At 39.9% G+C, this 144,179-nt stretch overlaps 1 protein-coding gene across 4 annotated transcripts; it reads right to left on the reverse strand.

The window, feature by feature from the left end:
* Nucleotides 1–43,877: 43,877 nt before the first annotated feature.
* Nucleotides 43,878–114,077, reverse strand: Ibtk (inhibitor of Bruton tyrosine kinase). 4 transcript variants are annotated; one of them, XM_038321818.1, is made up of 29 exons: nucleotides 113,870–114,077; nucleotides 108,230–108,915; nucleotides 102,334–102,430; nucleotides 100,408–100,532; nucleotides 96,048–96,158; nucleotides 94,283–94,453; nucleotides 92,093–92,210; nucleotides 91,823–92,003; nucleotides 89,606–89,729; nucleotides 87,441–87,618; nucleotides 85,888–86,062; nucleotides 84,344–84,946; nucleotides 83,499–83,585; nucleotides 82,671–82,753; nucleotides 82,557–82,594; nucleotides 82,004–82,100; nucleotides 79,420–79,521; nucleotides 76,943–77,060; nucleotides 73,978–74,038; nucleotides 73,318–73,439; nucleotides 71,032–71,144; nucleotides 67,500–67,648; nucleotides 66,216–66,376; nucleotides 63,396–63,488; nucleotides 62,775–62,918; nucleotides 55,346–55,492; nucleotides 46,700–46,771; nucleotides 46,165–46,297; nucleotides 43,878–45,100 (listed from the first exon to the last, which is right to left on the reverse strand). In XM_038321818.1, exons 2-29 carry the CDS (start codon nucleotides 108,548–108,550, stop codon nucleotides 44,969–44,971), a joined length of 4,056 nt encoding a protein of 1,351 aa, XP_038177746.1. In that variant the 5' UTR covers nucleotides 108,551–108,915; nucleotides 113,870–114,077; the 3' UTR covers nucleotides 43,878–44,968. The 4 variants fall into 4 exon arrangements, with proteins under 4 accessions (XP_038177746.1, XP_038177745.1, XP_038177749.1 ...); XM_038321817.1 differs by having other exon boundaries at nucleotides 85,888–86,065; XM_038321821.1 differs by lacking the exon at nucleotides 63,396–63,488 and having other exon boundaries at nucleotides 85,888–86,065.
* Nucleotides 114,078–144,179: the final 30,102 nt, after the last annotated feature.

A 144,179-nucleotide genomic window follows, 5' to 3' on the forward strand; every position in this document is an offset into this window, starting at 1 on the left:
GTAATGTGTAAGAAGCCGGGTGGTGGTGGCACACACCTTTAATCCCAACACTCGGGAGGCAGAGGCAGGCAGATCTCTGAGTTTGAGGCCAGCCTGGTCTACAAGAGCTAGTTCCAGGACAGGCTCTAGAAACTACAGGGAAACCCTGTCTTGAAAAACCAAAAAAAAGAAAAAGAAAAAAAAGAAATGTAATGTATAGTTTAAATACAGATTAATAGGTAGTCATCTATAATAGTCAAATTTATAGTCATGTCAGGTTTTCTAGATATACAGAGATATATTTCAAATAGATAGGTTAACCTTCAAAGACTTCAGAGACCTACAGAATGTGGCATTTAAAATGTTTTAAGAACTTAGATTTTATCAACATGTCTACTTCTGGAGGTACCACTCTACTTCAAGAGGATGATTGGCATCAAAGAGACTTCTTATGGAGTTTGCTAGCCATTTGGGCAAGAAACTGCTCTTGACTGGACTGCGTGATGGTATGCTGTATGAACTGGACCTGCAGGACCCACAGAAAAATGACTGCTAATGTTGCCTAAAGAAGGTGAGACAGTCCTTTGGGGTCCCCACTTCATGAAAGAGTCTGCCAGACATTCTGCAGGGCACAAAAGAAAGCAACTGATGAACTTCGCCATCAGAAGGCAGAACAGATCTTCAAATTTTCTGCTTACTGAAAACTCTGCCAAATGCTCTGGGCCTTTAGGCTGAAGACAAATGTCCCAACGTTACAGAAGAATTTTGGGTGACTGTCCAGGCAGCAAGATGTCGCTGTCAATTCTAGAGTCTTGGAGGTTGCTTACAATGCACTTCCTGCTAACATAGGTAATATTATATCCTTCTGGGGTCCTTGATGGAGTTGAAGATTAGACAGCTATAATTATAGTTTTCCTTAGTTATGATAAAAGATAAATTAGACATAAAACTTTAGACTCACAAAGATAAGATAGATGATAGAGTATTTGCCTTAATTTGTCAAATACAAATGGACTAAATGTTGTAACTATCATTCTTGTTTGATAACTGTTTTGTTATATGCAACTTTACTATATTAAAATTAAAACTTTCTTTGTAGTTAGTCAGAAAAGGGAAGATGATGTGGGATGTCTTTCTGTATATGTGTTGCTTTTATTGGTGATGAATAAAGCTGTTTCAGCCAATGGCTTAGCAGAGGAAAGCCAGGCAGGAAATTCAAACAGAGATAGAGAGAGTAGGCAGAGTCAAGGAGATGCTGTGTAGCCACCAAAGGAGTAACATGCTTCACTGGTAAGTCATCGTCTCATGGCAATACACAGATGAATAGAAATGGGTTAATTTAATAGAGCTGGCCAATAAGCCTAAGATATTGGCCAAACAATTGTAACTAATATTAAGCCTCAAAGTGGTTATTTTATAAGTGGCTTCAGGAACAGGTGGGCAGAGAAAAACTGGTTCCGGGGGACCAGCCGGACAGAAAATGCTTCTAGCTACAATTACCAACAGCAGAAAGGTGAAGTGGTTGAGAAAGACATTGGAAAAAATGTAGCAGCATTATACCTAAATAGCAATAGGCTTAGGGTCTATCTTATAACACTGTGTCATATTACAGAGTTTTATGTTCTCACCATAAAACAAGTAGATGTAATGAAACACATGATAGTTAGCTTGATTTAGCCCTTGAACAACGTACAGACTTTACCAAATATCACCTTGTATACCAAAGCATATATAAAATTTGTCAATTATAAAGTTAGAATAATTCTTTTAACTCCCTTTAGCAAAAAAATGTTTGTTCAATATACCCTACTCGCCCTGCCAGCACTTATCTTACATGTCTTTTTCCCCACAAGTCACTGATCCCAAGGCCAAGGTCAGAACCCAGGTTTTAGAACCAACAGTTCAATACTAAGATGACACACTGGCTCTGTGTCCTTGTTTAGAAATCTTCCTGGAGGCTGTTTGGTAAACTCTATGGCGTGTACTTTCTAAGCTGAACCCATTTACCCAAACTGAGAGCTGGAGTCACTCGCCTTCAGTCTCTTTCAGAGACACAGTATGGAGTCAAAAGCTCCTGCACGAAGAATAGTCAGAGCTTTCAGAGTGACTTTTCTTAATAAGAGACAAGTCGAGGTCCTTGGTAACTTTGTCCTAAGGAAACCAAACTGAAACACCAGGGCTTACCTTCCCTTGGGAGGAACTGTGTCCGTTGAACCAAAATATTTGCTGAGTAGACTTGAAAAGGAACCTGAGACTGTTTCGGAGGAACAACTACCCTGGGATAAAGAACATTCTCTGTGAAGTCCTCCTTGTAGAAGAAACAAAGGCAGAAAGGTGTTCTAACCTGAGACAGCATTGTGTGGCCATATATAAGTGGATAATAGAAAACAGAGAAGGTAAATAATAATATTAATATGATAATAATGATGATGATGATGATGATAAAAGAAAACAGAGAACGTAGGTATAAAACTATCCTACCAAAGAGTTTGCTGGATTCTGCCCATTATTGTATAATGTTGGCAATTCTCTGGGAATTAGGCTTTTCCAACTAATTCTGCAAATGTGTATGTTCACCCTTGCAGTTAAATGAGGAGCACTAAGAGACTAAGAGACTGTACTTATACTACAGGATGCAGTTAACATTATCACTGGGCTGGGTCCAAGGAGGCGAGAGGGCAGAGAGGGGGCTGGCCACAAAACTAAAATGGACAGCTGCTGCTTCACGGGGCTTAGACAGACCCAGCCCTGCCAGTCTCCAGAGGTTCTGAATTTGATCAGTACTGAAAACAGGAACATTGACAACCTAATGACATACTTGACAAGGCGTAAAGCCAACAAACCTGGAGTGCATTAGAGTTGGTGACATCACTTTCAGGACCCCATTACAAAACTGAGAATAGTATTTAATTTTTATTATTTTTTTTTGGTTTTTCGAGACAGGGTTTCTCTGTAGCTTTAGAGCCTGTCCTGGAGCTAGCTCTTGTAGACCAGGCTGGTCTTGAACTCACAGATATCCGCCTGCCTCTGCCTCTCGAGTGCTGGGATTAAAGGCGTGTGCCACCAGCGCCCGGCTTGAGAATAGTATTTAAGGGAACAATTTTCCCTCTGAGCTTTTCCCTCTCAACCTGTCAAGTAGCTTGTTTCGTCGTACTTTGTTATATAATATCATAGTTCCTTGGACCCCAGAATACTAACTGAGCAAATGTGAAGGCTTTCATAGGTTTGGAACGTCCAAACCATATTCAGCCTCAATGCATCTTTCCTACTGTGCCCAGGCCACATAGGGTGGGGACTACAGTCCTCTAGCCATAGAGACCAGAGAGTAGGTAACTGAACTTATGAAGGGAGGCAGCCATATGGCAAGAGTGACAGCCCTTCAAGAAGCACCTTCCAAGCCCTGGTTGTATATGCCATGGGCTGAGGGACTTCATTGACAAAACCCAAATTCAATAATAAAATGATTGAGAGGAAGGGTTCACAGCAACAACATTGCTTAAACAAAGCCTAGTGCGCTTGAGGCACAGAACCCACTACAACAGCACTGGTCAGACCCATGCAGCAAGTACCTGGCTGGACCTGGAAGGTAAGTTTAAACAGCACCATAAAGAATCCTGGGTTTTCTAAAGCAGATTCCCATGTCATCTTTGGTGCATTAGAAATCTAAATGATACCAAACAACCAAACACCAAAGCTCTAAACCTAGGGCATCAGAGTAAGTGTTTCAAATAAGGTGCATACCTAATTGTCAAAACCCCTTCTTTGTCCTCATGGTGCAGGCAGAAAAGTACTTAGACCGGGTCCCTTGCTCCAAGTACCACAGATGCTCCACACTTCCTCTTATATAGCAGACCTGCTCCGTCACCACAGAGACAGAATGTGTTGACTCATGTGTCCTGAGTTTTGATTTGGAAATTGTAACCACTGAACTAAAAAGACCCAAGCAATGCAGCCAATGAGAAGCAGTAAAACATGCAAGGGATCTTTATGCCTTCTTCCCTTTTCTCGTTCCCTTCTGGTGGTACCCATTCCTCCTTTCCTTTCTAAGACACTGTGCAAGAATGAAGCTTTCCTCCTCCAGCTGCTGTGAAAATTAAAATGGGTTAGATAGATAATTAGCGGGAACTTCAATGAAAATTACTATTATCAATATCCTATTGGCCCTGAATTCTACTTTTGCACAGGAAAGAACGTTGAATGTATTCAGACAAGTGTTTTTAGTTTCTTAGTCCATGCATAAAAGACAAAGCCAAACATAAAGAAGAGTCAGGAAGAATTACGAATTAAAAGCTTGATGATAATTAAAAGACTGTGTTGTGCTGTAAATACCAAGAAACACATTCTATTTCTCCTACTTCATGTTTCCCAGGCCCCTCCTGTCTGATTGATTAGTCACATAGGAAGGAATCTAACCAAAGAACTAAATCTCAACACATGATCATCAATAGCTGCCAACTTCTTATTGCTAAATTTTATTTATAAAAATTTTCACATTAGCCGGGTGGTGGTGGCGCATGCCTTTAATCCCAGCACTCGGGAGGCAGAGGCAGGCAGATCTCTGTGAGTTCGAGGCCAGCCTGGTCTACAAGAGCTAGTTCCAGGACAGGCTCTAAAAAAGCTGCAGAGAAACCCTGTCTCGAAAAACCAAAAAAAGAAAAAAGAAAAAAAATTTCACATTAATTCACATCATTTACTTGAATTATTCCTTTTCTATTTTTGCTTCACTATATATGTTTAAAATTGGATTTGTAGATATATTTTCTTGTCATCTTATATAGAGTACAAGTCCCATATTTTCTAATTCCAAACAGTGATACAAAAAGCAGATGCATGGGGACTGGAGAGATGGCTCAGAGGTTAAGAGCATTGCCTCCTATTCCAAAAGTCCTGAGTTCAATTCCCAGCAACCACATGGTGGCTCACAACCATCTATAGTGGGGTCTGGTGCCCTCTTCTGGCCTGCAGGCATATACACAGACAGAATATTGTATACATAATAAACAAATAAATATTTAAAAAAGCAGATGCATGACAAAGGCTTAATTAATTTAAGGCTAAGACTTCCTAGAGTTCCATTAGATAAATTATTCTTTCATCACACACACACACATACACACACACACACACACACACACACACCCATTTCCAAAAACGTCATTCAAAATTTTGGATCCTAAAGGGGGACGGAGTCTACCCAGAGGACCTAGAAAGAATCTCTCCAAATGCCATGATGTACCTGCCTCTAACTATGGGTGAGTGAGTGTAGCCAGTTGACCTTCCTGGGCTTCCCTTAATCCCTCCATCGCCAATTTAGGACTCTGGTGAAAATTCTATTCATCTCTAGAAAGCAGAACTAAAAAACTCAGGAATGAGCATCCAGGTCTCTCACTAAGGAAGCCTAGGGATACCAACCAAGGAAGTCGGGGGAGGGGGAGGAATTTGGTGGTTTGGTAGAGCAGAGTGGAAACGAGTATCATTTGTCACCCAGGGACTACCTGTAGGAGTGTTTGATCTATTTAATACTGTCCCTGGGAAGTAGAAGAGGACCAGAAGCCCAAAGGACCTGGCTCCAGAAGCAAGAGGGACAGACCATCATTAACTCAGTGATGCAGACCTCTCTGGGCTCTGTGTGCAATGGTGACATGTAGGTCTTCTAACATGGTAGCTTTGTGCCTCCAAAACCATAAAATAAGAAGTATATGGGTGTTCTGTCAGTTAGGCTCAGAGCTCTGTAGCATTTTCTCCACCGCTTTCTTAATGAACGTCATACTGGCCCAACTAATTTCACTATCCACAAGGATCAATCTCCAAAGATTATAGAAATTAGAACATGAGAAAGATATAAAATTGGTTATATTTGAAAATGATGGTTTACACTTGGACTAGATTGAATTTTAAGCAACTCCCAATGACAGAAAATTATGAATTCTAGACAAAATACTATTCTGGAGTGGGGAAATATTGCACATAATTGTATAGAAAACATCTAACAGCACACACAATGATTTTCTTTATATAGGCTTTATTGGTATATTTTTTAATTATTCTGACAAGATATCTGAAACAGTCTATGTTATAAGGAAAAGAGGTTTATTCACCTTATAGTTTTGGGACTTCAAGGGCATGGTACCAGCTCTACTAAGGACCTCATTGAAGATGAATCATAAAAGGTGACTCATATAGGAGAAGGAGCTGTCCTGTGTGCAGGCAGGAACCAGTGAGCCATTCAGCAACTGGGCTCAGTGTTATGACAAACTGCTCTTGTGGGAAATACTTTAAAATCTCCCAAGTACTTCCTTACTCCCTTTGTAGAGAGCTCCATTGGTGTTCGGGGAGCTCCACTAAGCCTCTGAAATGTGGTCACACCTCCCAATGTGGTCACACTAAGGCCTAGAGCTCCAAATTCTGTATCCTTGGGAAAAAGAGTAAAAACATATCTAAGCCTCTGCTTTCTCTTCCTTGGAGAAACTATTGTGTAAACTATATAAAACTGTGTTCTATGAAGACTGGGAGTTATTAGAAAAATAATGGTTTTTAGTTACCATGCCAAAACCAAAGTTTTGCAATTATTTCATTCTTACAATAAATTTTAGTTAAAGCTTGGCATGTGACCCCTCCATTTTCCATAAAACTTTATAACTTTCCTAGATATGAAAATCATGGAAAAATAAAGTGTCCTGCGGTATGTACATCCTGTTCAATTTTGAACAGATTAAGGGATAGCAGTTTGGAATTCACAGTATCTGTTAATTATTTCCATAAAGATAAATGGTATATTGGAGTAGGCTTTTCAAAGTATTGAGAATAATGTATTATTTTTTTAAAAAAATCATCTACAGCAATAACCTACCTCCTTAATGGTCTTAGAATTACCTTTAGCTATACTATTTCATTCTATCTTCAAGCTACCTAAAGCAGATAGAATTATTCATATAAAAATAAGCATATGACTAGGTATTGATAGAGAAAGTTTGGAAATAAGATCACTGGTCCATTGATAGCAGCATTGACGGAAGTCTACAGAGCACCTATTGAGGGTTAGAGGCTCATATGTCTCAAAAACAAAAGAATTCAACCAGAGACTATGAATAAATTAAATAGAAATTAAAGCAGTTTATTAAGAAAGAGAACACTCTTGAGTGTAGAAGCAGAACAGAGAGCTGGGAAAGGTTCTGAATTCAAATGTTGTGAGCCAAGGATTTTATGACCCTTATGGGTTATTTATGTCACACCCACTTTCTCCCATATGTGCATGTTATGCACTATTCTGGCACGAGTCATCCCTTACATGTAAGTCTACTGGGGAGGGGTTTCCAGTTGTTATGTGTATTATAATGGTATTTTTTTATGTGCTGTTAAAGCTCTCTTGCGAAGCTGGCTCTGAAAGCATGGTTGTTCCCCTATTCCTATTTCAGACCAATGTTTGTTTCAAAGAGTCTTCCCAGGCCCTTTTGCCTGGAGATGGGCTGGCAACTCTAAGTCTTTGATAGGACAGATAAAACAGCCCAAAAGTCAAAACACCATGTCCCTGAAAACAGCTGGAAGGTGAACAATTTCCAGCAGATGTTACCATTATTTATCCCATGTTATAAAAGTGTCTGCAGTAGGGAAGAGGTGCGGGAGTTCAGCCATGGGAGGCTCAACCATGAAGAAAGCTCAATGAGGAACTTCCGGCTGCCTCAGCTTCCCCGTTCAGTTTCTGGGGGATGTAAGCTCCTGGAGCCACAGCATGATCTTTGCTTGCCGCTATCTACTCTCTTACCTGGAAGCTCTACTTGTGGGTACCCTGCTTTGCCTGCCACTCTCCGTGAGGAGCTACACCTGTCTGCCTTAATGGGGTTGCTTCAGATGATTTGTGCTGAATGTTTGTTGCTCTCAATTTGAAGATGTTATTTTTCTGCAGTTCGTTTGTTTGCTTGCTTTGGCTTGGAACCCTCACCTGGAAGGATGCTCTGTCTTGTCTTAGACTCTCTCCAGCTACTGCCGTGAAGAGGCTTCTCCAGTCAGTTTTTGCTAGATGTTTTGAGCACACAATTTGATGGTAGTTTTTTTATCTGTCTGGCTACCATTCATCCATCTGTTGCTTGTTATTTATTTTTTTTATTTTTACTCTGTATACTTAATAAACTCATTCATTCAAAACAAATAAATGCCTATTGTAGGTTATTGTAGCACACCAGTTTTTCTACCAACAGGCTTCTTTTACATACTAATCTTTTTTTTTGAAGTGTTTGAAGAGAGTGCTTCTATTTTTTAATTTTTTTATTAAAAATTTCCACCTCCTCCCTTCCTCCCACTTCCCTCCCCTCCCCTCACTCCCCCTTCTCCTCCCTCTCCAGGTCAAAGAGCAATCAGGGTTCCCTACCATATGGGAAGTCCAAGGTCCTCCCCGCTCCCCCCAGGTCCACGAAGGTGAGCATCCAAACAGGCAAGGCTCCCACAAAGCCCGTCCATGCAGTAGAATCAAAAACCAGTGCCATTGTCCTTGGCTTCTCAGTCAGCCTCCACCGTTGGCCACGTGATCCTAGAGAAGCTAAATAAGAAGGTGAACTCAAAGACAAACATATAGTTATCCTCCTTGATATTGGAAGTAGACAAGATTGCCGGGCAGTGGTTGGGAGCACGGAGGTGGGGGTGGGGTGGGAATAAGGGGAGATGGGAAGAGAGAAAGGAGAAGGGGAGGATGGGAGAGCTTGAGGAAATGGCATAGTTGCGATGGAGGAGGGGTGGATGTGGAAGCAGGGAAGTAGATATCTTAATTAAGGGAGCCATGTTAGGGTTAGCAGGAGACTTGACTCTAGAGGGGTTCCCAGGTGTCCAAGGAGATGTCCCCAGCTTGTTCCTTGGGCAGCAGAGGAGAGGGTGCCTGAACTGGCCTTGTCCTAATACCCACACTGATGAATATCTTGTATTTTACCATAGAACCTTCATCTGGCGATGGATGGAAATAGAGACAGAGACCCACAATGGAGCACTGGACTGAACTCCCAAGGTCCAAATGAGGAGCAGAAGGAGGAAGAACATGAGCAAAGAAGTCAGGACCGCGAGGAGTGTGTCCACCCACTGAAACTGTGGGACTGATCTAATGGGAGATAACCAAGGCCAGTTGTGGGACTGATGGAGCATGTGATCAAACCAGACATACTAATCTTTTATAACAATTACACACATTTAAAGTGTATTGTGTCCATATTCATGCCACATTGCCCTCTTGCATTGTTTCCCTACTCTTGCTGAATCCTTTCTTCTTCCAAACAAGGCCCAGTTCTACCTTACGTCTAGTGTCATGTGTCCGTGTGTGTGTGTGTGTGTGTGTGTGTGTGTGTGTGTGTAGGTCTTATGAAGACAGTCACTGTTTCTGTACCCTCTAGATTTTACATTCCTTTGGCCACCTCTTTGATGATATTCTTTGAATTTGGGAGTGGGTGGTCTAGATATATTGTTTAGAGCTGAGATCTCAATGGTCACTACTGACTCTCTGCACTCTGACTGGTTGGAGTCTCTGCATTTTCCATCACTCTCTTCAAAAGAAGCTTCTCTGGCCCAGTCTGAGATAAGCACTAGCCTATGGGTGTAGACATAAATGTATAGATGAACTTTGGCTATGTGTCCATTCTGCAACATGAGCAGTGCATAGAGTCTCCTAGGACTCGTGACTGCTCCAGTCAAAAGCTTTGGAGCAAGTTCACAGTACCAAACAAATATCTTTCCCAATGAGCAGGCTTCAAATGCAACTAGTTAACCCCAAAATGTTCTAGATAGTATTGTAACGTTTTGAACATCTTGCCTGCCATGTTAGTAATGTAGTCTTCGGGGTACATAGGTAGAAAAGACCATTGGTGACTTTTCTCTCCCCTCACCTAGCATAGCCTCTTCCAGTACTATGAGAATCAGCCATCAGGGAGGAAGCTTCCAGACCAGGCCCAGGTTAGTTTCTCTGTGCCCCATATCCGAAGTGAATGATACCCTTAGCAAGATTCTTACCATCTAGTTCTGGTGGATGACCAAGGGCAATGGCAATGGCCTGTTCATTAATTGATGCCGCCCCGTCCCTGCTCTATTCCCTTGTCATATCTCTGTTCCTATAGTGTAAGGTGAGTCATCCAGTTATCCAGCACAAATTTCTTGTGTCAGTACAATATTCACTGGTTGCTTTTGAAACACCAAGGCACCTTGAGTTTCTTTTCTCTTTGTCTTTGTAAACGTATGCCCACAAGCTCTGTCTACAAAGCAATAGAAATCAGTCAGGCTTAACACAAAAACAGTCTTGGTTAGAGGTGGGACTTGTGCCTACTTCCCCAGTCCTAACCAAAGAGCTATTTGCAATTGGTACCTACTGGGAAAGGGAAAATTAGTTTTCTCCAATGGAGTGGGACTGGGCACTATAAACATTCTCCAGTAGACTGTCAACAAAGAAACAGACTCGTTTGTGTGTGTGTGCTTTTTGTTTACTTTTTAAATCCTGTTTTGTTTGTTTGTGAAAGAGAGAAATAACATGAAGCTGGATGAGTCAAGAGGTGGGGAAAGCCAGGGCTACATAGATAGGCCCTCTGCTAACGGTGCTTGCTGAGACCAGTCTTCAATCTTGGCTTCTCCAAATATGATGTAGGTGTCTAAAGCTGGGTTCTTGTAGATATCTGGTTTGGTGATGATGAAGAGGACATTTTTAGATTTCCGGATAGTGATTCCAGTAACCCCTGTAACCTGTCGAAGACCCAGTTCTACCATAGCCTTCCTTGCCTTCTTTTCACCCTGACTGTTTTGCATTACTGACTGGTTCCTCCTCGATTTCAGCTGCTGCAGCCAGCTGGGCTCATTGCATGGCTGTCTGTGTGGAGTCTTCTTCCTCGAGCTCCGGGACTGATTCATCGCTGTCGGATTCTGTTCCCGACTCTGTCTCAGCCTGCAGCGGTGGCAACTCCTGCTCTGTAGCAGGGACAATTTCTGCGGCTTTTCATTCCGTGTGGAGAACACGGGAACCAAGAGGGTGGCAGAAAGAGAAAGCGAGAGCGTGACCATGCTGTGGCAGAAGGAAGCTGGGAGAGAGATACCCTTTCTTCAAAAACAAATGAACAAAGATAAAATCTTTTTCTTAGAATAGAGCACTTGAACAATAACTTTCTAAATGAGACCTAAAATTTCCCAGGAGAGGGGGGTCTGGGGCTGGAATATAATCCTTGCTTTCCTTTCTCCTCTTCTCTCATGAAAACGTGAGCAGGTGGAGGAGTTTGCTGGTAGTCCTGCTGTGGCACCTGATGAAGGCAGTGATGATTCGTGATGACCATAAACACTGTCAGAAACCCTCACCACCAAGATTGCCGCCAAAGAAGAGGTGAGCCAGTGCACTTTGAAAGGGGTGGACGGATGGTTGTGGTAGAGACAAGAGGTTTGTTTTTCATTGTTTATTATCCTTACCGTCTTTACTGTGGGTCACTAAAGAGTCAACACCACATTTTTGATGCCCTCTCCAACTTCTCCAAGGTTGCAAGGTTGTCAAAAAAAAAAAGCTGAAAAGCTATCAGTGGTGTAACCTGTAGGTCCAGAATACTGTCCTATTCCTTTGATCCCATTTCCTCAAACACACGTGTCTTTGGGGTGTTTGATTTGAGACTAAGGCTTCCATGAGCTAAGAGATGAGTATAGGGATGGGAAGAACATTCTTAGGAGGCCTGGGTGGGAATAAAGAGTTGAGTATCAGATGTGATTTTTCTCTTAAAGAGTGCATAAATTCCTTTTCACCATGGGTTATGGCCACCCACAATGATTCAGAACCTAGTGAAGGGAGACTCCAGGGTGACCTGTCAATGTGAAGTACTCCAGCCACTAAGCAGGTCTCCATCCAGCCTGAGCTGCCCAGGACTTAAATCTTAAAACTAAGCAGTGTCTAGAGAGCTTCATGAATCAACTGCTTCCTCAGTAGAGAACACAAATGTGTTTTAACTTAAAAGAAAAACAAACTTTTGTCAAATAATAAAATTATGTAAAAACCCTTGCTTCTTTCTATCCCATTTCACTATGGGATTTTTAAAAAATTAACTAAATAATTTATTGTGTGAAGGCACAAAGTTTGAAATAATATTACCTGGTTATTCTTTTTATGGCCAACATATGAAAGAAGAAACAATGACGAAGAGGCAGAAACTGAGATATAGAATGTAGTGATTTGAATAGGAATGACCCCCATAGGCTCATAAATTTGAATGCTTGGTCATTAGAGTACTACTTAAGAGGGATTAGTAGGTGTGGCCTTGCTGGAGTAAGAAGTGTGTCACTAGGGGTGAGATTTGAGGTTTCAAAAGCTCGAGCCAGATCTGTCTCTTTTTTTCCTGCTGCCTATAGACTGGATATAGAACTCTCAGCTACTTCTCCAGCACCATGTCTGATGGTGTGCTGCCATGATTCTTGCCATTATGTTAATTGACTACACCTCAAAGTGCAAGTCACCCCTAGTGACACACTTTATAAATGTGTGCTTTCCTTTATAAGAGTTGCATGGTCAATGTATCTCTTCACAGCAATAGAACACTGACTAACATAAAAATCAATTCAAAAAGTTGAGAAAATACTCTAACTCTAGATGTCCAGATGACATAGTTTTAATCAGTAAGTGACTGTGGACAGGCTGCTTGCTAGGAAACTGTATAAGGAAAATGAATTCAGTAGGCTTCTCCTGAAAATTTAGAAGGGTCTCTTCAGGTATTAAATATGGAATATTCCTTTACACTGTGTGAATATATACACGTCACTGTGATTGACTTAATTAAAAAAAACTGACTGGCCAATAGATGGACATGATTAGGTTAGATGGGAGAACCAGACTAAGAACACTGGAGACGGGGATGTAGTCAGAGGAGTCACCAGCCAGACATGTAGAGGAAGCAGGAGGTGCAAGATGAAAGAGTGGTAATGCCACAAGGCAAAATGCAGATTAATATAGAGGGGTTAATTTAAGTTGTAAGAGTTAGTTAGCAACAAGCCTAAGCCATTGGCTGAGAATTTACAATTAATAATAAATCTCTGTTTTTATTTTGGAGCCAGCAGTACTGAGAAAAACTTCATCTACACTTAGATGTCTGCTAGAAGAAATGACCTCTAAGAAGGTGTGACAGGGTGAATGTTTGAATGTGGGTACCGAGACAGAGATGATTTGGGGGATGACAACAGTGTGGTTCAAAGGAAGACATGACATTGGACTAAGGTCACAAAATAGAAGCAGTGGTGAGGAAAAGGGAAAAATAGATCTATTTGGGGACTAGGCAGAAGACAGGATCCCAGTGCTGAGGAGTTCTTCAGAATTTACAGAACTCCTCATAACTGTTCCAATTATGATAAATTTTTAAAATTAAACATAATAATTGGCTATTTGAGAAAATATAGCTGTACTACCGTATTTAAGCAGAAGTTATAGATAAGCTAAATGATAAATGTCAAGGAAATGGGTAAGTCGCTTATGCTGAAACTTAAGAGTAACATTTAGTCAAATTTCTAAACCCACCTGGTGTTAAAACTGTGTGACAAAGCCCAAGGGCCACTCCCTTCCTGCCCTGCCTGGCTGTCTGTGTCTCTCTGTTGTAGTGAAGCCATGCCTGCTAGCCTGGGCACCCAGGAAACTGGAAGCATATGACGTAAGGTCTGCCCAGGGTTAAAATTTCAGGAGTTGAGCTGAAAGACTCGTTCAGGGTACTCAACCCAAAGTGTGTCTCCAGGGAGGCCAGACATGGAGACAGACAAGGCCTAACCACCAGATCACCAGAGCTCAGAGATGGTGGGTGAAAAGAACATGGAAGAGACACCCTGGGAGGTTTTCAGACTATCTAAGGTTTTATCCATAGGTGTAGTGGAGGTGATTAAGGGTTAGTAACAGGCTGAGCAATCTTAGCTTCTTACATCAGCGTCACCACCATTGTCATTGTGTGTGTCTCTGTGAGTGTGTGTGTGTGTGTGTGTGTGTGTGTGTGTGCATATCTGTGTGTGTGTGTAGGAATACACATGGGTATCATAACCACACTGGAAACAAAAAGTCAACTTCCTGTAATTGGCTATTTCCCTTCTCTATGTGGGTTCTAGAGATTAAACTAGGTCTCCAGGCTCACCAGCAAGTGCCTTTACCCCCTGAGCCCCTCACCAGCCCAGTCACAGCTTCTTGACCTAAGAAAAGGAGTAGGGCAGTCTACCCATGCCTCACACAGCCCATTTCCAGGGCCTCCATTCATTGCTGAGGAGCAGCAGGAGGGACAGCGTTCTGTACTTGCCATGGCATTAAAAGAAAGACATTAGCCGGGACCCAGAGAACTGCAATCCTTTATGGAAGCATGCACTTTTTGCAGCATATTCCAGGTAATAAGCATGTATGAAGAGTGCACTTTGTAACAAAATGAGGACTTGCTCTTCCACACATGGCAACTTCCACACACGGCAAGCTCACTGCATTGTCGTCTTCATGCGGGTTCTGTTACCTTCAAGCTTGAAATCTCTTAAGGGATCCACTTTTGCCAGCTCCGGGAAGAAGGATGTGGTTAGTTATGCAATAGAATACTGTAATGTAAGAGGTCCCATTGTGACAGGAGCCCCAGAAGGCCAGAATAACTTTAGTAGCTAGTAACTTCAGAGAAGCTATTGAGCTGAAATCCTCTGCTATAAAATAGATTAGTGCTAGTTTTACCATTTTCTTGAACTGTAGCCATAATGAAATATTAAAAATAAAAATATGGACATGTAAAAATCTATATCTTTAAAACACCATATAAGATAATGTCAAAAATAATATACTGGGGGTTGGTGAGATTGTTCAGAGGATAAAGGCATCTGTTACCAACATGACAGTCTGAGTGTAATCCCCAGGATTCACATGATAAAAGAAAGAATCACCCACCCTCAACTTGTCTGTCTTCCACACACATGCCATGGCAGTTGTGTGCACACATATACACACGCACACACACACACAATTATATATATATATATATATATATATATATATATATATATGCCTGTTCCTGAACACTAGACTCCTAAACACCCAGGTAGTCCCCAGACTTAGTATTTCAATAATGTAACATCTTTTATTGAAACGGCTATGATTTTCAAGCCCATTGACTCAGCTAGCCTTATTTCTAAGTTCGAAGACTCATTTCAATAGTTCACATGTGTTCAGCTCAGCTGCTGAAGTTGTAACTCAAGTCAATTCATCCTTGTGTTCTTTGTGAACGAAATCATCATCCATCAGTGTCACAAATGAGTAACTTGGGAATGAGTTGGTTTGCCTCGCCTGTTTACTCCCGAATCCTGTTGCTATAAAGAGCTGTGTATCTGCCCCAGCCATTGCTGTCTTTGTTTCTCAATTCTTCTAACTAGTCTTCCAGTCTTTGTTTATCCCTCTCTAGTTTTTTATGGTTGCTACGGTAAATACTATTTTTTTCTGAAATTTTAATACAATTAGGATGCTCTTAAGTTCTTCACAGAGTTCAGTACAAAACCAATGTCCCATAAGCACAGCTCACAAGCCCTTCAAGATCTTTCCCACTCTCTTCCCCAAAGCCCTGGCCACTTATTTATCTCTTGCTCCAAAATCCAGATGCACTGATTTGCATTTTCCCAAATGTGCAACCACCTCCCTGATTCCATGTATTGCCAGTGCTGTTTTCCATAGTATTGCTATTTAGCTAACTACTACAGATCTTTTCATCTCCAGTCGTTTGGTTTGGTTTTGTGGTCCTGAGGCTGGAACCCAGGGCCTTGCAAATGCTTGGCAAGTGTTCTACCACTACATTACATACCTAGCCTTAGACCTCTTCCAGCAAACTGCCTCAAACCACTCCCGACACAATTCCATCTGCACGGCTGGGCTTTGCTAAGACTCAACCTGAAACCATTTTTTCCACAGTCTGTTTCCTTAACCAGATGTGATCCCTGAGGGCAAGTACTGGGACTTTCATTTTTTTTCTCTCTCCAACAGCTGCTTTTTCCCCTGGAACAGAAAGGGATTACTCCTGACCCTGATCAGGTAGTAAAAACTGGGGGACCCATCCATGGAAGGAATTTTCTTTTGAATCTCTGCCCAGACAGGAAAAGGATCTCTTTAATTAGGCACGACCTTGAGGTTGGCCAGCAGATGGATAAAAGCAGGTCAACGGTTTAATAATAGGTCTTCTCTAGACCGATGACATTTTAAAGGAATGTATACAACTAACTGGCTATCTTTCGGTTTAAAGGCTGAAGAGGAACCACAGCAAGCAGGAGAGTCCCTCTCCTTCAACTAAATGCCACAAGTCAATGAGGCATTTGTTCCCCAAGGTCTCAAGTATATCTGGCCCTTTAAGTATAAGTCAGAAGAGAGAGAGAGAGACTAAATCCTTTTGCAATTCTATTTTTGACTCTTCTACTGTATGGACAGTTCTCACGGGCCTGAAAACAACCAAAAAGCCTTTGCTCCCATGGTAACAGCATCTCCTTGCACTGACTCTGGACAAGAAAGAACCAGGAGAAAAGAAGTCTTGAGCATTTTAGTTGAAAACTCTTCCTTACTTGATGAATTTTAGAAAGCCACTTGACTATCATCTTCTTCCCAAAATAGTATTATAATTGTTAAAGTAGCATTGGTACCCTGATATCTTCAAGTATTACCTAGAAACCCCAGGCTGTGTTCCTTCCTTCCTGTCTGACTAGCCATCCCAGTCACAGTAACTCTCTCTCTCTCTCTCTCTCTCTCTCTCTCTCTCTCTCTCTCTCTCTCTCTCTCTCTGTCTCTGTCTCTCTCTGTCTATCTCTCTCTGTCCCTCTCTCTGTCTCTCTCTCTCTCTCTCTCTCTCTCTCTCTCTCTCTCTCTCTCTCTCTCTCTCTCTCTCTCTCTCTCTCTCTCTCTCTCCTTCTCTCCCATGACACAGCCAAAGGCCTCTGCCAACACAGAATTCTCCACTCATGCAAATATCCTGGTATGAAGAAGAACACAGGAAGTCCTTTGGAAAATTAATGGCAGTGCTCCCATTTGGTCTTTCTTAGCAGAGTTAACTCACTCAGATTATTAGAAGCATACACAGGCAAGAAAATCAGCTCCACATTTCGGCTGGAGAATGTGTCTCCCTCAACCCCTCTCTGTCAATGAATTGCCATCAGACAGAACAGACACACCCACCTACGCATGGCCTCACAGCAAATACAGCCAGCATCATGCCAGCTGCCAAGATGGAAGGTGATAAGCTGTCTGTAGCCTGGATCGCCTCATCAATATTTTAGCAAAGTTTGTGGCTCCGGTAGTGCTTCTGACTTACCCTTCTCTGGCTTATCCTGTCCTAGCCTTAGACCTGTTTATTCCTAACGAAGTGCTTCCAGAAAGGCAGAAAGACCCAAAGGAGGCAAAGATGCTACTACTTTTGAAATATTTTCATTCATTCATTCTTTTCAATTATTCATCCACAAGCTTAGCGAGTGAATCAAGACAGTAGGCACAAGCTCATATTTCTTTTTGTTTTGTTTTGTATTTTTACAAATATTGCTATGATAAGCATCTATTTAGACTTGCCCAGGTCTAACAAATGAAAATAGGAAACTCCAATTCAGTTTAATTTAGATTTCAGATAAACAATGAAAACTTTTCTGTTATAAACGTAACATAATCTTTGGGATGTATAAACACTTAAAGGGCATTTATTGTTTATCTGGAATTCACATTTATCTGGGCACCTTTATTTTTCATAATAATTTATGTATTTCTTATGGTCATAACTGGTTGAGGCAGAAAAAGGAGAGAAAAGCACACAGAATGTGCAATGTGGCTGCAGCAGTTTTCTTCAAGATGGGATTCCTTCTGACCTTTATGATCATTAAATTTGTATGAAATTTCCAATTTTTTATCTTAGCTTTTATATTCAGAAATCTAATGCGAGTCATGTTTTAAGTGATCTGTATAGCTGGCTTATAATTATGCAAATTTTATCCAAACAAAACTCCGTTATTTTGAAATGGAATCCACTCCTCCATAACAGGCTGAAGCCGTAACTGGCTGTGAGGATCACCTGTCATTGTCCTAAATTTCATGCACAGGAACTTCTACCTTGTAAGAAGAACATCAGCATTTTCATTGCGGAACACGCCGCCTGCAAGTGAAAATGTGAATGTGAGCTACAGAGAGAACCAAGGATGCAGGCTGCAGAAAGGGGAGAGGTGGGCTGCAGACAGGGGAGAGGTGGGCTGCAGACAGGGGAGAGGTGGGCTGCAGAAAGGGAGAGGTGGGCTGCAGAAAGGGGAGAGGTGGGCTGCAGACAGGGGAGAAGGTGGGCTGCAGACAGGGGAGAAGGTGGGCTGCAGACAGGGGAGAGGTGGGCTGCAGACAGGGAGAGAGTGAGCTGCAGAAAGGGAGAGGTGGGCTGCAGAAAGGGGAGAGGTGGGCTGCAGACAGGGAGAGGGTGGGCTGCAGACAGTGGGAGGGTGGGCTGCAGACAGTGGGAGGGTGGGCTGCAGACAGGGGGAGGGTGAGCTGCAGACAGGGGGAGGGTGGGCTGCAGACAGGGAGAGGGTGGGCTGCAGACAGGGAGAGAGTGAGCTGCAGAAAGGGAACAGAAGGTGCCTCTCAAAGTGAATGTTTCCCAAGCTCCAAACACGCAATTTAGAAAAAGTATGAATTAAAATTCTTTGACACATGATGCATTGATTCTTGTGGCAATTATCTTTACTATAAATTTGGTCACTGGTGAGTAAGTACCAAGACAAAACAGAACAAATTTCACAGCCCTGGACATTGCTCTTCTCCCTTGAGTCTTACAGACTATAAACAGTCCCTTTGTGACTTGGTAAGTCTTTCAGAATCATGAATATTTGAGTGAATTTTCTGTATTATTAATAATAAAAACATAAGCTATTTTTCCATGATGTAACAAGCAGCCTCTGAGAATTCATTATTAGCTGTTCACTAGGGTCCCAATCAGACAGGGCTTTTGTTTATACACACATTCATTTGAAGTTATTTTCTCTTCATGGAATAATTTGCTAAAGTTTTTGTAAAGGTCTCTGTGGTTTTATAAATCGCCCTAAGAAATGGTTCCTCATGGATATGTTGGCATTCTTGGTGAATTTACATGATAAATGATGATTAGAGGTTATTAAAAACTTAACTGATAAATATTAACTATCCATTGTGCTAATTGTTGGCTCTTATTCTGAGTCATCTTTGTAATGGCAGCTGCTGTGACGGGTCTGAAATAAAGCAACAGTGTTCACAAAAGGCCTGCCTCTTAAAGGACGCCTTCGGACCTCACCTCTATGTTCCCAGCCGTAGAAGAGAGGTTAACCGAAAGCCAGCAGTCAGCATTGGGGGACAGGGCACTATTTTGTCTCAGCTTTGTTGGTGTCGTTCATTTTCCTTTTTATTTTTCCTGTGCTTTAGGGTCAATATTCCAAAACTAAGCCTAAGCGGGAACGTTGGTATAAAATCAAAGGGAAGGAACCTGCTGCTGAGAATTTTCTCAGAGAATCTAAAGCTACCTCACTTTTCAAATGTCAAGTGGCAACACCATGCTACGGCATTAGAGTGACGTCTCTGTTCTTTCGGGGGGGGGGGATAAACAAGGTGCCTCCTAGAGTTCACAGTGCAACCAGGGGCTGGGGCTGATTTCTTTCAGCATGCTGAAGGCTTACTACTCCTGCCAGTTTGCAGTCAGCAAGCTAAGACAGGCCAGAGTCAGGAAAACCAGGATGGGAAAGCTAGCGGGCGGGCGGTGAGGTGGGGGAGAGAACACGGGACAAAGGAAGAGAGATGCAGGGGAGAAGGGGGAACAAAGGGTAGAAGATAGAAAGATGGAAGGGAAGGAAAAGAGGAGTGGAGCAGAGACAGAAGGGAAGGGAGCGCGTGGTAGTCCGAATGCAATTAGCCCCTAAAAGCTCATAGGGAGTGGCACTATTAGAAGGTGTGGCTGTGTTAGAGTGGGTGTGGCCTTGTTGGAGGAAGTACGTCCCTGTGGGGTGGACTTTGAGGGTTCCTATGCTCAGAATACCACCTAGTGTCTCAGTTCATTTCCTGTTGCCTGTAAAATGTAGGACTCTGGGCACCATATACACCTGTGCGCAGCCATGCTCCCTGCCATGATGATAATGGACTGAACCTCTGAAACTGTAAAGGAGCCACCTCAATTAAATGTTTTCCCTAAAAGAGTTGCCATGGTTACGGTGTCTCTTTACAGAAATGAAAATTCTAACTAAGACAGAAAGGCGAGAAAAGAGCAGCGAGCTGGCACACGGATAGGGATAACCTGATGCAGAAGGATGGGAGTCAGGTAGTGAAAGAGAGGTTTCCAAGGCAGTCGCTTCCTGGGGAATGGTTTCAATGGGCAGGAGCTGGAGCACTTTTGGAAACCAAAGGAGATGGGGACAGTCAAACTGTTCTGTTGGAGGCGGGGAAGATGGCTAGGTGAGAAAAGTGCTGTGCAAGCTGAGGACCTGTGCTCAGGGCCTGGGCATCTCAAAGGCTGACTGACAAACTCCAAACTCCACAAGAAACTTCATCCCCCAAAAAGTTAGGTGGAAGGGCCAAAAAGATGGCTCAGCAGTTAAGAGATCTAGTTACTCTTTCAGAGGGCCTGGGTTTAGATCCCAGCACTTACATGACAGCTGATAATCATCCACAACTCCAGTTCCAAGGGATCCAATGCCCTCTGCTAGCCTGAGTGGGCGCTATACACACCACGTGGTGCGCAGACATACATGAGGGGAAAAAAATTGAAGGGAAGCACAATAAAAAAAATGACACCGGAAGTCCACCTCTGGCATCCAGGGGTACACTACACACACACACACACACACACACACACACACACTGCTTCTACTAACTGAGACTTGTTGGAATATGGTTTACTCGTGTGCAGTTCAGACCTACCACTCACCCACACTTGCATTAACTTACTCCTCAGACCTGTTCTGATGACCACACCCTCAACCTTCATCTTGACTAAGACTACCTCAGACAAGGCATCAACATTTGGTAAGAACAAGAACAACATATCTGAGCTGCTTTTATTTTGGAAGTTGAATAAGTGCTGGCCCTTTGTAAGACTATTCTCTGTGCTTCCTTACAGCTTAGCAACCTTTTCATTGTCTGTAACTTAATTAAATTATAATTAGATCACTCACACCCAGCGTTGCCTGCATGCGTATGCTTCTGAACAACAGGGTTCATCCCTGGAGGAGACTAAATCTCCCTCTCTCCGCCATCATTAACTGCCATAGCTCTTCATCTAGGAGTGGGGCCAGTGAGAATCCCCTCCCCCCGCCCCATTTAGGTTGGGATGTTCTGCTGGTTAGTTTCGGGTCAACTTGACACAAGCTAGAGTTATCTGAAAGGAGGGAAGCTCTATTGAGAAAATGATTGCATGAAATCCACAAAGCATTTTGTGAATTAGTGATTGACGGGGCAAGGTAACTATGTCTATAACAATTCTGTGCGTGTGTTTCAAGCATCTTTAGTGTCGCTTACCCCTCCCGCCTTCTTTTCTTTTTCTGTATTTCCTCCGCCCACCCCGTTAACTCTCCCATAGATGTTATATGAAAGAGAAAACGCCAGTAACTTTTTTTTAAAAAGAAAACATCTGTTTTAACTGTAGAGCCAAGACCAGCCATACTGGTTATAATCTGGTCAATTTCTGGTGCCTCAGTTTTACCACTGGGTGAGGTCATGGTTTCCTGAAAACTCTTTGTGTGCAAAATTCTCTCAGAATTGAAAATTAGATGTTTATTCCCGTCGTCATGTTCAGGCTTTTGTGGTGCCGCTCTTTGCAGCAAGTCTACTCTATTTGCCTACTTTCCCTGAAAGTCAGAGCTCATATTTCAGGCCTAGATGACACCCTAAGTCCAGGTTCACAGCAAATGCATTAGTGATGAGTATAGTCACCCTTTCAGCACTTGATAACAACCCAAGGCCTAACCGGCAACATATTCAGCACAAACTAGAAGAATACCTCAACAGGGTAGTGCACCCTTGGGCTGAACAGTTTTTGTCAATCTAGGACAAACTAGAGTCACCTGGGAGAAGGAAACCTCGATTGAGATACTGCATCCATCAGATTGCCCTGTGGTCATGTCTGGAGAGTGTTTCCTTAAGTGAAGTTTTATATGTGAGGGCCCAGCCCGCTGTAGATAGTCTCACCACTGGGAAGGCTGTCCTGTGCTATAAGAAAGCAGGCTAAGTTAGTCATGGAGAGCAATCCAGTAAGCAGTGTTCTTCCATGGCCTCTGCTTCAGTTCCTGCTTCCAGATTCCTGCCTTAGTTCCCTTCAGTAATGGAATATTACCTGTAAGTGTAAAATAAAAAAAAATCCTGTCCTCCCTAAGTTGCTGTTGACCATGGCGTTTACCACAACAATATGAAGTAAATTAAAATGTCCCAAGGCTCTGCCTATGGATATGATACCCTGAAGCCTCATCCTCAGCCACTGACCTTCATGGTCTAGGCTCTAGAAGAAGTCACTCCGACAAGGCCAGGTTCTGTGCTATGACCATGGGCACCTGCACTCCACAACCCACCAAGAGCAGCACAGGATAAAGCCAGCTAGACAGAACCAACACTATGGGCTGCCTTCTGCAGAGATAGAATCACAGCTCAACACTGCTATGAGCAGCCACAAGTCATTTGGTCACAAATAAAATTCAGATGGAGGAGAACCACATGTCTCTACCAAGTCCCAGGGCTGTGCCAGTGGCTCTTTCCACAGCAGGCCTGAAGACAGGGTCCTAAGGTTATATCCCATGTGAGGCTTCACCCGTCCATCACTAAGTCTGAAAACAGTCCTTGGCTGTCCTGTCCTCTTCAACCCACAACAAAAAGTCATTCTCCTTACCGTGCTACTTCAAGGTGGGAGAATGCTTGCCAAGTAGTGTGTTGGCCACTGAGGTTGATCCTAAACTGGGCCACATCTGAGTCTCTTAGCCACCAGGACCTGCATACTCTCAAGGGAGCACCCAGTCCCTTGAACCAACTGATAGTAATGCAGGCCATTACTATCTGATAGTAATGAGTCAATCCCACTAGGTGGGGTTCTCCATCTTATGCTGGAAGCCCGCCTAGAGGCTCCACCCATTAGTAGTCACCTGTAGATTGCTGTTCTGCATAAGGATAGGGAATGCATGGTGGAGTATACATTTGGCTGCCAAGGCTGGTGCTAACCTTACTCACACCTGAGGCTGCTGATGGTCTAGGCTCACTTCAAGCATGGCAATGATTCAGGCTAAAACCCGAGTGTCTCCCACCAGTGTGCAAGTTACCACCCGATGCCAGGCAGGTCTGGAAGTCCCATGCGTGAACTTTGTCCTAGGCGTAGAGACTTTCCATTTCTCTCTGGCCCACCCTCTCACCATAAAGGACCTATCTGAGCCCCTCATCACAGTCCTAGGCTCTTTTCCATTTCCTGCTCCTCATCTGTTAGTTTTGTCCCTCTATCTGCTGTAGAATCAGAATGAACTGGAGTAGGAGTGGAGGAAACAGTCAGACACTGGTTGGTAAGTTCTGGTGACTTCTGTGGCTACTTACCTGGTGTTAGGAACTGTTGGGCTCTTTGCTGGCACAGAGACTCACTCTGGAGACCTAGTATATGGTTTCTAGAAAAGGCCTGAACTGAATTCCTTTTCTTTCCCCAACCAGTAGTGTCTTTATCATCTCTTCAGTGTTGAAGCAGGGCTGACAGGAAATCTTCCTTCCTATGCTCCTTAATGCATCTTTCCCTGTTATTGTGCTAAAATCTGACATGGGCTCTCCCTTGGTTTCTTCAGCTTTTGTGAAAGCAGTTTGAAGAGCTGTTCAAACTGGTGGCTTTGTGAGAAGAACGTTATTAAAGGATATTACTCATCAGCTATTTTTCTCTCCTTTGGTTGGATGACTCAGGAGAGGCGTGTATACCCTGGGAAGAAATGTTGGAGAGCATCATAGAATTCTGCCTACTACAGCCCTAAAGCAAGAAACCAAGCTTGGCTTCTTGGAAACATTATCAGGGTCACAGAGCAAATGTCCAGGTGATGTGCCCACAAATACGAAACTGCAGAAATCAGTACCATTTATCAATCCATTCCCGTTGCTATAGTGAACTGCCTCTGTTAGGACACTTTACAAAGAAATGGTTTACAGACCGTGCTGTTCTGGAGAGTGCAAGTCTGGTCTTGGGTGGTTTCATCTTGTTCAGCTTCTGATAAACACCACCCAAGCTGAGCCACGCATGACACGTGGAGAGCATCATGGTAAGAGATTGTGTGTGAGGGAGACATTAATGTGGTGAAGCAAGAAGCTGAGCTCTCGGGGGTCAGGATTACTGCGGAAAGTAGGGCCTAGTGCTTCCTATGCCATTCCACTGTCTTAAACAAGTCACATGGCCAAGCTGACATAAATGGTGTGCATGTCTACAACCCTTTCCCAGGACAGAGCCAGCCAAGCTGATTCTCAGACTACACTCTGAAAGAGTCTTTATTACGGGTCCAGACAATGAAAATCTCTCTGGGGTAGGCACACTTGTATTCCCTGTGGAAAGGCCTACTCAATAGGAGGGAGCTCATGTCTGCTACTGTAAACCTAGCTAGCCTGTGGCTACAGAGGTCAGAGACCCCTGAAGACAACCTACCATTGCCATGGTTCCTAAATCAATATGGTTTCTAACTATGTTTTAAGTACTTACCCTTATCCCCACCTATGAGTGTAGCTGTCAGTCTTCACCAAAGAAACTTCTTTGTACAGCAAAGACCATTACAAAGATCCACACTGGTTAAGAGGCTGCTAGGAAGTGACAATGTGGGGGCAGCCACAGTCGTTACAGTACAACCCAAATAGCTAAGGCTCATGGGACATTCGTGGGAGAGGGAGAAGAATGACTGAAGAGAAAAAACCAAGATGTCTGCTGACAAGACATTGTCTCCATACATGAAAAGGTGCTGTACCCATGAAGTCTCAGCAGCGTGGGTGCCTAAACAAGACCTGCATAATGATGATGTGTGGATGGTGGAAACTTCACAAGGGCCCCACCTCTAGATGAAGAGCTAGAGGTAAAGTGTTGACTGATGGGAAAGGGAGGGTCGGTTTCCTCACGCACACATGCTCAAGGGAGCAGTCCTAAACACATGTGCATACAAATAACACTAAATGGACTCAATTGATTCTGTGTGTGTATCTGTGCATTCACATTCGTGTGTGTGTATGGGTGTCAATAATAATTATAGAAGAGCTCATGAATTCACGTGGGGAAGAAACACAGTAGGAACTGAAAGGGAAGGAAAGGGAGGTAAAAAGTTTGTAAATCTAGTACTCATACATGAGATTTGCAAAAAATAAAAATTTAAGCAAAAAATATTAAATTTGTTTTAACCTTCTGCCTAAAACTCATTATTACCAGATAAGAACACACACACCATGCACTCTTTTCTCAGAAGGAAACAGGATCCGTCTGGTTGTCTTCTCCCTGCTACCCTGGCTGAGTTTCATACATTCTGAATCCCCAGAGGCCACAGATCTTGCTTGCTCAAGTGTCAGCTATCTGGCAGGGTGTGTGCTTCTCCTTGTGTCCCTGCCAATGTGTCACAGCAGATAGGGTGAGATGATTTGATGGGAATAGCAACTTGACTCTCCGCTATCTCTGATCTAACTACAAAGCAGTGAGAGGTTCTGGAAGCTCAGTAATGGAGTCTGGTCTCTTATTGAGATAAAAGAGGCTGGTGAGGAGGTTCAGTGGGTAAACTGTAAACCTGAGTCTACTCCCAAGACCTCACAGGGTGAAAATAAAGTCCAAACTTTCCAGCATGGTGTCTTCTGATGACTGCATGGGGGTCATGGAATGTTCACACACACACACACACACACACACACACACACTCTAAATAAACAAATGTCAAAGGGAGAATGAAAAGAAAAGGCACAAATGAAGGGCTGGGGATTTTTTTTTTCTCTCCATCGCTTGCATTTACTTCCTTATTTTTGTGTATTGGGACAGAGATCATTTGCTCTAACTAAAAAATTAAAATTAAAGTAATAGACTTAGTTTACTATAATTACCAACTAGCTAGTTACTCATAAACATCAGTCTCCTAGCTAAAACCCAGAAGCATGACAAATATTTTAAGAGTATTCCCTAGAACAACTTCACACTAAAAAAGCCATACCAAACATTTTGAGAGTAAAGCTCACTCAAGTGAGTTCCATGTCTTCAAGAAATACCTTTTACACCTATGATGTGAAGTTGTCATAAGAGAACTGCCTTCAAAGTCAGCAATCCAGACCACAGCTGCCTGGACTCTACCTACCACTGTCCCTGTCATTACATATATATATATATATATATATATATATATATATATATATATAACTTATTATAAATAATAAAATGTTAGATATATCCAAAAGGAAGTAAACATAAAGACACACTCACAGACACATGCAAGCATGCATGCACACATAAAAAGTATGCATAAGCACATAAACATTTATATTACAATATAATAAACATACTATTTCACAGTCACAATAAAATACACACAAATGTGTACATAACATAGTTATATAAGTTAAAGCTGTATTTGGATTTAAAATTATATACATAAAAATAATATGCAACATAAACTATTATTTAAATTATAAATATATATTTCATACTCAATTTATTGCAAATTATACATGGAAATCACATGCATTTCTGCAACTTCAAAAAACTCTGCATTAGTAAGCAGTTACCAAAACCTTCTGTTTGAACTAAGCATCCTCAAAGTAATTTGGTATCACAAATGTCTAGTTTCATTCCTTTATGAACCAACCTCTTGACAATATAACTTAGAAATTATATACTCTCAGTTCTATCAAAGCTTCCTTGACTCATGGACAATGCAAATGACCTAGGTTTAATAGTCACCCAAATAAAATGGATCTTTTGTTCTCATCAGAATTGGAAGGCAGTTCTGCAGGTAGGCCTGTGTACCAGCTGGTGCATCAATGAAGCCAGCTACACACCAAAAAAGCTGCGCTTTGAGTCCCCACGTGGCTTCATACAAAGCAAGTTATTTTTACATTACCTAAAATGAGCACAAACACAATAGTGTGTTCACAAAACAGCAGCCCACACTTTCCTCCTCCACATGGTTTCATAATACTTTAATTAACTTGAATTATTTTATGAGATAAAGTCTGTAATTGAACTAATAAGAGCCTCCCACTACATATAACTAGAAGTCACAACTAATCATCTTGAAATATAATCTAGTTTCTTAACTTGATGCTCATTATAAACCCATGCAAAGAATTAGAATAGGCATTTTGTTCATTTTCTATTCTTAGAGGATGTGTATTTTAGTTAGAGCACTGGATAAGTGTTATAATTATTTTTCCAACTTTTGACAAAGGTTTTCTAATCAAAGAACTGGAGGAAATATCAGAAAAGAAGAAAAGGTGAGGATGGTGTCAATGAAGAGTCCAGATGTGAATCTGGCCACAGTGAATAGGGGCTCTGAGTCAGAGGAAAACTAATGCATGCCTCCTTGGCTTTTCTGTATGTAGGAAGAAATTTTCAAATTTTCTTTTGGCTAAAACTATGTTTGAGGGAATCTGAATACAGCTTTGTAATCCTTAAACTTACAGCACAAAAATACAGCTACCATCCTTTGCTTCTCGAACCCCATTCACACATAGCAAAATGTTCAAACCACCTCACAGTAAACCTTTAAAATTTGGTAAAGAATTTTACTTTAAAGAGTTTTGCAAAAATCATGAAGGTAAAAAGGTAGGAAAGACAATTTCTGTAATATAGAAAGGTAGTGATTTGAAGGTTTATTTTAATGAGTGTATATTCATTGAGTAAACAATGGCTTGACTGTGACGTTTTCACACATGTAGGTAATGCACTTTGACAATATTCACCTCCCATTCTCTCCTGACTCCTCCTTTTTCTGGCCTCCCTCTTCTTCTCAAATAATCTCTCTCTACTTTCTTATCATCTAGATTGCACATCTGAGAAAACAGCAGGTGGCATTGGACTGAGTCTGGCTTGTTTCATTTAACGTGATGACCTCTAGCTTCATTATTGTTTCTGAAAATGACATAATTTTATTATCATGTTTGTACACACTTCACTGTGATCATTTAATACACTTTCTCTATCTAGTCCTCTATTGATGGATGACATCAAGGACAGTTTCATAACTTTTTCTACATTTTGGTAAAGATGGCTCTTAAGCTCATAACTCAGAAAATAAAACCACCATTTCCATCTCCATTTTAACTATGGGGAAAGTGTCTCTGTCCCAATGAAAATTATTCTTGGGGAACTCATTGCAAGGATGCCTCTTGTGCAATTAGTTCTTATTTCCTTTAGTTATTTTTCCTCTGGATTATTCCAACATATTCAAAGACATGCTCATGTTGCTCATGTTCCCCGTTCCTCTCCAATGAAGTTCCATGATGTCATCAGGAGGTTAATTCCCTTGCATCTCTGTATCATTCATGCTGTTAGCTTCATCCTCAAGGCACTATCCCTTACACTGACAAAGTCATTGTAACAGGTCTACCTCCATATTCATAAACCATGCCATGTGAAATTATTAGGAAGAGTGATTTGGGCAGCTTTCTTGGTGCTCCCAGAAAGACATGAAATGTTTCTTTCCTTAGAAGCTCACAGAAAATGAGACTATGGATATTTTATTTGCCAAATACATTACAGGCCTACTTTTACTCTAATTCTCTTGAACAAATTGTCATATGAAGAGTGATTTAAGTCTATGTCATATAAGTCAATGACTATGATATAGGAGAGGAAAGATTACCCGATTAAGACACAACCATAAAATTTATATTAGTCTCCAAGTATAAAGCCAGAGCCTTCCAAATACAACAGGTGCCACATATGGAAATGAGAAAACAAACGATGGTGGGAGAGGGGGCCACTACCCCACCCCACACATCATTTCCAGAATTAGATGTTTCACACTCCAATGTGAGATGCCCAGGCTAGAACTCTTTCACTGGTCCTCTGCCATCGCTGGATCCAGCATCTTCTCCTATATTCTCCTATAAATGCTAACACTTGTCATTTTATTGATGACCATAATCCAGAGATTATTTTAACTTGACTTGGTTTCCATCATCCCACCATCTAGTCCATCAGTGGGGTCTATGTGTCCCATATCCCACATCTATGCTAAAACTATTGAGTGCCTGATTCCAAGACCAATGTCTAGGTGTTCCTACCCTGTAAATTTTACTCTGTTTTCTTGGGTTCTAAGAAAATTTTAGAAAAGATATTCTAACTACAGTCAGAATCATTCATGCATACAAATATTAACAGTGCCAAAAGGATAATTGCTAATACAGAGATGGGTAAGCTTTTAATATATTTTCTCAAAATGTCAAGATAAAATCAATTTATTTACAAATCTCAGTCTTAATTGAACAAATAAAAAGCATGTTCAGGTTATTTTGGATTCAGGAAAGTGGAAGCATGCATACTGAATAAGGAACAAGTCCAGCTCTAGAAATGGCTGTGGACGCTAGGCTAATGCTATAAAATCCTGTCGGTCTATTTCTTTTACTTGTCACATTTTTAACATTTTAAGACATATTTTGGAATTATTTAAATACATTAAGTTCTTCAGGTATGGGACAATTTAACTGTCCTGCTACTTAAAATTTCTCGATGTTCTTTTACTTTATGAAAATTGGTTGACATTGGCTTACTTTGCCTGGGGTAAGGTCCTCTTAAGAAGAAGTCTTCATGCTGGGTTGGGTGGTCATTGTGAGGCAGAAACAGGTGAATACCTGTAACTCTGAGGGCAGTATGGCTTACACAGTGAGTGCCAGGCCAGCCAAGGCTCTATAATAAGACTCTGTGTCAAACAAACAAACAAAAAACAAAATACCCCAATTCTATTAGAGTTGAAATTAAGTAAATGAGATGTGCCCTGAATTCTTTATAGAGGGTTTTTAACTGTATGCAGTTTAAATAAATGAAATCCTTTTATTTATCATCTTCAAATTAGTTCATATTCACTGTACATATTTGTGAGTTCTATAGACATTTTCAGTCAAGTATACTATATACTTTAACCATATTTAATTCCATATGTTTTCCCACCTCTCTCCACACTAGTTTTTGTCCTTTTCACACACACACACACACACACACACACACACACACACACACACGAGAGAGAAAGATAAAGACAGAGACAGACAGTGACAGAGAAACAAAAAACCAGAGACTTAAAATATATTGATATATATATATCTAAAATCAACATATGAGAAAAGAAATTTGATATTTGTCTTTCTAAATTTTGCATAAAATTATAATCTCTAGTTCCATCTACTTTCCTTCTAATGACATGACCGAATTTTGATCATAGCTGATTAAAATACCATGTGTGTCTATGCTACATCTTCCTTAACAGCTGCATGAACATCTAGGCTGATTCATAACTTGAAGAGTGCCATGGAAACCACAGACAAGCTGGTACCTCTGTGGTATGTCTAGACTCCTCAGGGTATGTACTCAGGAGTAGTATAACAGAATCATATGGTACTTTTAGTTTAGTTTTAAATTTTTTGAGGGAGCCTTCATATTGATAGCCACAATGGCTAGACTAATTACATCTCCAACAACAGTGTAACACTTTTCCTTTTTCCCCAACACCTTGACCAGAATTTGACTTTTGTTTTCTTAATGATAGCCATTCTATCATTAAGTGGGGTAATAGCAAAAATAAATTTAAATAAATTTAAATAAAAAAATAAAATGTCAAAGACCTTAATGCAAATCCTGAAAGTGAAATGTTGCAGAAAATAATATTTCAAGATATGCACGTAAGCAGGGATTTTCTTAAAGGATGTTATTAGCTAAGGATATAATGGCAAAATTAATAAATAGAATTGCATAAAATTAAAAAGTTTCTACCCAGCAAAAGAAACAATGAACTGAGTGAAGAGATGCCTTACAGAATGAAAAAGAAATCTTTGTCAGCTCCATATCTGGAAAGTGACTAAAATTTATACTATATGAAGAATAAAAGAAAAAACCTCTCCCACCAGAGAATCCAATCAATAAGTGCACTAATAAAATTGTGCTGTGCTGGCTACTGTTACTGCATCTTGACACAACTATAGTCATCTAAAAAGAGGGAATATCAGCTAAAAAAATGTCTCCGTAAGATCAGCCCAAAGGCAAGTCTGTAGTTCATTTTCTGATTAATAATTGATATGGATGGTATCAGCTCATCCTGGGTTTGTGATCTGGAATCTATAAGAAAGCAGACTTAGCAATCTATGAAAAGCAAGCTAGTAAGTAACATTGCTTCATGTCTGCTGTTTCAGTTCCTGCCTCCAAGTTCCTGCCTTGAGTCCTTCTCTCGCTCTCCTCAGTGATGGAGTGAGACCTGAGAGTTGTAAGCTGAAATACACCCTTTTCTCCTCAAGTGACTCATGGTCATGATGTTACATTACAGCAGTAGAAACTCTAACTAAGACAGAGATGACAGATGATTCTCAAAGGATGAAATACAAGAGGAAAAAGATGAAAAATGTTTGTCATCCTCATTCATCAAGTAATTGAAAGTCAAAACTGCATATGGATGCACAAAAGACCCAAATAGCCAAAGTAATACTAAGCAAGAACAGCAATGCAGGTGATATCATAATACCCTGATTTTAAATTACCCTACAAAGTCATAGGGGGGAAAACCAGTATGGTGCTGGCTCAAGCTCAGACACGTAGACTGATGGAGCAGAATCAAAAACCCAGAAATCAACCCATGCAGCTATACCCATTTCACCCTAAACAATGGAGCCAAAAACTCACATGGAGAAAAAAAGCCTCTTCAATAGTAAATGAACTCTCAACAAAAATGTATTATAGTCCAATCTACAAAAAGGAGTAAGAAAAAAATAGCTCCGATCTTTCACCATCTATAAACGGATTTCCCCTGAGACTTAGAAGTGTTATCTTGGTATTCTTTCCTCCACAAGTGTTCTCAAGTGGAAGTCCCACTCTAGGAAATGACGGAACCATAGGAATTGTGTTCTGAGGTTCTCTGGATGAAGATGGTGTGGTGCAGAGGAGGGAATTAGGGCAGAGAAGAAATGGAAAAGGAGAAAGGAACACACCTCCAGAGACCCATAAACATACAATCTAACTCGTAAGCCCTGTCATCACCACAGAAGGGGAAAAGCCCACCATGCCCAAAGCCAGAAAGCATGTTATTTTTCTCTCTCTCTTCCTTGGCAAGAAGATCTCTCTCATATCTTGATGCCTTTCAAGGGTCTAGGGAGAGAAAACAAGAGGCAATAAGACACCATTAGGTGCACAGAGCCTTGAAGCCACACAGCCTTACATTATGATAGCCATTTCCTATTTTTGTTTTCAAACGAGAGGAGAGAATTAGGATTGTGTCATTAAAACAGTCATTGACTTAACCTTCCATTTGAGGTAGGAGAGTGGTAGCAATGAAGACAAAAAGAGACGTCTCTGGGATATATTTTGGAAGTAGATTGACATATATTGTGGTTGGAGGAATAGCAAATAAAAAAAGAACTAAGAATTACTCTGAGGTTTTTTCTTTGAGTAACTGAGTTTCTTTGAGTGGATGTCACTCCTGGGAAAGAGGAATATAGTCAAGAGATAGGTTTGTGGAGTAAAGAATAGAAGTTAGAAAGTTCTGATTTGTCCCTTTTAACTTTGCAGTGTTTGGTAGTCATGTAAGTGCAGAATGCATTCCTGTACTAATCAGGGCTGACATACACTCATCTTCAAACCCTGACACAATTGCTCACCCTGTTTCCAGAGGGGAAACTTCCATGTCACACTAAACCAGGCCTTTTGTTTCTGTTAGCCATTTTCTCCCAAATCTTTCAAGCTGTCTACATTTCATTACCCTGATGCTAAATCTGAATTTACACACCCAGCCTGGTGCAGGATAATTCTGTATTCTGTCAATTACATTTTAAATAAACACTGATTGGCCAGTAGCCAGGAAGGAAGTATAAGCGGGACAACAAGCCAGGAAGTAGAGGCGGGGAAATGAGAACAGGAGTATTTTGGGAAGAAGGAAGCTTTCTCTACAGTCCTGTCCAGACACAGAAGAAGGAAGATGTGACCTGCCCTGCTAAAAAGGTACCGAGCCATGTGGCTAACCAATACTAGTATAATGGGTTAATATAAGTTATAAGAGCTAATAAGAAGCCTGAGCTAATGGACCAATGAGTTTATCATTGATATAGACCTCTGTGTGATTTTTGGAAGGGGCAACTTACCGACTGTGAGAACTGGGCAGGACAGAAACCTCAACAAGCAGGACCACATGTTACACCAGCCAACTTTTCACCCCAGTTTTCACTACTTTGTGTTCTCTGTAATCATTGGAAATAAAAGAATACGATTCTACAACATCTGCTGGCTGTATCTATTAAAATGCAAGACACAGCTCAACAAAAAATAAAAATGCAGCCATCTGAATGTGATAGAATTTATGTTTATTTAAGCTGGTCCTGCTTGCATCCTTCCCACCTATTCTGGGACCAGCAGTGAGACAAAGATTACTGAGAAGTATCAGCCCTGTAACATTTGGTCTTCTTGATCGTGGAAATAAAGGGTGATAAACAGGTAACACTGCAAAGGCACTAATGGAATTCTGGCCACCAGATACTCGAGTGTTAACATTAAAACTACTCCCAAAGTAAAAACAACAACAAAACAAACAAACAAAAACAAAAAAAATCTCAGTGCATAAAGATCTTTCCAGCTCATTTGTTCAGCTCAAAAGTCCAGTTTTAGCTAGTATGCTCTTCATGATCTCTTACTTTGCCCTTGCTTTAAAATAGTAGAAGTCAAAGGGAGGGAGGGAGGGAGGGAGGGAGGGAGGGAGGGAGGGAGGGAGGGAGGGAGGGAGGGAGGGAGGGAGGGAGGGAGGGAGGGAGGGAGGGACGGAGGGACGGAGGGACGGAGGGAGGGAGGCTGTGCATGTGTCCTTTTATTTCCACCCTCTCAAACTTTATATCACTCTAAAGTGCAGTTTGGAGCAGTCTGGCATTCTAAGAGCATCCATCTGGATCTCCTGTGAACAACACGGGTGAACTACACATATAACCTGTGTGCTTACAAGATGAAAAGAGCAGGGGTGTGGATGAATAATTACATATGTCTTAAACCTCTTCAGAAAAGGTTCCTGGGAGCAGAGCATTTCCACTGGTATTATAAGGGGAATGGAGGCACCAAACATGAGAGCAGGAAGACAGGAATGATGCTAGTTTAAAAAAAAGAAACCTTGGATCGATACAAAACCAGTCAGATTGGCAGCTCACAAGGATGCTTGCCTAAGGAGTGGACACTCCCATGAGGTTCTTGTGTGTGCTCCACAGAAGTCGTTGGAATCAATGGGCAGGAATTTGAGTTTCACACCAGAGGAATCCCCAGAGCAAGTGCTTCGGTTACTTTTCTGCTGCTGTGATAAGCAGCACCACCAAAAGCTCCTTGGAGACAAAAGGCTTTCTTACATCTCACCACTTAAAGTCTGTTGTGAATGCAGTCAGGGCAGAAACCCAAGCAGAAGCCTTGGAGAGAAGCTGCTTACTGGCTTGCTCTCTGCAGATTGCTCAGTCTGCATTTTTATACAATTTTGGACCACTTTTCCAAGAGTGGCAAATGCCCACAGTGAGCTGGGCCCTCCCACACCCATCATTAAATAGATGTCCTAGACTTCCCTATAAGCCAATGTGATGGAAGCGCTTTCTCAGTTGAGGTTCCGTCGTCCCAGATGACTCTAGATTGTGTCAAGTTGACAAAAAACTAAGCTGCACACCACTAACCGCTGTTACGAGCAACCCGAATCTGGTTAGCCAGACTCGGAAACCCCTCCATGACGCTCCCCAGTGCTCACCTCCATAAGAAATTAATTTGTGTTGCACAACTCAGTCCTCTGCTGTAGACAGAAGTATTTCATTTTTTAGAAATTACTAAAAATATTTATAGCTTGACGAAGCTAATTTAAAACACACAGCAAAAGTATGCCATTTTCTTAGATTCTCTGGGCTGCAGCTGTAGAAATGGCAGCTTATCCCTCAGCAGTGATGGCTCGGGCAGGAGCTCTCTGTGAAAGTAATTCTCTCTTCAAGAGAACCCTTGAGCAGACAACAAGGCCTTTCTACTCACTGGGCAACTGTCAAGCAAAGAGACAAAATTGTCTCCTGTCCCACTTTTCCCTAAACTTTCCAGGCATTTGGGCCTCAACACCATTCTGACTTCATCCTAGGGAGAAGTGATATTTTTTTCTCTGACCCAGGAAAATATTTTATAATCTATTTCCTAATCTAGGAAAAGCTGAATCTTACCCCTGTTTTCAAACAAAACAAAATAATAAAAAAAAAACTAACTAAACTTTGTCCTGAAAAACAAGTGTGATTAAATAAGGCAACCGGAAAAATATTTTCTTTGTTCTGTTGAGAAAATTCAACAGAGCCTGAGGACCCCAGCCAGCCTGGCCATTAGGAATCCTGGCCAAGGCAGGAAAGCAGCCATGCTTACCCTGTCTAGCTGAAACAGCCATAAGACATTTCTGGCCTTTTTCTGTTCCTTGGATAGAAACAACTGCTATTAGCTTCTTTAATAGTTCTGGAGAAGATGAACTCCATCATCTCTGCACATACTAGAGGAATCAATTTTTCTCTGATGGAGCTAGCAATGCTTCTTGTGGAAAAACTATTTTGTCATAAATTTTAAAGAGCACACAAGGAGAAACAATTTGCTAGCTCCAGAATGTTCAAAAAAAAAAAAAAAAAGAGGGGAAAAATCAGAAGGGAGCATAAGGGAGGCCATCAGGAAATGGGAAAATCCACTAGCCACATTCATTCTGAGGACAGTGCTAAGTGGGTGCCGACTTCACGCTCGGCATTTGAAGCACACATGTCTCTTGATAAAAGCAAAAGGAATGAAATTATAAAGCCTGACAGTGTCATCACCATAAAGAGCTCTGAAAGTTATTGTCTTAAAATAAGCGCCTCAGAGGCCTGGATAGTCTCACCCACACAAAAGCGATTTTTTTTTGTCATCTTCTTATTTAACTACGCTAATCCCCAGCGAAGCAAGCATGGGGTTCCGATGAAGTGCAATGTTGTGAACCATGACATTTAACAGACGAGCAAGCTGTTCCCCCAAATGAGCCATGGCTCTAAGACTGGGCAAAAAATAGCCTGAAATGAATCACACAGCGTACAATGGCACAAGAGATGATTCACCAGGTCCCCAGGAAAGTACGGAGGAGTGAATGGCTAGTGTACGCAGGGTAACACAGTCCCAACGGGCAGAGATGATTGGTCTGTACCACACTGAGCTTGGAGCTGAGGGGATACCACAGGAAGTGCTGGGATGGACAGGGCCTGAGGGAACTGCTCCTCCTGGGATGATAAGCACTGTCATGGCGGCTTGTCTTCTGAGGCAGACAGGGCCCACTGCACCACACCCTCTGAAGTGTATGCAGAGGGCTGATATATGCAGAGGGATGCACAGCTGGCATCAAATCAAACATTTGGGATCATTTCACTTGTATGTTACCTAGAGGCAGCACTCCCTCCCCCAACGTTAAATCTAAACCATCCCTGTCATTTCAGGCTCTTGAATGAAATCTGTTTCTCACAGGATGTCTCTCTCCGTCCTGGAAATAGTATGTGATTCCCCTACCAAATAGATTCACCTATTTGCATAACTCCTTCTCTTTCTACACACATGCATGCATACACACACACACACACACACACACACACACACACCGAGAGAGAGAGAGACGGAGACTTCTTTAAAGAAAAAATATCTCAAGAAGTGATAAAGATGTGTTTCCCAGGATTGTAGGGGGCGGGCACACTAGCACCTGCAAACAGCTCACGCTAGAGGTGACTGTTCACTGACTCATGAAAAAGCCCCAGAGAGACTGGTTCCCACAGTTGTCCCTTAGGGAAAGAGGGACAGAAAATGTGGTATGAAACATTCCCAGGGAATTACAGCTTCAGTGGATTTAGGGGAAATTGGAACTGCCTTTCTAGACAGTCACCATGCAAGAGCATAAACAAGGTGATAGCCCCTGCCTAACTAACTCTAACAGAAAACATTTAAAATGCACCCCACACATACACAGAAGGCCGAACCCAATGAAAATGTGTTGATAGGCTGAGTCTAACTTCTTAGCTTGAACGTCAGTCAACTTTACTTCTTGATGCAACTTAAAAGCAAAATCAATATTGTGATTATTACTATCCACATCTCAACTATAGGCTCCAAAACTATTTTAAGAAATTTGAAGGCAAGTATAAGCAAGTCCCAGGAAGAGTTCCAATTTGAAGCCCAAACATTAGCACTCTTTGTAACTGGTAAATGAGCATCTTGCTCACATCCATTATAACCCACAGGCGCACCACATCTTTAACTCTTCCCATATGTCCTGGGCTTGCATGGTGACAATACTGCTGCTCAGCACACTCTTTCACTTCATCTCGAAATAGTCAGAGAATCAGATGCTATTTCTGGCGTTCCAGGAAGGACGCCTAGAGTCTGTGCAATTAGCTAACCGTGCTCGCAAACGTCTACAAGTGCAACGAGGGGTTAGCAAGCCTCGTTTGCTCTGAGTGATCTCCTCTTGCTTCACAATGAGGCTCAGGAAAAGAAGATGACCAAGCACAAGTTCCCACAACCCTCCTGTAAGGCAAGCAGTGGGCAGGCCACCAGGAGCCCTTATTAGTGCCCCCTCAGAGCTGGAAAGTTTTTGAGTCTTCTGGTCCAAAGCATTGAGACTCTAAACGACCAGGCCACTTGGCTCTTCAGTTTGAGTGGATTTTGAAGTCACGGCATGAGCAGGTGATACAGGTAAAAACTATAGACTTGATAGTCTATAGAAAGTAGCATAAAGTCACAGAGGAGAAAGCTGGTTCTTGGAAGTCCTGAAGTCCTACATCAGAGATTACTTTAGTTGTCAAGATGTAATCTTCTTAAAGCACAGAGTCAATGCTGTAGCATAATTAATACAGAAAAAAATAAAACTTTAGTCTTCCTGGGATTCTGCTGGGCTTTCATCCATGTTAAGTATTGCTGAAACACCTCAGCCCCTCACACCCTTTTTGATTTAGGCCTTTCCATCTAATGGATGCTTTCTAGGAAGGCAAGCATTTGCTGAAACTTTGTCAGCAAGTTCTGGTGTAGGTACATTACTATATTGGTTATATTATCCCTGCAATGAAAGGCATTTACGGCACAAGATCGATTGCACAAATTCATCTAGAGAATGCAACCACGCCCATGACAATAAAGATGTTGTGATATTATCAAACCAAACCATCCCACACTTGCTCCTTCCTAAGCACGGTAGGGCTGATTATAAACATCTGTTGGTGGGTTTAGTCAAGTAAAGGTTATCTCGGTGAAGACAGGTTAACGAAGCAGTTCATCACCTGCCTGATTGTTGGTCTGTTTTTTTTTTAAGATTTACTTTATTATTACTCATATGTATATGGTGTGCCTGTGTGTAGCCGCGTGTGCGTGGACGTCTTTGGAACAAGAAGGGGACATCCAATCTCCTGCGGCTGGAGTTAGCAGGCCAAAAAAAAAAAAAAAAAAAAAAAAGCAAGCAAAAAACAAACAAACAAACAAAAAACCAGCAAGCACTCTTAACTAATGAGATTTTTAACTAATTTCCACAGACCCTTAAAATCTTCATTCAATGTTTAGAACAGATTGGTTGGGATTCCTGGTGAATTGCTAGAGTGCAAAGAGAATCCATATTTTCTGTTTAGTTAAAACATACAGCGGTTAGCAAAGCCTGACAATGCATTCTCTGTTTACTGAGACAGTGTAGGCAGGTCATAGATTTGGTAGGCAGGTCATACAATGTGCCTATCTGTGCCAGGTAGAAAAGCAGGCACCACTCTTAAATATATTCTCTTCCTAATTAAAAAAAATTCTGATCTCTTCAATCAGTGTCGAAATTTCAGTTCTTCTGACAGAAACTTCTAATACCGGCTCACAAATTACAAAGTAAACTTGTTTCCTTGTGCAGTGACCACAAAGGACATTGACATTCAGTAACATATCACACACACATCAAAAAATGGTGACTGTACTCACCAGATGTGGTTTGATTCCACTTAAATATAACCTTACATTACTTAGTAAATCAGTAGCTTTGCTATATAAAGAAGTATGAGAACTCTGCAGTCACTTCTTAACTGAGAGCATGTGGAAGGGACGCCAACGTAGAGTTCCTGGAGAAGGGCGAAGTGTTGGTTTGCTTTGTGCTCAGACCTCTGCGTGACTTGCTTTATCTTCCTTCACTGTTCTCATCCATCAGCTTTGGTCCAAGCCAGAGACCATCTAAGGATCTACTCACTTCATCTTCTGAAAGCCACCTGTAGGATATGATAGTCTCACTGACCTGTACAGGCCCCACTGGCCCAGATTCTCCCTGGAGACATTGCTGGAGTCTGCTTGTGCACCCCCCTCTGTCATCTTGACACAAGCTAGAGGCGTCTGGGAAGAGGGAACCACAACTGAGACTAGCTAGTCTCTAGGAGACTAGCCTGTAGGCAGGTCTGGGGCATCTTCATGATTAACGGTATGAGAGAGCCCAGCCACCGTGGGTGGTGCCATCCCTGGACAAGCGGTCCTGGAGGCATGAGAAAGGCATCTGACAATAAGCATGGGGAACAAGCCGGCAAGCTGCACTCTGACATGGCTCCTCCTTAATTCCTACCTCTAGGTTTCTATCTTGAATTCCTGCCTTAACTTCCCTCAGTGAAACTGTAAGATGAAATAAACCCTTTCCTCCCCAAATTGCTTTTTATCACAGCAATAGAAACCTAAGACGCTGCCTAATCCGAAGTTCACTCACGTGTTCCTTCCAAGTGACCTTGTTTTCAATACTGGGTCTCTGCTAAGGTTGCCCTTTGATATTTTCTTTGATAGTTTCATGTGTATTAAATCTTCTGCTCTCAAAGACTGGCATTAATGGAATTAATGGAGATGGGATCCTGATGGTTCTTGCCAACCAATATCAAGAACTGAGCCCTGTCCCCAATGCTCTCAACAAAATATAGGTACATCATTTGGGACCAAGGCATGACAGATAAACCATCCCACATTTTTGGGGCAGTTACTTTGTATCTTGGTTCCTGCCATAACTGGCACCTGCTCCCTGGCAATCACTCAGGTTATCCCTATCATTTTATTTTGATGTTATTGTTTAAATACAATATGAAATCTGCCGACCTCTTCAGCAGCCATACAGTCCTTGAGGTCCATCCAGGTTGAGTCATGTACCAACAGCTCATTTCTTTCCATTGCTTATACATCAAAGTTTGCAGAGTGTAGGAACACAGGGACCATTTCCATCTCAGAAGCCGCAGTCTCCTGCCAGCAAGGGCTGAAAACAATCCACCCACAAAGTAAGGGACGTAGGTTGAGATCTGGTTGGCTTCCAGTATTTTCCTATCACAACTAATCTAAGAACATCCATGTACAAGGTTTGTGTTAGTATAAACTTTTATAGTTAAGTGCAACCATTGGTCACAAGCTCGCTTTTCCAGAAGAGCTGTACGGTTTTTTCATTCCCACCAGAAAATAAGAAACCCAGTCCTTCCAGGTCTGCATCAACACTTGGTGTTTTTCACTATTTCTCCTTTTAGCCATGGAGGTAGGTGTGCAATGATATGCCACTGTGGTTTTAACTGCTATCTTTCTGCTTGCTAATGAACATGTTTTCTTAAGCTTACCTGTCAACTCTACCCCCTCATACGGTGAAATAGCAGTTGTTTTCCCCGATTTTGCAATCAAATTGTTTTCATAGTGGAGTGTGTGTGTGTGTGTGTGTGTGTGTGTGTGGTGTGTATTTAGGCCTGGAGCTTGTTGTTCATATTTAGAATGGTGCCTTTCACTGTCAAACATTTTCTACTGATTGAGGTAAGTCTTTGGTGGTCAGTTTCTCCCTTAGAAGAAACTAAGGGTGCATTTCCATGTGCTTGCATAAGGGAATTGGGAGAACATTACCGAGGAACAGGTGGGCATGAGGGACATGCGAACTCAGCAGTTTTTAGGAACATTACATAAATGTATATAAAAACACCCAACTTAACAGTGAATTATAAATCATGAGTATTTTATATATCTTTTGCATTTTAATACAAAGAGATGGATTTATTTTCTCTTACAAAGCAGTTGCCCTCCAATCTACCAGAGTTCAAGCCTTTCTCCGCTGAGGAACTGGACTGGCTGCAGCTGCGATCTGTTTCACCAACTGCCATGTTCTTTATCTGAATCAGCAGTATTTCATACTCTGGTCAAGTAGGAATTGTGCATCCAAGTTTGCCAAGCGTAGGAATGCAAGGACTATTTCCCTGACTCAGAAGTCACACTCTCCTCCTCTGGCTGCAAAAATAAATAGAAGACTGAGAGTCCCCCCACACTAGGGATTGCGGTTGAGTGGCTGGCCGGTCGATGACGACGAAAGAATGCAGAGTGTGTGCCTTGCTCAAGTAGAGGCTTTGGGGAACCGTGTAGTGTGCAGAAGGATTTCTAGTTCAGGACATCAGAGAAAAACATCTTCAGACTTCAGATGACAGTCACCTCAGAACAAGGAAAACAGGATGGGGGTGGGTTTAGCTTTGATACCCAGCACTGACACAGCTACTCAGAACATAGCTACTCCAGTTCCAGGGCTCTGATGCCCTCTTCTGGCCTTTGTGGGCAATATACGCAATGGACAGACGTAGATGCAGGCAAAATGCTCACATATACAAATAAATGAATCCTTTTTAAAATGAGAGTAAAAGGATTTTGAGATCAAAAGTTTGAGTCTATTTTAAAGACTATAAAATACAATAAAGGCATTATAAGGACGGCATAGGACAAATTAGAGAGGAGATGAGGAAACAGGGTGATAGAAGCTGAGAGAAGCAAGTGTACAGAATGGAGAAACAGAGAAGCAAGGAATGTCCACAGGCTCCGCCTCAATGATTTGGGTGGGTGACTCAGGCACAAGGAAAGAATAGGAATAGTAGAAATCTCACTTCAACACAAATCAAAGGCTGGCGAGGAAACAACAAGAAACAGCTAGAAAAATGAAGCCCCTGTGCCTAGGATGGGTAATGCATACAGGACCAATGTGGCTTTGATATCTGTCACAGCTTGACATTATCTGAAGAAAGGACCTAGACTTCAGCACACCTCAGATCATTGTTTCCAATTTTCTCTTGGAATATAGCTCTACTTTTTCCTGAAAACATCTCTGCATTGACAAATCTGAAGTCTGTGGATTATATAATTGCTTTATTAAGTGGTGTTTTATAATTTTTTTTTTGGCTACAGATAAATGACAATTTCAAAGAGACAGCCTGCTACAGTTAGAGAATCATACTACAAAGATAGAAGACATCGTTCTCATTGACCATTTTCTGTGGTGTGGAATGGGATGTCCTTCTGTATATGTGTTGCCTTAATTGGCTAATGAATAAAGTTGTTTTGGTCAGTAGCTTTGCAGAATAGAGCTAGGCAGGAAAACTAAACAATGCTGGAAGAAAGAAGGTGGAGTCAATGAGAAGCCTTATAGCCACCACAGGAGACAGACGTTTCCACCAGAGACCACCGAAACTTTGCTGGTCGCCACCACCTCGTAGTGATGCACAGATTAATAGAAATAGGTTAGTTTAGGATATAAGAGCTAGCTAGAAATATGCTTAAGCTATTGGCCAAACAGCATTGGAAATAATAGTTTCTGTATGATTCTTTCTGGTCTGAGTGGCTGGGAAACAACTGAGCATGCCTCCATCAACATTTCTGGACTTCGCTTTCTTCGGTACATAAAACAAACCGCCTGAGGTATATAAGTAGAGCTTCTTTAGACCCAAAGAAACGGACATCAACCCATCTTTGAAAAAAAAAAAAAAAAAACACACCACATGCACCATGCCCTCCAGGAGAGCCACAGATAAACTGCCCACCAGGGCTGGGCTTCAGACTGCAGTTGTCTCCAGGTAAAGCAGGATAATATTTTTTTTTTCTAAAAGACATGTCTAGAATTTAAGAGATATAAATCCTAGCATTCTGTCAACAAACTGACTTGATTTGACTTGTAGCTTCTTGATTTCACTAACTTTAAGCACATCTACTGCTGGTACTCATTCCCTCACCCCAATACTTTGTACACCATCATCTTTCTAGACTCAAACACAGGGCTTGTGAGTCTTAAAAGGCCTCTCCATCCCAGTGATCACTTCAATCGATGCCTCAGACTTTCTTCAGTTCTACTGGATTTTCTTGATTCTATACAACTAGAGATGGATGGGTTACTACCAGAAGAAAGTACTGTTGGGAAAAACTACCATCATCCTCCTGGGTTTTCAAGGCAATATAATAACTGCCATCTTCATGGACTCATTCATGGAAAACTACAGCTCACAGCAGGGCTTATCTTTCACTTTTCTTACAGGACCATTTCTTCCCATATGAAATTTTATATAGTAGCTCGCTATATAAAACAGACTATAAACTACAAGCAATCTGGTCATGGTTTAGAAAGAAAGGACAAGAGTCCAAGCTCGGTCAGCCCCAGCTCCAACTTCACACTTTCCGTCTACAACAACTCCTGAGGATGCATCCCAGGCTGAGAGGAAGACATGAAGACCACCATTTACATTTGTTCACTGTATCAAAGCTTCCCATAAGCCAATGACGTCATAAAGCTTCTTTACTTACTGATATCAAAAAGACATCGTAAAATTCATTTTTCTCAAGTTACTCAAACATGCAGAATAGAAAACAAGATTTTTAGCAGAGTAAAAGTATGTGCTGCCTATCAGTGTGGCGCATAAAGGAAATAACTAGGAATAGCCAGAAATTCTTCCCTCGAGCTGTCAATCTAGGGCTACACAGGACAACAAACACACATTCATAGTGAAGTGGATCAGGATTACTTTTTATTGCATGTTACACATCTGCTGCTTTGTGGGTTGAACTGAACTGAACTGAACTAAAACACTGAGTTAGTTTCAGCCAATTTCCCATCAACTGAAATCAAGCAAGTGAACTGCCTACATATTCCCAGGAATTCTTTCCCAGAACTCAGGCACTAACATTCTCATTTTATCTATATACTAAAGCACACATTTTACCATTGTTTTCCTTTTAATTTTAAACACTCAATAACAAACCAAACAGCATACTATAAAGAAGATAATCAAAAATTTCATGTACACATATAATCCAGGCTCACAGAACTTTTGATTACACATTACTAAAAAGTAACTATAAACAAGCACTCTGGCAAACTATTCGGTAATCCTATGTCTGTTTTAGAAAATCATAACACTTTAAGAAGCTGATTCTTTCACAATTAGGCAGTTCATATGGCCTCTGTGCTACCTCCCCACCCTAACAAAACTTCATGAATCCAAGTCTCCCAGAGCAGCTTTGATTGTTAACTAAACTGTCCAGAATAATTAGGAAGAACAGCACTTCACCAGACCAATTTTAAAGAGGCCTAAATTAACAGCTCAATGAAAAAGCAACAATAGACACATCTACTGTGCAAACAGAACATTCTGGCCATCAGTTGATCAGAAGTAATGACTGTGGCTCCTGCCTTAATCCCATCAATGTCTTATTTAAAAAACATTAAGTGGTAAACTCTTCTAAATTACTCCATACTCTCAAACGAAAAAAAAATATTGTAATGAATCATACCTAAACTTTACACTTCACCCATATTTTCCTTTGTAAGATAATGTAGAAGAAACAGTCCAAGCAACCTTAGCTTAACGTTTTTCCTGACACATCTTCACATAAAAGTTACTAAAATCACAATTTCAAAAAGTTTCTCATTAGTCATACAAACATTATAAACTACGGGAAGAAATCATATCCACTTTTGCTCTGATGAAAACAATGTGCTACCAAATATGCAAGAATGCTTGTGCATGGGTTTTCTTCATGTCGGTGTAGCGACCACGACCCTGGGGGCGCGTCCTCTCTCCAGTAAGCTAGCACCCATGCTTGTTCCACATAGGCACGGCCAGAGGCCCCTGTGGTGTCCTTTCAACGACGACAAACTCTTCAGGGTTGCCAAACGCCTCATAGAAAACCAGCAAGTCTTGTATCGCATGCTCCTCAACCTGTGAGAAAGAGGAAAAGAAGATTGGCTTCTTTCTTTTGGAATAGAACAGACTGGTGGGATTAGTAGTAGTCCGACTTCCTTGGAGAGCTGAGGCTTCACAAAGATACCACATGGCAGAAAGGAATCAGAAACTTTCCTAGTCCCTCAGCCTTGCTAGAGTACTCAGATACCTGTTCTTACTTCAATTCAAACCTCTTTTTAAGAATGTTATGTGTGGGCTGGAGAGATGGCTCAGTGGGTAAGAGCATTGCCTGCTCTTCCAAAGGTTCTGAGTTCAATTCCCGGCAACCACATGGTGGCTCACAACCATCTGTAATGAGGTCTGGTGCCCTCTTCTGGCCTGCAGACATATACACAGTCAGAATATTGTATACATAATAAGTAAATAAATAAATATTTAAAAAAAAAGAATGTTATGTGTGAGTGTCCAAGTGCAGGTCTGTGCACCACCTGTGTGCACGTACACTGTCCTTACGGCCAGCAGAAGACATCTGCACTCCCAGAGCTGGAGTGAAGGTTGTGAGCGAACCGATGCCAGCCTTAAGAACCAAACCAAGATCCTGCAGGAAAGGAATACGTGCTGCCGAGCCATCTGCCAGTCCCTCAATTTGAATCTTAAAGTTAAGAGAAAAGAAACTGGATTTCTTTCTGGGATCCATTCATGTTGGCAGTTTCGCCCTGTCAGGTATTTTTCTGCCACTGCACAATCCTCTACAACTCGCTGTTGCGGTCTCCAGTGTCGTGAGGCTTATCTTTTCACAGTCTGCCTCTCTCATCTTTCACGTGTCTGTAAAATCTTCCATCTCTCAAATAAATTCTTTTCCATAAATTAAGCCAAAGATGATCTATTGTCTATAATCTACAAGCTGAAGTAGAAACTGAGAAGAGCAGCAAACACCATCCAATTCTTTTAAAACATAAAACTGCCCAAAGCATTGTCAATACTAAAAACAGAAACCTGATCACAAGGTGCTAGTTCAAATCAGCCTGCATAACTACAGACCTAGGACTGGAATGTGGAACAGTCCTCAGCAAGCTGAAGCTGAGACGGTGTGCACTCACCTGAATGAGAGCCAAGGGTTTCTCCCGACTTCTGATGAGTGCGGCTTCTTGTTGCCGCTCTTCTTCTACGATCGATGCGAACGTGACAGGAGCGATGGCGGCAGGAGCAGCCGGTGAGGAGGACAGCCAGGGGCTTGGAGAATGATAACAATGACTTTGATTCATGTCCTCAGAGTTTTACACACAAAATTTCCTATGAAATATTATTTAGCTGTCCCCCCCCCCCCAGGGATTTATTACACATAATGCAACCTGGAAGCTTCTGCAGAAATTACAGAATGGTGAGGTGAAAATACAGAAAAGGAAAATTATTATTTTCCTTAAATAAGAGCTACAGGTTAAATTTTAGAAAATTCTAAAAGGAAAATGTGTAACAGAAATGATAAAATTAACTCTTGTTTTAGAAAAGAGAATATTCAAACAATACCTTCTAGTAACTTCAACTACCCAATTATTAATTTCTTAAATATATATTTGTGTCAATGTGAAACACTGGCCTAGCTTTCGAGGCCCACAGGTTATCAGTTTAGCTTACTTGGGACTCTCTAGAACTGGAAAATCAGAAACATGATTGCTTTCTAGTCCTGGAGTTCCATGAGTTGCACATCTGTAAAATAAATTCCAAAAACTAGGATTAAGGATTTCAGTAATATCTAGCAAAACTCCTTACTAATAGATAGAGCGGAGCAGTAAGCTCCTGACACAGAGACAAATCACTATCTTAAGGACAAGTAAAAAAACAATCTACAAAGAACTGGACCATAGGGAAAGCTTCGTAAGAAGCAGTCTTTTCCTAATGATGTACATATATCATTAAGGATGGTAATCAGGCATACATGAGAAATACAAAGGCCTGGGTGAAAACTTACCACTGAGTACTAACACACTGTGGCATGCTCTGGGTGACAGACAGAGTGGGAAATGGTCTGTAAACAGTTTCTGTTTCTGGAGCCATGACCACAAATAAACCTTACCCTCTGTAAACCGCCTTGGTTGTAGGGCTTTATCACAATAGAAAAGTAGTAACTGATACTTGAAGGTATTGCCTGCATTTGCCCTTTTATTGTGTTTTAGCACCCTAGCAAGCCAGTTCTCTAGCCCTGGTCTGACTGTGAGACCTTCCCAGGGACTTAGCCATGGAAAGTTGCATTTGATCTCCATCCAAGTTACTTCCATCAGAATATAGACTATTTCCCATTATGTTACCCTCTTGTCTAGATTTGAAGGCTTAAGAGTCTGTGATGAGCCAAGTGGTGGTGATACACACCTTTAATCCCAGCACTCAGGAGGCAGAGGCAGGAGGATCTCTGTGAGTTCGGGGCCAGCCTGGTCTATAAGAGCTAGTTCCAGGTCAGGCTCCAAAGCTACATGATGGAGAGTTATCTGTCTATGTTACTTTCATTGGTTAATTAATAAAGAAAACTGCCTTGGCCCTTTAAGAGACAGAAAATTAGGTAGGCGGAGTAGACAGAACAGAATGCTGGATAGCAGGAGTGGGGAGATGCTTCAGGCAGTCGCCATAGTGAGTCGCCATGATTCTCCTCTCTGAGATGGACGCAGGTTAAGATCTCTCCTGGTAAGCCACACCTCGTGGTGCTACACAGATTACTAAATATGGGTTAAAGGAAGATGTGAGAATTAACCAATAAGAGGCTACAGATAATGGGCCAGGCAGTGTGTAAAAGAATACAGTTTCCGTGTAATTATTTCGGGTGTAAAGCTAGCCGGCGGCCGGGTGGCGGGACGCAGCCCCGCTGCTTCCTTCTACAGCTACAGAGAAACCCTGTCTCAAAAAACAAAAACAAACAAACAAACAAACGAAAGAGTCTGTGATGGCAGAGCAGAGATGGTGACTAGAGCAGCAAGCTAAGAGCTCACATCTTCAGTCACAAACAGGAAGCAGAGAGAGTGTAAGAATGTACTAGAAATGGCCAAGTTACTCTCAAAGCTTGTGTCCAATAACATCCTTCCACCAACAAGGCCATGCTTCAGAAGCCTGACTAAACAGCATCGCCAAGTGGGCACCAAGTATCCAAATGCTTGAGTCTATTGGAGACAATTCATTCAATAAGCACACTTAAGATGCTGAAAATTATCCTGGTGGTTCTGGGATATTTTTTTCAAAATTTTTTGACGCTTTCAAAGATGCACAAATAATGTAGAGGCAATAATTACTTAGCTGTTAGGTAACTACAGCAAATCAGTAGTTACCAAATATTAAAGAGAAATAAAGGATAGATATAATCAAAGTGCAACATGGTTATATATGGAAATGACATAAGGAAACTACTATTTTCTACAATTAATATTTGCAAATAAAAGATTAAAAAATCCTTTGTTAGCTTTGCTGGCTAAATAAATAAATAAATCTGAGGTTTCAAACCCAGTACCTACTAAATCAATGTAAACTAAAGCTTTAAGAGTAACAATTGCACATAACATTTCATACTTTACGACAAGCCTCAGTAGGTTTATACGACAGGGCTGTATGGCCCTTACTTCATACGTGATTATATTCAGAAAGGGCCATAATGCTATGCTGAAGCATCAACCTGGGAATTGTAGATATAGTACAATAGAGAGCACTTGGCTAGAAAGTCCCCAGAAAAATTTTAAAAGGCAAACATCTGTTTCATAAGATTATAATCCCATAACTCTTCCTACTAATAATCTTTAATGGCTAATTAAATTAAACATTTCTTTAGTCAAATAATTTGGGAGTCCATCAAAATTCATTATAAAATATAGAAAAACTATTAAATAAAACAGCTAGAATTTTTAAGAGTTCTAAGCTTTCAAATAATATAAAATTATTAAGCTTCAGATATTAAAAACAAACCAGGCACTCCAATATATAATCTATACATAATTAGCCTTCTTAAAAAGAAAAAAAAACACCAGAAGGTTATCTAAAATATTCTTTAAAGATTTTTGTTCAGGCAGCCTACAGAATGGGAAAAGAGCTTTACCAATCCCACATCAGACAGAGGGCTGATCTCCAAAATATACAAAGAACTCAAGAAATTGGTCATCAAAAGAACAAATAATCCAATAAAAAAAATGGGGTACAGACCTTATCAGAGCACTCTCAACAGGGGAATCTAAAATGGCTGAAAGGCACTTAAGGAAATGCTCAACATCCTTAACCATCAGAGAAATGCAAATCAAAACAACTCTGAGATTCCATCTTACACCTGTAAGAATGGCCAAGATCAAAAACACTGATGACAACTTATGCTGGAGAGGTTTGGGGGTAAAGGGAACACTTCTGCATTGCTGGTGGGAATGCAAACTGGTACAGCCCCTTTGGATATCAGTATGGCGATTTCTCAGAAAATTAGGAGACAACCTTCCTCAATACCTAGCAATACCACTTTTAGGTATATACCCAAAGGATGCTTAATCGTATCACAAGGATATGTGCTCAATTCTGTTATAGCAGCATTGTTTGTCATAGCTAGAACCTGGAAAACACCTACATGACCCTCGAACGAAGAATGGATAAGGAAAATGTGGTACATTTACATTATGGAGTACTGCACAGCAGAAAGAAATAATAACATCTTGAAATTTGTGGGCGTGGATCTAGAAAGCATCATATTGAGTGAGGTAACACAGACCCAGAAAGACAAATATCATATGTACTCACTCATAAATGGCTTTTAGACATAAAACAAAGAAAAACCAGCATAAATTCACAATCCCAGAGAACCTAGACAACCAAGAAGACCCTAAGAGAGACATACATGAATCTAATCTACATGGAAAGTAGAAAAAGACAAGATCTCCTGAGTAAATTGGGAGCATGGGCACCATGGGAGAGGATAGAAGGGGAGGAGATTGGAAGGGAGGAGAGCAGAGAAAAATATATAGCTCGATAAAAACACTAAAAAAAACACTAAAAAAGGTTTTTGTTTTGTTTTTGTTTTTAAAAAGTACTGTCGATTTTAGATGTTAAAATAACTAAGCTATTTTTGCTTACATAGTATCTTTATATATAAAATTTTATATTGATTCATTTTAAAAATTTACCTAATATTAGAACTAATATAATTACAATCGTAATTTTGTTCTAGAGACAGTTTTTATAATGATTAGAAACACAGTACACATTCCCAGTACAGAGATACAGGGCTAATTAGGTGAAAGGAAAATGAAAAACAAACAAACACAGCGAACAAAAAATAAAAGAAATAATACAAAATCCTTCCCTTCTGCATTTTAATACCCCAGATGACACTGACTTTCTTTGCTTGCCATTGCCTTGGGGGCAAATAATTTTTTCAGTCACATTTTGTACAGTTAAGACCTAATGTGTTGTGTGCAGACCTTCCTCAGCTGAGTCCCAATCCTTATATTCTAACCCCTGGGACCACCAGCATTCCTGTCTTCCTGCTTTTCTCCCACTATTTCCTGTTTGTGCTGTCTTTTCTCCTACTTTTCAATTTCTTCTTTAAAAATCTCAACCCACATTCCAAAGCCTGTCACAGTAAAAAGGATACATAATAACATGGCCTATTTCTCTGCTGCTCCTCTGGTCACACATGAGAAGAGGACGGTTAAGGCTGCAGCAGCCGGAGCGTTTGCTCTTCCTAGACTTCACGTGTGTATGAGCTCCCTTCTCTGTGTCCTCTTCCATTCTGCCGCACCACATCGCCATTCACTCTGCCTGGGCACTTAATTCAATGTGTATGCATTCCTATTTATTAACCAAACTTCAAATCCATTAAGGGCTGGGCCTGCATATTATATTTTTATATGTGCCCAACAGAAGCCAGTACAATGCTATGCTCCTACCAGGTATCTCATAATTTGGTGAGTATTTTGTTTGCCTGCAGTGTTTTATATGTCCTTTTTGGAAAAACTTACTTGTGAATTTCATATTTTCTATGGCTAAATAAAACATGAAACACAACCTATGTGTGTTTTTTTCCATATCCTTATCAATGAGTCATCTATATAAATATTAGTTCCCACATCAACCATCAGGCTATTGACATATGATCTTTCAAGACAAACTTCCAAAGTCATAGGACAGCACATACTTTTCACAGTTAAGTCCCAATGTGACAGCACACTCTAGTGACCAACTAGCAAATCACATATCCTTAAAATTTTCTGAGTTCCACGACCAATGGTAACTTATTCAATGAAAAATTACAATACTAATATACTGTTAGTATTCAAAATGTAAAATATTATAAAAAGTAAACTTAATTTTTTTACTTTCAAATTTGTGTATCAGAGATATCCAATAAAATTCACTATATTCAAAACAAATATTACTTGAAGTTAGTTTTTATTCATTTATTTAATCAATCCAAAATACCCATTAAAAATACCCACTCTAAACATGTGTGAGCAATGACTAGCAAAGACATCCTTGCTTTAATAATACTGATATGCAAACAAATACAGCACCCGTACATTAAAAATAAACTGGCTCACACCTTTAATCCTAGCCCCTGGGGAGGCAGAGGAAGGGCAGGTAGTTCTCTGTGAATCTGAGATTGGTCTGAGCTACATATCAAATTCCAGGCCAACTAGAACTCTATAGCAAGATCTTGTTTCCAAACAAACAAAAGAATCACTAGCAACAATCATAATTTGTGTAACAGAAGCATGGCAGAATTATGTAATAAATTGACTCACCAAAGCAAGGAAGACCCTCTACAATACCCAACTGAATAGACTATGAGGTGGTGTAGGAGGTTCTTCTATCATGTGTTGCTTTCATTGGTTGAATAAAGAAACTGTCTTGGCCTTTTGATAGGGCAGCACTTAGATAGGTGGAGTAGACAGAACAGAATTCTGGGAAGAAGGGCAGTGTGGCAGATGCCATGAAGCTCCTGCCTGAGACGGACACTGGTTAGACTCTTTCCTGGTAAGCCACGACCTCGTGGTGTTACACAGATTGGTAGAAATGGGTTAGATCAGAATGTGAGAGTTGGGCAATAAGAGGCCAGAGATAATGGGCCAGGTAGTAATTTAATTAATACAGTTTCTGTGTGATTATTTCAGGTGTAATAACACAAAGCCCGCCGCTCCTTCCACAGCAATAAGGAGTTGAAATCACAAGTTAAGGTGATATAAAGGATAGCTGTGAACAAGAAAAAGTCAAAGATACTATAATCCAGAGATTATTTCCTAAGACAAAGTGAAAGAAGTTGACAGAAGCCAGGCTCTGTAGATCCATATTAAGAATTTTAGCTTTTGCTGGGTGGTGGTGGCACACACCTATAATCCCTGCACTCAGGAGGGTGTGAGTTTGAGGTTGGCCTGGTCTACAGAATGAGTTAGTTCCAGGACAGCCAAGACAACACAGAGAAACCCTGTCTCAAAACAAAAAGAATTCTAGCTTTTATCCTAAATACAGTAAGTTTTGTCTGCTTAACAGAGAACACACTGGCTCAATGTGGTGACGGGAAGAAGATAGAAGACAAGGCACGGAGCCACGCCCACAACTAGGTCAAAGTTACCAAGTTTAGTGTGTGCATTAAACATTCAAGAGCTAAAATGAACAATATCCTGATGACAGGATTTTGATGCCATTACTGAGAAAAATTAACAAGAGACCAGCAAGCATAACTTACTAAGGAATAAAGATCAGGAAGAACGGGCTGTTTACCATATATCTACAGTTTGTCTGATTTTGGGTCTCTGAGAGCATTACTAAAAAAGCAAGAAGTTTGGCTTCAGGCATAAGGAAAGTCTATGTGCTTCTGAAGATCTAAACAGGATGTAAAGGCCAGGAGGACACGTAAGACTGATGCTCAAGATCATATATGAAGGTGGCCTGCAATACGTTATCTAATAACAGGACATATGCTCATGACATGCATAGTGTAGAAATTAAAGAAAGTATAAAAAGTAAAGAGAAACGACCTGCACTTACAGTTCTAGTGTGAGCAGTTCCATAGCAGGGCACTATTAAGGTTGACTGGACTGCTTTAGTTGAGTAATGGAACAGAATCCAAATGAATTAAAGTGGGAACTGACAGCTCTTGTAAGAAATCTGGCCGCACATGTGTGAGGTTCACAATGGTGAGGCAATCACTAGAATAAATTTATGGGTGGAGTGGAAGATTAGCTATTCCTCCCTGAGTGTATATTAAAAGGCTGCAGCAAACAAACACAGATGGCAAGAATATAGGGCAAAGGAGAAAACTGAATCTTTACAAGAACAGAAAGGGTTAATTAATAACTGAAGGATTCTGAAGCAGAAAAAGGCAATAAAAAGGGCAATGAACATTAAAACTTTAACTTGTCATTTATACGTGAAAAGGCTTGATTTTTTTATTTGCATAAATTCAATTTAAAAAAACATTCCCTTTCTAAAATTATTTGAAGAGCTAGGGAAATAGGAACCTGATTCTTTCTACTTAATTTTCCTTACTATAACAAAATTACTCAAAAACAGTGCTTCTATATGTATATTCCTGCAGTAAGAAAATCAATAATATCAACAAAAATATATTTAAAATTTTTGCATACACAAGAAGTTCTCAGAAACAAGTGTTATTCTAAGTCTCTGTTAAGACCCTTGGGTGCTATCTTCATGGCAGAGTAAGTAAGCTGAGGTCAAACACTTCTAAGACTCTACTTGTTTTAACCAGAGCTTATATAATCTGTTTGACATATTGAAATTGAACAGAAAATTGCTGCTGCTGCTGTCATATTTGTTTGAGACCTTATCTGTAGTCCAAGCCACCTTACTTAGAATTCATGATGAAGCCCAGGATAATAGGATGCCAGACCTACTGCAACTTCTTAAAAATGATTTATGGGAGGAAAAGAAGTGGTTTGGCAACCAAAACCACAAGTGTTTATCATTGTATAAAACATTAATCTGACCACAAATGACACTATTTTTTTTTCTATTAACAATCTAGACTTTACAATCTGGGGAGATGTACATGTGATTCCTACCAGCCTGATACTTTTTCTATTTCTACAAGAATTTCATTTCTAAGTACAATTAGAAGTATGCAGGGTGGTGTTGGCGCACACCTTTAATCTCATCACTTGGGAGGCAAAGGTAGGCAGATCTCAGTGAGTTCAGAGCTAGCATGGTCTACAAAGCGAGTCCCAGGACAGCCAGGACCATCCCACAGTGAGAGCGTGTCTCGAGAAACCAAACAAACAAAAAGAAGCCAGGTGTGATGCCTTAGGCCTGTAAGCCCTGTATATTTGGGAGGCAAAAGCAAGAACACAAGGAGTTCAAGGTCACCTTCAGCTACATAGTAAGTTCAAAACCAGCAAGCCTAGACTATAGAAGATTCTGTCTCAAAAAACAAATACACACACACACACACACACACACACACACACACACACACACACACATATATGTATATATATTCACACACCATATTAAGAGAAGGTATTTTAATTAAAGTACCGGTATTAAATTATGGATAGATTTTCATGTATCAGGTAGGCATTTAAAATACGAAGCATCTTCAAAACTCAGTATAAAAAAAAAATACCTAGACTAGCTGAATTAGGTAGTACATACCTGTAATCCAACACACAGGAAGCTAAGGCTAGTGTATCCCAAGTTTAAGACAACAAAAAAAGTTTCAAGCTAGCCTGGGCTATGAGATCTTAACTCAAAAAAGTAAGAATTAAATAAATAATAACTTGAGGTAAAACTAGAAACATCCAAAGTTTGATATGTGATACGTGGAGGTGAGCTGTGGTAGATACACAAAGAGACAAACTTCAGCCACAGTGGTGAGATCTAAAATAATTATAACAAGCAAAGGTTGGATTTTATGAAAGATGCATCCCCCATGGTCTCCACTGCCGTGACGGTCCAGAGAGTATACAAGCTCTGAGTTGTCAGTGGGTAACTGTAAGGGCAAAGGGGCATGCGGCAGATTGGAATCAGTGATTGTATTCACTCCTGTGTGTATATGTGACCATGTCATGTGTGTGGATGTATATCAAAGCTCCAAACTGTAACTTCAACATGACTTTTACTATAAGCAAATATTTCCAAAAGCACTACCAAAAGTAAAAATGAAAACAGAGAAAGGGGAAATGAACTTGTTAACTTTAATCCTGAATGTACAAGAAGCTATAGCATCTGCCTTATACACATTTAACATCATTTCAGAACATGAAGCCATCACAGACTATTTTAAGGCAAAAAATATATTAGTTTTAAATGTATTACCTCACAACATTTAGGGCCTGAGAGTTTTCAATTCCTTTAAAAACAACTTTTTTGACATGATCTCCTAAACCATGGCCAGTAACAGGTTTTTTTTCTCCTGGTAAGAAATCCCAGAATGACTTGGATGAAGGTGAGGGTAGAGAAGCCCTGTGGAGAAAGCAAAGATCATGTTAAAAACACTTTGCAGAGGGGCGTTACAACCAGACAATATATAGTACAAAAAATGGTCAAGGAATGTAAAAACTGATTTCATAGATTTTTTTTTCAGCAAAAACATGTAAAAACAGATCAGTTTCACAGATTTTTTTCTCCTACAGCTATTTATTCAAACAGAACTTCAGTGTACATGGTTGAAAAGGACATGATATACTTAATCTTTTTGTTCGTTTGTTTGTCAATTTGATATAAGTTAAGGTCATCTTGAAAGAGGGAACTTCAACTGACAAAATGTCTCCATCAGGCTAGCCTGTAGGAAAATCTATGAGGGTTTTCTTCACTAATAATTGATGCAGACCGGCCCATACTGTTGGACTACCCTAGGCAAGTAGTCCTAAACCAGGGGGCCAAGTCAATAAGCAGCTTTCCTCCATGACCTGTGCTCCAGTTCCTGCCTCTGAGTTCCTGTCCTGACTTCCTTCAGTGATGGACTGTGATCTGGGACATATAAGTCAAACAAATCCTTCCCTCCCCAAGTTGGCTCTGATCACTGCTACAACACAGCAAAGAAAAGCAAACTAAGATACAGAAAAACGCTTTCATTAAATGACTATCGAAGAGTATGCAATAAAATAAGAGGGGAGGATATATTCAAAATTTTTACAAGTTTATTTAATTACAAGTTTCAATGTGGCATTGGAATTTTGTTGATTTTGCACCAATGAAAATTATGCCATAAGAGAAAGGAATTACTAGGTACCAAAGCTGGAGATAAACTCTAAATGTTAAAAATTAGTCATAATACTAAAATAGCTACTATAGTTGTGCAACAAATTTATGTTTGGGATATGTACTGGCTAGCTTTTTGTCACAGTGACACAAGCTAGAGTCATTTGAAAGAGAGACTTTTAATTGTGAAAATGTTTCTATAAGACTGACCTATAGGCAAGTCAGACACTTCATTGATTCATGACTAATGGGGGGGGGGGGGCGCAGCCCACTGTGGGTGCTGCCAACCCTGGGCAAGTGGTCCTAGGTTGCATAAAAAAAAGCAGGGTGAGCAAGCCAGTGAACAGCATTCCTCCCTGGCTTCAGCCTCAGCTTCTGCCTTGTGGTCCTGCCCAGACGTCCCTCAATGACAGATCAATGTGGAACTGAAAGGAGAAATAAACCCTTTCTTTCCCAAAGAGTTTTCGGTCATGGTGTTTATCGTAACAACAGAAACCCTAACTGTGACAGATGAATTAAATGACATATAAATAACTCAGCAGAGAAAAAGAAATGAAAAAAATAACAGTGGCATTTCAAAAGTGAAACACAATGTTCAAAACCAGTTTATTTGAAATGGACACGCGCTAAAAGTCAATAAGGATAGAAATCACTGGAACTGATGGCTGTAAAGAACAGACAGATGACTGACATTAATTTAAGTCAGTTTTGGTGAGTTATGAGACTCTAAGTGGCTAACCTACATAATTAGAGAACCAGAACCAGCAAAGAGATACAGAAGGCAAAACTGTAAATCAGACAATAGCCAAACCTTTCCACAATTGGTAGGAAACATAAATTTAAAGATTAAAAAAATGTTAGCAAATCCCAACGCAAATGCAAAAAAAAATCTCCCTTAGGCAAACTAAAAAACTTCTTTAAATTAAAGATAAAAGGAAAGGTTGGGGCCCAGCACACTTAACCTAGCAAGCAAGAGATCCTGAGTTTGACACCTAAACTGGGAAAGGGTATGTGTATGTGTTTGGTGGTGGTGGTCATGGGAGTGCCCTGAATGCAGACACAGAAATACATCACAATATGAACATGGTTAGCTTGTTTCAAAAACAATGGGAGTCCAAAAAGCAGTAGAAAGAAATCATTAACACACCAAGAAAAACAGAAATGTCAACCTAGCCTACATCTCCAAACAAAACTTGGAAGCCATAAACAGGCCTTACCTGTGGTAGATAGAGGAGCAATAGATAACACGATGCACCACAGGAATTACAAAGGTAACAAGAAACCACTGCAAACAACCCGATGGAGAAAAGTATGATATTTTACAGGGTATGGACAAATATACTAAAAAAAAAAAATCTATTACCAAAGATTAAAGCCTCCTTTTTCCAACAGAGATAAATCTGAAGAACAGGCTAAGTGGAAGAAACCAGAAAATGCACCTGTTTCAATTCTACTGAAATTACATATTATATACCAAATACATATATTCTAATTACATTATGTTATAGATTAGATAAAACTAAACTATGAGCAACAAAGAAAATTACCAGTCATTGACTCTGAGAGGAGAATGGAACAACGATTATAGAGTCTAGTGAGAATATTCTAAGATAACAGTAATGTCCAGTAATTTATAAAAACAATAATATATAATTAAGAAGAGGGGTTTATTTCAGAAACAATAAACACTCACCAAAAGTCAATCAATGTATATAATTCATCATACTAAGATGACAGGATGAGGAAATCCCATGAAAAAAATCCTATGATCCAGTCAAGAGAGGCTTCACAAACTAAATCCTTAGGTGTGTGTATGTATGTATGTATGTATGTATGTATGTATGTATGTATGTGTATATATGAATCATATATATGTATATATATATGTGTGTGTATATTATAAAAACTGCTGGGAAAAAAAAACTAAGATTGCTATGCTCGCGATTTGGAGCATACTAAATTGTCAATCCTCAAATTGATATACAGATTTAAGACAATCAGAAAAAAAAAGTCCATAAGTCTTTTCTTTATCTGTTTGTATGTATTTTTGACAAAACTCATATAACATGTAAAAGACAAAGTAAATAATCTTTGAAAAAGTTTGAGAACTTAATGGCCCCCATTTCAATGCTGACAGACACTTCACATGTTGGTGGAGTAAAAGAGGAGAAAATAGACCTAAGAGAACTCAGTAACGAGTCTAGATTAGATATAGTGGTATTTCATTCGTATTTTAATAAAATCTGCCAAAACAGCAGAGAATAAAACAGCCCCACTGATCAGTTGTACAGACAGGCATTGGTGACACACATCTTTAATCCCAGTAGTCACACTAATTTGACCCAGAAACCAGGCAGTAGTGGTGCACGCCTTTAACTCCAGCCCTAGAGAGGAATATAAAACAGGGGAAGACAGCTCTCACACACAATCTCATTCTGAGATTCCTGGAGGCAGGATTGCCATTTCAGACTGAGACAGAGGTATAAGAGCTAGTGGCTGGCTGTTTTGCTTTTCTGGCCTTCAGGTTGAACCCCAACATCCGTTCTCTGGGTTCTTATTAATCGTGCTACAGTTAGACCCACACTCACTTCCAGCAACATACCCTTTCATTAGCAAATGCTGTGTCCACAGTTAAAGTCACTTATTTTAAGTAAAATCTCAAGCAGTAGGAGACAAAAAACTTCTTTAAAAATCTGTATTGGAACCATGAACTAATAAAGTATTTGTGTTAAAAAAAAACTTTTTCAAAAAAATTAATCTGAATTTGGCTTTATCATAAATAACTTGTCCACAACACACACACACACACACACACACACACACACACACACACTACAAAAATCCAAAGTCGATTTAGAAAAACCACCTTCATTTCCTTTGCAGCCTTGGCCCTAATCCACACACATCTGAAGGGAGGGATGGCACAAAGGACAGGGACATGAGGGACTGGAAGCATTGTTGAAGACCTGACAATCAGCTTGCTTGTGAATACAGGAGCTCGGTAACTCCTGCTAGCACAGCGCAAGCTGTCAGATTCACTCACAAGTCTAGGAATTCCCACATGTAGTAAACAGCACACACCCTACCAAGTTCTTTCCAGACAAAAACAGTTCCCTGCTTAGGATAATAAAACTACTAAATAAGAGCAGTTACAGAATATCTCAAACTCACACTCTCATTAGCCATGCACAGTAACCACCTATAAAGCAGCTAATGCGGCGGTCTAAGCAAGCCCGGCCCTTTCCACTGGTTATGCCCAGATTTAAAACAGTATCTTGTTTCCCACAATTTTGCTTTCCGAACTTGGGCATTGGTTATTATCCATTCTAAAAGCCACAGAAAATTTATGGAGAAATATTTGTAGAAATTTATTTCCATACAAAAATTAGTCAGGATTTTGTTCCTTAGCCCCAGCAACTTTAATGAATAATAATTTCCAGGTCAAAAAGGCTAAATAACTGCAATTATTTTATATAAACTAGCTCAAAAGAATTTACATTCAGACATCATGCCAGGCCACACAGACTATATATTTTCCACAAGATGATAGCGAAAAATGTATTTCTCCAAGTAAAACATTTGAAAACGAGAAGTGCCAGATCCCACACACACTCAAAGTTTTACAGTAGTTTTACAATTCAACTGGCTAGAACTTGGTTCAAATGCAAAACCCCATTCTAGCTAGCATTTTCCATGGCCATACCTAACTCTAGGTAGCAAAGGCACAACTATATCCTGGGAACATGGAGAATGGCTGCATGTATTGTGAACACTGCCCTAACCACAGTGTTAAGATTTAGCACGCTCATTTGTGCTTTAGTTAACTGCACATTTTACATTAATTAAGAGACAAATATAAAAACATCTACAAAAGTCAAATCTTATTAGGTGAATCTACAGATAATGAAATGCAAGTAGCTAAAAAATATACCACCATCATACATTCATTCTATAAAGCTGACCTACAAGGCAGATTAAAATGCTAACTTTAGATTAAAAATGTTAAGAAGAAATGTAGTTGAGTCTAAAGTTATAAAAGAATATTAAACATAAATCATTTATTTTCAATCATTACTAAATTTAGATACTACTTCTGCTTAGAAGTCAAAATAATCTGTATTTTGTCAGTTATATAAATTGTATTGATATCTTAAGATATATAAAGTTAATCACTCGTTTGTACTTAAGTTTTTCAGTTGTGTTCTCATAAAAACTTTGTAATAAGTATCAGTTATATTTAATCATGACACAATTACTTTTCAATAAAATATCCACATTTCTGCCAGATTTAATGGTATTTTTCTCCTCATATTCCTTGAACTCTCCTTAATCAGCAATATTCCATTTCCTTTGCATTTTAGGAAGATAGTGCCATGTGCATGGGGTTCAGCTCATGTCTCCAATGATCTCGGGGGAAGAGCTGACTAAATTTAAACATCAAAATCTGAGGTTTTGAACACCGCATCGTTTTCACTAAATATCAGAACAAGACATAAACGCACAGCAGCCTGAGGTCAGCATGACTGCAGCAGTCAGCAGCTACAGGCACAACTGGTGTGTGTGGAGGAAGACAGAAACTGAGTTGGTCGGACAGAAAGAGCCTCACAAACTCCTATCTTCTGGAGACACCCATCGGACCAGACCTTCTGTGGTGTGGCTGGGGTGCCAGATGTCATCTACCTTAGTACAAGGAAAAGTTGACTTGAAATCACAAGGCAAACGGAAAACAGGAATAATAGCTGTGTGCTGTGTGTAAAGTTTAAACTTGAAATGGTAAAGCATGTAAAAACCTATAATGAGAGAACTGAGTATCAGTGGTAACCTCCTTCAGCTTTGAGAATTCTAACACCTAAATATGCAGACCTTGTCAGTAGAAGCAGAAATTGCCCATTAGAAAACTAAGATCTCTGGAAATAAAGGAAAAACACCAAAGATCATCAACATATGTGGGATCCCAAAAGGGAGACTGTATGGAATCACACAATTATACACATAGGCACACAGTATATCCAACTGGAGCAGAAAAGCAAAAGAACCAACATACTAATACAACAAGACATAAAAATGAACCATAACAGAGACCTCTGAAGCAAACAGCAATGCTAATCAAACACTAGTTTTAACGTTTTATGAATGAGTCATACAGTATGGCTTTTTCACTTCCCCTATCAATATATTGCTAAGATCCGGCTACATGGTTATATTTAGTCACACTCCCTCCCTCTCATTACTCTGCAGCACTGTACTTTATAAAATGTTTAGCCAAGCGTCAATGAGAGATGACAAAGCTGTATCGGGTTTTAGTTATTGCAGTACTGACAATTTGGACATGCTTCCTGTGTGTATACAGTGTATACATGGATTTCTGCTTCACACACAGCAAACGGGAGGATCATTTACACACTAAAAGGATTGATCGCAGGATTTGAATCGGGAGTACAATATAAAGGCCAAAAACTACCACAGCAAATGAGACACATAGGTACCAAGAAAGCTGCTGCCAGGAAAAATCCTGAAACTCCCTGTCCTTGTTTGCTGCTGGCTTTTAAAATAAGCTAACTGATGCCACTGCGAAATCCATATTATAAAGCTCAAAATATCCTCAAGTATTTAACAACCTCTCTCAGATACAGTAACATCTAGAATCATGACAGCAGTTTTAAAACCCGGTTTTGCCTGTGTTTAGAAAAACCCGAGTACTGCAACAGACCCACATCAAATCTTCAACAGCTCTTAGCTGGTTTTCATACTTCCTGTGCCTTTGCTTCCTTCCTCACTGGCCCTGCTTCACACCTACTGCTCCTCTGGAAGGCAGACTCAGAGCAAAATCAATTTTTCACTATTCTCTTTAAAATAATTTCCATTTTCAGTGGTAGAAAACAACAACAAAACTTCAGGAATAGAGTGACAGGCATGAGCACTGAGAATTCTCCTATCCCTAGCCCTCTATACATGTACCTTTCTCTTAAATTGGGTCCCAAGCATTACGATACAAGCTTCCAAAAAGGGAAGCTAGACAGGAGGCAAAGATAACATTTTACACAACTCATCTTTGGAGATGGCTGCTAGCAATGTGGCCACCATGGGAAGACTGTGATGGTACAAACTCCCAAGATGCAACACAAAGTCAACAGCACTGCTCGAACAACTGATGGCTGCTTCATCTGTACCATGGGAAAGAACCAAGGATGCACACAGAAGGACCAAAGGACCATATTATTAAAACTAAAGTTTGCTGTTGTAAAGTTTTAATGTATTTGTTCCTTAAACTGAAACATTAAATCTCTCAACAGAAACTACAGAATGGCAAGAATGACATCCAAAAGTAAAACACAAATCCACAGTTTTGAAACCATGATGTCTGTCAATACATCTAAAATTATAATAAAACAAACATTGTTTTAGAAGTCTGTACTGTACAAGTTCCAACACTTAAGTTAAAAAACAACAAGGGAAATGAAATATTTAGAAGGACTTTAGAAACACATGCAGGGGAACTCAGAAGCCAAGGGAAGACACCTGAACTTTAACAAGAAGAGCATACCATGCATTCGCTGGCTTGGGGGACTTTGAAGGTGCTGTCAGAACTGGTTCCATGCTGTTTGTTCCTGAACTATTTTCTTTGGTGGTCAATGCAATCATTTTCCGTTGCTTCTGAGAAAGTTTGACTCCATGAGAAATAATTTTTCTAAAAATTAGAATAAACCAATTAATTATTTCTACTGGCTTCACTGCTTCTAAGAAATCTCAGTTTCCTAAAAAAATCATTGTACTTGAAACAAAAATCAAACCCCTTAGCATTAATGTCTGCTTAATCGAGATCATCATAATATGTTTTCTATTAATTTTCAATTGTTTCAGTCTATACTGCTGATGATCAAATAATGGTTAAACATGAACCCCCAGAATACCATATTTTTCACAATACCTCATATCGGGCTTGTGCATTCTTCAGAAATGAGACTTTATGACCACTTCAGCGACAACTGTCTACTAGCCTTCTAGCATGCCACACCCCACTCCACTGCATTAGTGCATCAGACCAACTCAGTCATTAGCACACAGCTAGCAAACAGCACTGAGGCTAAGGTACCTTTATAATCATTATATCAATTGTATAAAAACAAGAGTAAAGACCCAGTATGTTAAAAAATATTAAACCAACCCTAAGTTTGACTTTGGTGCTGCGCTATATTTTTGTCTATTTTCTTCTGTTTCCATGATGGTTCTGAAATCCACAACAGGAGGACTCACTGGGCTAAAAGACAAAAATAGATAGATTGATTGATAGATGATAGATAGATAGATAGATAGATAGATAGATAGATAGATAGATAGATAGATAGATAGGTAAATTTAAAAAGCATTCATTACTTATAATGCCCGACACCAAATTTAACTGAGCCTGTAAATTATATGTAAGACTGATGATAATTTGTAGTCTAAGTAATAATTTTGTTAGCTTCGGCCAACCTCAAAAAAGGTATTCTGAATGTCAGCTAATCTCACAGATGCGTATATAACAATTACTTTAAAGTCTTCAAGTTAAGCAATAAACCTAAAATTATTTTAATAAAACAAAAACCAAACAACAAAAGGAGTCCTACGTCATCTAAATTAGGCAAAAGAACTCACTAAATTCTAATTAAAACCTTATCCTTACAGATAAATGAAGCTGAAAAATCATTTCATTTTCAAAAACAAATGAATTACTCACTACCATCTATTATTAACAAAAACAGGCACTTTTCAGAAAACATGGCAGTGCTCAACGGTACTAAAGACTACCTCCCACTGGAGGGCGGGCAGATGCACTGTAAGGGGGAAAGAGGTCCTGGGGCTATAGGAATTGCACCGTTAAGAGAAAAAAATTCTACAATCTCCAAAAGTAGTTTTTGATACAAGTGAAATCTATGATATAGCTAAGAATAATTCATATTATATATTCAAGACTCATATATCATTTATTTATTTTCACTAAGAAATTCTACTGCTAGATGTTTTAAGTCATGGCAGGAAAGCTGTACCCATAGCATCTTAGCAATAAGGTTGTCTACGCAAGGCCTGCATAATGACACTACCAGGAGACAAGCCAACATGGGCAGAGGAGCTTTCAGAAGGCTCCTCTACAGATGAAAAGCTACAGGCAATCGATGGCTGCTGAGAGCAAGGGAATCAGTTTCCTAGTCTAGGGACAAGCTCCCTGATAGGCTATCCAATCCCAAGCTCTAATCACATGTACATATGAGGAAAACTAAATGAACTCAGTAGCTTGTGTGTATATGTACGTGCGTACATACATACATACATACATACATATGAAGCAATAATAATTACAAAACTAGAGATCATGAGTTTGAACATGAAAGGCAGGAGGAGTTGGTGAGGAGCAGTGGGAATATGCTAATCCAGTACTGGTGTCTGAAATTCTCAAAATAGTAACAATATAAATTAAAAAATTGTAAAATATCAGTAGTAAAAATGTTTTAAAACGAAGTCTACTCAGTATTCTCACTAGGCAATACTTCTCCGTGAAGTAACATGCTAGTGTACACACTACTGTTGAGAATACTACAACTGCTAAAGACTTTGTGAATGTACACGGTGCTGAAACAGAGAGCTAGTCTCACTGCTGACTTTATACCAGCTATTCTTTAAATGTTTATCAAAACAATTAAAAGATGGTTCTAGGTATTACACAACTTATGTATCACTGAATACATTATAATTATATTTATTATAAATATAATTTTATAATAAATTATACCTGGAAGAGAGAAGGCTGGTAAGCAACTTTTAAGCATGTAGATGATTTTCTGTGTATAAATTAACACTCTTCATTGAATCTATTCACTTGGCTAAAAATATATAGCAATCTTTTAGAGAAGTAGAGTAGGATGAAAACCATATCCGTAAGTGGCCACACCAGGCTGCGACTCAGGTAGGCGATTTTCCCTCTCTCTCCTGTCCTCCATTACAACTATCTGACTGCACTTAAGACCCACTCCATGAGATGGGACATAGCTAATACTGCCTGGGTAGCTAAAAACATAAGACTTGATAGGCTACAGGCCTAGGGGAGAGCCAAGCTACTGTCCTGCTAAATGAACATAATAAAATGACTCCTAATGGTATTCTGCTATACTCATACATGAGTGTCTCACCCAGCCATCAACAGAGAACCTTCCTCCTGCAGCAGATGGGAACAGACAGAGACCCACGACTGGACCATGTGCAGAGAGGAGACTTCAAAACACCTAGTCTTAAATGGCATGCCTTAACCAAAGCTTCCCGCTGCCCTGCAGGGCTATAGGAACCATGTGAAAGAGGAGGTTGAGATCTTTTAAGAGTCAGGGGGGGATGGAGGAGACCAAGGAAATAGCAAGTTCCAGACATAATGGAATTGCTGCACAGATGAACTAACAGAGACTATGGGAGCATACACAGGAACTCTACAGGTCTAAGCCAGAGAGTGTCCCAGCAGTGAGAGGGGAACATAGGCCTGATCTCCCGTCCTTAACTCAGAAAGTATCTCTAACCGACAATTGCTTGCAAAGCAAAAAATAAGTTTTCTCCAACGGAGTCTCATTACAGAAACAAATCACTCTTAAGCACAAACCCCAACACTAGCAGTATATGGCCAACACAAATGAACCCAATAGCACTTTGTAGACATTTTGCCTCATATTGCTTTGTTTGGGCATTTTTTTAATATTTCTGAACTTTTACTTGTATTTTATGGTTTATGAATTTGGGGTTTTGTATATATCTGTTATGTGTATTTCCTGTGGTTTTTCTTTTTTGTTTAATTCTGTTGAATTTTTGTTTGTTGCCTGTTTTTTTTCTAAAGAAAGAACGAATGCAGGCATGTAGTTGGATGGGTAGGGATGTGGGTGAGGATCTGGGAGGAGAAACCATAGCCAGAATATATCATATGAAAAAATTTTCAATTAAAATAAATAAATAAGAAAAAAGAAAATCCTACCTGCAAGAGCTAGCAACCCAACTGGACGAGCCCGCAGTGTCGACTCTGTTACTGGGAATGAACTGGGGAGCAGATTTAGATGTTGGTGATTTTTCCCATGGTTTGAAATCTTCCCTAGCACATGCAGGAGGTATTCCATTCACATACGGTTTAGCTTTCCCCTGTGAGAAAAAAAGGGAACCTAATCTGTAATGGCAAGCGTCTAACTTAGTAGCTCAGCATGTCTAGTCAGCGACATCCAATCAGCTAACACTTGCCAGTTCTGTTTCCAGGCCTAGCACTTAGCCAGCTCACCCTCATCACTTACTACAAGCTGCTGGGCACACAGGAAAATAAGTTCACACCTTAAACTTCTACTCAGACAAATAGCAAACAAACAAAAATACAAGCAGTACATATAAGATATGAAGATGAAGTAGTAATATTAAAATTCCTGTTTTAGAAATAAAATCCACCTTAGACATGAAAATTTGGTACAAATGTTTTAGAATACACTCTAGGATGCAGTATTTTAAATAAAAAATACTACAATAAAATAATATTGACACTTCAAAGGAGTCTTGAAATCACGGCTATTGCAGAAGGTTCAACTTCCCTACACTCACTGTCCTGCGGATTAACCTTATGAAAACAACAATTTCCTTCAGAGTTCTGCATTAAACCTGAACAGTTTGTAAGAAGAACAAATTTATAGTCTCAGAAACTCCTAGATGTTCCAATATGTTTTGTGAATACAGCAAAGGCTGCAGAAAAATGACTCAATTTCTAAAAACGTAACTGTTTTCCTTCCTGGAAAGAAAACTGTGGAGCAGGTATTTAAAGGCATCCTGAGAAAGCCTCCTCAGAGCTAAGGAGGAACGCTGCAGCAGAGGAGTGGGAGAGAAACTACAAAATTTGAAACCAGGCTTACTATCAAAATTATTTTTTTCTTATAAATTTTATTTTGTTTTAATAGCCACTTCCTAAAATGTTTCTGGAATTTAGCTACAAATATACCTTTCAGAATTATATTCAATAGTCAATGTTATATCAATATGTTTAGCATCAATATATTTTATATATTAAAAGATTAGAATTATAAAGGTTTCAAAACTGTACTAAAATTTCTACAATTAGAATAAATACATAACTTATAAAAATATACATTATACATATTAGTTTTAGTTTTTTGTTAACACCAGGGAAGTCTGAGAAAATTTGAGAGACTATAATGAAAACGAAGGTAAAATGTAGGCACATCCAACATGGTATGGTGTTAAGGAAACAATGCTTTATCATACCAACCTCGACCTTATCCGAATGGAACCCTGCTATAAAATCAGGTGACTGTAAATCCCTGGGACTACCCACTCCTGCATAGCTTCCTTCAGAGTCTGAGGTCAACAGTTCTGGAAGAGACTCCACAGAATTGGTCTTCCCAGACTTTAATAATCCTAAAATATAAAACAAAATAAAGTAAATAAATGTTAAGCAGACATATTAAACATATATGCATTTCACTCAATGAGCCAAATGGAAAGCAAGAAGCTTACAGATCCAGACTACAGTAACACTGAAATGATACTCACTACACCGACAGTACTGCTAAAGTTAAGATACAGACATTAAGTGAAGGATTAACATGGAGGAGACAGCAGCACAACTGTGGCTCATCCTGTCTCTAAGAACTCATCAATAAACCTCAACAGCACAAAACTCCACAGGATCTGCTTTGAAGAGAGTTAACCTCCTTCCTCAAGAAAGGTAAGAAGGGAGAAGAGATGACTGACTCCACAGCAACCTCCTGACCCCTGCTGTCCCTTTTCAGCTATCAAAGCCACTGTGCAATGCAGGGAGGGACTGGCTCCGCTGTGTGCCAGCAGTCAGCCCAGGAACACAGGCTCCTACTGATCCCACTGGCAGCCTGACAAAGGGTTCCTCAGTTTGTTTTCTATACAAAACAAAAATCTGTCATTTGAAATTTTTAATTAGCTTACCCCCTGAAAGGACCTAAATGCCTCTGTTATCCCTATGTTCAGGTTCACTACAAACATAATACAAAGTAAACTTCTGCTTGATTTCAGGTGATAATTCATACATTTCAAACTAATTAGAATCTATATAGCATGCCAAAAGAAAATTTGAAGATGAAGGCATTATCTGAGCTGTAAAAGCTATATAACTGATTAAAAATAAAGTGTGTTGTCTCTTACACATTCAGAAAAGTGCTGTCCCTTTAAGGAGCTCACCAGACACATGGTAGTTCTCTTTTGTTGTTCATTACTATAAATAGCTTGACAATGACATTCAACCTTGCCCCTACTATCAAAGGTATTTTAACTAAATTTTTATTTCAGACATTACATTTAAAATTGTATGCTTTACAAACCCAATAAAATCAAGAGAATCAAATAATTGACACACGAAGCAAGCAAATATTTTTGATCAAAACGAAACGCTTTAACAGGACCACTTGTCTAATTTTAAGGATCAGCATCCATGTTAGGTCTCCACATAGTCATTTCTGATGACATGTGCCTTGTGCTCAAATCTTCCTTTTGGTTCCCAATTAACTTTCACCATTATCTGCTTGGGCCACAGAAATCATGCAACATCAGAATGTATATGGAACTTGACTCAAGAGAGCAAATACTATCTGTTCCTTCTGTCATCATCTCAGATCTTCATAGGCTTTCCAGACTATTTCCTGAATACATCATAGCAGATGTGTTAAGATCAGAGTATGATAATACTGCTGGTGTCTGTCCTTACCATGTATCTTATTTGAAGAAGGATTTCTTTGCTGTTTTCCTGCCACATCTACCAGGCTGAGCTAGCTAGCCTGTGTGATTCAATGATTTCTGTCTGTCTCCCATCTCCTAGAGGTGCACTGGGATTACTTATGTTCCTGCTCTGCATCCAGCTTTGACTTGGGTTCTGAGGATTATAACTCAGGTCCTCACTTGCACAGCTAATGCTTTTACCCATAGAACAACTCCCTAGCCCATGAGAATAAGACTCTAACACACATATAAGCCCACACATTCACACACACACACACACACACACACACACACACACACACACACACACTCAATCGAATCATACTATTTAAATCCAATCAAGTATCTACTTCTTCCTTAAGTCATGAGGTAACTGAAAGATTCCCAGTTTCCTAACTGTCCAACCACTTATCCAGCCCTTTCTACCTACACATTGTCTTTAGACTAGAGGTAAAGCCTTCAACAGAGAATACAAAAATCACAGAATGTTATGTCTGGGAAGACCCTAAAATGTATCTTTCTCATTTCTACATCTCCTAATTCTGACATTTAATGCTTCATAAATCAATCTAGGCAAATAATCTCTCCTATTAAGTGACGTGGGAGTCCCCTCTGTGTATTGCTTGTATTGGTTAATGAATAAAGAAACTGCCTTGGCCTGATAGGGAAAAATTTAGGTAAGCAGAGAAGACAGAACTAAATTCTGGGAGGAAGAAAGCAGAGGCAGAGGGACGCCATGGATCCACGGCTGGAGGTAGACATGCTGAAACTTTTCTGGTAGGCCACAACCTCATGGTGATATACAGATTGATAAAATGGGTTAAGTAAAGATTTAAGAGTTAGCCAATAAGAAGCAAGAGCTAATGAGCCAAGCAGTGTTTTAATTAATACAGTTTTTGTGTAGTCATTTCAGGGCTAAACTAGCTGGGCAGCTGGGATGAACAAGCAGCCAGGCTCTCCTTGCAACAATTAGGTATCTTCTGTGTTACTTAAACCCATTATTCTTAACATTATTTCCTTCAATTGTAACAAACATATCAAATACTTCATTTGTACAAGTTAAGCCATCTTTTCCCAAGAAACACAAGTCAAACACAGGGCAGAGTGCCTGTGAATGCTATGACAGAAAACACACCAGGTCATGTCTGACTGCCATATGTGGGCACACTACCACCTGAAAAGCCATATTGGAGTCTCCTTACTTGTGGTCATACTAACATTTTGCATAGTTTAAATATAGATAAGATGAATCTAGAATATAGGACAACACACAAAACAACTAGCCTCAACATCTGAGAAAAAAATACAAAACAAATAGCATGGAAGATACTGTTTTAGCTAAGAGATACTAACAAGCAAAGGCAGTGTTAACCTTGACAGAACAAGAAACAATGGCTGAAACAACACTCTAAAAAGAGTAACCATGGAACTCTGGATGCAGAAGCTAGTACTGGGTAAAGCTATACAGTACTTGTTAACTATCTGATGCTGGTATTGGGTTTTAGAAGAGAGTTTTCTTAAGAGTTTTACTATAATATTTATGAGAACAGTGTATCTACAGAGTATTCCAAGCGGGTCAGCTAAAAACAGCTCTGTCAACATATGCATTGTGTGCGGAATGTTTAGAGTACAATAGTGGGCAACAGGCAACTGTGCTTCTTACAGAAGATGTTATCTATAGATAGAGCTACAATGCAGGAACACTGCCTGGCATGTATGAGGCCCAGGGTCAATCCTCAGAACCACAGAAAGGAAAGGGTGAGGGGAGAGAAGGAAGAAAATGTGGCAATAAATTAACAGTGAGTCTAAATAGAGTGTAAAGGTATTCCCATGTTGCATGTACATACCTGCATATATCTTTTACATTTTCAGCAACTAATAAAAAATTTTAAATTAAGGCTGGCAGATGGACCAGCAAGTAAAGGTTCTTGTGATTGGTGAATCATGATGATCTGGACCCCTGAAGCCCACATAATAGTGAAGGACAGAAATCCCTCCTACCAGCTGTCCCCGACCTCCACACACAGACCACAAATACACGCAAACACACTAACCTGCCGATGGTGGACTCTGAATAATGTCTGAAAGGTTGTAGCCCCCAGAACTGTCAGAACGCTTCCGCGGCTTCTTTTTAGCTCTTGTTTTTGCCTTCTTGAACATTGTTTCCCTTGGAAAATGCAAACATAGAATCGAAGGCAAAAAGAGTTTGGTCAAGCACAAACTCAAAGGGCAAAGGGACCCTCAGCTTCACCAAGGCAAGACTGAGGACATACATCTGTACCAAGAGGAAATGAGAACTGAACAGCATCCTGGCTACAAGAAAAAAATCTCAGGTCAAGGAGATTTCTATCCATAATAAAACATTTACCAATAAATAAATAAATATTTTTAAAAAAGGAACAACACTGTACATAGTTACATGAACTATAATCTTCAAATAAAAACATTCTGTGCTGGTGTGTGTGTGTGTGTCTGTGTGCGTGTGTGCGTGCCTGTGTGTGTTTGTGAGATGCATGCTTGTTTGTACAATGTGAAGGCATCAGGAGTCCTACTCCACCACCTTCAACCGTATTCCCTGAAGACAAGATCTCTCACTAAATCTGGAGCTCTCGGTGTTTGTTTGTATTTATTACTTCACACTAACGCCTAGGCCCCCACCTTGAGTCTGCAGCCTGTCTGGCCAGCAAGCCCCAGAGAACCTCCTGTGTCTCACCTCCTAGGGCTGTGGACTATGAGGAATATGGCCAGGCCTGGGTTTTAAGAGTGTGCTGAGGTCCCAGCTCAGATCCTCAGACTTGTGCAGCAGTGTTCCTTCCCATTGAAAAGCTCCGCAGCCTTTGTGGTAGTTTCTCTACAGTATTTGAGTGAATGTTTAATTGTTTGAATTAAATACTATAAATCAGGAAAGGAAAAGTAGGTATCTGTGAGTGCAACAACTGTCTTATTTAAATGAAATATTTAACATCACATTATATACTACAGTTCTGTAAGCCAGCTGTGAATATATCATTTTATGGCAGTTAATGAGTTATTTAACTCAATGTTAATGAACTTTATAATTTAATATTGTGTGTTATACATTTTAGGACAATATGTGTAACTTCCACTGTACAAAATGATACCACATCAGGAAAAAAGTTTAGAAAGTAATTAGAAGAATAATTCTAGAACTCAAGAATTTTTCCATGAGGTACAGAGCTGTTTGTCTAGCGTAGATAACTTCAACACCCAAAGACTTCATCCTACCAAGTTATTTGTCCCACAGAAATAAGTAATTCTATGATGTAAGCCAAAGATACTAATAAAGAATTAGCCTAAAATACTAATTAGGCATTTATTCTATGCAGAGGTTGTCAAAATTGTTAGAACCACATCTTGTTGATAGACTCCCAAATCTCAATCTCTATGGATCACTGTTGGGGACTGAATATGAAATGTCCCCCCACAGATAAAGTGGCCCCAGATGGAATGAGGCTCGAAAGTAGGTCACAAGAAAGAATTTCATAATAATGAGTCTAATTTCATCAAAGGATTAACAAATTTATGAGTTTACATCTATTCAGAAATAAGGTTCTAACTGGAGAAATGAGATCACTGGAGCATTTCTTGGAAGAGTGTATTGTGTCCTGGTCCCTTTTCTCTCTCCTTGGCCTTACGAGGTGAGCAGGCTTGTTCTGCTATGCCAGCTAGCACTGTTGTGATACTCTGCAAAGGTGCCAGCTGGACATGAACAAATCCTCGGAAGCTGGAGGGTAGAGAAAACCCTTTAACCTTTCACTGATTTTTCTCGGGGATTTTTTCACAATGCCAAAAAGCTAGAGTAGTGACCATCTACTGAAGCAGTCAGAATCTACAGAGGACTCCTGAGAAAATGTCACCCTATCTCTGGCTGCTGCATTCCTCTCAGGATGCTCTCTAGTCCAGTCTGAGTACAAACCTGCAGTCTTCTACCAAGATGGAAGAGACAATAATGTGGCTGAACGGGGCTCAGAAAGGGATGGGACCCATCTGTCCTAATCTTCATGAGCCCATGCCTTTTTAAATGCCTTTACCATAACTTCAGGAGGTTTGGAAGAGAGCATTAAGACAAAAGCACTTAACTAACCTGTATGCCTATCTGAAGGCTACAGTATTTTTATACTTACATGTTAAACAGTTTAGATTTAAAATAACAATCATGTATAATTACTTTGTTATTATCTCAAAACAAAAACTGCACATTCTTACTTCCTATATCAGAAGTTCTCAATTTATAAATCCAATATTAATATAAAATGTCAAATGTCTAACGGGGTAAGGAAGAAGAGAAAGAGGGAAAGAAAAAAGAGAACAGTGCTTACGAGTGATTTGGTTCCATATTTATTTCTTCTTTGAAAAAGACATCCCCATCCTCTACTTGCATGTCGCTAATATCTGGTCCATCTTGGTATGGTGTAATGACTCTTCTCTCCATTGCTGGAATCTACAGAATGAAACATAACACTTTTTAAATACAAAATTTGTGCACATTTATAAAAATTGATAAAACATACCACTTATAATATCAGGTGGTAACATTAACTAGAAAAAGTCTAGGATGCCTAACAACTCAAATACAATGGGGAAAATTTTTTAATAGATTCAATAAAAAGCATATTACATAAAATTGTTGGTGGTGGGGACTGAAAGGCAGCTCTGCTTTCTTGTAAGTGTAGGCTGATTCATCTCTCAGGAGTCATGTGAATCCATGCTCTGTACTGTTCTGGCCTTTCTAACTAAAACTTTGAAACAGCGATTTTTATTATAAAGAAATTATAAGAGATGTATTAATTTTATTATGCCTCAATTTTGATTTTCACACTTATCTGAGACTTGAAAGAAATGCTAGGTTCTAGTTTCTAAAAGTTAATGTATTTGCATTCACTATGAAATTATTCCATTGTCATGTCTGGTCCAATACCCTGTTTTTAAAGGCAATTCCATAGCTTACAAAATCTGTACTAAGAAAACAAAAATATTACCATTTTTCTGTAAAATATGGAAAGATCCTTCAAAACATCCTCACTTAAAATATCAAGAGACCTGAAAAACAGAAAGTAAAATTCTAGCTTAAGACTGAATTTAGCAGCTATCAAGATTTCCAAGTATGTTTATTTCGAATTGTCAAATAAGTAACAAAGTTCTTTTTCAAGTTTACATACACTAGCTATAAAAATTCCTTTTGAAATAGGTATAGTTATATACTATAAATTTTAGGTAAGCAACAAACATTATATAAATATCTTGATAAGACTAAAGCAAGTCTTTGGAATGGGAACAAATATAATCTTTTCTACTGCAATATGACACCAAATACTCCTTTCTCAACCTCTTCCCTGACTGTAAAGCCCAGCTGTGTAAAGAGTACGGCAATGACAGAACACTGCCCTAAGCACCAGGGCATCCAGGTATCAGGGTATCCTTGCATTATCACTGCTCTCAACTTCCTCCATGACCAAGAGGAGCTCACTTTGCTTCTGAGTCTTAACATCTTCCAGAATAAAATGAAATTTGGATTATGTCAACTATATTCAACATGAATTCAAGTCTCACCAGTTCCAGAAGGTATTTTAGGCATCAATGAAAATTTAAAACAAGGTTTACATCCATTTATGTGTGTGTGTGTATAGTTGTTTTATATATACAAAGTAATATGTATACATACACATGCATTATGGTTTTTTTTAATATTTATATATTATGTGTACAGCATTCCTTCCATGTGTGCCCGCAAGCCAGAAGGCGGCGCCAGGTCTCATTATAGATGGCTGTGAGCCACCATGTGGTTGCAAGGAATTGAACTCAGGACCTCTGGAAGAGCAGTCAGTGCTCTTAACCACTGAGTCATCTCTCCAACCCCGCATTATGTTGTTTTTAAAGCTATTTCTACAACTAGTACAAAGCAACTTTCATATGCAAATTTGTACCATAAGTTTCAGTACCTGGAGGATAATTACTTACATTAGGTTGCAATGCTAAGTAAATTTTGTTACAGTCCTCCTTTTCCTAATATTTCTGTACATTTTTGTTTTTACTTTTAGCAAACACATACCTGATTAATAACAGTTAACTTGACCTACAAAGTTATGCTTGTCTACTCATGCAAAATCACTCAGAGACATCACCACAGCAGGTGCTATCCCGAAGTGACTCCGAGGAAACATCTGTCTCAGGATAACAGAAAACCATGTGATATAGTATTCTCCATTATATTAGTTTTAAAAATATTGGTATTTGTGATGGAGGCGGGTCTTCTATCAATCTGTTGATTTCATTGGTTAATTAATAAAGAAAACTGCTTGGCCTAATAAGTTAGAAAATAGGTGGGTGGAGTAGACAGAACAGGAAGAAGGAAGTAAGGTAGATGGCTCAGACAATTGCCCTGCCTCTGCAACCAGATGCGATGAAGCTCCAGCCCAAGATGGACGTACGCTAGAAACTTCCCGGTAAGACACCGCTCATGGTGTTACATATATTATTAGATATGGGTTAGTCAAGATGTGAATAAGAGGCTGAAAATAATGGGCCAGGCAGTGTTTAAAAGAATACAGTTTGTGTGTTGTTATTTCGAGGTATAAGCTAGACGGTGGCCGGGAGCTGGGCAGGATGAAAAGCAGGCCTGCCCGCAGCACCTCACTACATATTTGTTTTGTTTTTTCGTAGCCTCTTATCTGACAAACTGCATGAGATCAATTTGACAATACAGAAAAATAAACCTGCTCAAGAGAATAACTAATGTCAGAAATGAAATTAAGTCCAGAAACCTAATCAGCTTCTAATATATTTTTAATTTACTTTGAATTTTAAAAATTTAATCACAAAAAAAGATGCTTAAATGGCAACAGAATTTTCTTTAAATCAGTCCTAACTGGTGATTATTAAGACCATTCATGATTCATCTCAAGAAAACAGCAGAGCACTTTATTTCAGTGTTTTAAAAAAAAACTTTAATTAAAAATCATGTTGAATTTGCAAAGTGGGTGGGTAAGTTGTTATCATTAGCTTTGCTTTGTTTATTCATTTCACTGTTGTTGCTTTGATACACATCTCATTATAAAGCCTTGTCTGACCTAGAGTTTGCTATGTAGACCAAGCTGACCTTGAAGTCACAGAGATCCACTTGCCTCTGCCTTCAGAGTGCTAAGATTAAGGGCATGCATTTCCACATCATTTGCTACCATTTGTAAGGACCAAGATTTTCTCAGCTCTTGCCACCCAAATTAAAAAGGACAAAAGTTCTCCAAGTCTTCTCATTTGAAAACAAGAATATTTAAAAAAATTATTTCATAAGTACATGAAAATTAATCAGTCTATGTATCATTTTTAGAAAAATGTCCAGCATATATAAAACACTAAATATTAATTATTGTAACTACTCATACAAAATAAAACTATATATATATGTGTGTATATATAATATTATTATAATACGTAGTATTAGCTACTATTATTATTATTATTATTATTATTGAAAGAGAAGATAAATTATCTTAAATATCTTAAAATACAAACTGACACCAAAGATTCCAATTCCAAAAATCTTCGCTCACAAATGTACCCTCATTTTTCTGACCACTGACTTAGCAGTGCGAAGTAATATTTTATCTTCTTTAGGTACAAAATTTTTCATTAAAAACAAAAAACAAAAAAAATCAAGTGTAAATAGGCCTGGAACACATACAGAATCCTAATGAGTAGGGAGCATAAAACTGTCCCGGGCCACATAGCCAAAACCTGCCTCAATGAAAAAATAATTTTTAAATTATTGTTAGAAACACTAGAAGTTCCCATGGTACCTCTAATCCTGAAAGTAATGGTTCCATAGCATTTGTCAAATTCTTTTCAACTTGGTAAATATATATTTAATTTTAAGGTCCAAGTGCATCTTTTATTTATATACAAACATCTGTTGGTACAAAACTCATAGAGCATAGAAACCCAACCAACCTTGCTTCAAGTAAGGCTGCCATATTCAGCCCTATGAACTGTAAACAAGACAGTTTCAACTGCTCAGCATTGTACACTGCTGCAAACTCCAGCAGCATAGCAGCATTCTTAAGGGTAACTACAGAGAAAAAGAGATTTGCAACATTAGATGAAAAGGATTTATTTTAACAAGTAAAATACTTGCATTTTAAAGTTACACAATTTAAACATTTAAGACAAGAAAAACTATCTCTAAACAAAGAAATGAATGCTGAGATTAATACAGAAATGAGTTTTATTACAGTATGCTAAAGTAAGTTTAACTGACTGGTTTCGAAGGGAAAAAATAAGCTTGGACACACAAAAATTTTAGAGAAAACAAAATACAGAGGGGTATGTGTTAGCTGAAAGCAAATACATTAAGAACTACCATTCTTCCCCAAAAGTTTTGAATATTTTTCACTTTCACCAGTGAACACTCCTTTCCATTCATGTAGCACAGCAGTCTTCTATAACACTAAAAAGACAGGTGGGCATGGCAGTGCACACCCTGTAATCCAGCACTCAGGCTGCGGCAGGGCTTCTATGCATTCACCAGTCTGAACTACATACACAGATCTTGTCTCGGAACCAACAACTACAAACTAAACAGGCATTATGACAAGGAGAACCTGACAGACATTCTAAAACTTAACTGATCAATAGTATTGTCCATGCCAGTGCATAAGACTACACAAGATCAGCCCCACCATCTCGGTGGATGGGTGCACCCCTCGTGGTCCTGACTTCCTTGCTCATGATCTCCCTCCTTTTGCTAGATGGTGGGGCTGATCTAATCGGAGCTCACCAAGGCCAGCTGGACTGGGACTGAAAAAGCACGGGATAAAACCAGACTCCCTGAACATGGCGGACAATGAGGGCTGCTGAGAAGCCAAGGACAATGGCACTGGATTTTGATCCTACTACATATACTGGCTTGGGGGGGGGGGGGGGCGCTAGCCTGTTTGGATGCTCACCTTCCTAGACCTGGATGGAGGGGGGAGGACCTTGGACTTCCCACAGGGCAATGAACCCTTACTGTTCTTAGGACAGGAAAGGAAGGGAGAGTGGAGGGGGGCAGGGGAAGGTAAATGGGAGGCAGAAATTTTTAATAAATAAATAAATAAATAAATAAATAAATAAATAAATAAATAAATATAAATAAATGAATAAATAAATAAATGAGAAAAAAGACTACACAAGAGCCCAGGATTCCTAACGCTTTGTGATGTTCTATGGGACACGTTATTCTGCTAGAAACCCTCTAAGAATATTCTATCTGTAACTACAGGTACCTAAAACTCTCATCTCCTTATACTAAGGTCTAGTCAAGAGAAGAATATAGCTGCTTTCTACAGTTGGTCTTTGGTCTTCTCCCATTTCATTTTCCTTTCTCCCCCAAACTGTCAAAAGTTAAAATCATAGTCAATAATAGTCACAGTCTCCCTCTGCCTAAGCTAAAACTGCAACCAACGATGAAATCATCTCAGAAAATGAAAGCAGATCACACAAAAGCTCTCCGTGAACTGCTCATGTGGAAATGACATATGCAATGACTAAATACTCTGTGGAGCCCTTCTGCTACGAATTTATGCACCAGTAAAAGCAAGTATGCAGCAAAGACTAGGAAAAAATACCCGAGGAGGTCAGCAGGAACCACTGAGCAAACAGAAACATCTAGATATATACTGTACAACTATGCCACAGTAAGTCCTTTACAGTAGCATCTTTTCTTGATTATGGAAAGAAAATCAGGGCTATTTTCCTATTGGTAATCAAGGAAATGACAGTCCACAACACCTAAAAAGACAAGAAAGTCAGGCAAGCTTCTATAAAAAAAAATAAAATTAACAGAACTTCTTCCATATTTCCCAAAGCAGCCATGAACAGAAACACAAAACTTGCACATAGGGTTATGAAAACTCTGCCTTTCATATTAGAATAAACAAAATTATCTAAATAAAGACAGGAGAGAAAGGGCATTTAAAGACCACTGTGGCACTGAAAGGATCAGTAACACTGAGCTCAACACAGTGAGAATGAAACGGTGGAAAAATGAAAAACGCATGGCCTGCATAGCTAAGTCATTTCTACAGTTTGAAGAAGTGGAACACAAATGGCAAACCACACATAAAAATTAATATTTACTTTCTAAGTTGAGTATTTGTTTTTGAGGCAGAATCTCACTTACGTAGCTCTGGAATTCTCTATGTAGACCAAGAGCTCTGGCCTGGAACTCTCTATATAGACCAGGCTGACTTCAAACTCACAAAGACACACCTGCCTCTGCCTCCCAAGTGCTGGAAATTAAGGTATGTGCCACCATGCCCAACGATTTTGAGTCTTTTGAAAAGCAGACACAAATAACAATGATGTTTCACCATAATAGAAAACAAAGCTAATACAAAAGGCAGACTGCATTATACTGAAGACACGGCAATTCTAATTCTGATACTCACGTTTTTCAGTCAATGCTCCTTCACAGGCTTCCTTTAATCTAGTTATGAGAAGCTGATCAGCCACTACAAGAACACTACAAATAAAATCCACATTTTGAGACTCTAACAAGAAGAAAAAAAAGAAAAAAATTACTCTGTTATTCTGTAACCATTTTAACTAGTAAAAAGCAAAAAGTTAAGACATCAAGGTAAAGAGGCTTATGATTCTCTTCTACATGTCAGACAGCTACAACAAATTGTGAACGCATCAAATAATCTATACCATTCAAGTGGACAACTAGAAAAAAAAATTGCCTAAAATGCCTTGAAATTTAAAGTTCTCCTCCTATTACTATGATTAAAACCCCAACTAAAGCAGCTCAGAACGAAAGGTTTACTCTGGCTTGTAGTTCAGCACACGGTCTATTACAGCAGGGGGTCAGGAGACTGCAGAAGTCGGCGACATTGCTACCAGTGAGAAGGAAGTGATGGATGCACACTTCTGCTCAGCCCCCTCTATTCAGACAATCCAGGACCCCAATCCAGGGAACACAGCCCCACAGTGGATGGTTCTTCCTATCTTCATTACCATAATTAGGATAATCCCTAGCCGGCACACATGTCCAGAGGTCGGTCCATCTCCCTCCCTCGAGTTAACTTTACATTTTTTTAAGCTGACAGTAACATTAACCACAGCCATACTGGACTTATACATTCCCACAATGGGACCATAAAATCATCAACCTGAAGAGATTATTTCATGTGCAAAAAGCTACTAGAATGTCTGACTTGTTTATGATTTCCCACTCCAGTAAGAAATATTCCTAAAACTAACAAACAGAGTCAAGTCCCCCATGCTTCTGTGGAGCACTGCAGAGTCATGTACAGAGTCAAGCACTAACTATACTTAGTAGTCTGCCATAAATAAATAAATAAGAAAAGGAAGTTGGGAGGGGAAATGTTGGGAGATACACAGGAGTTGGAGGGGAAAAGCAGGGCTGAATATGATCATATTTCATTGTACATATATATCAAATTCTCAAGAATAAAAAATTTCAATTAAATTAAAAAAACAAAATACCATAAACATAGCCACACACCAAACAACAATCGTAGAAATGTATTTTTTCCCCTGATGACACATTTTACATTAGTAACAGACCTATGAAGATGGCACACAATACTATAAAAAGATATGATAACAGAACAAAATAGGCTATAAAAAACGGCTATAAAAATCTATTTTTGAGTAGTTATGACACTGAGTTAGAATGAAACAGGATTGTCCTGACAGTAAAATTCTTCCCTAAAACTAGAAAATTAGAAAATCACTTTTTCTGAACATAGCAAGGGCTAGCAGGACACTGAGTTAGTTAAACTGCTTATCACCAAGTGTGACAACCTCAGTTCAGTCCCCAAGATCCACAAGGTGAAGAGAGAGAACCAACTTCAAAAACTGATTCTGACCTCCAGCACCAGGGTATCTGACTTATCTAGTCTCTAGGGGAACCTGCACAGACACACACACACACACACACACACACACACACACACATGAAGTAAAAAAAGAGAATATTTCCATTTAAAACAGTGGCAAAAAGAATTCTGAGAATAATTACTTTGATAAAGGAAGTAACTGCATAACCTATACATAAAAAACTATGGCCGCACCCCCGTGCCCTACATCAGGACACTGCTAAAATGGAAGCTTTCTCACATTAATCTACAGGTGAAAATACTGTACAATATGAAAATGGTGAAAGGGCACAATTTTAAATTTTAACAAACAACAGATATGTACTGTAGAAATAAGTAATTTATTGTATGTGAACATCTCAATTTTCAAGAAGAAATATACATATCTTTTTAAAATATATTATTCATTTCAAATATATAAATAATAAATATATATTTTAAAGTCTCAGTTACACATCAAGTACGCAAATCTTCAGAATCTTGCTCAGTCAAACACATCTTAACAGATCACCCAGATTTCTTCATGCAAACTGGGGTACTTCCTACAAAATGTGTCTATTGTCAGAAAACTACCCTGCTATGGACACTTGCCTACTAACACAATTTGATTCTCCCCCTCTAGACTGTGATTTCTTGCAAACAGGGACTTTTCACTTTAAAATATCCTTAACGTATATCTGTGCCTAAAAACTAACGGCATAATGAACCCCATGAATGTTTGCTCAGAAGAACCGCAGCAAATTAGACTCACAATTAAAACAAGAGGTCTGCTCAACAATGGGAACAAATTACTTTCTTCACGAACTTCCTTTTAGTCTGCCTGTTTCACTGCTGACATGTTATCAGAAGAGGAAAAGTTCATAGAGAATTTGTCCTTGTATTCACAATACAAACATAGAGGAAGCTAGAGAGATGAAACTTCTAACACTAATTTTAACTATAACACACAATTCTAAAAAGAATGATTCAGGGCAATGAAAATGTAATTTTTCTGCTTGATTATTATTTGTAATAATCTGTTACTTATTTTAAATTAAGCTTCTAAAGACAATATAAGAGGAAGTAATGGTTCATGTAGACTTTATCATTCTATTATAGCAGAACCAGCTAAATCTCCTTGTGTTAGTACCTTTTATGACCACAGCTTCATCAGTATAGAGGTAGTCCACAATAACTTTCAGAATCTCAGACTGTATTGGCATTTCCAGAGCTGCACATCTGGAGGCCTATGAGCGCATAAGACAAAATCAACTCATTAATCTGAAACAACAAAATACTACCATATTGTTATATGATTTACTAGTATAAAAACTCTGGACAGGAAATCACATCAAAGACCCTTGGAAGAATTTATAAAATACAAATCTAAAATGAGACACTTAATTTTAAAACATAACATAAAAAAGGGACACAGAAAATTCAGAAAACAGGACACACAAGGACAGTCCTAATGTGTGTCTCAAAAATGGTGGTGAGATTGTGATTTTTTAAAAAAACTTTACCACAATAATTTTATCTTCCAAATGTTGTTATTTTCTAGAAAACTTGAACACACATGATGTACATAAACGAAATGGAGAACTAATCCAAAATACCAAGTTCTAATTCTGAATGTTTTATGTAGAACACCCCCACCCTAACCCCCAGGATAGGCAGGAATGCCTACACTCTCTACACCTCACCTCAATCCAGGAGCTGCTCAGCATGCTGCGGAAATACTCTGGAAGAGAAACAGTACAGTGAGAAGAGGGGGCAGAACAAACACAGGACTCAGTCACTAACAAGACTCCACCTACCAAGTCTGGCACAGAGCACACATTTATGACAGGGGAATTCCTTTCCATCCACAGACTTCATGGTAACATCATAGAGAAATGAACTGAGAAAAAAAAAAGTTTAATCAAAGATCAATTTTCTGCATATTTACAGAGGAATGAAAAAGTCTATGGATTTGGCTTAACTTTAATCTTAGCGAAATGTTGACAAGAGTATACACACTACAAATATGCATGTACCTCACCTCTCAGTATCTCAGGAAAGACAATAATAGCCGAATCATTTTTAATTTAAAAAGAGAACTGAATACTAAAACTTCCCCCTTGAATGTCTTTTTAATTGTAGGCAAGGAGTTAGTGGCAATCAGTGGCATGCTCAAAGCCCTTTATTCTCTTATTGAATAGCCTACTGCATGCCAAGTAATCATTAGAAATTTTCATTTTCTCTTTCTTCAAGACATCACCTATAAGTACCTAATACAAAACTTTTAACAACATATGTAGTATATATATTCTGGGAAAAAAACATACTAAGCACAACAATCATAACAAAAATGCATAAACAGCTGATTGGGGGAGGAGGTCTGCATAAAACCCTACTTATAAGATTCACAACTGAAGAAAAAGCAACAAGTAAAATCTCTTTCTTAGTCCAAATAAAGAAAAAAGAATGATCTCCTCCAACGGCGTGAGCAGGCAGTGTCTGTCTAGATCGGTGGCTTCCTAAGCCTCCCAAAGGGGCAGAGATAACCACAGTCTCCCTTCTCCTGACGACCACAAGGAGCTCTACTTTTGTCTTATAAACCAAAACTCTGAATACGCAGGGCTGACCCTCATTTACTAACTTACCATTTTTTCTGACTTAGCTTCAGTTTCTCACCAGTTTTCTTCTCAATAACATTAATTTTTTCATTTTCAAATCTGACTCCATCTAACCTATCGAGGAAAAATATAAATTAACAACAGGTGGAGACAGTCTTCTAAGACCAACACCCAACAGAAATCTAACCTTCAGGCTTGCAGTTAAACACAGCTACATCATCCTCCTAGAAAGTATCAACAAACCTCATTCCAAGCTCTAACAAATCAGTCTTCATTAGAATTTAAAATATGCTTAATATCATCACTGACAAGTCACGAACCAAAGCTATCACAAGGTCTTTCTGTATTTCCCAATAGAATCACAGTACACAGTCCTCCCTATCCCAAATCCATGACAGTGGTTATTCCAGCACAAGCAGCTTCATATGAAAGCCTTGTTAGAGAAAGAGCATATCAGTGCAGGTTCATAATGTGACAGGTGCCATGAGACACTTTCGTAACTCAACAGCAAGCCTTTATCAACAACACAAGGACTTTCCATACTGATGAACTGAGGTCGGTAAAACTTGCCCTGTCTAGGGTGAGCAGAAGGGCTGTAGGTCTTTCCAGCACACAACAGGTTATAAGGAACTAAGTCGCTCTCCCTGTTACACAGTCACAGCACAGCACCTGACACCCACCAGCAAACTTTCTGTTCTTCAGTTTCAAATGAGGAAGTAAGTCCCTAAGTAGTAACTGTCCAGAAAACAGCAGTGAGAGAAAGGTACACATCCATGTATGTCTCCCACAAAGACAAAACAAAAAGGAAAGAGAGAAAAGGCAACAACCACCTCAAAGCAGGACTCGACAGGCAGGTAGACCAAGAACTGTACCTGCTACTCAGATCACTGAGGCCAAATTTCTTTGCAACATTTTGCAACATCCTTACAGGATCATCTTCCCCAACACCTTTTCCCTTTTTGGAAGATTTGTGTTTGTTTTTCTGCCTTTCACTAATTGTGTGAGTTTGGTTGTTTTTGTAAACCTCAAACACTGCCTTCTGGTTATCATCCGCATGGCAATTCATTTTATTCATGTGAGAATCTGAGGAGCCCTTACAGTCTTCTGCCTTTTTGTTCATGAGTATTCTTGGTTTGCAGCCATGAGTTAAGAAGTCACAGGTATCTGTATACATGAACTGTAAGAGGTATTCGAACAAGTCGGGATGGACTTTCTCCACCACAAAGAGATGGCAGCCTGCAGCATCTTCATCTTTCCGGTACACATCTGTCAGTTCTGAAGGAGTACCATCTGAAAGAAACAACTTCTGGAAGAAGTCAGAGCGCACTGCTAACACGTATTTATGAGCAGGGAAGAGTCTGTTGCCAACTTGAAATGTCACATCGTGGATGTTATCCATTTCATCTGTTTCCCTCAGGAGCTTGCCAAATTCTTCAAAAAAGGATGATGAAGACACAACTGGAATTTCATAAAGGCTAGAAATGAAAAAGAAATAATTACTACTTTGAAGAAAACAAGAAAACAGATCCCAAGCTAATTCCCTTGAAAAGAAATGGCTTACTTAAACTTAGAAATGTCTAATTCTGGCATTTTCTAAATACAAGAATATCACCCCAAAAATGTTAAATGTTTAATAGAATATTAAACAGCATAACTGAAAACAATAAAAATAAGAAAAGTTTCCAAGTTTTTCCTTTTTTACATAACTTATTTTACAAGTGAAAAAAGGAACTAAGCAAATAAAGTCACAGATCAAGAATAGTTACTCAAGCAAGTGAAAATATATACAATCATTCTACCACCCTGAGTGCTATATGTCTATAATCATACCCTGTTCTCTACACTTCATCTACCAAGGAAGGTGACTGATGCTCTTGTTTTGCCTTGGACTGGGTGTTTTCCCAGCTTATGACACTTTCAGTGCTAAACTGGAAACCTAAGCAAACCAGAATGGATGGTCACCTGACTCCCGGCCCTCTTCCCTCCCAACAATGCCACTGATGTTCATCTTCTCCCTCTACTAATGCAGTCAGAACATGTTCACCCAACATGCGACCACAACACCTCTTTTTTGTCAATTATCACATTTAAGAGACAGAAACTTTTATACCGAAAAAATATTTATAATCCATTCTTCAGAATCTGAGAACCCCAAGTCTAACATGTACTAAAGACAGACCCTTTGTAGGCATGTATATTTTTGTTTTCAAAATCAGGTTATAAATTAGGGGAACACACACTATCCCCAGTGTAGCCAGCACTCCCTCCTGATCACCCTTGTAACACACTCATCTGTTGAAGGTCTCTAGAGCTTGGTAACAGCTCCTCAATTTAATTTGCATCAGGAGCTACTGAAAACAGAAGAAGGTCTAATGATTATTCCTTCTAAAAATAAATGTATTAAAGACAATTATACCTTGTTTTAGGGTCTGACTGTAGGATTGCAAAGTTGCACCCACTTGCATCTGTGCTGACACTAACAGCTCTATGGGCAAAAGGAAGTTTCTCAAGTCGAATTCTTTCATACACACTATTTGTATCAGAGATACAAGACACATCTGGTGAGGAATGATGTAGGTTTGGTAAAATGTCTGCTAAAAAGAAAATAAATGAACTATCATTAATCAAGGTTGCAATGAAATTATTAAAAATATTTAGGAGTAACTGGAATAAAAATGATTTGAAAACTGTAAAAGTACACATGAAGTCCTTCTGAAGAACCTCTCCATCTTCAACACAGATTCGGTGCTGCGTACTCACTACACATACAGACAATTTTCAGTATTGGTCACAATTTCTTCTCCCAGAAAACACCTTCCACACTGCAGCCAACGCCAACTTTCACACTGGTAACTCTATCTATACTAGCTTTGTTCGAACCTAAGTGTCACCACAAGCTCCCTCCTTTCTCCTGCAGGCACTAGGCAAATACAGGAATGATCTCTGTGCAACTGTGATTTAGTGATCACCAACAGAGGGCAATCAAGAGTCAGCAGGACAGAAACGCCCCTACCCTCAAAAAGCCAATCTACCAAGTATGATCATACTTTAGAGAAATGACTAAACTAGTCAAATTCAGTCTATAAAAACAAAATGTTTTCCAGGTAGACTTACAAAGAAATTATTCAGGCTACAGCAGAAAAAAATGCTTAGAGAATATACACAAAGACTCTCTTACTTTAATTCTATACACGGAAATAATAAAAGGTGATAGGGTCTGTAACAATCAATCAGGAGAGGGGAAATAACAATAGGAGTAGCACAACTTGGAAACTGTTAGATGTTCAGGAAGGGGCACGGAAACTAAAGACTCACAAATCTTACAAGACAGACCTGTGCTCTGGCCACATTTTCAAATGTAGTCTATTTCAGTCTCCTAGACTTTACTATGTTTTCTCTAACACTGTTATTCCCATACCTATGCTCTTAAGAAACTCACATTACATTAGTTACCTGTCTCAAAAAAATTGGAATAAAAGATGTCTCTTGGCTCTATCAGCTATCAGTGCCTGGGACCAGGGGGATCATCGCCCACATTTTCATATCATTACAACCCTTCCCTGTACCTAGTACATAGCCAATGCACCTTGCATATTACAGACCTCAGTCTCTATCTATAAAGAAATAAAACACAACAAATCAATATTGTGTAAAATTCCTTTTACGTTCTATAATTTTGGAGTATGTAACTTTCAGAGTACTCATAAATGTTTGTAAGATATACTGTAAGCACGAAACAACTAATTCATTGGTTCAAGATCACATAGTGAAGGACCACGATGTGCCAGAGAATACATTAAATACTAACAACAGAGAGGGGTAGCCATGCCCTGGGTCACGAGTGATCTGATATCTATGGGAGACAGACACACCTAACCACAAAGACAAATAAACAAACATCGGGGTAAGCCTAATGGTACCGTCACATTAAAGACTGACTAGAGTATGTAAGTAGTCATATAAACTGACCTTTCTTTTCAGAATTCTTTCTTTTGTCTTCAACCCATTTCCCTTTAAATCCTTCCCCGTCCTGTGTGACAAGCAGAATTTCATTTCTATTTAAAGCAATATCAGAGACTGACACCTGGCGTGGATAGGCCCATCGGCACTGCTTCAGAGAACTGCTAAGTGATCTCCAGCAAAACACCTAAAATGAAACCAAACCACAGCACAATATAAAGCAATACGGCATCAGAACAAGCAAAATTTGAATTGAAAAACAGTGCAGTGCAGTCAAAATAAAAGCCTTCATATGTATTTTTCAAGAATTATTCTTCCACAGAAAAGAGAGATACTTGCAAGCAAAACGCCAATGCACATAAAATAAATTTTTTAAAAAAGAGATACTACAAAAATCAAGATGATGTTGAAGAACTACAACTTTCAAGAAAGTAGATTAAGCGATATGCAGTACTAAATGTGTCCATGGCACTCCCCCAAAGGAGAAGCTGTTTTCCACATGACTTGCTTGGGGCAAACAGTCCTGCTGGAATATTATAGCACACTAAGATGTTAGATCCAACACTTTAATGTCAGGTAATAATCAATCCAAATCACTCTCAAGGATAAAAAGATATACTTAACTGTATAACTAAAACAAGGGCTTAGGTAAAGAAGTCTCCCAGTTTAGGGACTCCTAGCAGCCCTGGGAATAGCATAGGGAGTAGCGCTAAGGTACAAAAGGATGTAAGAGAGGGTGCTGCGCTGTCCTGCAAAACTTCATCTCCAGAGGCAGTGCTTCTGTCTGCTCACAGGCCACGTCCTAAGCTGGAAACTGCCGGCAGAGAAGGGAAGGGCTGCTGACTTGTTTGAAGACAGAAGCCTACTATACAGTCCAGCTAGCCTGAGAATTCATGAATCCTGGCCTCATTGTCCTATACACTGGGATTAAAGAGTATCAAGTTAAAACTCATGATTTCCAAAAGACTGACTCCTCATAACCACTTTTTGAAAATAATGGCTACACCTTGTATTATAAACACACCAGCAGGTGGAGCTTTGCAATTACACCTTGTGGTGTCTGTTTATCTTTGAGGGGTGCAGTTGAAACAGGGTTTTCTAAGCAGCCCACGCTGCACTCCATCTTCCTATGCAGCCAGCATGGGCTCAGCCACCAGAGCACTAGGATAGCAGGAAAGCACCACTAGGCCTGTCTGTGGTGTTTCATGAGGAGGGGAGGGGCACTCTGCAGTACTGACAAACATGTTCAGACGTGATTGTTCAACTTTTAAAATGTGAAGCTTCATATTACTATTTACACAATTTAGACCTCACAAAATATCTTATCATGTCATTATTTTATGACAAGAAAACTGGCTTCTTACCCTGTGTGTAATTTTATCAGTATTACTAATACATAAATGTTAAGTATGTGAAATTTAAATATTTGAACTTTATAATACTATTTAAAGCTTAAAATATGTATAATTTATAATTATGAGCCTATATTAAATATGTCTTCAAATATACAATTAAAAAATATATTTTAGGTAGGGCTGGTGAAATTGGTTACCAGTTAAAAGTGCTTGCTGCCACGCCTGATTACCTGAGTTCAGTACCCGGGGCTTACATGGTATAAAGAAAGAAAGAGTTCCCCCAACTTTTTCTTAGGCCTCCATAGAAGTGCATCACATCATGGGCGCACACAAATAATTAAAAAATTAAAAACATTTAAAACTACTGATTCCATTATGAGATATGTATTGATACATTTCTACTAGGAAAGAAAACTACAGCTAAGAAATAAGACCTAGAAGCATATTATTTATATATTTAATAGAATAAAGGGCATCATAATCTATGTGTACATTTACATAAAGTTTTAATTAGGAACAATATTTTTTTAACTATGGCCCAAATGTATAATATATTGCCTGTTTACTGTTATAAAATAATTAAATGGTATTATCTTCTATCTACACCTGTTTATAGACAGTTTACACACCAAATAATTCAAACTATTTGTTTTTATTTAATAGCAGTAAATGAAGCTTTAAAATGCGTTTAGCAACAGTCCCGTGGCCACTGGGTTAGAGGAGGGAAGGGGCATCGGCAGTCCCCACCAAAGCCAGGCAGCTCACACTACCACAGCTCCACAAATCACAGGACCGGCTTCAACATAAATACACACTCACCCTTCCCGCTCCATCCAGAGCAAGGACGCATATTTTCTGATCCCCATTTTCTATTAAATGTTCAGGATCAACCTTGTATTCCATATAACCTCCAGATACAAGAACCTTCTTCAAGTTTAGTTGTCTGAGTGAAAAAAAAATCGTAAATTAGCATTTTCTGAAGCACACATGCTTAATTTTATAGAAATAATTATTCAAACAATAACTGATAAGGAAAGTAGAAAGATTCTACCTCTGCTCACTGCAGTTCCTCCCAGGCAGCTCTTTCTTCCTACGGCACATCTCTCCTCTCAAAGCCTCTACCTACACAGTGAATCCCCCCCTTGATAAGGAACACATTCACTTGAAGGCTTATTCACTGGAAGGCTATTAGCTCCTAAGTATACCCACATCTTAACATAAAAAAAATTTAAAAATAAAACAGAAATGCTTAAATATGCCAATCCTAACCAGTCACACATATCATAAAGGTCATTACCACTACTCCCCTCATCCACGGCCACACATGTTTTTCTGTCTGTCTGATGTGCAGAGCCTGCCCAGTGCTACTCTACAGCTATCTGACCTCTCAGAAGGATACTTGCTTTGAAAAACTAGTATTTTCAAAGTTACCACGTAGTAATTTAATCTGTATCGAAACAATTTCTTAGTGAAAATTTGGAACACAATTTAATGTATTCAACGGAAACTTTAAAATGTTTTATAAATGTTAATTAAAACTACAACTTAACATTCCACAAGCCAACTCATACCTATTCAATTGGTTCTATGGAACACATGTGATACATTTTCATCAATGTCAGACAGGGAAGACAGGCTTCAGTAACCTGATGTCTGACTTCAGCTCAGAGCTGGCTTCACGTAAACAACCTGAAGAAGTCACCATCTTATCTTCACTTCATGCATAAGCAATAGCATGTTCACTTTGCTCAAATTTAAATCTCTGTTTCCAAGAGCTGTTATATTTTTCCAGGAAACAGTTATAGTTGTGCAAAAAATTATTTCCACACTTGCTAGCCCCTACTCTAATGAAATATAATAGAATAAAACATTGTTCAAATATTGCTCTTAAATATCAGTGTGAAAAAAACGGTTTTCTACAAAAGGGGAATACTTTGGAAGGACCTAAGATAACACACTACTGTCAAATCAGATATGGATTAATCAACTACTACAGACTGAAATGTATCAGAAACATAAGATTACTTCAATTATTTTTAAAAACTGCTCTTTGTATCATTCTAAACAAACTCACAGGTGACACACTGAGTGTGTATGAATGAAAGGCAGAGAGCTACAGCTGGCATGTGGACCCATGTCTAAATTTGATTCTATATTCTTTGATATCGCAAGTAACAGCTAGCTTACTGCATGTTATTATGGCATGCTAAACACAACAGGCTACACTGTACAAGGAGATGCAGCACACCAGGAAGATGTGAAGAGTGAGCCTGGACAGAGTATTTAAGTATTTAAGGTCAACAATTGTTTTTTTAATTAACAGTGTATAAAATATAAAGTCTGCAGATGACGTTTTATTATAAACCAGGAATGAGGATTAGTCTAGTTCTGTGCACCAGATACCTTAAAAGGGAAACTAACTGGTGTAGGGGGTCCTTCTGTTTGTGTGTTGCTTTCATTGGTTAATGAATAAAGAAACTGCCTTGGCCTAGTTGATAGGGTGGAACTTAGGTAGGCGGAGAAAACAGAACTGAATGCTGAGAGGAAGAAAGGCAGAGTCAGAGAAGCCATGGATCCTCCGCCTCAGACAGACTACAGTTAGAATCTTGCTGGTAAGCCACAGCCACGTGGTGATACATAGTTTAATAGAAACGGGTTAAATCAAGATGTAGGAGTTAGCCAATAAGTTAGAGCTAATGGGCCAGGCAGTGTTTCAATTAACACAGTTTCTGTGTGGTTATTTCGGGGCTAAGCAAGCCGGGTGGCTGGGACAAACAAGCGGCCCCTCCTTTCAACAACTAATCTGGTGGGACATATCTTATGTTAAATATGACTCAAAAATATTATTTTATAATTTGCAAACAAAGCTTTTCTATGTCCACTGATCCTTGTCAAAAAACAAGAAACCAAAGAAAAGCACACTTAGTTTTCCCCACTTCTGTCATCTCACGAAGCGTGGCGTGCACCTAGCAGCTGTGAGCAGCTGGAGAGTCTTAGAGCTTATAATGACAGGCTTCTTTTCCATAATATACATACTTTGTTGCCACCTTCTTGCACTGATAGTCTGCAAGTAAGTAAATATCTCCCCTTGTGGTAACACAGACGGTGGCGCCATCACTTGCAGCTACCAAAGACATGGCAATATCCTTTTGGTGAAGGGCAGAGACTTGACGAGGGGTAGTGACACACTTTTCTCCATTGGGATCCAGTAAGTGACCTAAAAATTTACACAAATAAGCAAACCATAAAATACGTATCCTAAGATCACACTGCAGTTTTCAGATACGGCCATGAGAGATTTCTTACCCAGCTGTCCACCATTCAGTCCCAGCGTGTAAACAGCTTCTCGAGTCCACAGCACTGTGTGAAACCTGCCCGCTGCTACTCCAATGACAGTCTTTCCTTTCAGGTGTTTTGCCTGTATCTGTTCAGAATGACAGGTAAGACTACAGCAGACTAGATAGCTAAGGTCTCGTGCAATCTTGTCTAAGACACAGTACACCAGGTAGTAAACAGCCACTGTCTTCTCAACTGCTGGCCACCTCCCGACTAACACTGAGACCAGCTCCTCAGAACACACTGATACAGCCACTTTCAGCCACCAGCTTTCAAACTAGTATTGTATAAAACCAAAATCATTACAATTTTAGCAATGTTAAAAAAAATGGTGATTTCTAAATCTGTTATAAGTAGGCTCTCACAATAGCAGCACGCTTGACATTTTGGCAGGGATGATTTCCTCCCATGAAGGACTGTTTTATGCATACCTGGACTCTACCCACTAGCTAGCTATCATTAACATCACTATCCTACTCCTTCTTCAAATACTGCCATGTGACCCCTGGGAAACTGAAGTTTCCCTATTAACCTAGGATTCCAAGATGGCCATACTATGACAATAAAAATCTATTTGTTATTCCTAAAGAACTACACAAAACTAAATACCCACAAATTGACAGTGAGTTGGAAAATACAGATCTTTTCCAACTAGAGACTGCACCCAAATATCCTGGAGTAATACTGCTGATCCACTAGCAATCCAGAAGAGAAAAGAGGAAGATTTATGTGCTTGACTAAAACTGTCAATTTATTAATAATTTTAGATACAGAGGATTAAACCAAAAAGAAATTTAATATATAAGACACATAAGCTATAAAGTGTGATGTAATAAAAATACCTGTCGTGGGTAATGAGTCTAATAAAACAGTAATTTAGAGTACTCCTACTAGTCCATGTAAGGTTTCTAAATTTGGGGGACGGGCACCTTTTGATGGTGGCCATGTGCTGACTGGAGTGGGAAATAGCGAACTTTGACCGACATACTCTCCTGTCAGCAGGTGCGACATGAGCAGAGACAAAAGAGCAAAGGCTTTTTTCTTAGTGTCTCATTTGTGCAGGTATGGTATATTGATAAACCAAGCTTCAAACTAAAAAATCTGGGACTGGGAGTAAATTAAGTAGTAAAAATCTTATCTAGCTTGCAAGAATCTTGGCTTCAATCCCTAGCACCAAAAAAGGGAAAAACAAAAAGGAAAAAAAAAATCACATTCATCTCTGCTTCTAAACACTTTAAAGTCCAATCTGTGGGCTGCTGAGATGCTCAGGGGTTAAGAACTCACATTGCTCTTGCAGAGAACCTGAGTTCAGTTCCTAGGACCACATTAGACAGTTCACAACCACCTGTAACTCCAGCTCCAGCGGACTTTTCTGATGCCCAAAAGGCACCTGCCCTCAGGTGCACAGATTCACACACACACACTTACAAGTAATTTCTTTTTTAATTTTTAAAGTTAACTCTAAGATAATTTAGTAAGTAATCTCCCAAGTGCATAACCGCCCCTGTGCTTTTATTTTTAACTTCAAATGAATGCCAGTTTGTACTGTCATTTTCTTGCGGAAAAAGAAAAATACAGGTAGCATAGGAAGCCCTGAGTGCGTGAGGTCCTGTGTTAATATGCATTGCTGACACTGGCAGTCATGTGGCAGGCTCTAATTCCTCAGCTGCAAGGAAGCAGCAAAGCCTCACGTGGGGGAAGTTCAAGAGCAACGGCAAAGCTTCCCTCAGGAACTTGAATGTAAGTATTTCTGAACAACTGGACAGTGTGTGCAAAGGCCAGCAAATGCAGCTCCCTCCTCCTCTGGATATTTACAACCTGAGACTGTACACAGAGACCTCTTCAAGGACCAGCTATCCTTGTCCTTGTGCTGCATCTAATATACATGCTGTGGCTGCAGGGTGCTGGTGGTAGTGGGGAAGCGCACCACCACTTGGTCCCCGCTTTCCTATACATACGTCTATTTGTCCTTCATTCTCACTACTGCTAGTCAGGATTCCAGGACTCAAGCCGCATAGGTCACATCAGAAAAGTACGTATCATAGCACTGAAGATGAACTTAACTAAGAAAATACAGTTTCTCCATTAATAAGTTACATCTTTTATCCATATAAATTTTATAGCAAATGAATACCTTATTAGTTAAAAAGAGAAGTTTACCTGTCTGGGTACATTACAGCTGGAAGGTGGAGGAATAATTCCTAGTTGGTGAAAGATGTTGAGACCAAATGTATAGACACATCCATCTTCAGTTAATACAACAGTGTGATCCTCAGCAGCTGCCACTTGTGAACAAGTGTGACCAATCAGTCCTTCCACAAGCCGGGGAACCTAGGAAACAGCGTTGACTTTATTTTAATACACTAATCTACAGAGACTATTTATATAAAAATGCACAGACTCTGTGACACTGCATCCAAATGGTATGACTAGAAGACTGCCCCTTCCAAAGGCAAAGTCTACATCTCATCAAAGGGCAGGTATGACATTAAGCAGAATAGATATAAGACCAGGAGGGCACTTCAGTAAAATAATTCAAGTGAGTTTTAAAAAACTGTTTATTAGATTTTTTCTGTGTGTGTGTGTGGTTTTTTTTGTGTGTATGCACAAGCACATGTGTGCAAGCATGGCACATGTGTGGAGGTCAGAGGAAAACTTGTGGGATCACCTTCTATGAATTCAAGAATCACTCTCATAATGTCAGGTATAGCAGTTTAGCCAAACTTTTGGTTCTCGAGTGACTTTTAAGCCCTACTATATCCCAAATGCAAAGTTAGTAGCATGAATAAAAGAAAAATGAACCTGTGGTGGTTTGAAAGAAAATGGTCCCCAAAGGGAGTGGCATTATTAGGAGGAGTGGCTTTGTTGGAGGAAGTGTCTCACTATAGAGGCAGGCTTTGAGGGCTCATATATGCTCAAGCCAGACCCAGTGAGACAGTCTACTTCCTGCTGCCTGCATATCAACATGTAGCAGCTCCTTCTTCAGCACCATGTCTGCCTGCACACTGCCATGCTCCCCACCATGATGACAATGGACTAACCCTCTGAAACTGTAAGCAGCTACCTCAATTAAATGTGTTTCACTGTAAGAGTTGGTTTGCATGGTGTCTCTTCACAGCAGTGGAAACCCTAACTAAGAGCCCTTTGCTCTTCAGTATTTTAGGGAGAAAGGGAAAGAATACAACTTCCCTTCAAGAAATAACCAAACATACACTATTCAATTTTTTGCAGTTACTCATCCTGAACTCAAAGCTCACATCAGCCATTTCCTATCTATTTGATCTCAATCAAATTTTTAACTTTTCCTCATTTTCCTTATCTGAGAACTAGCAATCAATAAACGACTGCTTCCTTAGTGTTAGTGTAATGCACACAACATAGACAGCAGCTTTTGTAGCTGACAAGACCGCTGTGAGGCTCACTGTATTAACCCTAACAATAATTTCAAGTACACCAAATCCTCAAGAAGTGAAAGCTATTAATGTTGTTGCTTTCCTTTAATAGATGATTTAAAAAAAATCAGCCTTTTCCTGGCATATAATAAACTAGATTTCTTTCAATTACCTTAAGTTTCAGTAACATAAATACTAACATTTGAATAATATTGTTCACTTTTTTAGATCATGCATATTTTAAGGAAATAAGAACCTGTAAAAGGGTTTTATAATTAGTCTGACCTTTAAGCTCTTTATATACACATATACATATATTATAAATACATATATTTCCTGACCCAGTATTTGTTATGTCAAATATTTTTGGATACTTTCACTTTTAAGTCTTTAATTTTTATGAGATATACTAAGAAGCAAATTTCTTAAAACTATTACTAATTTTGAACATTATTTTGCTTTACAGCTAGGATATAAAAATTAACTGATATTTCCAACTTATCATGGCTTTACTGATGTCTACTATCAATTACCAAGCATGTCTGTTCATCTCCATGGCCTAAGCGTCCACCACGACCATGCCCACAGGTGTAAACCTGCCCTTTCTGGGACAGGAAGACTGAATGAAATTTGCAAAGCACCACCTAAGGAGAAAAAAAAACTATATTATTAAAAGTCTCTTAAAAAAATACTCTCTGAAAAGGGACTGGAGAGATGGCTCAGCAGCTAAGAGTACCGGTTGCTCTTACAAAGAACCCAGATTCAATTTGCAGCACCCACATGGCAGCTTACTACTGGCTGTAACTCCGTTTCCTGAGAATCTGATACCCTCATGCCAATGCATATAAAATAAAATTAAAAGTTAAAAAAAAAAACTCTCTGAAAAAAAATCCTCTTTATTTCAATTCTTTAAGTGGAATATTTGTTAACTGTATAGCTAGACAATATGTTTGGGGTGTTCACTATACTATTCTCTTTAAAAGTGTTCTGAAATAAAAATTAAATTACAATCATTTTAAATTATACCCATAAACACTCACAGGGGAGGGGAACAAAAAGAGCACTGAAGTGGGAGATTAACACTGGAATGTAAGCTTTCAGTCTTCAATGGCAAAAAATATCTGTCCTTTGTTTTCTAGTTTAATGAGGTGTCAAACTGCAAGAACTGAGCAGAGTGTAAAATGGAGAATAAGATTATCAAACAGAATCTGTGTTATTAATAAAAATAGTAGAAACATCAAAGAGTATTTTTAGAAAGATTTGATAATACACAATTGGAGAAGCATTGTGTCCTTTCTTGAATTGTTTTTATCAAATATAGCTTTAATAGCATTATAAGCCTTAAAAAATTTTGTATTTGTTTTCAAGTCTTTCTCTTTCCTATTTCCAATCCTCCACCCGCTGCTGACACACAGTTGGCAGTCACATATTCCATAAATAAGCAAACTGAAGCAGGCAGACTGCATCAGCAGGGGGTAGAAACAGCAAATTCACAGCAGTTTAAACACACCATGCTTACAGCTAGCACGGAGGCCAGTTTCTCACTGCAGCATTGCGTCACTCTCTACCCCTTTCTATGCGACAACTCCTTCCTTCTTAAGATACACAAAGATGATAGAGAAAGAAAGAAATCCTACAATCATTCTCCAGAAAGGCATGGTCCTTTGGAAAATAAGAAAATTATAAGCTGAGCTACAGAAATCTATGGACTACTAAGAGTTCTATAAACACGTGCCTGTCCAAAGTAAAAAAGCAAAATAAAATACTCATTTATTTGTACCACAAATACAATAAAAGAAAGTCTAAAAACCAATCCCAAATTTGTAAAGTTAGAAAGAAAAAAATTATTATGAGTCAAAACAAATATATTTGTTTCAATTACATATTCATTTTTATCCCACTACTAAAGAACCCATGATAGCAAAACTTAATGCTTGGAATTTTTGAACAATTAGAAAGGTTCTTCACTTCAGTTCTCTAGGATATGCAATGTCAGTTCATCTGCTGCTGCACTACAGAGCCAGCCCCTTTCCGTGAGTGAAGGCCAGGCCGGCTCTGCATCTAACTGTGCTCAATAAACATTCTCAGCCAGCTTCCGCTTCCTGAACTGGAATTTACAATCCTCTTCTCTCACATCTGTCCACAGATTCATGTTCTTATTCATGTTCTAGAGTAAATAAAATCCCCTTGATCCTCAACTTCTACTTCCTTTCATTAGCAAATTTTTTTTTGTTTTTTTAATGTCTTGTTCTAAACTTTATACCATCAAGTAGAACAGGTTTAATTTTTTATAATGCATGTATAATAGGACCAGGTAGCACAGTCACACTCTAGGTCCCTTAATAGCATCATTATCCTGTCACTGCTGGCAAAAGTTCCCCATTCAAGACCATACAATCTAGCACTAACACTAAAAACTCAGAAAAGGAAAACATCTTTCGAATACCATAAATGTGTTCAGTCATTAATACCTGTGAATAGATCACTATTTTATGCTCCTAGACAAACAACTAAAGGAATACCATACATCATAAAAACCCGTTGAGGATCTGCTCAGACTGACACATACTGAGTAGCACTGCCCAAGGGACTACATGGCTATCATATATTCCACTCCTGCTCTGACAGCTCACCCCCATGCTCACTACTGACTGACATCAGGTTCATCAGTCTCGCCCATGCTAAGTCCTTTCAGTACGGTAAGGTTCTTAGGTCTAGAGACAGCTTTAGACACCATCATACAGTCTCTACATTCTCTAGTCTCCTCCCCCTCCTCAACAAGCTCCTATGCCTAAGCGTTCAAAATTGAACTTTCTCTATAATTAACTTTTTTATTAAAAAAAAAAAAACAAATCTTGCTAGTTATGACCCACCAGAGCATGGCTTTCAATTTAAAGAATGTAGCCTTTGTGGTGTTATACCGAGGCCTAATATGGTGTCCTATCATTCAGGGTTCATATATTTTTTAGTTAATGACACTAACAATTCTACCAGAAAATCATCAAAACCAGAACTGTCAGAGGAAAGCCAGGCATGCACAGTAATTTTATAAACTGAGTATTCCATTTCAAATATGAGCTAAGGGTGTATAAAGACATGTGACCTTAGGAGAAATCAGTAGACTACAAAGATCTCCAGGCTACTACTCTGGGTCAGGCAGAAACACAAGTCATGCACAGAGACACACAGATACAAGCACACACGGGGGTGGGGGGGGGATGGAAATTACAGACTAGAAAAGGCCTGACATTCTAAGTCATGCACTCTGGATTTACCCAAAGGTGAATCGGCTAAACTAATTACTTCACAACAAAATAGTACCAACAAAGAATAGACATGAATAACAGAAAGGAAAAGAGCAGAGCTTAGGAGTCAAGTTAGGACACGATCATCACTATCCAAGAAACTGCTGACAAGAAGCTTGGAAGCTAGAGCTTCACACTTAGTTTAAATCTGGAATGTCCTCCAAAGACTCTGTGTAAAAGGTTTGGTCCTCAGGTTGGTGTTACTGAAAGGTGGTAGAAACTCAACAAGTGTGGCTAGCAGGAGGCTAAAGATCATTAGGGGAATCACTCAAAGGGGACCATGGGAGAGCAGTCTCCTTTACACTCGGTGTTTCTGGCTGCTCTAAGGAGAGCAGAGCCTTCCACCATTCTCTCAAACAGGCTGTGCTATTTCACCAGACCCAAAGACAGCCAAAGAAATATGGACTTCACAACTTGATCCAAAACAAATCTTTCCTCCTTTCAGTAAGTCCCAGGCACTTCTTTACAGTAACAGAAAAAATAATATAGCTCATAAGACAAAGGTGAACTCAAATGATGGGATCTGAGGCATAAAATGTAAAAGTCTTAGCATTAAAGTGAGTACAGTGTGAGCGGCAAAAATAAGACCTCAGGCTTGTTAAATTAAATGCTTTACAAGACTGCTCAGAGCAAAATGAAAAAGAAGCCTAAAAGGAGAGTGACATTAAAGACAGTCTGCACACACAGGACGACAGCGGGAAGGAGCACACTGAGAATGCACAGTCTGCACACACAGGACGACAGCGGGAAGGAGCACACTGAGAATGCACAGTCTGCACACACACACAGGACGACAGCGGGAAGGAGCACACTGAGAATGCACAGTCTGCACACACAGGACGACAGCGGGAAGGAGCACACTGAGAATGCACAGTCTGCACACACACACAGGACGACAGCGGGAAGGAGCACACTGAGAGTGCACAGTCTGCACACACAGGACGACAGCGGGAAGGAGCACACTGAGAATGCACAGTCTGCACACACACACAGGACGACAGCGGGAAGGAGCACACTGAGAATGCACAGTCTGCACACACACACAGGACGACAGCAGGAAGGAGCACACTGAGAATGCACAGTCTGCACACACACACAGGACGACAGCGGGAAGGAGCACACTGAGAATGCACAGTCTGCACACACACACAGGACGACAGCGGGAAGGAGCACACTGAGAGTGCACAGTCTGCGCACACAGGACGACAGAGGGAAGGAGCACACTGAGAGTGAACAGTCTGCGGAAGTAAAACAGCTCAGCAGAAGGACAGACAACCATGCAGAAGAGCTTCACATGTTATCAGTGGAAAGGGCACATTCACTCACACTTAAGAATTCAGGATCATGTACCAGAATTAACACCGACCTCCGACACATGACTTGAGAAGTAAATGGCTTAACACCCCTTACACATACGTCCTACACATATGACTGAAGCTAATGCAGTAAAAACCATAAGTGGCAAATTCCTAATGAATTTCTTCATTAAGATGTTGTTAGACCTTCAAAAGAATAAAAATGTGCAAAATCCAAACTATCAAATACTTTATCTTATCTCTCAAAGAACATGGATAATCTTTCAGAATACCTGCTTGACATAAACTCCACTCCTGGAGAACAGGTCCACCAGCTCTGGGTGATGCTTGCTTTTCTGGCTTCCATGACCCAGAGTAAAGTTTGTGTTATCGCCCCAAGTATAGACTTCTGTGGGATCTGAAATAAAAGTTAGGATTTTATTCTGTTAGAATTTAAGTGAATGACAATTTAGCCTAACTACAGAAACACAATAATCAGCAGTTTACCTGAAACATGACTCAATAGAAACTAAATTAGCTTGTATATTTATAAATACAAATCTATTAATACAGTGTATAATTCTAAAAAAAATTTTAAAACTCAGAAAACACAAACCAGAGTGAAAGGCTGAACCTGATGTGAATAATCACAGTATTTGGCCCTCACTGAGAGCTAATAAGGTAACATGTCACCTACAGCTGAGTGAACAATCACCTGCAATGTCTACCTTATTTCCAAGATATTCTAAGTATAAGCTTTATAAATACGTGTGTTTATAAAAGTGAGCATAGTATCACTGTTACTACATGTTACTATACAAACACTAACTTTTTTTTCTTTTTTAGGGCAAATGAGGAATTGAGACGGAACTTCCAGGGCACAAGATGGCCTCTGAATTCATTACGTAACAGAGCATGGCCTTGACCTCCTCACCCTGCCACCACAAGTGCTGGCATTACACGTGTAAATTAACACACCCAAGACTAACATTCATTTTTACAATTTAGTCTTGATACACAAAATCACAATGACTAAAGAAAGAGCCTTTAAACTGATATAAAACTTAATCAGAGGAAAGTTTGTGATAAGTCTTCAGTTTTATTCTGGAAGACTAAAAATATTCTAGAATGAAATTTTGATTGTCATGAACAATGCAGTGGGGGAAGGGCAATGATGTGTTCTCACTTGGCTTAGATAGAAACTATGCAATACTTCCATTAATTCTCTTCTCTTTTACTGTAAATTCACATTTCCAAAACCAAAAGGGAAAAAAAAAAGTGGAAGAAGTGACATTAATATGTGCAAGTAGGACTTGGGAGGAGGTTCAGTTGCCAAAACTGCTTGCCACAAAGTGGAGGGCCTAAGTCCAAATCCCCAGGATCCATGTAGAAGCCAGACATAGAGAGAGTATCTGTATTCCCAGCACTTCAACAAGCTGATAAGCAAAACCAAGAGAATTCCAGAAGCTTGGAGACAGCTAATGTGGGAGATGCCATGCATCAAACAAGGCGAAAGCCAAGAACCAATACTTTTTTTAAGTCTTAAAATGTGCGGGTAGCCAGGTGGTGGTGGGATTAATCCAGCACTCAGGAGGCAGAGGCAGATGGACCTCTGTGACTTCAAGGCCAGCCTGGTCTAAAAGAGCTAGTTCCAGGACAGGCTCCAAAGTTACAGAGAAACCCTGTGTCAAAGTACAAAAGAAAACAAAAACAAAAACAAAAAAATGCATGGGTAAAATAGTTACTTTTCTTTTAGTTACTTAGTGTTATTTTCTGGATGAACATTATGGCTTTAAAATAATAATAATTATAAACTGCCAACTCCTTGGGTTGTGCTTTAACTCTTAAAAACACAATCTAAAAAAGACAAAACAAAGCGGAGTGGTGGTGGTGCACACCTTTAATCCCAGCACTCGGGGAGGCAAAGGTAGGTGAATCTATGTGAGTTCAAGGTCAGCCTATCTACAGAGCTAATTCCAGGACAGGTTCCAAAGTTACAGAGAAACCTGTCTTGAAAAACAAAAACAAAACAAAACAAAACAAAAAAAAGACAAACAAGAATAAAAAAATAAAAATAATAAACAGAATCGAAAATAAAAGTCCAAAAGTCCTTTACAGATATTCAAACAAATAAATCCTCAATATTTTAATCAGAATAAATACTACTAGGAGTTACTAGTAAAACTGCCCCTTGCCGAACTGTGTGGAGCTATTCTTACCAGTGTTCTTAAACACAACGTGAGTTGGCCTGTCCTTCATTAGAAGATCCAAAGGTGACAATCCTTCTTTATCTTGTAAATACAAGCTAACACCATGCTACAAAATAAAATTACATATTATCAATTCACTCCAAACCAGTAACTTCTGCATAAAACCCAAATGATCAACACATTAAAAAGAGAAAAATAACCATGCAATAATTATCTGTCATAGCTACATACATTTTGCGCTGATATGTAAAAGAACTAAAAATTATAAAATGTTCAATTATTGATAAAACAAGAAATAACATTTTAAAGTTTTGGTTTGGTTGTGCATATGTACACATGTGTGTGTTCGCATGTGCGTGTGTGCATGTGTATGCTGGTGCCCACTGATGTCAAAGTGGACATCAGATCCCCTAGAGTTGGAATTACAGTGAACCACCCAGTGTGGGTGCTGAGAAATGAACTCCAGTCCCCTCTTAACTGCTAAGTCATTTCTTCAGGCCCAAAGTAACATTTTAAATCAAAGAGAAGTACATAAGACAGTTTTTCAAGTGAAATACTTCTCCACTGTGGAACGCCTAGTGGCACTACTGGGAGGCAGAAAAACATTTGACAGGTAGGGCCAAGTAGATACTCCTCCCTCTCTGGTCCTGTACTACTGGAGGACTACAGAATGCTGGTTTCCTCCTCTTTGTTGCTTTGTAAATACCCAAGGTGAGTAGAGTGCTCACCACAGACTCCTGGTACTGCACTAGCAGAGACCCAAAGCAATGGAACAAGAGTCTGAAATCTCCAAAATCACAAACCAAATAAAATTTCTTCATCAAAAGGTAATGCACCTCAAGCATTTGTTATAATGACTTCGAACCAAACAGATAATGTAGATCTGATTGCATAGAAGGACCTATATCTATCTGTATATGTGTAATTAGGCATGTCTACAGACACACTCACTTTTTACAGTCAGATTTCAAGTCTAAAAACATACAGTAGCAAAGACTGCACAGCAGTGATCATCAGTGCCCATCTCTTTCATCTCACCTACCCTGGTCTTAATAGAAAGGCACTCTGAAAGGTACAATATTCCAAACTATAAACATGACAAATGAGAACTCAGTAACTCATATCATAGCTTACCTTGTAGGCATTACTGCTAGACCTTACTTACCGCAACTATCTCAATCATCAGAAACAGCAAGACTTTGGACTCTTGTTCTCTGGAGCCCCATGGACTACCATACTTCATAACGTATTTCTCTTGAATGCTAATAGTACATGTTGAGCAAAGTATATGCCACTTATTTAAAATCAATTCTTTCTGTATATATCCCCCAAATGAGTAATTTACAAACTAGCATTGAAGTTTATAGCAGGCTTAAGAGCCTGAGTATTTTATGACGGTCTTCTACAGGCATACAGATGGGCTTTCTACATGATTTCATCACACAGCACTGATGCTCCTGGAAACACTAACATCTGTTTTTGTTTTGACTATGTAGTCCTAAAACAGTGTTAGGTAAAAATTATTATTCCTGGTGTTTAGAAGGAGATAAAATTTCAGATCAATTATTCTAATTAGTTTATAGTTATTCTAGTTTGGTTTTTGTTCACAGGTCTACAGTCACATGGATGTTCTGGCTGTCTCCTCTGTGGAGTGTCTAACACCCTAAGATCTTTTCACTTACGTTACCACTGTTGGTCTCTATTATGTGCAAAACCCTAACACTACAATATTTCAAAAGCACTTTCCATTTATATTTAATTATTTCATTTTTGCCTATCTCTCCATACTACTATAAAAACTCAATCAAAAAAAGAGCTCAGTCATGTTCCCTCCAATGTCTGTAATGCACAGCTCACTCTATGGCATATATCATATACTCAAAAGATATTTGTTCAAAATACTTTGCAGTTAGTGTGTCATTCAACCCATGCAATTTTGAAATTCTATTAGGTTTTCATGACAATAGGAAAAAAAATCAAAGCAAGTTCTTCCAGACCAGTGAGTAAACAGCACTATAAAAAGACAACGGCACCAGGCGTAGTGTTGACTTCTGACTGCAATCCCAGCTAGGCAGTAGGATTTACAGGTTTGAATTCAGCTTGGGAAACTAAACAGGATCTGGTCTCAAGACTTAAAAAAGACTAAGTATAATCCAGCCAGGGAGTACTTCCCTACCATGTGTGAGGCCCTAGGCTCACCCCAGGACTACAAATGAAACAATTTAAAGTACACTGCAACAGACGCAGAAGAATCCTATAAACATAAAGCTTTTGCCATTCAATCCCATCATGGAATAAAGGTGTCAAAGCAAAGTCACCTAAAATTGCTACCTTTATTGTAGCTTTATGTAGGCAAAGAGTTTCTGCTAAGGTCTCCTGTATTTGGCAATCAGGGGCTGATAGTATGGACAGTATAGGTATGTATTTATTGGAAAATTTATTTTGGCATTTGACATAAAATTTCTGTAGTTCTGAATTTTTATCAGATGCAAATTCACTGAACCTGCACTTGTGGTTATAGTATTTTGCTGTCAATGAGTAACACTTAAGGTACCACGGTGGCCATCAGAGAACTGACGTGACGCCCTTAATGAAGGACTAGTCCTGCACCCCTTGTCACTGAAAGGAGAACTGCAAGGCCAAAGGAAAGGACAGGCTGAGCAGGTATCTCACAGCATGAGAATACTCAACAGTTTTGGAAGAACATTTTGGTAGAAATGTTTTATCAGTGAAAATTCACTATCTGTCAGTGGTCAATAAGGCTCTGATAATAAGACAGACAAGCTAAGCAAGGCAGCCAAAGCACAATTTCCTAGCTTCTCACGAACAATACACGCCACACTACCATGAATATCTAAAGCAAATCTAAGTCCAAAATTCAGGCCAAATCACAACTGTTTCAAATGGAAGCCCTCAATATAGACATATGCCTAGCAACCTTTCAGACAGAAGAAAACCAGAGAGCCCTCAAAAGTTCAATAGAATTAGCAGCAATGGAATATTCCTGTCAAGGATTCAGAGGTAAGACTGGAGCCAAATGATGTTTTAATTCTTTAGCTTTCCCTAGAGGGTGAGAAAAGGAGTTAGCGATGCACCTTACAAAAGTGGGGCAGATATGAGGAAGGACTACAACTCCCCTTTTGTAGACACAACTGACGCTCCATGCTTGGAAACATATCCAAGATGACTCAGTAAATAGACCACTTACACAATTTAGTTCCAGAAAAAGGATATTACACTAGCAGCACACATTAGAAATTATTTTGATAAGAATATGTTACAAAAAATCCTATGTAAATAATTATTTTTTAAAAATTCAAACAGATGGAAATACTAATAGTAAGATTCCTAATTTAACTACCAATTGCTTAAAGATAGAAAGACTTGTTTAGCATCTTCTGGGCCTGCATAAACTTGACAAAATGCATATATAAAGCAAAGTTACATATTTAGAATGCATGACTCAGTATTTACCAGTGCCATAACACTGAGTACTTCTCAAAACATTTCATAATTTGGCTACTCACAAAACAAACCTACATGGAATCCACTGTGTGAAAAAATTTCATAAAAATTAAGCTGATTTTAATTATCAAATTTTTAAATTAAAAGCATTTTATTCTAGTTAAACAAGAAGTGGACATATTATTCAAAACCTTAATTCCTATCCCTAACTGATACTCAACAATCAGAACCCTGGTAAAGTAGTCACTGATAATTTAAGTAATTTTTTAAATACACGAAGATATTATTTTAAATTTTTCAGTAGAATTACATTAGACGGGAGTAACCTTAACAGTGGGTTCCACTGTATGCAAGCAGAAGCCTAACATGAAAAGAAGCAAGCGAAGACCTGACGAGTCACAGGCACCAGTTAACCTCTAATGAGGACTCCACTCTGTCTATCTGCAGCAACAGTTCTCTAAGCCTCTTCGGGTGGGAGCGGGGACTGGAGGTGGAAACCTGAGCCTTGAGATCGCTAGCTCTAGGCAAGTGTTCCACCCCTAAGCGACATCTCCACATTGAACTTCTCTGGTTTTAAGTGTTGCCCAATTCATAAATCATAATTTCATAAATCATAAATTCATAAATTCAAATAAACTGTGTTCAAGGTTTTTCCTGACAGTACCATACAGTACACATAACATAAAATTGCACAAAAGCTTATTATATGTTGTGAGCTTTAATGTCTATTTGAAATTTTACATAAAATGTGCAAATAAATAAGACATATGGGATTTTAAATCTAAAGATAAGTAGAACAATAAAAGCATCAAACACATATAAACGTCTCCTAAAAAACTACAACATGAAATAGATTAAGAAAATCACATGCCTGGAGGAAGGACTTGGTCCTGCCTCAACTTGATATGCCAGGCTTAGCTGACTCCCCATGGAAGGCCTTACCTTCTCTGAGGAGTGGATGGGGGTAGGGGAAGAAAACGGCAGGAGGAGGTGAGGGAGGGGAACTGTGGGTAGTACAAAGGAAAATCACATGCCTAAACTCCAGCCAGGGAAGCAAATCAGTGCCCTGCTCTGCCAGCATCAGAGACGCTTCCTCCTGCAGCAGACAGAAACAAACACAGAAGAGACTCACAGCCAGACAAGACAATATGCAGAGAGTGAGAGATCTTGGAACACTCAACCCTAAATGGGATGTCTCCATCAAATCCCTCGGCTCAGGGCTCAGGGAACCCTGTGGTAGAGGAGGTGAAAAGAGTTCAAGAGTCAGAGAAGATGGAGAACACCAAGGAACCATGACCTTCTAGACAGAACAGAACAGGCACCACATGAACTCACAGAGAGAGGCAGCATGCACCAGGCCTGCAACACACCAAATGGGGTCCTAGTAGATACATCCCCATCCCTAGCCCAGAATCTAACCCCAATTGACAGTCACCTGCAAATTTGGTTTGCTTTAAGGGAGTCTCACTGGGGAAATGACATTCCCCTTAAGGGCAGGCTATAGGTTCAATAGTAGGTGGCCAAAAGAAAATGAACTCAATAGCAACATTGGAGATTCTTTGTCTCATAATGTCATATCCATCATGTCTGGACTTTTTAAATTTTACCTTTATTTTTTTAATTTTGTTTTATTTATATTTTTCTATCATTTTACTCTTCAGGTCCTTTGTGCATATATTATAGACTCTAGTTTGGTGTTTTTTTATGGGATTCCTGAGTGTGTGAACGGGGGGGGGGGGGGGGGGGGGGGGAGAGAGGTTCTGTTTCTTTGTGCCTTTTCTTGGGCTCTTTTCCTTCTGCTTATTTCATCTAATTGTACTATGTTAGTTTTTGTTTTATCTTATTATCCTTTTTTTTTTCTCCTCTATACCAGAGGGGATGGCATGAGGGTTTCCTCACTTTGTGCCCTTTTTTTATAATTATTTTTTATTTAGTTTTTTTCATCTTACATACCAACCACAGTTCCCCCTCCCTCCCTTCCTCTCTCCCTCCCTCCCTCCCACTCTTCCTCCCTCCCTCCCTCTGACTGTTCCCCCCACCTTCCTCCCACCCAACCCTCTTATTATACTTTATTTTATTATTATCCCAGAGAAGCCTGCTTGTTTTCTTTCTTTCTTTTCTAGGTTTTGTTTTCAAGACAGGGCCTCACAGTATAGCTCTGGCTAGAACTGTCCAGGTTAGCCTTGAACTCACAGAGATCTGCCTGCCTTTGTCTCCCAAGTGCTGGGAATAAATGCATAAATCTGGGATTCGAGGCATGGCTTATTTATTTTAAATAAGAGACAGAAGGGAACTGGATCTAGATAGGAGTGGAGACAGGAAGAAGAGATGGAGGGGAAACCATAATCAGGATTATAAAGTGAGAAAAAATGCTATTTTTAACAAAAGAAAAAAGAAAAGTGCATGACTAAATAAGATTTTGAAACAAACTGATACTTACCTTTAACAGAGACCAAACGCAGTCAATATGTCCATAAAAAGTGCTCCTGTGCAGTGCTGTCCAGCCTGACTCCCTATCCTTCACCAGCAGGTCCACGCCTTTCTCAATAAGCCAATCTAACACTCCTTTCTTCCCGCAGGAGGAGACCAGGTGCAGGGCATTCCGGCCAAAGGCATCCTTGACAGCTGCAGCGTTGTAACAGTGAGTGGAGAGGAAGGCCTTGATCTGGTTCTCACTCCCCTTTGTTACCACAGACAGGACATCCAACGCATGCTTCAGGGATCGACATTTTGACGTGCAGTCAGGGGTGGCAGAATCCATCCTAAATGCTATTATATTGCTTACTCCTTCAGAACAGTCACTGAAGTAAATTTTAAAAATGAAAAAGCGAGGACCCAAAGATATTATTCAGGAAGAATTATCGAGAAGATATGACCCTTTGGGGGTTATAATTTCAATATTCACAACAATTATATAAAACTATATATCTTTGTATAATCTTTTGGCACTTAAATCAAAAAAATTATAAATAGTTCTATAAAGTTCATATCAAATACAAGTTCTTTTTTTAAAAAAATCCCAGTTTATAAATTATTTCTGAAGTCAAGCACCAAGGGGGAGTGAGGAGGGGAACTCCCCCTCCACACCGTCTGAGCCTTTCAAATATCCATAATTGCGAGGGTGACCTGTAGGAAAACAAAGCAAAAACAAAATCACAAATATAACTCTCTTGAAATATTTTACAATGTAAGCAACTCCACGCTCATTCATTTTAAAAAGGCTATCAACTTTCATTATTTTTAACTCTATAAACCATGTCCCCAGAAGCTATAAACACATTTACACGTATGATCTTCAAGAGAATATCTTCCAAAAGGTCACCACCTAAAACTACATCATAACTGTTAACTAAAACAACCAATACTTCACCAATTACTCCATTTTACTTTAGTCATGGTAAGAAATGTGTCTTCTCTTCTTAATGACCCCTTGTCGTGGGGGAAATAATTAAACTAAAGATATCAGAAAAACTGGAGAGCTATCTGGAAAGAAATAATTTTTGACACTTTATACCTATATTAACATAAATTCTAGATGGCTCAGAGACAAAGGTAAAAGAATGAAGCCATGAAAACATAAAAGGGTATTCTTTTATAATCACCACGTACAAAAATATGATCTGAAATCTCAAAGTATAAAATGATGATAGGATTCAATATAACTCTTAAAGCTACACAAAATGTTAAAGAAAAATAAGGAAAACCTTCCCTAAAACATAGTGCACTGTGTAATCCTTTCCTTGGTATCTGTTCTTTGGTAACAAGGAAAAGAAAAAACAGTTACAAGACTCTTTCTTCCGAGACAGGCATGAGTCCATTGTACATGCACAGCAAACTTTGGTACATTAGATACAAATATGTCTAAGTATGTCATCTCTATACCCACTTGAAACCACAATCAAAGTCAGAAGGCTACCATCTACCTGGCTTTCTGATAATGACTATGCTGATGAGTCACCTTTTAGAAATGAGAGCAACAAACTACCTGGATTCTAGTTCCAGGTCTGTTTCTGAAAACCTATACAGTTTTTAACTGAACACAGTGCCACAAAAACAAACAAGCCAACAAACGAACAAAAACAAAAGAACACCACCAAAAACCACCCACTTCAAAATCATAGTTTAAACCTAAAAGTGTCTTTGGAATTTAACTGACACCAAGAAAAAGAACCAATGCTTCAAGTAGTTTAAAATATTAAAAATAAAATAACAATATTAGCGAAATAGTCAAGTCATTGACTATTACTATTGAAAACAGTTAAGGGTTGAATACTTTGGAAATCAGAAAAAAATAGCAAACTACACTGGTTTGAATGAGAATGGCCCACATGTTCATATTTTTGAATATTTGGTTCCAAGTTGGTGGAACCATTTCGGGAAAGATTATGAAGTGTGGCCTCAGAAAAGACATGTTACTGGGGCCAGTTTTAAAGTTTCAAGACTCTGGCCATTCCCATTATCTCTCTCCACCTCCTACTTGCAGGTAAAGATGTAACTCTCAGCAATTCTTGCCACGATGCCTTTGCTCTGCCATGGTCATAGACTAACCCTCTGAGTTGTGTTGGTCATGGTTTCTTAGCAAAGCAGTAAAACAGACTAAGGCAGGAGCCTAAGCAAATAAACAAATAAATTATCAAATCTTTGTTTTATATACGACATTTGAAATGCTGAAATGAAACAGTTGGCAAAGTATAGTTAGCTAGGTTAGCTACTGGCAACGGTTCAACCCCAACAACTGTCCTGCCACAAAGATTTTAGTCAACACTGAGTCTTGAACAATGGCTCCCAGGCTTTATAGTCATCAATAATTAAGAATATAATTATAATTTAAAACAAATCTAATCACCCACTACCCTAATATATTCCAAACAAAAGAAAGCAGAGAAACAAACAAAAAACACTGTCTTACAGGTTACAGTTTTATCTAACAGTAATCAACAGTCTCATCCGACTGCGAACCCTGGGAACTACAGCAATCAGCCTGACAAGATATGTTCACTGCTGTAACCATGGCACAAATGTTATGGAGTAAACACTTTCTGACTGGACTTAAGGCTTGCTCCATAAGACAGAACTCACATCTGGTACCATTAATGGGGCCAACTAATGGTTGGCTAAGTAATAGGTTCTAGCAAAGAATCCACTACTACTATCCTGCTAAATGAGACCACCATTAAACCAACTTCTAAGGACTTCTCATTATATTCATAGATCAGCGCATCTCCCAACCTTTATCAGAGAAGCTTCTTTTAGCAAAAGACAATGATTAACACAGAGACCCACAACTCGTCAGCATGCAGAATAAGAGACTGTGGAGTGCTCAGATATTTGATACCATCCTCCCAAGGCTCAGGGATCACTGTGGATAAGGATGTGAAATAGTTTTAAGAGCCAGAGGTAGTATACAACAAAGCAATGCTTTTCTGGGCACAGCACGATCGTTGCACATATGTTGAGGCCCGTGTGGGTCCAACACAGGTAACTATTTCCCCTAACTAGACTGGAACGGAGTCGTGAAGAATAATTGGACATAACTTACATGGTCATCCTTGAAAAGCAAGATCTCTCGTTTATTCTCCTAACAGTTTATATATCATCCTATCAATTGAGTGGGAAAATGCATTAGGCTGTCTCCTAGGTAACCAGGTGAATGGCTTTTTGTCACGTTTGCATCTACCTGTTTGCAGTATGTTAGCTGTCACATAGGCCTGAATTAGCATCTCTATAAAATATCCTCCAAATTACAAAAGGAAGGAGCACCAAACATCCTGATCAGCTTCAGCCAACACCTCTCCTCAGGCGATCTACATTAATAACAAAAGTGGAAGGAACAGCACATCCCAGCTATTGTTAGGTTGAGACAGCTTGTCTGCAAAGCTACGTGAGCACCTCAGACCGGACCTATGGCTCTTATGCCATACCAAAATATGGGCCTACACACATATGAATTCCCAGCCGCTCTGACTGCATGTACAGGATCTGAACCCGATAAAGCCAGACAAAATCCTAGCATTGGGCAGGGAGGTAATCATGAAGTCACTTCCATAGCTAAGGACAATTGATGGTTGATAGGAGAAAGTCAGTTTCATCAGGGGTTTGGCTCCTGAGAGGCCACCCATGCTCCAGTAGGTGGCCATGTGCATACAGGCAGCATTAAGTTGTCTAAAGTGGGTTAAAGAAAAAAAAAAGACATTAAAGAGGAAGAGAGAATGGTGATAGGAAGGACAGAGAAGGGATTAGGGATTAAAGGGGAAGAAATGGCAGGGAGGGGGGGATATTAAAAGACACGGTATGTATGTAAAAAATTCGCAAACAAGAAAAAAATATCCGCCGGGCGGTGGTGGCACGCCTTTAATCCCAGCACTCGGGAGGCTGAGGCAGGCGGATCTCTGTGAGTTCGAGACCAGCCTGGTCTACAAGAGCTAGCTCCAGGACAGGCTCTAAAGCTGCAGAGAAACCCTGTCTCGAAAAAAACAATATATATATCCTTGGGAGCCTAGGTAGAGAGTTTCAGATGAGCAGTAAGTATTTGCGGAGGTATGAATGATCTCTGTGAGCCACCACCACCTGAATTTGTTTCTGCATTGATCTTGTGTAGCCCAGGGTAGCCTTGAACTCAGAGGTCCATCTGACTCTGTCTCCCAAATCCTGGAATTAATTAAAGGTGTGTGTCATCATTACTTGACCTCTAGTGGCTTTAGCTTTAACTCGTCTTCAGGCAGTGTTTTTTATCAAAATACAAATAATATATCATTTTTACTAATGCATCTTTACTAATTTAAATGTTATAAGCTACAGATTATGAGGCATAATCAAAGACTCATAATAAGCCGAAACATTTTTTAAACATAAGCATTTACAATGGTTAGGACATTAAGTAATTTAGGTCTATTAATATTGTAATCTAATGTTATTCTCATATATTCTCTGTGTATAGAAACTTGGTCCAATTCAATATCTCGTTTTAATAAAAGAATATTTGCCCAAGATTTAAGGAGAAAGTACGTGATCTGGATGTGACAAAAAATTACTCCCATGTAATAAGAAGCTAGTTTTTCATTGAAAGTAACAAGTCATACCGACATCCTTTAATAGGTATATTCAGTCTAAAATTTTATAATCCAGAAGAACCTTGAAAGTTAAAAATAAAGTGAAATCATTACACAAAAATTAGTATATTTAAAGTCCTTCAAACGAGTTTTATTAAAAATGAAAACCAACATATCCAATTTTTTGTCTTGAAGCTGCGATATGACTTAAGCTTTGCAAAAACTTTCTTAGAAAACACGTTTCTAAAAAAGTTCTGTCCACATATACCATGAAGTAGGTCTCTAAAACAATAAAAACAAATCAAAGTAATTCAACCAAGAAGGGCGGAATTGACCAAAAAACGCCTGCGATTGTGCATTAGTAAGGTAGCTTACACTATCTATTAAAAAAAAATTAAAGCACCACCCTTTTCAGTATTTCTGACAAACTTCTTGAAACGTCCTACTTCAAGGTAGAAGGGAACAGGTGCCACTCAACTTTTGCTCCTTGAAAAACATCCCTTCTGGCTAACACAACTCAAGTTTTCTGACTACGTTAGCACCGCAGATAACGGAGTCAAGAACACGGCCAATGGTCTGGGTTAACCATGTCTCCTCTGAACTAAATCCCCTTGCAATCTGACAGCTACCATCGGAAGGGGTCTTTATCCTATCTCTGCAGAACGGACACCGTCCCTTTCCACCCAGCAGCGACTCTTCCTGCGAGCCCCGCGTGAACTCAAACTCTGTAAACTCCACTCAGGCTTTAAGGGACAAGGGCGCCTCTAGGAAGGGCTCCAAGGGAAGTGACGCCAGACAGCTCTCGGAAACTAGACAGGCGGCGTCGCTGGAGGGCGTGTCGGGCGGCAGGGCGACGTAGCACTTCGTGGGACCAGGCCATTCATTAGCTGGAGGGGGCGGCGGGGCTGCGCTCCCAGGCCACCCGGCCGTGCCACGCGGCGCAAAGCTCGAAGCCACCCCTCCGCGAGTCCCCTCCCCGGGCCCTGCTCCCCCCCGCCGGGCTGGCAGGACGCCGTCGCCTCCGCCCTCACCAGTCGCTAGATGAAGGTGCGCCGGGGGTCTCCGCTGGGAAGGCGCGCGGCCGCGCAGGGACTCATCTTCAGTGACGGCGACCGGGGATAACGAAGGGATCCAGGAACCGGGCTGCCTGAGTCGGCTCCGGAGGCGGCTGCAGCGACAGCCGCGAATGCCGGCGCCGGGACAGGGTTCGGGGGACCTGGGCTAGAGCGGGCGGGACTCGGGAATAAGACGGGTGCTGATTGGCTAGAGTTCGTGTATGCCCCACAGTGATTGGTCGGGGCTTGCCCGCAAGGCCTAGCGTGGCAGCTCCTCAGCTGTGGCCTTCCCCTAGCGTCCCAGAGGAACTTGACCCTACCGGCCTTGGGGCTTTGGACACAGGCTGCCGCCTTGGTCTCAGAACAGTAGTGACCCTCTTGGTGCCAGACGTCATCCTGGTAGATCTGTCTCCGTGCAGGTCGAAACTCGGAAAGGAGGATAAAGCTGGGATGGAGGAAACAAGGACCAGGCTGGATGCCCAAGCACCCGTCACCACTCTGTAGAAGCATAGGCATCTTAGCGAAGTTGCCTCCCGTACCCCTAGCACTGGGGTGACTAGAAAACCAGAGGTGTCCTCTCCCCAGGAGTCGGCCCTGCCCCTCTGTGGGCCCCTGTTGTACCCGGGTTGTCTGAGTGTCACTCCCTTTATCAGGAGGCAGCATAGCTTTTTCAGATCGCCACAGTGTGACCAGATGCTAATTTGAATCACATCACTCGGTACCTGAGGCCAGGCTTGCAATAGGTTTTCTCCCTTTAACTCTTAACTCTAAGGCCATTTTAAAAGTTGGAAACTCGTAAGGAGGAAAACAAACCAATAATAAGTCCAGAACAGGAAACATACTCCTGCTAAAGACTGATAAAGGCGCCGTAGTAAACGTGTTCAGGGAGGAGTAGCATGACTCAGAAAAAAACACCACTAGGAGTTGGTTGAACCTCTGCCATGTTTGAGTTGCTGTATGAGCCACTGCCACTATTAAACCAAGTTAAATTCGGTATCTTCTTACACTGGCTCAGCCTGATTACCTGTTTTGTAGACTTTCTAGAACGTTAAATGCTAGATTAAAGTGAAGGCAAAATGAAAACAGACCTAGCTCCTCGGATCTCCCAGTACAAGGACTTTTCTTTTCCTACTTCCTACTTTGACGTGTAACAAAACCCAGGCTGTGTTGTATAAACAATGACTTGGAGCTCTCTATGGTAATCACACATTGACGAACAAAGAAGCCCAGTGGTCCAAAGCTAATAATGTAAATAAATGTGCTGAGCTGAGTTCACATCTTTTATCTGTCTCTTCCTTAGATCTGAGTAAGTCATTTAGGCTTTCTGGAGCCTTATTTCCTCATCCGAAAAGTGCATTTGACATGGTGAGACTGTATTGGTAGCACTGAATAGAGTGCCAAACACAATAATACCACACACACACACACACACACACATGCATGTGCACATGAGCTCGCGGCTAATTTTTATACATAAAGTGTGTGCTTAGCTGAATTAGTCTTAAGTATCTGTTCATCTAGAAGTTGCCATGTCTTGTAAACATTGGGGGTACAAAATGTTCATATAGCCATAATCCTATAGATAAGAATTAAGTGCAACTTTTACAAGTATGTGGAAAGATATGCTACAGTACTACAGAGTTCATCTGACTTCCCAAAGAAATGACAAACTAGGTCAGAAGTAGACGGTAACTAGATGAAGGAGAAAAAAGAAAGAACATAGTCATGCCAATGAATGTATTTGAAGTTGGGGAAGGGGCACGGAACTGGTCCTGCTTCAGCAAGTAGCAGAGAAGAAAATGTTAGAACACTGCTTACAAAGTAAAACTAAACCTGCTAAAGTTGTCATGGTTCTGACCAAATTGAGAGATACTCTGACGTAATGTTATTGTTCCTGGCACAAACAGCATAAGTTTCATATTTTTATAGACTGTTGGTCCCGAAATGAGTGCTAATTCATGGCACCAATAGGTGTCATAAATGTAGTGGTTACAGGTGGCCCTGTCAGTTTAGAAACTCTGTGCTAATGAAAACGTAACCTTTTACTCTAGACTGAAAGTAAACTACCCAACTTTAACCCGAAGGTGAAAATTAACCACACTATACCAGAAAGTAAATATCTGGCTTACCTTTGGATGAGACAAAAAGATGCTGCTCCAACTCTTCCATTTTTTTTGTTGTTTTTTACCCATCTCTTTTGCTCTCCCCTTTTATATTTTACTACAGATTCAGCAATATAAGTATTTTTCCCTTTTATACCTTTGTCTAAACATTTATGGTTGGTTTGTTTTGTTTTGTTTTAACTACTAGGCAATCATTTTCCTTTTGGGGCCTACTTTTCCTACTGGCTTTCTGTTTATCTCTTTTTATCTTTATAATACACTTTTAGTAATTTTTTTATTTTATCCTATTAGTTGTAAAAGCTTATGTTTTCTGATTTTATTTCCATTCTTTATCTAATACAGTATTAACCGTAAGCAACTGTTTATCTCATACCAAATTCTACATTCATTTTGCAATTTTCTGTTTTATGTCATTGGTGATATACTACTGAGATTTTATTGATATTTGGTATATCTTTATATTTCACAGTTTGGTGTTGCTGTTCCAATAGTTTATCTTTTTCCTCTCTGAGTAGTACTGGGTATTGGCCACTCAGGAGAAGGATTCTCTATAAGGAAATTCTCAAATACAGCTAAAATAATTGAGAGATATCCTATCGAAGGGATGTAAAAACCGTAACATAAAAAGACAAGAAACATGAAAAACACAGCAACATAACTCCCTTAGAGTCCCCTTAGCAACTATAACTCCTCGATTATTGAATCCAAAGATACTTAAATCGGTACAATGTCAGCTAATGGTTTTAAAAGGTTACTAGTAAAACCTATCAGTGAACTTAAAGAGGATACAAGCAAGCAGATGCATTTAATCTTTTTCGTAGAGAAGAAAGTAAGGGACACAGAGGGGAAAAAACTCAGCAAAATGGATGAGAAGGAAATATAGATTAAAAAGTAGTGCTGAAGAATAATTCTCACCAGTCAACCAAGCTAAAGAAAGAGATCAGAGATGGAGGACAAGGTAAAGGATGTACTGCATCTAAACATCAATAAAAAAATAAGCATGACCACAATATTGAAGGGCTCTGGAATATAATCAAGAGACCAATCTGAAGAATCTATGGATAGAAGGAAATGGTAGAAAAAATGAAAATCTAGAAAATCTACTCACTGACATTTTCTCAATTCTAGAGAAAGAAATGGACTCTCAGACAAGTAATTTAGAACCATGAGTAGACTTAACCAGAAAACAACTTTTTCATGACATTTTATACTCATTCATGTTGAAAACAAAACAAAACAAAAACTATTAAAAGTGGTAAGAGATAAACTCTAAACCATCTGCAAAAGCAAGCACATCAGAATTGCGTCACTATCTGATAAGCAGCCCTAAAATCCAGAAGAATTATACTTTTCAGGACCTGAAAGAAAAACCCTCAACCAAAATTGTTACATTTAGGAAAATTGTCTTAAAATTGGTGGAGATGTAAGGATGTGCTAAGACAAACACAAAATACTATGGTTCTTTTCTTTGTTTGTTTTTTTTTTTTTTTTTGGCTTTTGAGACAGGGTTTCTCTGTAGCTTTGGAGCCTGTCCTGGCACTAGCTCTTGTAGACCAGGCTGGTAATACTATGGTTCTTGATCACCAATCTGCAAATGACACTTTATGAAAATACTATACATAGAGGAGGAAGATAGACTTAAGCACAAGACCAAACATGAGAGGACTAACTTAATGAAGGGTAAGAAGGAATCTATCATGTCCAACATAGTAACCAGCACACTCTTAATACAGATAGGATTGAGAGATATCAGGGGAGAGGCAGAGAAACCTCTGCCATGGAATTAACTAGACAACCCAATAAGAAAGTCATAGGATTTAATAAACATCTCTATAATAATTTTAAATATAAATGATCTCAACTTACTAATAAAGAGATGCGGCAGACTAGCTGGCTAGTTTTTAAAAAAGAAAAAAACTAGATTTGATTTTAAAAAAACTATATTTGATTATCTACTGTCTCTAAGAAACATACCTCACTGGTAAACACCCAGGAAATCTGAGTCAAATGATAGAAATCAGTTTATCAAATGAGTGGAAGTTGAAAATAGCCTGGCATAACAGTACTGACATATGGTAGAATAAATTTTCTTAAAAAAAAAAAGATATTTTTAAAGTCTGCTAAATATCAATAAAGGATACAATTCATCAAGGTCTAAGTACCATCCATATACATACAGGTAAGTGTAGTTCTCACCCTTCATGAAGGAAGTTTTGTTTTGCAACGGATGAAGACCATCACAGAAATTCTCAGCTGGTCAAAATGCAGAGAATAACTGACTATGGAGTGCCCATACACAACTGATATATCGAAAACACAAGGAATAAGACTTTTCCTGAGACTTAGGGAACATCATGGAACAGGGGGTGGAAAGAAGGTAAGAGCCAGAAGACCAGAGCATCTGCTATGTATGACAAGGTGTTGTACGCATGAAAACTTGACAACATACTCAAAGAACAGCACAATAATAATTCCAGTTGACACGTGAACATGGTCAGAAAAATCTTTCAAGGCCCTACCACTAGATAATTGCTACAGCAATTAATGACTACTAAGTGAAGAATAATCAGGTTTATCCATAGATGAGGTGCTGATTGATTCTCTAATCCCAAGGGATGAGTCCTAACAAATCACACACACACACACACACACACACACACACACACATGCCAATAATAATTAAAGAAGAGTAATGAGTTTGAAAGGGAGTAAGAGGAGACATGGGACAAGTTGGAGAGAGTGTTGGACAGAAATTATGTAAACATAGTACTCATGTATGAAATTCTGAAAGAACATTTAAAAATAAGATAAAAGATAAAATAATTGGAATATATATGCACCAAATAATGGGGTTCCAAATATTGTAAAACAAATTCTAATGGATGTAAAAGGCCTGCCAGTTCCCAATACAATAATAATGAATGATTTCTGTTCTGGTGGAAGCTTCATTCCAGCCCCTGACATCCATAGACCCAAAGTCTGGGATGTTCTAGTGGAAGTTTCACCCCAATTCCCATCTACAATCTCTCTCCAGATCCTGCCACACCTCAGAAAGTCCACCAAATGATGATCTGATCCCTCCCCCCAGAAATGCTCAAGACCACTCCCACAGGGTATTTAAACTGCCCTCAAAGAGTAGGCACTTTTTTCTGGTCTTCCTTTCCCGTCTCCTTTCTGGGGGGCTGGAAAATCATCCAGGAGCATTTTATCCATCAAACCTGGGCTTTTTCTAATTGGGTTTGATTTGCTCTGATTTGGATTGCTGTGTTGGCAGAGAAGCTTACCGGGGTGCAGAAACTTTTTATCTGGAGGTCCCGTCAAGGGGCCGGTTTTCCCCTACTGACCTGGGACCACGTGGTGGGAAACCACCCTTCTCCCCTATGCCTGCTTTCCACCAGGCTAAGATCAGCTTTCAGCTGGGTTAGTTGTCCTTTCCAACCCATCGCCTCGAAGGTCCAAGGCCTCCTGCACTTTTTGGGGTGTTCTGCCAGACCCCCGACCTGTTACTGGGACAAGGACATGCCTTGTCCTGTGAGAACCCTTCTTCAGAAGATGTTCTGTTTAACAGAATATTCCACACCACCCTTTTTTGATCCAAAGCCTATCACAGTGGATGCATTGGGCTAGGCATTGGGTCCCAACATGGACTTGTGAAATGGGCACCTGCAATTTGAAGCCAGACCCCAAAATGCCCTTGGGCTGCCTTTTAAAAATCTTTTTAAATTAGGGCTGACACCGTATGTCCCGAAAGCCTGACTTCTCTGTACACTAAGGCCTGGCTTCTGTATGTTCTTGACAATGGGACACAGCGGCCACCAGAGGCAACTTTTGAATTTTCCATCCTCTGTGACCTTGAAATTTTTGCCAGCATGGGGATAAGTGTACAGAACTGGACAAGTGTACAGAATTCCCATATGTCCATGATTTCTGGGTACTGGGCTCCCCCCCTTTTCTTAGTAGTCAGTGTCTCACAGCACTGGTCTTGTTGCCTAGGGTCATGGTGCCTCCAGATTCCCACCTATCTGGGAAATGGGATCCTAAGAATTCCACCCTGACCATGCTGCAGGAGACAATGGCCCCTCCCTCATTCTCCCACCCCCCACAATCCTCCTTACCCGAACCCAACCCCCTCCTTCAGGGCCACCTGTTCCCGTCAGTGGTCAACATTCCTCTCATTCCTCCCCCATCCACCCTTTTACCCCCTCAGGGATAAAAGTCAAAGGCCAACACCCTCTTCCTTACCGGCCTTTTTCTCCTCCCCTTCCTACAGCCCCTCCCTACCCTCCCACGCCACAACCCACCTCCTTGTCCCCTTCTACACATTGACCTAATTCCCTTAAAACCTCCCAGGTCTCTTCTCATACCCCATCTTGCCAACCCCTTGCCCTCCTCTGACCTCTCCTAGAGGTAGCTGGAGCTGATGGAATTGATGGAAGTTCATACTCCCTTTCCTTTCAGGACCGCTCACAAGTAGAAATGTGGTTGGGTTCCTTCTCTGCTAAGCCTAATGTTTATATCAGGAAGTTTTGTTATCTGTTCCAGGCCTGTGATCTGACCTGGCATGACCTCTGAGCCATCTGGGTCTCCACTCTCACTCCCTAGGAGCAAAATCGAGTTCTGGTAGCAGCAAGACAGTATGCAGACCAGATTATAGCTCAGTTTACTCCACATGACCTAGCCTATCCAGTGGGAGCCATGGTCCTGGCCACTCATTTCTGTCAGCACTAAATATTAGAAAGACATTTTAAAAATTGAGGAAGGTACCCAAAGTCCCATAAAGCAGTTGGTGAAAATGGCTTTTAAAGTTTTCAGTGCCCAAGAAGAGGTAATCTTCCCAACAGGCCCAGTAGCAACAGAGGGCTACCCTCTAAGCCCAAGCCATAGCAGCCACCCAGAGGCCCCCATAACAAAGACAAGGGAAGTTGACCACAAAGCTCCATTGCACCAGTGCTCAGACCAAGTCAATTCCCTGAGGAGCCTGTTTCAAGGAGCCTGAGGCCATTGACCTAGCAAGGGTATGCCCTATCTGCAGACTGCCTGGACACTGGAAATCAGAATGTCCCCATGTGGGCTCATCCTCTATGCCACACCACCGAGGCCCAGCCTCACCAACAATGGCACCCAAGACCCTTCCAGCCTTTGAACTACTCAGCCTGGTGGAGGATGCAGCCTAGGCTTGGGGACTCTGCTTGCACTCTCTGAGCCTAGGGTATCAATACAGGCAGCAGGTAAGTCCTTTACTTTTCTGTTGGACTTGGGAGATATCTAGTCTGTTTTGACATTACATTCAGGGCCTACAGTACCCTCTCCAATTTCTGTCACGGGGGTGAATGGTGATATTGCTGTGTACAAGAACAGACCCCAAGATATACAACGAAACCCACCTTAAGAGTTTTATTAATAAAGAGAAGGGAGAGGAGGAGAAAAAAGGGGAGGTGTACAGGCCTGTCTGAAAGCAACATGGTAAGAGAAAATGAAGTGGGCATATCCACTGTTTTAAAGGTCATTTAGCACATGAGCATAGGGGCTTACATAATCACAACATGCATAGATTAAGTGATTACGCTGCACAGAGGTTACAAAGGGCTTTAGCCTTAGGGTGACTAGGCAGTTTGCCTGAATACTGATAGCACATACAAAACGTGGGAACCAGAAATGCTAATGCCTAGGGTGACTAAGCATTCTGCCTAAATGTTAGTGACCATGGGACCCCGAATGTGATAGAAATAACATCTCACCCTTTTGTTTATTAACAAATGGGGAGGAATTAAAGGTTGCAGGTGAGCAGGAATGGGGGCATCAGGGCTCTCAAAACTGCTTCAAGCTGACTTGGTGGGCATGAGTCATCTCTGGGAGGCTTCTCCTGAGATGGTTGGGTCTTCCCCCTTGTTTGAGCTCTGTAGAATCATCTGACTGACAACGTGGACCTGAGAAGATGCTGGCAAGACAGAAGATGAAGTTTAAAAACTTTTCCTTAGATCCTGGTAATTGAGGTAGGAGGGTCCCAAGATGAAGGGGGAGGGGCAGTCCCCAAGGGTCCCAAAGTGAGGGAAAGGGGTTCTGAGATCAAGGAAAAGTTGAATGATACTTACCTTGAGTAAATCTGACCTGCTCAGGTGGGTCCAATTCAACTCCCTGGAGTGTATAGGAATTTTTAAGTTTATAAACGAGATAAGTTTTTAGACACCTTAAGAAGCCACCAAAGGGAATTTAAAGTCCTGAGCTTGTGGCTATGATAATATAGAGGTGGACTGTAGAGTTTAGTAATCTGCTAGAGTTGGGTTAATAGCTTATCAGAATTGTATTGGGTAGGGGCTGGAGAGATGGCTCAGTGGTTAAGAGCATTGCCTGCTCTTCCAGAGGTCCTGAGTTCAATTCCCGGCAACCACATGGTGGCTCACAACCATCTGTAAAGAGTTCTGGTGCCCTCTTCTGGCCTGCAGACGTACACACAGAATATTGTATACATAATAAATAAATAAATAAATATTTAAAAAAAAGAATTGTATTGGGTAGTGTTAAAGTTATGGACAGTCATATAATGGGGTAGGGGAGATTACCAATTAAACTTTTTTAATCTCCACCTGAAACAAACCGTAAGGCACCTGTTTCTTTCCCATCACCATGGTCCAGGAAACACAGGTGACTGATTGCTGAAGGCAGTCAATACTAAACTTGTTATAATCTATTTTGTGAGTCTCTCTTTTTGGGTCTGGGGATATGAATGTCTCAGGAGTGTTACTGTAACTTACCACCTGGGCATCTCTGATAGTATTTGCACCTCCAGCTCTGTGGCTAATGGTGGTCCCTGTAACAACACCTGAGTAGTTAATTAGAAATTTGAATATGTCATTAGAGACACAGGGAAATTGATAATGAAGCAGGGTGTATTTGGTAGATGCAGGAGGGGGAAATCAAGAAGAAGAACATATAGGGTTTCTGATCCAGTAGAGTTGAGTGCAGTTGTGGGTGATGTTAGGGTAAAACGCTGCAGGTCCCAGAGTGGTGGCAGTGAGCAGAGGGCCATTAGACCATGCCACAGGTCCCCAGGGGGCAGCAGGCAGAAGGCAGCAGGTCCTGAGACCATGGCAGGCTATGAAGGCAGCCCGGTCACAGGCAGGAAGCCATGTGGTGGGTAAGAGACCAAAATGAATAGGCACACCATGCAGAATGAAGTTGGATATTTATTTAGTGGGTTATAGAAGGGAAAGGGAGAAGGGGAAGAGGAGAGAGAGAGGCAGAGATAGAGAGAGAGGAGAGAGAGAGGGGGGGGGGGACTCAGGCTGGAAGCTGGGCAGATGGGGAGGGAGTGGGTGTGGCTTGTCTCTTAAAGGAACAAGACAGACCATTACATTCCCACCTATTTTTATAATAAAAAACAGGAGGTTAGGCACCACAGGTTAAAGGAATCGGGGTGGTAGATTCTCAAGACTGCTCCCTGCTTATTTGTGGGCATCGTCTTGGGGGGAATCTGATAAGGCTGGGTGCTGATCACATCCTGGGGTAGCTGGTCTCTTTGTTCCTGTCCAGTGTTTGTGGTATGGAAATATCTGGTGTCTCATATACATGTTTAAGGAACTGGCAGAACAGAGAACAAAGTTTAGGAAAGAAAAATTAGGACCAGAGAATTGACAGGGGTGTATCTGAACTGTTTAGGGTGGATTCTTCGATTCGGCTCCCTGGAACTCACAAGAATTCTTTGGGCTTGTGAAAACAGAAGTTTTAGACAGTAGCAGAATGTTTGTGACAGATGTTTTTGTACAATGAAAAGTATTTTTAAGGCTATGAAAGACAGTATGAGAGAGAAAAATCACAGTATGTATTTGTCCTCACTACTTTATAACTTGTAGGTTTACACTTTAATAACTTGTATTTGTATTTTGTTGAAATTTGTTTGGTGAGGTTGTCCTTTTAAATGACAAAACCTCTCAGCTGTCAAACTGCATCAGAGATCTTTGAGAAGGATAAAATTTTACTTGAGTTATTGATTAAAAAACAACAGTGAACTTACTTGGTTAGCACCTAGAGCTACTCTCAGGTTCCTCCATGGTCGTTGAGGGTTGTATTTGCCTTTTGCTGTTTAGTGCAGAGCCTGCCAGGCTCCAGAAAAATCCTGTGGGCTAAGAAATCTGTAGGAAGACAAGTCTACCTTGACCTGAGCAGTTAGGCTGTCTATTCCAGTGATTCTGCCCACGTCTGGAGATCTTCAGTTTAGATGAAAGGTAGTTTTTCCCAGTGATCAGTGTTTGGCAGTTGAAGCAAATTACAGATGGATGTTGTTCTGTGCCCATTTCTCTTTTGTCTTCTTTGGAGGAAGTAGAGTGCTGCTGCTAGGAGCCAACATGTCTCTTTTTGTTATGAAAAGTCTTTTAATAATTAAATATTTAAATGTCATATTCCCTAGATCTCTGAGCAGTTGAAAACTGTTTATCAGGTATAACTACAGTATAGAATCTGCCTGGAGAGCTGAGTCCAAGCTTGACTGTACTGGCTCTCAACTTAACAGGTAAAATTTACACTTGTAAAAAGACAGAAAGTAGCCGGGTGGTGGTGGCGCACGCCTTTAATCCCAGCACTCGGGAGGCAGAGGCAGGCGGATCTCTGTGTGTTCGAGACCAGCCTGGTCTACAAGAGCTAGTTCCAGGACAGGCTCCAAAGCCACAGAGAAACCTTGTCTCGAAAAACCAAAAAAAAAAAAAAAAAAAAGACAGAAAGTAGAAAAAACTGCTTGCAATAGAAGATTAACGGCAGAACCTAACAATAGTAGAGAACAGCTTACTATATTTTAAATCAAGGTTGGAATATATATATATATATACATATATATATATATAGTATTTTTTGTAAGAGACTTAAAAGAACATACCCATTTAAAACATGAGACTGTTTTGTAGTCTGAAATGAGATACAGTGAACAGACAATTATCACATTTAACAGTAAACATAGGTGCATTTAAGTTACATGTGTGCGCACACTCACACAGAGTGAACAGCAATTGGGCAAAGTGGATGCTCATGGTGGGCCCTATCAGAGGCATGCCACTGTGAAAAACACACATGTAACAGAGTCAGCTAGAGGAATTTAGAGACAAAAGCATAAGTAAACGGGGACCAGGCAGGGAATACCTCAGTAAAGATGGCGGAATTTGGTCATCTGACCTCAATCAAAGTGGCAGTGGTCACATGTTGTATGGAAGAGAGATCTAGAGGTGTGATCTGCCCTGTTGCCAAGCCACCAAGCCATAAGCTGTGGCAGGCAGCAAAAGGCTGGAATTGAAAACAGCTGTCTCGTGGATCTGACCAATCTTATTGACAGCAGTAGCAGTGACAGGTACAGTTTGAGGAAAAGTGGAGCCAGTGGAGCTGGTGGGACAGCGGCAGAGTGAGGGTTTATACCATAGCTGAAAATGTGAAAAACCACAAAAATGGCAACACCACAAGGCTTATAGAGGGACGTCTCTGAGCATCCTTTATCTATAGGCCAGGTGTTAAAGCCTGACTGGCTCCAGTCTGGGTGATTTGGAAGCTAGAGAGGCTAGAGGCCACTCCAAGTGGTCTCTCATGGTGGAAAACACTGATGATTAATCCATCAAGAACAAGAAAAGGAAAGAAAATAAAAAAGGAGAAAAAATCCAAGGGAACCTGGGCCTCCAGTCAAATGCACCACATAGCATGTGCAGTGCTAGTGTGGGAGGACTGAACCCAGATCATCTGGTCATGCTTTTAGCTATGGAAAGCAGTGAAGGGCTCAACCATAGTCATAAAGGCTGTAGTTGGGGGCTGGAAGAGTAAAACTCACCACTGAAGTTGCAGGTATGCATAGAGGTCAGTGCTCAGGCAGATGGAATATGTGTTTGTTGTGGAAAAAATACCTGGATGGGGCTGGAGAGGTGGCTCAGAGGTTAAGAGCACTGACTGCTCTTCCAGAGGTCCTGAGTTCAATTCCCAGCAACCACATGGTGGCTCACAGCCATCTAGAATGAGATCTGGTGCCCTTGCATATATATATGTATACATAATAAATAAATAAATCTTTAAAAAAATACCTGGTTCCAGATCTCAACCCTGGGAGAGGGATGGGAGGGCTTACTGGGTCCGACAGCACCAATGTAATGGTTTAAGTAAAATGCTTTGGGTTCCCTGAGGGGCACAGAGGCAGAAATGCTGCAGGTACCTGAGCAGTGGCGGGCAGTGGGTCCCAAGACCATGGCAGGCCATGCAGGCAGCTGGGTCCCAGGCAGGAAGCCATGTGGCAGATGAGAGACCAAGATGGATAGGTACACCATGCAGAGTGAAGTTGGATATTTATTTAGTGGGTTATGGAAGGAAAGGAAAGGGGAGAAGGAGGAAGAGGAGAGAGAGAGAGAGAGAGAGAGAGAGAGAGAGAGAGAGAGAGAGAGAGAGAGAGAGAGAGAGAGAGAGAGGAAACGGGGAGGAAAGGGGAGAAGTGGGGAGAAGGAGAAGGGAGATAAAGAAGTTGCCTCTTCAAGAGGGAGATGGAAAGAAGGGACTCGGGCTAGAAAATGAAGATCAGCTTGCCTCTGCAGACAGGGGAGGAAGTGGGCATGGATTGTCTCTTAAACTGACAGGACAGACCATTACAATGGGTAACATGCTGAATCTAAAATCTATTCTCCAAAGATCACATCATTCCACTATGTGACCTTGAAAACAAAGTGAAATGAAGATTGACAGATGACTGCTAGTGGAGAGGGAGAAGACAAGTATGATTATAAAGGAGAGGTGTGGAGGAGATCATTATGGCAATGGAGCAGCATGGTATCCTGATTGTGTTATGGCTTTATTGACCTATGCAGTTATACAGAACTGTATACATACACACACACCAACACAAATTTTCTTCTTTTAAATCTGTTCCATTTATGTAAGAGGTAACCACTGAATGACACTAGTGGATGGGTTAGAAGGGCCTCTCTGAGCTAATTTTGCAACTTCCTGAGAATCTTTGTTCTTTTCAAAGTACAAAGTAAAGAAGTGCATGCAATTTTTAAAGGTCTCTGGATTTAACTGAACCTGAATCCAGTGTTGAAAGTGTGAGGGTAAAATCTTCCCTCCCCCTCTTTAGAAGCAGGAGTAGAGAGTTTCACTTGAACCTTTCTAGCCTAATCTTTACAGTTCCTCTGTAAGGCTTTCTTGGAGATTTGATAAGCTTCCTACATCTTAATTAGTTACTTTTCTGATTATACCAGACAATGTGGGTTCTTGTTTGCTGATTTGAATGCTGATTAATTTTTATTCTGATAGCTTCAATTAGCTGTCATTATCTGCTAAGAGATTTAGGACAGTGATAAGTAAAGCTAATTTATCTTCATACACTGAAGCCACTGATGAAGTTGATACAAGCCAGGAATTAATTAATGGGTAGCTAATATGCCTCAGGAACATCATTTCTGTGAGTCTGATGACAGCAGCTTTGTTAACCCTAGCAGCAAAATGGACAGGAGCCCAAATTGCTTTGTGGATATTGGTGGCCCTCATTCTGTTGTCAGCCTTTTGTGTTATTCTGAAATCCTCAGGAAACTGGAATGTTGATGTGTACATTTGTACCGAGGTTGTTATTTTTTCTTCCTTTTTTTCCCACTAATGTAGTGATATACAGCATTGTCCTAACCTCATTTTGGAGAAGTCAAAGCATAAACAAAGCATCTAGTCAAGTCACCCCCACAGTGAACAACAGAATGAGAATGAACACATACTTGCTTACTTCCTGTCAGGGTCCAGCCTCGATGGGTTTGTACATTCCAGGGTAGGGGCAAGTAGATTAGAAATGTTAGGTAGGAGGAATAGATATGAAAGAAATACAGAGACATAGGATAAAATCAGGAATATTAAGTGTATTCTGAATACTGAATATACCCACATTTATTTTCCATATGCTTATATACAACAATCAAAAAGGTGAGTAAGAAGGCAAAAGACAGCTTTAATGTGACATGAAGTACAAACAGAACAATCACTTGCTTTAATACTTGAGACATCAAGCCACTATTTCCTGAGTTAAACATTCTGATGTTTTAGGCTGGGATATGCAGTGACTATACCTTAGACCAAGTATCCTGTAGGCAGCCACTTTCTCTGTCAAATCTCCTGTTTTAAAATGAAGGAGCAGGAATAGACTTGAATTCTCTGACCTTTGGTTAAGGTGGAGCAGATCCACCTCTGTTGGCCATCTTAACACTCAAAACACTAAGTAGCCACAGCCAAGGTCAGGATATCTTGTTTGTCACCACACCTTAAGTCAGACCTATTGCCTGTTGTCTATAACTTTGAAAGAGCAGGAGTAGGCTCAAACTCTCTGACCTTTTAGTTAAAATGTAGGGGACCCTCATCTGTTGGCCTCCACACTTCACCTCAGTTGGTTTTCTCCTTTCATATTCAAGTTACCCTGTCTAGTGAATGGTACCACTAGGCTGAGTCTCTTCCTTTAATTAACAGTCATGATGGTTCCCCCACAGACTTACTCATAGGTCAACCTAATCTACATAATTCTTCACTAAAAATCTCTTTCCAAGTGTTTCTAGAGTGTATCAAGTTGAAAATTAAAACAGTCCAACATAGACTTTGTGTTGGTGTTGGAACTTTATATCCCATGCTCTTATATTACAATTATGAAGAAATTGATAAACTTTACAAAAAATAGAAATACAGACATATATAACTTGAATATAACTTAACTATGGCCCATATAGAAGTGGTTGGCTTTATTTTCCCTTCCTCTTGGCTCTAGTTTAATGTTTGTTAGTAAAACATGTCTATATATGCACTTCGTAAAGTCATACATAATCGTTTTAAAGGAGATGCCACAAAATGAAGTTGGGAGAAGGGATGTCAGAGGTAGGCACGGATTTATTTTTGTTTCTTCTCTTTTCAAAGTTTCTGCCATGGGATGTTTAGATTTTTTTTTTTAAGAGAAAAGAAAAGTTGAGGCATCTCCATATCCACTAAAGGTCACCATTTTTTTTCTAGGTGTCTCTGTAGTATTTTCCACTAATGAGCTGCTTAAAACTCTGTCTCCTATTTATAGCTCTGGTTTTCTACAATTATGGGATTATAAATCTGCACAGTTGTGTTTTGGTTGTATTCATTTATATTCTTTCTGTTTAGTATTTTTTCTTAGTTTATTAATTTGATCAAATATTCTAATAATAAAAATAAAGAAACAATCCTCACACTAAATCCTTATCTTTTGACTGTTGCCTCATTTACTCATGGCTAAACGTTAGTTGTCTTTACACAATGTATACCATGACAAAACGGGTTCAAAAAAGGTCACTACACGCCCACAAAAATGAACTCAGTCTCTCTTCAGCTAATAGATGTAGTGTGACGATCTGTCCTGCCCCTTTAAGAAACAAGCCATGCCCACTCCCTCCCCCACATCCACGGAGGAAAGCTGATCTTGAGCTTCCAGCCTGAGTCTCTTCCTTTTCTGTCTCCCTCTTGAAAAAGCAGGTTCTCTCTCTCTCTCTCTCTCTCTCTCTCTCTCTCTCTCTCTCTCAATCTCTCTCTCTCTCTCTCTCTGCCTCTTGGCCATTCCCCTTCTTCTCTTCCCCTCCATAACCCACTAAATAAATATCCAACCTCACTCTGCATAGCATGCCTATCCATCTGTCTCTTATCTACATGGCTCCCTGCCTAGGACTAGCCACCTTCAGAGACTTGAAGCATGATCTCATGTGCTGTCCCTGCCTGGGACTGGCTGCTCTTGGGACCCCCTGCCCACTGCCTGTCCCCACTCTGGGATCTGTGGCATGGTCTCATGGGTCCTGCCTGCTGCAGCCACTAGGGATCCTGCAGCATTTTACTTAATCCATTACATTCGTGCCGTGACTCGGATTCAACCTGGGTTGCTGTGAGATAGATTGAGATTTCCAAACATAGAATTGCCCCATTGTCTAAGTCCATATCCTTAAACTATGCCCCGAATTACTCAAAACAAATACTTCCACCTTGAAACTTCTTGGTTCCTCAAGATGAGAAGCCTCCATGTTGCAATGAGCAATGAAGGCAATTTGTTTAATTAAAGGTATTTTCTTGGTTGGTTCTTGCCAGAAGTGTTACTTTTGTCTTTACTATATCTAGGTACTTTCTAAAATCCATACCTGTGCCTTTCACTATTTTTATTAATTACTTAAATATTCACAGAATGGTTTCCTTGTATCCAGACTTATTTCTTCAAAGGCACATTCTAGTCCTTTCCAGAACTGTATTTCTGAGATTTGGATCTGGCAGTATCATCTTATGCCCTAATTGCTTCAAAATAAGTTCTTGCCTGTGATAGCTTCTGGTTTGTTCTCCAAATGTCTATCAGGCATCATCTCCCCAACTCCAGTGTCTCTGACCAGTTTGATCAGTTTGCTTGTGACTCTCCTAAACCATTTGTCTGAACTTTGATTCATCTTTTGGCCTTTTCTGAGTCTGGAAATCATTGTCTAGATAACTTTTATTTGTTCTTCAAGACTTCGGTCAGTCTCTTGCTCAAGTATTTCTTCTTCCGAGAAGCTACTTTGAAATTCTTTGGTAGTCAGTGTTTTGTGCTGTGGATTGCCTAAATCACCCTGCAGTGTTTACTTATTAGCTTTCCATGTGAGGTTCCTGAAGTTCAGAATCTTATTTTACTCATCCTGATACCCTCCAGCAGTGGACTTTATCCAGTGTTCCTCAACAGTGTTTAGAAATACAAACTGTGAAGTGAATTGTTTAGCAATTTCTGAAGGTAAAAGCAGGGAAAAAAGGGCAGGTTGTTGAGGAATTGAGGGCTATTTTGTGGAGAAGCCCATGGATAATCCACATCTGTGCCATGGTAGTGGGGCACAGGGTCCCCTTTCAGGTTTTTGTCTCCTTGATAAAAGAATTAAAGGAAAGGCACAGAAGGAAACTCAAGGACAATTTACCAGAATTGAAAAACAAACAGCAAGGCATACAAGCTGGTGATATTGGCCAGTTCTAGGTTGAAGGAGATGGAAAACTGACAAAGATAGTGCGAGATAAAAGATACACCTTGGTAGACCAGATGGACATACCGAGAAAAAGACATTGTTTATTTTAGTCTTTATTGAAGGAGCACAGTTTGTCTCCTCTTCTGGCACTTGAGTCTGAGGTGAAAAGGCAACAAACAGCCCATTCTCCTGATGAATGAAGGTGGAACTGATTTACCATAGTATTATTTAGCCTGGCTGTTAGCTACAAGTTGCTTCCTATAATTCAAGGATAATAACTAACTAGTTTCATTTATTGCTGTCAGCCTCCCTTCCAGTCATGTTATCTTTGGGTCAGCTTAAGGCCTTAATGACTTTTAATGTGTTTGTTATACTTGGCTTTCAGTTTTTATCACTCACTAAACAGCCAGGGTTGCTCAACTTCTCATCAATGAAAGCCAGAGCTTAAAAATCAGTTGCCAATACTTTGGAGATTTTCCTGTAGATTACTTGAACCTTGTCTGCTTTTTAAACTTTTTATTTTCTTATCTGTAGGGTATTGCTACCCAGCAACCTGTCTTTTGTCTCAGAAAAGCTGACACTTTGAACTTCATGTCTCTCAAGTGGTGCCAGGAAAGGAGATAGCTAAAGATGGCACCTTGACTCACTTTCTTCCTAATTCATACCCACATACCACCTTGAAATATCACAGACCACCTATTACCAAGGATTCTCTTATGAAAAATACTGGTGTTACATCCATTGAGAAACCAATAGATTCTCAAGAGGTGCTTGTTTAAAAAATGAATAAAAATCTAAAAATTATTGAGTATAATAAAGAAAAAACATTAAAAATTGCAAAATAAGTAAATGGGAGAAATCAGCCCAAACATTATACTTGTAGATCAAAGTGTAACTTAAAAGGGGGAGCATTGAAGGGAAATCATTATTTTGAAAGGACAAAAATATAATGTTTCTGTTCTATCCCCCAGAGGCTTTGAGCAATGAAACTTAGTTGTAAAAACTAAGTGGAAGCACAGATGATGCCATCTGGAGTGGGGACTGAAAATATCAGCTACCTGATGGGAGAAAAACTTCTTTGAGGTGTCTCAGACCACGTGGCCTATGACATTTCCCTCACCTTTTGTCAAGGCACCTTTTATCCCAGTTCTGACTTGAACTTCATGTTCAACCATTTAACCTAAGGCCCATTACTTGCAGTTTATTGTTGCTGCAAATTAAAATCTGCAGGGAGCAGCTATGCACTGTGGTTTTATTGGCTAATGTAAGTACAGAGTGACTCACATCTTCCCTTCAGGGAAATCTTAGGTAGGAAAAACTTTTCCAGTGCTCAACTTTTCTTGGAATAACTTTGTCATTAAAGATATAGGCATTGAATCAAAAGCTAATTGACTCAAACTGTGAATAATTTAATCTGGAATTCTAGATCCATTTACTGCACAAATAATTGACATCGAGCATCTTTTATGCAGGGATGCCAACCACTTCTGAGTTCCAATGCACTTATTTCTAGTTTTGACGGAAATATTTTAAACTCCCCCTGTCTATTCACATTGCTAATGATATCATGAAAGCATCAGTGTAGGGGTCGGGAGATGGCTCAGTGTTAAGAGCAGTTGCTGCACAAGCCTAAGGATCTGAATTCAATGCCCAGCACCTATGCAGAAAACTGGACATATGCACCTGCCTGGCCAGTAACCCAGTGCTGTTTGGCAGTCTAGACAGGAAGGTTGCTAAGGTTTGCTGGTCAAGCCAAATGGGGAAGCTTTGGGTACAGTTTGTCTCAAGGGAAAAATGAATAAAGTGATAGAGGACACTCAACATCTTCTTCACGACACTCAGTAGTCAGCATTGTCCTTTGGCCTCAGATAACACATGGGTGCATGTGTGTGTGCGCGCACACACACACCACATGCACACACATAGAAAGAGGGGGGGAGGGAGAGAGAGAAGGACAGGGAGAGGGAGAAATTTCAGTATAATACCAACCCACACATGATATAAGCTGTGTTTCAAAATATAAGAGGTTTAAAAATTTTAAATGCAGGGACTACTAGTTAATAACACTGGTCGTCTAAAGGCTCAGTAGTTAAAAGTGCTTGTAGTTCTTCCAGAAGGTCTGAGTTTAAATTCTAATAGCCACATTAGGCAGCTTATAACCTTCTGAAACTCCAGCTCCAAAGGATCTGATGCCCTCTTTTAACCTCTTTGGGTACCTGCACACATGTGGAATATACGCATATAGACACATATACATAAATTTTTGAAAGATAAATTTATTTTAGTATTTTTATATTTTTATGTAATTAGTTAATATATAATTACATAATTACTTCCCTTCTCCACCTCCCAAGTCCCCTCCATCTCCTTCCATGTTATCCATCTCTCTCAAATTGATAGTGTAGTCAGAGGCTGCTCATTTGTTTCCTGGCTGCACAGACCCAAAGTAATTGCACAGAAACTGTATTAATTACAACTCTGCTTAGCCAATAGCTTAGGCATCTTTCTAGCTAGCTCTTAATATCTTAAATTAACCCATTTCTATTATTTTATATTTTATCACGAGGCTTGTGGTTTACCGGTACCAGCACATGGGCATCTTTCTCCTTGGGCTACATAGCATCTCTCCAACTTTGCCTACTTTCTCCCAGCATTCAGCTTAGTTTTCCTGCTTAGCTCTATTCTGCCCTGCTATAGGACCAAAGCAGCTTTATTCATTAACAAAACACATTCACAACATATGGAGGGGAATCCCACATCACCTCCCCTTTTCTGTCTAAATAAAAAAGAAGGTTTTTAATTTAACATAACAAATTTACATATAGCAAAACAGATATCAAGCAAGAATTATAGTTACAATATTTATATCTACTTTACCTTTTATCATAACTAAGAAAACTATAACTATATATTTGTCAACTCCATCAAAGACTCCAGAAGGATATAATATTACCTAAGTAAACAGGAAGTGCATTGTAAGCAACTTCCAACTAGAATTAACAGAGACATCTCGCTACCTGGACAGTCATCCAAAGTTCTTCTGTAATGTTTCTACATCCATCCTCAGTCTATAAGTCCATAGTATCTGGCAGACTTTTCCTTGAAGTAGGAAATTTCAAAGACAATGCCACCTATATTGACAATTTGTCATTCACTTTCTTCTGTGTCCTACAGAATGTCTGGCAGACTCTTTCATGAAGCAGGAACCCTGAAGGACTGCCTCATCTTCTTTAGACAATTTCAGCAGTCATTTCTCTGTGGGTCCTTAATGTCCAGGATATACAGCATAACATCAAGCAGTCCAGACAAGAGCAGTTTCTTGCCCAAATGGCTAGCAAACTCTATAAGGAGCCTCTTTGATGCCCATCATCCTATTGAAGTAGACTGGTGCTGTCAGGAGCAGATGTGTCTCACTATCATGAAAATTCCTAAGTTTTTAAAACATTTTAAATGCCATATTCTGTTGGTCTTTAAAAGGTTTAAAGAATGTATCTGAAATATATCTTTGTACATCTAGAAAATCTAACATGACTACAAGCTTGTCTATTATAGATGACTATTAGTCTGTATTTCTTAACTGTACATCCCATTCTTAAATGAGCTGCACAAACACAATACTTACTTTTCTTACTCTTTCTCTTTAAAGACTTTATTTTTTTAAATTAGTTACTTTTTTAACTGTCCATATTCTTTTTCTTTCTTTCTCCCAAGCCTACATACATTTTTTGAACATACTGTGTCTTGTCTAGGTATCTTTTATGTCTGAATCTGTTCTATTGGGTATCTGTAATCCTTTCTGTCCAGGAGTGCTTCTTAAAAATCCTAGACTGTGTGGTTAGGACTAAGGCTGCTTTGCCTTTAGGCTCTGCCCAGTCCAACATGGTGGAGGTCCACTCAGTGAAATCTCTGTAAGCCATACTCACCATCCCATTTTCAGGTACACAGCAAGTCTATTTTGCCATTAAGCAAATTGTAGCACTCTGCTCACAAACCCCATTTAAATACAAGACATCCCAAAAGAGCCAGAGTTCATGCTGCCAGTGTTTAAGCCTTCCCTAAACAAGCTGTGCAGTTTTTGCCACTAAAACTGAATCAGGAAACCTCTTAAAGTAGCCATGACTCTGACTTCCCCCAGCAAACAGAGCCTATCTAAAAATATGTGACTACCAACAAGCTCCGATTGACCCCTATTTCTGTGGGTCTAGAAGCCCTCTTTTTTTCTTAAGCCTTTTTAGGTCTTATGTGGATCTATGCTCCAGATGGTGGGTACCATTCTGTAGTCAGAGGCTGCTTGTTCATTTCCTGGTTACCTAGACCCAAAATAATCACACAGAAACTGTATTAATTACAACATTGCTTGGCCAATAGCTTAGGTGTCTTTCTAGCTAGGTCTTATATCTTAAGTTAACCCATTTCTATTAATTGCTCTATCACCATATGGTTCTGTTAGGCATCTGGTGTCTGTCTCCTGCAGCTGCTACATGGCTTCTCCCTGACTCCACCTACTCTCTCACTATATCTCTTCCAGCCTGACTATATTCTGCCCTGCCATAGGCCCAAGCAGCTTCTTTATTCACCAATGGCAATAAAACATGTTCACAACATACAGAGGGGAATCCTATATCATGGTAATCTCTTCTTCCTCAATTATTATGATTACATATATGTTCATCTATATATGTATATACAAATAATATATATATATATATATATATATATATATATATATCCTGTGAATCTGCTTTTGTTGTTGTTTGTGTGTATGTAGTTTTAGGACTGACCACTTTGTATTAGATAACCAACAAGAGGACTCATTCCTGGGTAAGAATAACTCCCCTCTCTCAATAATCTTCAGTTGCCTATGGTGCCTTGTCCTGGAGTGTTACCTGTGAGAATTTTTACTCCTGCCAAGTCAGCATGTCTAGGAATATTGCAATTGTTGAGATCTCACTATGCAGTCATTTCTGTGGGAGACTGTTCCACAGCAGGCTTCCTGGTATTCTACAATGCCTTCAACAACAAGGGTGCTTACCTTCAACTACTGAGTGGCAACCAAGGGCAACAAGCATAGTCTACATGTTTTGTGAGACACTTGAAAAATCAATCATTTGAACGGAGTTTTCGTGCCTGGTACTTAAGAAATTTTGGTAGTCTACAGTTCTTATGGAGTGCCTTGTTAGCCCTAGTAGTCCAAAAGCCTTTAATAATATGTGTATGTATACATGTGTGCACACATATATATTCCTAGACTTATATTATTTTGTTTGATTTTAGGTAAGTATAAAGTAGTAAGATTCCTTGAGGCTTTATCAAACAACCTTGGTGTTATTTGTCCCTCCTTCCCTTTGGTATTGACCTCCCTTTCTACTCCCCAGTTGGGGCTCTCCTCCTTACTTTTTCAATTCCCGCTTTATATCTTTTGTATCCTGTTTTCCCCTTTGCCCCCTCTATAATTTCCTGCTTTCTGTGGTTACTCCATGTTATTTATAAAAGGTAAGAATTTACTTCTTGTGGCGAGATGGTGATGGTGTCCTTTTTTTAATCCTTGCACTCAGAGGGCAGAGGCAGGCTGATCTCTATGAGTTTGAAGTCAGCCTGGTCTACAGAGCTAGTTACAGGACAGTCAAGACTACACAAAGAAACCCTGTTGTGGGCTGGAGAGATGGCTCAGTGGTTAAGAGCACTGGCTGCTCTTCCAGAGGTCCTGAGTTCAATTCCCAGCAACCACATGGTGGCTCACAACCATCTGTAATGAGATCTGGTGCCCTCTTCTGGCGTGCAGGCCTACATGGAGGCAGAATGTTGTATATATAGGAAAGAAAGAAAGAAAGAAAGAAAGAAAGAAAGAAAGAAAGAAAGAAAGAAAGAAAGAAACCCTGTTTTGGGGGAAAAATTGTAATTCTAGAAGCTGGAAATCCCTGAATCAAGGGGGTCTTCATGTGTCATGTGGCAAGGGGTTCCTTATTGTGTTGTATTGTGTCTTGTGATAAGGAAAGAAGGGAGGAAAGAGTGATAAATGGTGAGGGGAGGGGGATGGGAGAGAGAGAGAAACTTACCTTTATCCACTAATTTACTCTTCTGATAACACAATCCTGACATAATGATGTTAATCCATTAGTAATGATGGAGGCCTAGTAGCCTGATCACCCTTTGAAATCTTATTTCTTAACACTCTACATTACTGTAATAAGGGTGAAGTTCCTGTCTTACTCACTGTTTCATTCCTATGAGAAGACACCATGACCAAGACAATTCTTGTAAAAGAAAAGCATTTTATTGGGAGCTTGCAAACAGTTCCAGAGAGCTGGTCCATGATCTCCATGGCAGGAAGCAAACAGGCATGGTAATGGAGAGGCAGCTAAGAGCTTTACATTCTGATCTGCAGTTAGCAGGCAGAGAGAAAGAGACAGTGGGCCTGAATGGGCTTTTGAAACTTCAAAAACCCACCTTGAGTGATACATCTCCTCCAACAAGAGCACACCTCCTAAATCTTCTCAAACAGTCCAGTAACTGCGAACCAAGCATTCTAATATGTGAGTTTGCAGGACCATTCTCATTCAAATCACCACAGTTTCCATCTCAGATAGTTTGAAGAACACATTTACAATATGTGTATCAATTTAATCCTTCTATGAATCAGTCGTAGGATCGTATTGCTTCCCTGGTTAGTATAAGCTGTATAAAATCTTTGATATTAATTATACATTGTATGAGAGTCATGACTATATCTAGTTTAAAACATTTTCCTTTAATGTTAGTACTTTTCATGTGCACATAATTTTCAAATAATAAACAACATATCTCTTCCCTTCTGCCTTTATTTTAATACATACCTCAAACTTCAGAGGATGGATAAGAGTTCAAAGGTTCAAAGATAAAAAAACTAAGGACAAGATGAATAATTTTGCCTTGATAGATAGTATTGGAAAATAGTATACTAAGTGAGAAATCCAAAAAGACAAACACCACATTTCCTCTCTCATTTGTAGAACCTAGCTTTGGATATTAGATTTGTATGTTTAACTTGTAGGATCTTTAGGGGTCAGAAATCCAGCAAGCAGGGCTTCTCGGAGAGGGAAGGGAAGAGGCCTTAATCGGGGAGAGAAGAGTAGAGCATATTCGACATAAAAGAAGAGCACAGGTTTAAACATTTGAGCAGAGATGGGGAATGGGAGCGAGAGAAGGGTGGATGGAAGGCTAATCAAAACTAAGAACTATGGATAGACAACCAAGCCTTATAGAAATCCAGTACTTTATAAGTTAACTAAAGATATAAAAAAGAGAAGTTTAAACAGACGTTCTGAATGAGTAAACAATGCCAGAAGATAGGAGTTAATTAAATGAAAATCTCAGTGCTAGGATACCTCATTATTGGTGAGGGAGGCCTAGAACATTCTCTCCACACACACACAAACAACAATTATTGCCATTGTTCTTTGTTGTTCACCACAACTAGATGGTAAGACACTACTACTGAAGATGCCACATACTTTGGTTGTAGAACATAAATAAACCAGTCTGGAACTGAGCAGCAAACTTTGTCTTTGCTGGTTAGCTTTCCCAGTACCAGAAGGTGGTGCTTCCTTGGTGGTCTTATTGAATGTGAAACCCTGCATACAGATCTGACAAGCGAGCCCTGCCCACTGGTACAAAAGTGGCATAAAAGATGGTTGTGTTCTTCTGAAGTGGGGAGAAAATGTGAAGCCCCACCTGAGACCTTTATGTGCGTTTGGTCTCCAGGCAGCCAACAGGCACAGAGGCCAGCCATGAGCAGGTGGATTCCTGGAGGGGGAGGGTCCTATCAAATAAAGTTAGTCTCCTCTCTTACTGAATCTCATTGTTCTTCTTTTAAGAGCACTACCATAAGCTGCCTTTGTTCATTTTCTAGTGCAGTGATAAACGCCATGACAAAAAACAACTCGGGGAGGAAGGGGTTTATTCGGCTTACACATCCTAATAGCAGTGGATCAGTGAGGAAAGTCAGCGCAGGACTCAAGCAGGGATGGTGGATGAACATCACTTCCTGACTTGCTCTCCATGACTTTGCCCACTTCCCTTTTGTACTCTGGTGTACTCCAGAGGTACCATCCACAGTGGGCTGGGTCCTCCCGCGTCAATCATTAAACAAGAAAATGCCCCACAGACTTGCCCACTGGCCAATCTGATGGAGACATTTTCTCAGTCGAGGGTCCATTCTTCCAAATGATTCTGCCTTATGTCGAATTGACAAAAAAATCTGACCAGCAAAGTATCTTATAGGTTTCTAAAAAGCTGCAGAACTACATAGAAACAACACTGAAGAAAGTCTCTTCCTCTTAAAAGAAAAGATTCCCTAGGGAAAGTGTGAGTGAATGGCCACTCGAAAAGGAGCAATATTAACAAAGGATTATGGATTATTATTACTTTAAATAAATTTCTGTATATAGTTTAAGTGTATGTGCATGTGTGCATGCACACACACACACAAGAGAGAGAAAGAGAGGAGCTTTTTTAGTTTCTGGTTGGGTTTTTTTATTGCCATTGTTGAGGTCGCAAGATTGTGTATTCATCACATCAGGATCTTGTATCATAACAGGACCTGGTTATGCAATTAAAAAATAATTAAACTGCTTTCATATCTTGATGGGAAAATTAAATGATTACATTCTAGAAATATGCTGCTTAATCCTGTTCCATTTCTAACATATAATAAACTTGGCACTTTCAGAGAAGGTTGAAAGTGACTGCTGGCTGGCGCTCGTCCATAGAACTTCCTGCTGTGGAAGATTGGCCCCTTCAAATAACACGGAGTACTGAACTGGTGTTTAATTTAAAAATCTTTAATCAACGAGGATCCCAACAACCATTTAAACTCCATGGCTTGTCAGTTCTAACCACCAATTATGAAATCACGGCTAATGCCATCTACAGAATAAGAGCCTTTGAGTTAAGAGTCTGGGGGCGGTGTTGGGAGAGATCAAGAGCTCACAATGTCACTTCTGAAAGGAGAAGGCTGGAGTAGGTTAGCAGAAATCACAGGAAAGGTGTCGGAGTCCTTTAAACAGAAATGCCTCTGGACCCATGCACCTCACCCACCTATTCGCATTCTAGTCCACAAAATGCACGTGCTTGAAAATCTGCCACTCTGAAAAAGAATACTCACTTTTGTACTGTACTGATGAAAAAAAAAAAAGACAGAGAAGCCTTTTCCCACGGTCACAGAACCCTGAGAGGAAGATAAAATTGAAGGAGGAAGAGTCCACGGATGGGTTGTTCTGGGAAGGTTAACAGACGTCACGTGAAGTCTAAAAGTCATTTCTTTAATTTTCTCCTACTAGTTAAGACATTTAAGGCTTTCCCAGCATGTTCTATGTTTTAATTTGCTTTTATGTCTATCAGCTTATCTATAAGACCGTGAGACAGAGTAAGAAGGCATAACAGCAGAAAAGCCCTGCCTTGAAAAAAAGTAACAGGATGAAAGAGATCCTGAGAAAGTGTAGCCCTCCAGAGGCAAAGGGAACACACCAGCAGTGTGTGTGTGTGTGTGTGTGTGTGTGTGTTTGTGTGTGTGTGCGCACGCGCGCATGTACATGCACATGTGTGTAGGTGGCAATTGACACTGGCAGATTTGGTTGGCTAGTGGTTAGTGAGAACCAACTGAAGAGAGGTCCTAGGAAAGGTGGAAGGGCTTTGGAGACCCTGCAGCCAAGAAGGTGGGAAAAGAAGAGAGAGATCTCATCCTAGAAGCACCTCATAGTTGAAGCAAAGCCATCTTCAAGGACAAGCACAAGGTGTCTCTGAAATGAATTCTTAGAAGCTCAAATGAATTCTTAGAAGCTCAAATCATAAGAAGTTTCTGGTCTGCGTACTATTGTCAATGTTTTCTTTCCACGTGGACAGAGCAAAGGTTGTTACTGATTTCCAATCTTGCTAATAGTGAGCCAGCTTCTAAAACCTGGTTATCATCCTCATAGATGCGTCTCTTTAATAAATATAATTGAGACACCTTTTAAAGACTCTAATGCATGTCAAAGTTAAGGAAGAGAGATTTAAGTCAGAAGGGTTTAAAACAGACCAGTGCAGAAATAGCTTTTGTTTTGTTGGATTACTAACTCTCCCCTAATATCAGCAAAGCATGTCTTTTATATACTTGTGAAGGGCAGGGGTAAAAGTATAGGAAAGACCAAAGTTCTAAATATTAAAATAGACTAGTCTTTTTCCCTACTCCACAAAAAGTAGACTTTAAAACTTCTGATGAGAACAAAAAGAGACCCCAGAATGGGAGAGAAAAGTGAAAAAACAATCCCCGCCAAAACAAATGGAGAAACCAAGCCAAACTAACCAACTAGCCCAAATCCCCCCAAACCTTGGAGATTTTAAACTAGACCCAATGGCAAGGGTTGTTTTCAATCTATCTGCCACTAGATGGTGCTATGTAAACACAAACCACTAAGGCAATCCATTTCATCTTTTTGAAATTGGTAGCTTATTAATTTAAATAAATCTTTAGTGATAAACCTAACCACCTTACAAAGCAATACATCAATCCTTTATATCTCTATCAATGAATACTGGCTGGCTTTGAGACTGCTTCAAAGGCAGCTTTAGGATTGTTACAGGGCAGATAGAAAACGGAATAACAAAAAGATAAGAAAGTTGGTAATAGAGGAGAGGGAAACAGGGAAGAGAAATAAATTCATGAAAGAATGTATAATTTGAATTTTCTTTGGTTCCCATTAAAACTGCTGGTGCCCCAGTAGATTGTGGGCTTAGTGTTCCACCAGTAATACCATAATTCATTCTTTTGTTACATCATGAGGCCTGGAGATGAAAAGACCCATGGTAGCAGAAGACTCACGAAGAGATTACATATGCAAATAATTCCACAGCACTTGGACCGGGAGAAGGTTTGTCTTGTAATATTTCTTTTAAGTCACACACTGAAATCTTCGGTGGGTTAAAGCAAAACTGTAAGATAAAAAAGGACAGAGAAAGAAAGAGAATATTTGAAAGGGGCACACAGAGCTGCGGTAAAAATCAGACTATGGATAAGCGCCGTCTGTGCCGTTTCCTTTTTTAAGTTAAGGGAAGAGTATAGAATTTAGAACAGTTTAGGGGAGAAAGGTTAAGTGTATTTGGAGCCTGGGGAATTGAGGACATCTGGTTATAATCACAGAAAAAAGAGTGTGGGTGTAACCTGGGGGCAGGGACGGCTAACCCAGGTCACCTGCCTTCCTAAAGAAGCAGGCTGACTGTTTCCCTGGGAGTAGTGGGGCTGTATTTCACACAGTTTGGGCGCCATCTACTGCTTCCTCTCTGCCCCAGGAAATGAGCAGACTGGGAGAGAGTTTTAGGATGTCAAAGAGCTTGAGAAGACCATCTCCATGTCCGAAGCAGAAATATGGCCAGTCCAGTGATGCCAGGGAGGAACGGAGGAATGTGAAGAAGACTTGGGGCTGCTGGTTTAATGACCTTCCTTCCTGCACACAGCCACCCAGTGAACTCTTTCCACTTCCTTTGTGTTTTAGCCTTCATACACTGACTCCTTTCTGAAAAGGTCAGCCTGCTGTTCACACAGAATGTGTGCCTCTCAGCGACTGGGAATACCTTGGTACCACGAGCACCTATTTAGGAGAGGCAAATAAGAAAGCCCAAATAAAGGACTGGTTAACCACCACATTTATTTTTGATGACAAGAACATAAATTCCACTTCTCGTTTGCAATAATTCCATGATGTTCTGAAGATACATTTACATCAGAAAAGGGCTTCCTAATCATCTGAATTACTTCAGAGAGGACATGGCTGCCACCAAAACTATGGAAAAATACAGAGCATGACATTCTTTTCACTCTCAGTAATTAAGAAAGAATCTAATACAGAATGCTGAATTTCAGAGATTGGGGACTTGCGCTTCTGCCCACAATAAAACGTTAGGTTACTACTTTAGAAAAGCTTTGGCTCATTAATTTTGACACAAGTATTTAAAATAATTTAGTTTCCTCAGTAAATGGTCTGTAGACTCTTCAAAGTGTTGTTAGCTAAAATATTATTAATGTGAAAATCCACTCAACATGTCTTATAATTTTGCTGAGAAATGAGACGTGAAGCTGTGTTTTATGATAGAGAGGGCTAGAGGGGAGAGAGAGCGTGGCTCAGCGGTAACTCAGTTTACGGGAGTGCCATGGAGGAAGAAGATCACTAGAAAAACACCCAGTTTCAACTTTGCTGTCAATTCCCATTCAGCTGGTTCTCTTAGTTCCTTTCTGTTGCTGTAACCAAACACCATGGCCAAAGGCAATTTATAAAAGAAATTAATTGGGCTTACAGTTTCAGAGCGTTAGAGTCCATGATGGTGGAGCAAAGACATAGCTTCAGGAATGGCCAGGGACTCACATTTGCAGGCAAGCAATGGCAAAGAGGAACTACTGGGAATGGTGAGAATCTTTTTGAAATGTCAACGCCCTCCCTCTTCCGGAGACACATCCTTCAACAAGGCCATACCTCCTAATCCTTCCCAAACACTTCTACCAAATGGGGGGCAATTTTCAAGCATATCAGCTTATGGGGAGGCATTCTCATTCAAACCACAACATTTACTCCTGAAAAACCAATGTTGTGGAGAATAAATACCCTGAAGATGGCTGCTGATGTACTATGGGCACCTCAGTTAGTTCTAACACAGTGAAGGCTCAGGACAAACAAAGAAAAGAGCTAGTTAGTCTAGTTACAAAAGAAGAGAAGTATAGCCGTAGTTGAATGAGCTCCGACGGAGCATAATGTTTTACAGAACTCCAAGGAAATATTTGGGGGGGGAGTGGAACTTAGGGCGAAAGATTCAGACTAGGAGGATGACTTACTCCTCATCACAACTTCAGCTCCTCTGGCAGAGCGAGGGGTGCCAGGTGGGTTTTCTGCTGAGCAGGGCTGGCTTTCCACGGAAATCTCGCTCTCTGCACCCTCCTGCAGCTCTCCCTCTCTTTTTCTCCCAGGTTATTTACTCCATAAAGTCATCCTAAGATTCTCAAGAACACCTTGCTCCAGGCCAGTCCCTAACGTGCTCCTCTGAATCTCACCAACTTTTACCTGAACTGCTTCGGGTCATTCTGTAGTTTACTTTACAATGATGTGTGCCATATTTCTTACTGAAAAAGTAGATCCTTATAGGCAGAAATCTGGTCAGCCTTTGCACTCCAGATAACAAATGCCCAGGTATATCTGTATC

The sequence above is a fragment of the Arvicola amphibius genome, chromosome 3 (genome assembly GCF_903992535.2).
Source record: "Arvicola amphibius chromosome 3, mArvAmp1.2, whole genome shotgun sequence".
NCBI classification, from domain to species: domain Eukaryota; kingdom Metazoa; phylum Chordata; class Mammalia; order Rodentia; family Cricetidae; genus Arvicola; species Arvicola amphibius.

Excerpts from the sequence above, each read along its gene's own strand:
- Ibtk (XM_038321817.1), bottom strand. The coding sequence starts at position 108,550 with ATGGATTCTGCCACCCCTGACTGCACGTCAAAATGTCGATCCCTGAAG. Across the intron at positions 100,533-102,333 it reads CGTTGTGTTTAAGAACACTG|ATCCCACAGAAGTCTATACT; the intron begins GTAAGAATAGCT and ends CTTTTATTTCAG. Across the intron at positions 45,101-46,164 it reads AACCCTTGGCTCTCATTCAG|GTTGAGGAGCATGCGATACA; the intron begins GTGAGTGCACAC and ends TCTTTCTCACAG.